The sequence below is a fragment of the Diadema antillarum genome, unplaced genomic scaffold (genome assembly GCF_040938485.1).
Source record: "Diadema antillarum isolate AM-2024a unplaced genomic scaffold, OU_Dant_1.0 scf00000114, whole genome shotgun sequence".
NCBI classification, from domain to species: Eukaryota; Metazoa; Echinodermata; class Echinoidea; order Diadematoida; family Diadematidae; genus Diadema; species Diadema antillarum.
In genome coordinates this window covers 1,974,825-2,119,003 of record NW_027271003.1, presented here as the reverse complement: position 1 = coordinate 2,119,003, position 144,179 = coordinate 1,974,825, and the positions used below count along the sequence as shown (strand labels likewise).

General features: G+C 39.2%; 3 protein-coding genes across 3 annotated transcripts; 1 reads left to right on the top strand and 2 right to left on the bottom strand.

Moving 5' to 3' along the window:
• Positions 1-8,814: 8,814 nt before the first annotated feature.
• On the bottom strand, positions 8,815-18,869 carry LOC139719782 (thyrotroph embryonic factor-like). The gene is made up of 3 exons (XM_071631166.1): positions 18,479-18,869; positions 12,379-12,747; positions 8,815-10,455 (listed from the first exon to the last, which is right to left on the bottom strand). Exons 1-3 carry the CDS (start codon positions 18,597-18,599, stop codon positions 10,019-10,021), a joined length of 927 nt encoding a protein of 308 aa, XP_071487267.1. The 5' UTR covers positions 18,600-18,869; the 3' UTR covers positions 8,815-10,018.
• Positions 18,870-25,795: 6,926 nt separating this feature from the next.
• Positions 25,796-40,562, top strand: LOC139719767 (copper transport protein ATOX1-like). The gene is made up of 4 exons (XM_071631154.1): positions 25,796-25,954; positions 27,238-27,313; positions 29,571-29,698; positions 40,429-40,562. Exons 1-3 carry the CDS (start codon positions 25,943-25,945, stop codon positions 29,696-29,698), a joined length of 216 nt encoding a protein of 71 aa, XP_071487255.1. The 5' UTR covers positions 25,796-25,942; the 3' UTR covers positions 40,429-40,562.
• An 11,380-nt stretch (positions 40,563-51,942) lies between these two features.
• Positions 51,943-138,370, bottom strand: LOC139719726 (adenylate cyclase type 10-like). Its single transcript, XM_071631118.1, has 26 exons — positions 138,265-138,370; positions 98,951-99,070; positions 91,468-91,602; positions 90,363-90,506; positions 89,471-89,682; positions 88,267-88,312; positions 86,151-86,194; positions 84,934-85,029; positions 82,457-82,607; positions 80,811-80,842; positions 74,117-74,235; positions 72,233-72,309; positions 71,593-71,773; positions 68,825-68,868; positions 68,266-68,443; positions 67,462-67,654; positions 66,810-67,014; positions 65,878-66,043; positions 65,421-65,593; positions 64,480-64,875; positions 62,442-62,490; positions 61,728-61,875; positions 61,010-61,090; positions 53,380-53,430; positions 52,339-52,428; positions 51,943-52,284 (listed from the first exon to the last, which is right to left on the bottom strand). The coding sequence occupies exons 1-26, from the start codon at positions 138,293-138,295 to the stop codon at positions 51,943-51,945; spliced, it is 3,504 nt and encodes a 1,167-aa protein (XP_071487219.1). The 5' UTR covers positions 138,296-138,370.
• Between the last annotated feature and the right edge of the window lie 5,809 nt (positions 138,371-144,179).

Below are 144,179 nucleotides of genomic sequence, written 5' to 3'. Positions count from 1 at the left end.
TTACTAGCATTCATGTTATTTCCTGGTTCCTATTTTCCTTGCTTTTCTGTATGTAACTGAATATGGCAGTAAACGTGCATAAACAGATTATTTGCTGTATTGGATGATACAATTCCTTCATTAATTCCTTCTTTCATTCATTCATTCTGTCATTCAATCATTCATTTTTTCATCCTTCATAGAAATGATGCCATAATATTGAGATGTCTGTCCAAGACATGTCGATGGTACTTCCTTCCAGTTTTGTGTATTGACAAGTCTGAAACATGAAGAGAATCCGAAATCCATGATAATCTGGTATATATGGGATTCAATTGAATTTCCAGAAGTCGATCAAGATGTATATAGGCCTAGATGTTTGTCAATTAATGGTACTCTTCCCTCTTACACTTAGATTTATCGTCATCTCTATATTCAAGATTGACAATACAGTGATTATGTGTTATATTCAAATGCTCTGAGAAGTGCTTCCATTTCATCATGCATCAAATAAAGATTTCGTTTCCCTGTTCATAATGATTTCAAATCAATTGAATTATCGTGTAAACACATTGATAAGTGGTTCTGAACAAATACACGGCAATTTGCACTAAGTGGTCATCGATCGATCAGCGAGTTCGACAATCCGTGAAAAATTGAACAAGCAAACAAACAAACAAACAAACAAACAAACAAACAAACAAACAAACAAACAAGCAAAGCCGGACAGGTAGCCACAGATACCATCCAATTCGCAACATTCAGCATGTTTCCCATCAGATGAGGCATTATATACACCTGCACTTCTTCTCCTGACGTCGTTGAATATCGCCTTCGACGATATTTGGCGATGTTTATCAGCGACCTGGTCTACGGAAGTCGCTCAAAGACCAAAAAAGCCTCGCGGAAAACAAATCGTGCGCATGGATTATATAAATGATATATTCTTTCCAGTAAATTGCAAAAAAAAAAAATCAAATAGTAATTGTGACACGTTGACATATTTATATTCTATATGTTCAGTTGAATTAATCAAGTTAAGTTGAATAGGCGACCTGCCTGAAGAGCAAAATTTTTCCTCAATGTTTGTTAGAAATAATCATACTTGTCCTGGAAGACACATTGGATCCTATAATTCCCCTGTTCATTATAGTTTTAGTAATTACTTTTACAGCAGGCCCTTCATTTTGGAATGAGTTATGTCAACCAAGTCCTCTGTGTTCCTTTGTTCAGAGCCATTTTTTTAAATCTTTATATACGTTTAATTGTTACCCTAATTTGATCAATGAAAATATCTTTGTGTACCCATAATGAGGAAGCCTCATTCTGGTTGTTGTACCAAATTGTTACTAAGTTTTATTACAGTAGGTTCAATTATGAACACTCTATAACGTTGTATTTTTTGTTATTTCTTTACTACTCTATCGACATTTTGTGTTCTCGTATGTTTCGACATTTTTCGTCACATTATACATTCTGTAAAACTCCTCATTACTATGGAGCCTACATTCTGCACGCTTCTACATTTATTATGAGGTTCTACACGTTATTCATACATGTATTTGTTTACAAAATCCGTCTCAAATTGACTATTTTGTTTTGTACTTTTGTAAATTGAGTGTAAAATTGTATGAAATGTGGATAATGGAAAATGGATTTAACAAAAAGGAGGTCAGGCTGACAATATTGGGATTTATCAAACACCTTGTGTACAGCTCTTGCGTAAGATTCTTGCTACCCGATTGTGCGGCTGGTCGTCATATGTAATTTACTGAATACATTAAGTACCTGTCAAAGAATTAGAATAATAATGCTTCTCTTTTCGCTGTAACACTGTATTAGTTTATCTTCACGGATTGGTTACACGTAAATCCACTACAAAACATTGCTTGTGCAATCCACGTTGTTGGATTTAAATGTTAAAACATCTTGATTGAACCAAATTAGAGAGACAATCTTCTCCATTATAACGGATGTGAGATGATACATTTCCTTTCAATCATAACAGCATGTAACTCCAACTTTTCTTTGTGTGGCATAATAACCAATCACTGATGTAAGTACATGACCCGGAATTGCATACAATTTTGTATATGGGGCATTGTGTTTTTGATCATGTTTTTCAATTTAAAAAAAAATCCTCATTGTGCCAGTCTCCGTCTGTCTCCGTCTCTATCAATCTATTCTTCTTCTTTTTTAATCTCTCTCTCCCTTTTCTTTCTCTCTCGCTCTCGGCTGCATTTATGACTCTCTTACACTGTATATAAAGATAATCAGACCTTTATCGGCAATTGTCAATCTACTGTAAGTTTTATTTTGTCTGTTATGTCTATTTCACCCTCGGGAGTGATTGTAATGTATCTGTGGGTGACCCCCAGGTCTTTGGGCACCATTACGTCCGTACTGTGTGTGTGTGTGTGTGTGTCTGGCACTATCTCCGTCCCCCCCCCCTCTCTCTCTCTCTCTCTCCAATTTTTTGTACCCCTTTCGTGTGACTCTGTTTATAGTGCAGGGCTTTATACACAAGTGTTTATTGTGCTTTTGTTCGTACATGCATTCAAATGTAGTACTAGGTGTTACAAAAACATTTCCCACTTTTGATTCTTAATAGTTCAAAAACTTTGTATCAGATTAAACTGTCATTGATAAGAGTAATAGCTGAATAGTGTACAATTTAGTTTGAGGTGATTTGAATATGAAAGGCTATACAACGTATTAGTTTCATGAAATTAATGATTTATTTCAATGTTAGATTCCAGATTTTGAGCAAATTTTAACCTTCTGTACAAAAATTGAACTTTATACAGGAACCAATCATGTGTATGTGAGTGTGTGCTTACAATGACCCCGAACAATGGACATGGCTACCACCTGTTCAGAGCTCCTGCTGCAAGGCACATGAATGCTTTATTAATTATTCATGTGGATTGCCCTAAGCACTGCTAGTCTGAATTCATGACACAGGGTGAAATGCATGCACATGAAAAAAGTAAGCACATGTTTCCATGTTTCCATGTGCTTGCATACACCGTATTTCAGAATGAATAAAGACTAGGTGTGATGGTGGAATTCCTCATAAATATGTAATAGAGCATTCCAATCCTGGCCATTGTCCAGGACCATTGTCTGGGTATCAACAACACACTCCTATCCTATACACACCAATAACCCCCCTGTGCAAAGTTGAAGTTTTGTACAGAGGGTTGAAAATAGAGCAAAATCTGGAACCTAACTGAAAAATTAATGCTGAATCTAATGAAACTGAACCATGCTTTCATTTACCTCCAACAAAATTGTACACTATTCAGCTATTGCTCATATCAATGTTAGTGTTATCTAATAGTTTCTGAACTATAAAGGATCAAAAGTAGGAAATGTTTTTTGTAACACCTAGTATTTTAGGGGTTGAACACAGGTAAACTATGGAAACATGCAAGGGCATGCATTAGTGCAATTGCAACCTTTTCATTGCTATAAAAATGGATGAGATTTGCTTTGGTTAGTTTTCAATACATTGTAGTACATTGTTCTGTACTTCATGCGGAAATACGTACACTAATCATTTGAGATCTATTGTCAAATCTGCATAAATGCACTCAATGCAGTGTTGCGCGCATGCCTGTGTGTGTGTGTGTGTACATGTGTGTCCATTGGTAATGAAGAGGTCACTCAGAGGTTACACCATAGCTTTTATCACTTCACATTCATTAACCATCTCTCACGTACAACGGATATACCGCAAAAGTTGCTTCCGTAGCAAGCTTTGCTTCATTCAGTTCACTGGAGCAGTCATCAACCTGTTCACTCTTACAACTACATTGTACTGAAATTCCTACACGGCCAGGTACATCACAGATACTGACTCGAGAATGACTTGGGAAATTAGAATGATGTGTTATTGGATACAATAAACTGCTACAACCTACTTAAGAGGCAGAATAGCACACAAAACACAAAAATAGTTCATTTACAGGTGCAATGTACATGTATATATTTATTTCACATCAAGATAAAGCTAGCATATTACCAAATATACCCCTGTACACATCAATGTCTCTACAGAAAAAAAATAATATAATCCATCCATGATGAATGACATCATACTGTTTACTCCAAAATTGTCCTTCCAAAGCTGTCATGTTCCCAGTCCAAATCCCATCAAGATTTTTATGATTCTCACACAAATGTACACTAATGATCTTTTACACTAACACAGATGTCACCTCTTCTGATTAAATCATCTTTTCTCATTAGTTACCTCATTAAAAGAAATACAGCAATAATTGCTTTTTGTTTTCACACCTTACAGGTCACAAAAACAGCTGGAATTTTTTTCTTCCTCTTTCTTTTCTCAGGGAGGCAACATTTGTTCGTTCTTTCTTTAATCACATCACCTTGATTCTGTATGTACAGACTGTACAAATGTAACAAATAACAACAGGCATGTTGACGATGAAAATGATTCACATATCTTTGATGTATACATTTCCTCATCTTTCATTTACCTCTGATGGTCATGATAAGATGTCAAAAAATATATCTATTTTTTGCGATATTAAATGGAGCATAGTTTGGGGGCAATGTACCCTGTAATATTCTTTATTTTCTTCTTTCTTCTTCAAACACAAGTTTTCAAATGCATTTTACAGGAAAAATTGGGAAACATATATATAAGTTATAACAACCAAGAATACTGATAAGGAAATGATATGAACTTGAACTTATGTCATCAACCCACGGGAGCCATCTCAATTAGTAAGGCATATGCACAGGGTGTGTGGTATTGTGGTGAGCTTTGAAAATACATGTACCCTTACCCGAGAAGCTTTTTTTTTTTTATAAAAGGGGGACAACTCAAAAAAATATAACCACTCTCCAGCTGCCCACACCTCTGATCAATAGTTTCACCACTTCTTGCCCTGAGGTGCACAGAAGTTTCTATCACAAAATAGACTCTTCCTGTCTCCAAATAAGCTCATAGAACTCTTTATTTATACAGCAATCTTATTTACACATTATCTGTTTTCTCAAAGTGAGGTGCATTGTGCATGGCAATTATTGTTGTTTACACAACACAAAATCCTTCAAAGATAAAAAAACTAACAAACAAAGTGAACATTCAAACATGTAAGTCTCTGATGAACAATGTACTAACAATCCTTACTAATGTGTTACATGTACTCTGAGGGATCAAGAGGAAAGTTAATCCACCAGAAACAGTTGGACGTACTGGTTCTCAATGCAAGTCCATGAAAGTGTGATGATGTGCCTTTTTATAAATGACAGAGTAGGATTGGTCAAATCAGAGCATCTAAATTGCCTAACATGTGTGTCAAGTTCTGCTTCTTTGGAACAATAGCTCTTTCTTTTCTCTGATTGTGCTGTGTATATGTTGTCTCTTTGATGTTGCAATTGGTTCTAGTTTTTGTATCTCTAATGAAGATGAATGCCTCATCCCATTCACGGTCATTGTTTCAGTATTTCTTAACTCATCAAGTCGTATTTACAACGCTGCCGAATGGCACACACACACTGAAATACTGTTTGAAAACAAAAATATACTTAACCTAATATTCTACTATAGGTGTAGATTTGAGACGTCCGATCCCAGCACACTACACCACCAAGGCACAGATTTACTACAACCACAAGATCTAAAGTCACAATTTCATCATCTGAGAACAGCCCAATGAACCAACTGATGACCAACTTTTCACAAGTTTATGCATCAGTTCTAGCACGAGAACAAACTGCATGAAACATAAGTGGCAGAAAATGAGATAAAACAGTTCACTGCTTTTGTACATTCTTCCTCAAACTGTGAAGCACGACATTGGAGTTACACTTTCAATTCTTAACATGAATCATTTACAAACAACAAAGCTGGTGGAATTGTTCTACAAAATTAAAATATCTTATCAAAGAAGAATTGGACAAAAACTGCACAAGAGAGAGAGAGGGAGAAAAAAAAAAGGAGGGAGTTGTAGCGACTGTATACAGAAAGGACATGATGAAAAGAGAGCAGGATATGCATGTACAATGCTGTTGGAATTGTGTAAGAATACAAAGTTGTATATTGCTTGTCTCAGTAAATGATATGAGCATGCCTCTATCTTTGATTGAACTGGTACGATGTTAGGATTGTCATGGCAGCAGCGATAGAAAAGGAAAGTTGCCATGGCGGTACAGCAGTCCATAACAATGAGATAATTCAGCATTGTCACAGCAGCATCGTCTGAAATTCAAATGCAAAAAGGAACTACATGTACAATCTCCCATGCAGCACAATGTACCTTAATAGCAAAGCACTACCAGTCGTTCTTCCAAGTGTTAAAATTAGCTCTTCTATTTCTGTATTTGAGGGGTCACGTTCATGACTACTGTGCAGCATTGATTTTGGCATTATACGTGTAGTAAAGCACCTGCACAGGGAGGTCTAGCTGGCAGTCTGCACCACCAGGAGAAAACCTAGCTTTCCACGTCAATGAATGGCACCAATACATTGTATATCTCCCACCATGAGCCCCACACGCTCGTGAAAATGGAATGAACCGGGCAGAGTGCTTCATGCCACAGCGACTGCAAAGGGGTGGATGCAGGTAATGTAAGGACAGGAGAAACAAAAGCCACCCTACTGTGCTGTAGTTCTCGGCTATCTTTTGTGACTGACACCTTTATCCCTATCAACATCGACTGCATATGTGACATGCCAAAACATTCCTATATTATCTGGACATTTATTGAAAATGACAGACAGATACTGGTATAGATCTTGGTTAAGGAGAAAGGGCAGAAAATTAGAAAAAAAAAGAATGGAAGATACAAAGCCAATTCTTATCAGAATAATCAAGCGTAGGTACACAATGGCACCAACTCATAAATTGTGAGAGCGAGGTTTTAACAGATCACTTTCTATCACATTTGTACACTGACACATAAACACCCATCAGCAAAACTTGGGTGTTAGTGGCAAAATACACGTACCTTCAATGCGTTGTGATTGGATAAAATGTGCCGAATTTGGGTCATCAAACAACAGTCACATCACACTTCCATGAACATCAGGCTATCCAACAAATTATGGACTTGTACAAGAAGACTCATTGGCTATTAAAGATGTATTCACCATGTCTACACAATGTGTGCTTTCACTTCTGTCATAGTCAAAGAGCAATGCTCAAGTCCTTCTGGAATTGGGTGATTGGTGCACACATCTACAATCGGGGGGAAAAAATCTGAGACACCCATACCACACATTAAACTAACTCTACAGCTATCAACATTCACTATGGTGACGTGAATATCTAGTGTATATCCTCATGTACACATACGGTAATCAGAAACACTGAATTACCAAACCAGCTTTATGCAGGGCTATATCAAGCCGACACCAAAATTGTCGGACACAAGTCTTCCTAAATTCTTGGGAACACGAAACAATGTTCTGCCAGCTTACAACAGAAAAATAGTACCAATTTGATTCACAATCTCTGGCAGTTACCAATTTCCTGAGCATTAAGGTGCACTTGACAAAATGTACCACATTACATGTATCTATTTACAAGTGTGCAGGTGTGCATCTCTATAACACTTGATTTATGCTCACTTACTGTGTCTCTCCGCATTTCACATCCATCATCACATCAGATATTTTATCTCCAACCATAACTACAACTCTCTGAAGGACTGCTTGTAAAACAAGCTGTATGAATGTTGTTGTTGTTGTTGTTGTTGTTTCAAAGGGGCTACAACAGAAGGGTGGGGTTGGTAAAGACAAGATGAACATGTTCTATGTCCCTGAATGTGTTAATACAGTATTAAAGGATTTTAATACCGTTATTCTGTTTCCTGTACTTCTTTCTTCTTCATTAACCTGGGCATTCAAATTAAAGCATACTGTACACACTGCAAATAAAATGGCTTGTAAAACAATGCCCATGTACAAGACTGCTTTACTGACAATCCCCTTTCCCTCTTTATTATTTTTTTCTTTTTGCTTTATTTTATTTTGTTGCAGGTAGGGGGAAGGTGGTGTGAGGTTACTCCTGGTCATGTAAACACCAAACACAGATACTTGATTACAGTGTCTGTAGGTACAAAGTATTTACACTTAACACTTTTCATGTAGCTCTCTGACACCAGATTCTCTTGGGTCCTCAAATACTGGTCTGACATTAGCTGCTGGATGAATAATAATGAAATTTTTAAAAAGAGCATTACATAACAGCCCCAACTCCTCAACCTCCCCCCCCCCCCAAAAAAAAAGCAAACAACCCGGCACAACCACATATCCAAATGTGATGCATTTGCATTGTTGAAATATCTTGCTTCAGTCAAGTACAGTTTCCATTAGAAGAGGTTTCAGCTGAATATTATCCTCCCATAAAACTGCAACACAGACTGTGACATACTTCAGAAGCAATACGCATTTGCCATCACAGAAGCTTCATAGCACATTGATAATATGTGTACTGTAACTTGGCTATGTACAATTAACTGCAAAGCACAAGGGAAAATCTTGCTTTTCTGATACACTGTACAATTCGCAGCTCTTTGTGCACTATCACCTCCAACAATCAAGTGCAAAGCAAAATCTTACAAATATGCACATATGTATACACATACTGTATATTCATCGGCATACCTGTAACTCCTGAATGGACATCTTTTTTGTTACAGTTCAAAATCTCACAATAAAAACCAGGAACTTTCTCAAACCCGGCACAAAGACTGGACTTACGTGTAGAAGTTGCAAAATTGAACCTGCTCACAACATAGACGAGTGCTCTCATCTACTCTCTACATTAATCTTCTTTTTTTTGGGGGTGGGGGGGGGGGGGGTGAATTAGAAATGTGTCTTTCCTGATATGGACACATGCTAATATGCATTCACATGTGTCAAATGGTAAGACAGCACTTTCTACAATCTAATGACCAACCAGATGCACCAAATAAAAAAAGACACAACTGTGATGCAACATTACGTCATCTTGAAAATGCGTCAACAGGAGTGGCCAATCAAAAATGCAGGGAACTTGCACGCTGGAATGGCATGGGATACATCATTGTACATGTGTAAGTTTGCACACATGATGTGGCTCCAAATTTAAAAAATACCACTGTCTCTTTTTCACAAATTTGTATTTGGTCTTCGCAATAGGTTCTAACATCAGGAAGAAACAAAAACTAAAAAAAAAACTGCCTCTGGCAGAAAGCAAATGAGTATCATTTCATTTCATTTCTTACACGATACTACAGTGGAATACCTACATGTAATCTAAAAATGCCCCCTATTAGTCTTTACATTCTCCACTTTGATCAAACTTTGGGGACTTTGTACGCGTGTATGTTATAAAACTTTTCACAACTTCCCGGGGCAGTCTGCTCACATGGAAATGCTTTGAGTTAAAAAAACAACAACAAATATAACAATATAGTTAACAGAAAGGGAAAGAAAAATAATTGGTGGTGTTCACAAATCTGCTGGTACATGCAGTACATGTAGAATGTGTTGTTATCAGTTAGCCTCATGACAATAGGGCAGGAGACTAAAAGTGCATGGGAGATGTAAAATGTGTGTGATTTTTCTAAATTGTAACTGCCCAATGTGCAAGATTACTGGTGAAACTGGAGTCTGAAGTACACAATGTATTCCGTGCCCAGGTGATAGTTGACTTGGTCAGTGGTAGGACAACCATCTCACTGAGATATGGCATGTGTTCATGGACACTTAAGCACTGTCATCGGCTATGACTGTCCAGCATACCAAAATGTCACAAGGGAGCAGCGATCAGCTCTCACAAATTTGTAGGACTACGTAGAAGGGTAATACGTATCCAGTCATCCCGTAAAAAAACAAGAAGCAAATTCTGTCTGGAGCAAAGCCTATATGTTAGCTGCATTCTTTCTCAGGATTCACTTCGAATGAAAAAGCGTAATCCAAGAGATTATCTTTCACTTGCTTGTGAGAACTGGGTGCAGATAGCTACCAAAACGACAACTCTTTGGTTGACATAAAGTACACTGTGCTACAGCAATGCTAGTCCATTTTCATCATGTTGAGGCGCTTCTCGTACGTCGCAATTATCTTCTTCAGTGTGGAATTTTCCTTTTTCAAATCGAGGATATCTTCCTTGAGGGCACCATTTTCTTTCTCAAGGTAAGCTGCTCGGATGACGATTTGATTCTCCTTGATGCGGCGGGCGTCCCGTGACCTCTTAGCTGCGATGTTGTTCTTCCGTCGCCTCTCCCAGTACCGCTCGTCCTTCTGTTCATCAGGCACGTACACTTTCTTTGACTTCTTGATCATGGGCTGCGGTTTCAGCTCCTCCTCAGTGAAATTGCACTCCTTGGGGTCAAACTTATCCTGACCTGGAGCTGTGGCCAGTGCGACATCAGTGTCGGTCAAGTTGAATTGCACGTCTATGTGAACTGGACTGGGATCTCGCACAGGACTCATTCCACTTGGGATGACAACTGCAAAGTAGTAGCAGGAAGAACAAATTAGCCACCAGTTACTAAAAAGTCTCTCTCTTTTAAACATATTATGTACAAATGATACTTTTTATCAAAAAAGTAAATCAAACATGTTTTTCGATTGATTATCAGGGGCAAATTTGAAGAACAGTAAGTATCTGGATTCAGATGCTTTGGTTATTGACAAGTTTCTACGAAAATCACAGTGGGCATGCAATATCAAGCACTGCCTTTTGTCCCTGAACATTGTAAGATGATGTTATTGTACATGGCAGGCATACATTGTATGAACACTGTGCTACACACAGCAGTGCAACAGATTTCTTTGTTAATAAAAAGAAAATCAATCATGGGAGAATATGACTTTTTTTTTTTTTTTTTTTTACAAGGAAGTTTGTATGATATCAGGAATTCATCTTTTGGTTTTAGTGTACATACTGATAAACTCACACTCATATTGTAAGGACATTATTTCAAGACAGCAGAATTTTGTGAATGATGTTCACATGCATAAAAATACACACATTACATGTACACGTACATGTGTACACAAGCATGCACAAGTTTTGAAAATTACACTGTCACTATCAAGGAATTTATGAACATACATTACTGTGTAAAAAAAAAAAAATCTTGGCTAATTGTTCAATGAATGCTTTATTCTACCACATCTGCATTTGGGAAATACCCTCTAATGAACATACAGTGCAGGGATGCCAAGTTCAAAAACATTTTATGAGTGAGATTTTCATGACTTGGCATCTCGGCGCGCTAATGTGCGCATGAGAGAGGGTGTGGGAGGGCTTTTTCCCCCCTGTGGCCTCACACGGTAGGGAGCTTTTTCAATTTTAAGCTCTTAATGGTGTGATCAGGTGCATACTAAAAAGTGACTATTTTTTACTTATTTTGAAAGACAAAAGGGAAATACACCTCCGATTGCAACTATCACTTTAATCTTTTGAGCTATGCTCATTATCATAGGCCCAAGTTGCAGACTTCGCCCGATGCGTGAGAAAAATGGGTGCCATGTGTGAGATTGTGAGATGGCCCCTAAATGCTTGAGTCTCACGCAGAATGCGCGAGACTTGGTAGCTCTGACAGTGTAGTACAAGTCTGAGCACTCACAGATGTCACACTTTTTTAAGCAATCAGCATTTACAGTACTTAGCTTAAATCCTACTCCTTGTTTTTTTTAAGCCTCTTTTAAAAACAAAATACATGTATCAGGGAATAGGGATTCTGATTTCATGACATGTACATGTACTTAGGTACTATACAATGTAGGTACTTTGGTAGGTGGACCATGCAGCTCAGATGTATATTTTTGTTCACACAGAAACCCTCTTACACAGTACCTTTTAATGCATCTCAGAGAAATTGAAGAGAAAATTGAAGAGAAAGATGAGTGTGAAACTGACAGGCGTAACGTACTTTGTGACAAGATCCCTCTTTTGAAAACATGGGGAACATTACAATGCACATGTTCCTCATGTAGTATGCTGGTGACAGCAATTTATGGTGACCAGCCCTAAACGAGTCTGACCTTACAAGAAATTACCTTAGATTCCACTATGAGTGATATTAATTCACTGGCATGCAACGGTATTGAGACACATCATAACAAGACATGATCTCAACAAAAAAAAAAAAAAAAAAAAAAAAAAAAAAAAAACTGCTATTCTTGTGTGCAACAAGATATAATTTCGAAGTCCATCAAACTGCTTAAATTCATGTTGTGTAACACAGATGAAAATGGGAGGGAGAAGAATTCTTAAGCACCAAAGAATTTTTACTACAAAATGTATATACATTTGTATATCAAACAAGTTGGATATTACATGTACATGTACATTGTAGGCCCTACAGTATGTATATCTTATGCAAAAGCGCTGCCAATGCAGTATTACTGGACATCAAACATACCTTCTGGAATACTGTCAGGAGAGCTAGGGGGAGGTGGACTTGGGGTGGGGGATGGGATGTTCAAAGCGGCCTGAATGGACTGAGGGGACGGCTGATCGATCTCGGGGTCTGGTGATTGTGGTTCCTCGGTGGGCAAAGCTCTTTCCTCCTGAGACGACTTCTCACTGTTGCCGTTCTTCCCGTCCATAACAGATATTCCATTTTCGGTCAGGAACTCGTCCAGGTCCATGTACTCTAGCTTGAGGTCGTCGTACGGTGTCTTTTCCCAGAGTGAGGGGCCGAGGAAGGCCGCTGCCATGTCTTCTGAGCAGTAGTCGAAGCTGTCGAGAAGGCCAGCCTCCTTGTCTTTCTTGCCATCTTTGTCCTTGCCTAAGACACAGGAAAGGAAAAAAAACATGAAAGAATACGGCTGAAAGTCTCTGTGTGAAGAACAATCATGATATGAAGTGGTCAAATTTTGTAAAAGCAAAGATGACTGTACAATGATATCTGGCATTGTCATACATGTATTTCTTGGCATTGCACCCAGTACTATGGTACAGACTGCAGTATGAATTGTACCTGTGATGTACAAGTGATTAAATTCCTGATTGTAAAGTACAGCACTGAACAGAGAAATCTACATGTATGTGTACATGTCATGCAGTTTTGAAGTTTGCAGTGCACTGAGCACTGTAGGTGGGAAGCTAGTACATCCTGATACATTGTATTCATTTTTGCTATAATTAGGTGATACGCTATCAGCGTATCACCTATTGTGATTGTCAAAATCTCTCTTTATTTCTTTTTATTCTTCTTTCTTTCTGGACAATTTTGTGTCATCAATATCTCAAGAATGACATTACGGAATAACATGACATTTTCAGGGAACATGTCTCATGACAAAATCTAGCCACAATAAGGTTTTCATGACAGTAACATATCTATGACGTCATCTAGGCGCCATTTTGTGATTTTCGGACCATGTTACATGATCGATCATAACTTCATATCTAAAGGTCATGTCTGTATCATTTTCGGCGGACATTAAGTTCAGGTCACGCTCTATCATACATTTTAATGCTAATTACCTAAGACATTATTACGCGCGCGTACGCGCGCGTCAAACTTTTAAAAGGCTCAAAACAACTTACCAATGGGAAATCTCGAAGTTTCAGACAATTTTAAGCGTTTCGCGCGTTCGCGTCCGTCCGCACATTTTCGCGCGTAGTGCGCGTAAGCAAACTGAAAATGCACATTTTTTGACAGATTTGGATTCCTGATACATTAAGTAACAATATCCATTGATTTCCGATCAATTTTGACCTATAACAAAGGAATGCGTTGGCGTCAAAGTTGAAATTTCGTGTGCGCGTCTTTGTGCAAATATAGCGAAAAACATGTTTTTGTTTATTTCGCCATAGCTCTTTAAAACGTCTGGTTACCCTATGTTTTTATTGCATATTACAAAAACATATGAATTGGAAATAACGTTTCAAGTATTAATATTTCCATAATTACATTATGACGTCATCATATCATCATCTGAAATCAAAAAAGTGGAATTAATTTTTTTGAGGTACTGTTTCTGACATTCATTTGCTCGTATCTCTGTTGTTTAAGCTCAATATTATCCCAAATTCAGATATGTTGTACTTTGAACATTTGCCTTTTAAGTCCATGTCATGGTTTTGAAATTTAATGACGTCATCATACTTTAAATTGTGATTAAAGGTAAAGACGCAAAATCGGACAAGTTTACGTGTTATGTCTATGGGAGGGGATCTTTTTTAAAACCATGCATTGACTTGACAACGTTTAAGCACCTTTATCTCAGCTGATTCTGCTTCATTTCCTCTGAAACTTAAGTATGTTGTAGCTGAGACAATAAGCTGCAATAATCATGCATTTTCTTCTTCGAAATCTCCTCATCAGGTTGACAATTTTGCAGTTTAAAACTGAAAATGAGAATGGAATGTGGACAAAACGATTTCCGATTCAGCTTTCACATACATAAGTTTACGTTCCTCATATTTTCTCGCCGAGACGTATGGCCGAGTGGTTAAAGGCGACGTCTCAGAGACGTGAGGTTGCGGGTTCGAACCCCACAAGATCACGAAACAAAATACTTAGCTATTTTACTTTTTTTCTTCAATTTTGTATTACATATTCGTCCATTTAGAAATCACGTTCGTATATAAACGCACCTATACACACACACAGACACACAGACACACAGACACACACCATATCCCTCTTTTTTGTGTTGGAGACCACATTGCTTCGACTGCTGCAAAATTTTGCAGGCTCACTTTGTCTAACCGATCGTAGTATGTAATGACGACGACGGAGGTGTTGTACTTTGAACATTTGTCTTTCAAGACCATGTCATTGTTTTGTACTTTGATGACGTCATCACACTGGAAATTGTGATTAAAGGCAAGGTATCAAAACCAGCCGATTATAGGCTTTATGTCTACGGCGCGTATTTTTCCCAAGTTGCCAGAAATGGCATAGCGACATCAGTCGTTACAAGGCCGCATTTCCGTCTAGCAATGCAATACATGTTCACGCGGCCACGATTGTTGAGTGGGCATTGACTTTTTCCCCCTGTAATATCCATACATTTCTTTTTTGCCTTACGATTTCCGGGGATGTCCCGTGGCCGAGTGGTTAGAGAAACGGTTTTGCATGTACGCTCAATATAACATCAAGGTGCCTATATCACATTCTTTTCTTTGTCGATCACAGATGACCGACACCTGATCACCCCAAGCGTATCACCTAACTCGTCAGCGTGACGAGTTTCATATCTCGTACAAATTGTGTACACTATATTTCACATTTAGAATGGGCCTTATACATTGTACACTGTAAGTAACAGGGCATTTCAAAAGTAAAAGTGTACATGCACAATGTACATTTCACTATACAGGCTGTATAGGGATGTCAATTACAAAGATGATGTGTAATTTTCTGTTTCCAAGGTACTGTACATGTACAGTACATTGTACACCCCCATATGTTTTCTTTTAGAACAGTTTAATGTCATGAGACTGAGAGAAACAGATCTGTAACTTTGCCCAAAATTTCTGCAAAGAAGCAATTAGATTTTTCACGAAAATGAACAATTTGGGGGTAACATTAATGATTATGCAATGCTAGACAGCCATCTACAAGTTGTGTTGACATGTATCATGTACATGTTACTATGATGGTCACTTTAAATAGTGAATGCTCTTTGAATAAAACATTGTTGTTTTTCAACTGAATGGCCTATTATTGATTAGAAAAGATAACAACAGCTCTAAAATACCATTGAACATTGTGTTTCATACCCTTTACATGGCCAGCAAAACCGTGGGGGCCGTGGGGGCTTGGGCCCCCACATTTTTTGTGCACAATACAAAGAAATGCATAAGGTGTTATCACTTTGGGCCCCCACAATTTTTTTAACCCGGAAGTACGTAAGTGGCACTAAATAGAAATAGAGATCTTGAAGTGTGAGCCCGGTACCTAGGTTATGTTTTTCCACTGAGGACCTTTTTGTGTGTGTGTGTTTTTTTTGCTTGTCAGCTGAACAGTGAAAAACCCAGAAATGGAAGGGGAGAGATGAGCTGAGCCGAGGACCTTTTTTTTTTTGCTTGTTACATTGTAGCTCATGAAACCCAGAAGTGGGCCCCCACACTTTTGAAAACGCTGGGTTAAGCCTGCATGTACAAACATGTATAACTAGACAAAACTGACATACACAAGTGTGTAACCATTGCATACTTGCCAACATTTTGAAATCCTGAAGAGGTAGATTTTGCGAGGGAGCGAAGTGACCAAGCCCGAGCACGCTTGCGCGCGAGGGGGGGGGGGGGGGGGGGGAGGGTGTGGGAGGGGGGTGTCCCCCCTCCCGCGGTGTGGACTTTTTTTGTTTTTCAATATCAAAATATGAGATTTGGTGCACGCTTTTTAACCTTTTTAAAGGATTCTTGGTATTGATTAAAAAAAGCATATAATCCATGTAAATCTATGAACTATTTTGTAGACTATGCATATAAAAATAAAATCAGACATATTGGTAAATAACTTTTGTAGGCTAAGCATATGTGAAAAAATAATCAAACATATCGTTATCACAAGTTAGATATAAAAATACATGTACGTTTAATACAATCACGTATGTACACGGCCGGCCGGCTGGGATCATGCCACGCCGTATGCCGCATCGGCCGCACCACGCACACGTGAGCTACCAAAACATTACTATTAATGCATGGTTCTAGCTACACGTATACGTGTACAGTAAGTCTTGCACGCACGTAGATATGATAGACTAGTGCGCCACTCCAGTGTGCATACATGTGTGCATATTAGAAGGCTGAATACGGCGTTTTTGAGGAACGAGTTCCTTGAAATTATTATTAGTATTCTAATTACAATGTACTACAATTTTTGTAGCTTATTTTAGGGAATCAACGCACAATGAAGGGAAAATATGACTTCTATTTCATTTTATGGTAGGTTTGCTACTAAATCGGTAGATTGGAAGAGAAAATCGGTAGCCGGTCAAAATCTCTAAAAAAGCGGTGGTCTACCGCCCAAAGCGGTAGAGTTGGCAAGTATGCCATTGAGTCAAGGGAATATTAAAGGTTCTACTGTTGAATGGCCCTCTACACCAAGTCTTAGACTTTATATGACATCATCATACATACAGTAGGTATTTTAAATTCAGGTGGTGTCTAGGTAATGATTTTCCTGGAACCGAGTGTAAGCCGATTGCCTGCAATGCATTTTGTGATAGAGCCCTTACGCCACAGTAATTGCTAATTTGTAATTGTATTTGTATACTGACTATGACTTCTGCTTTAATACAAAATTTCATTTGCATATGGGTAGCCATACTGTCCTGTACTAGACTCCCGTTTGTTCAAGCATACATCATATACAATATAATTATGTTCGTCGACTACTGTATTTCCTCGCGTCGCTATGCTACATGTACATTGAATCATTTAATACTAAAACGCCGTATCTGAGGCTGGTTACTCAGTATGCAGTAGGCCTAGGCAGGACGCCGTGCGTGTGCTGTATGATGCGATTGACACACAAGTGCGTGTGTATCTGTTATCATCAGCTACCCGCGCACGCGGTTCCTAACTACACACACCTTCCTATACTGAGTACCCAAGGAGGTACTTGCCTAGTACCTCCTTGCTATACCATTATCACATGTACACGTTTAGCGCTTCAGATCTTACGTACCGAGTGTTCTCACGTTGCTGGCAACGTGATTGATCGCGACTCCGCATAGCGCATGCGTAAAATGCAGACACAATTTCTACGCAGTGTACAGTATCCAGTAGTACGAACGTACATACACAATACGTATGGATCGGCATCATAAACAAGTAGGTTCGAAGCATGAGACCGGCCATGCCAAGGTACAGGTGCAGGTACGAGCGAGCGCGAGCACTTGCAAACATATGTGTAATTCACACTTCCAATTCTGGCTGGTACAATTTATAACAGAACCAGGCACTACATTTAACATGCCCATATAGTAAGCAGAATCATCCCCTTCGCATAAATGCAGTGCACAGTTACACATGTATTTAATACTTGGCTTGATAATCGTAACAGTGCTGAATCGTAATCGTATCTCATCAAACTCCGATCATCAACTTGAATGGCGGTAATATTTAATCAACACAGTAACAGTCGATCAGTCTATGTAGATACGATTGAGCTCATTTGCTATTTGCTTCGCTCTCCTGCTCTTTACTTGGCATTCACCTAACCAAAAAATTAGACTCGGATTAAAAAAAGAAGGATAAAACAATTAATAGATCTATAACGTGAAACATTACTAAAAGGGAATTGAGAAGCTACTTAGTACTGTAGATCTATCGTCAAAACGACAAACGTTAAACTTTAATAGCGTGTTGGACCTCAACCACCCGTCGCTGTAAATTTATAGAAGTCGCCCAACAACTGTCCAATGACAATACGAAATGTCATCTCTAACGTTAACATTATTTGTCTGGAACTTGTCTATTCCGACAATTTATTGGTCATGGTGGTTGAAACAGAAGAAGGCACTTAGATTGCCGATTTTCTTTCTTTGTCTCACCTTTTTTCGAATCATTGTTGCCCGATGGAGGCTGCAGAAAACTCGGATTTTCCAGTAACGATTTTAGGGTTATCCCACGAATGTCGCTCAAGCGCTCTTCCATTCCCTCCATTAGATCCATGACTGCCAAAATCCGTCGATCAGACTCGTATTGTATTGTTCGTCGTTAGTAGTTTCTAGGTTGATGTCTGGCGCAATGACGTCTTTCTTTAATCCTAGCTGGTTACGCTGTAGAAAATCATTTGTTTCTCAATTCTAACTGTTACAGAGGACGAGGTAAGAAGGCAAAATCACCCGTTTCTCGTCATAAAGATAGCTAGAAACACCAGACGAACGCAATGGATCATAGAACGCCCGCGGCCGCAGCATCAGCTCAATAAACTGCTTGTGTTGTGGGTGCACGGTGGCTTCCAATCCTACGTCAAATGTGTGTAAACGACACTACATGTACTGTCCGGTGCGGCACTATCTTTGCGCGAGCGACCTCTCATCCGTGGATGGGATACAAAGGCAATACATGCAAAGTGGTCGTTTGCCGAGTGTGTATGCGAATGGTAATCAATAAAATCCGTACTACTCAGTATAATACGTAAACAGTACACATCTGACAGATAGGATCGGAGAGCCCGAACGTACCGTTGGTATTATGTGTGTGTGTGTGTGTGTGTGTGTGTGTGTGTGTGTGTGTGTGTGTGTGTGTGTGTGTGTGTGTGTGTGTGTGTGTGTGTGTTGATCTGTGTACGTTGGTAGGTGAGACGATCGTAACGTGCGCATTCACTGCGATCTCAGACAACACTCCCTGACGATAACGCCCTCCTTCAAGCTGCCCTCGACTGGTTTATGGCATGTATCAACGAAGTTGGTAGAAAATTATACACAGCAGGGACTCCATGTCATCGTCTTGTATGTGCATACTGTAGCAGTACGTTCATTCCCAAGCAAGAACTATGCATGTCAACTACGTGATTTCGTTTACTGCTGGTTGTCGAAAAAAAAAAGTTGAAGAAAGATACAGCAAAGGAAATTGGAGAAGAAAAAGGGGATGTTGATGAAGAGAAAGATAAAGATGAGGGAAGACGATGTAGAAAATATAGACTTCAGACGAAGATGACGGAAAGGATGATACAAGATGAAGAACGGAAAATATGAGTAATGAGAAGAGAGACATTATAGCTTGGTTGATGCTTGTAAATTTAAGATATACCTAGCCTTTGCCTTTTATAATATACAAACACAATTTTCAAATAAGGACGTGATTATTTTATAGAGTCAAGCCTGAAAATATTACCAATTGCTTGATTTGAAGAATAGTTTTGGTTGAGACGTAACTTCAGGTTTTTAACATTTTTGGGTGAGATAATGAAGAACCTCATATGAAATATGAAAGAGCATGTAATTCCAAGAGGAATTCAACAATTATTTGATGAAAATTGGTCGTGAAATGACTGAGATACCCCAAACAGAGCAATGCTAATAAAATATGGGACCCACATTTTATAACGATCGCTTTGTTTTACTTTGTTTTTGGATGTCTCAGTCATTCTAAAACCGATTTTCATCAAATAGATTTTGAATTCCTCGTAGAATGTACAATTTCATGGTTTCTTGGTATCTCGGTATCTCTTGGTATCTCTCTTAAAAAGTTCAAAAGCCAAATCCTCATCTCCACCAATACTGTAACATCCCTTTAAGTATAGAATTATATTACTTCCTGATGAATAAAAGGAATTGAGAAGGAAAACGGAAAAGTTTGCATGCATACCTCATTAATTCATGGTCAGAATGTATTGTGCTTTTCATCTCTTGTACGAGAAGGTCTGCCGTGACATTGCCCATTAATTGTGCAGACCGCAAATGTCACACATGAAAATCAGTGGGAGATGTGCATGGCTGGTGTGTAAAATATCCAACAGATAGGCCTATATAGCAATCCTGTGTTATACACTAAAGGGACCGCGGAACATTATTATACTACTACTAGTAGTATATAATCCGGTATGTTCCCTTTTCCTCTCCTCCTCCAGCCCCTTCCCCATTTAATGGGAAGAATTATTTTGGGAAGTCATTTCTCGGGTTTTTTTTTCCTATTTCTATTTTTTCGTGGGTTTTTGTTGTTGTTGTTTCGAGAGAAAAATATGGGGGCTGTATAGCCCCCCCCCCCCCTTGTTCCGTGGGCTATGACAGGGAAGGCGGAACCGGTGGGGGGGGGGGGGGGGCTCGGCCCCCCTTTTTTTTTTTACCAAACAAACAAACAAGCAAGACAGCCACGTACAGTGTACAGCGTATAAGCTTTCACGGAAACACAATAGCCCCACCCCAACCCCTCACCGCGCTCAGGCCCGCCCCGCATCGGAGATATCTCTGGCGAATGCCAGCGAGCGGCATCCTCGCAATGCGTGGGTGCACGTGACAAAGGCAAACACTTCTTGGCACATTGACCGGAACGTGACAAGTTGTCTAGTCTATGCAACCATACCCATTGTGAATAGAGATAAAGGTTATGGAAATTAGACTACCTATCCGAACGTTGATGGCGCCAAGCCATAGGCCTATATGAGTATATCATTGACGCCACTCGCCTCAAGGATAATCAGACAGTACTCAAATGGAACCTTAGGGCCTACTGTACACGATTAGACCGTGTGGGCTCGCTGACAGTACCAAGGACACAAAGGTGTCACTGACATTATTGCTAGGCGGTTTTTTAACCTTCATAAAAATCGGACACAATGAAAGATAGTTCTATTATATTTTCAATGATTTCCAATTAACTTCATGTGTTTTCACGGAACACTGATCTGGACATTTACATTATGCACACAATGATGTGACCATGAAATAATGCTAATGTGCAGATGATAATTATGACAAATGGCGATTGTCATTATCTCTCACGAGTCTTTCGCCTGTACAGAATCGCATGACTATCATTGATGTTTGTTTGATAGATACTTTGTTTTCCGCAAATCAATTACACATAAGTTACATAATCATGAACATGTGGGAAATACAAAGTAAATTTGAAACAGAGTCGTTTGACTTGCATAAACAACGATATAAAAGGAAATCAATGATATATTATACAGTACGCATGTCTATGCGGCAGGGATTACAATAACAATATTCATTGTAGTTAAGAAGCGATTATGCAGATAGGGCCGCCATTTTAAGCATTGCTTGAAAAGATGGCCGGCCCAATTGTATGTGCGTACTAATATCTTACACTAAATATAGATTTTAAAATGGGGGGGGGGGGGGGGAGGTTTCCTGGGTGTTTTTTTTTTTCTTAATCCTAAATGCACATCTACTTGTCAATAATTGGGTTGAAACTTAAAACCTATTTTTTTATTATTTACTGCTTGTTTCATTGATTTTACTCAAGTGATCAAATTAACAATTTTTAACATAGGGTGAATATTATTAGGTTTTATGATTATCATGTAATGACATATTATATACATGATAACTCTACATGCCCACTTGCAAAGGTTAATGCTCACCTTCCTTGCACAAGAGACGAATAAAAAGAATTAAGTTACAGAGCTAAAAACATCAGATATAGTTGCATGATGGTTATATTATACGTTCACGTAAAAGATGATGATGACTGCATACCTTTTTTTAAAAAAATGTGGTACACAGGGTTCTGTTGATTGGAATCATAACATTGATACGATAATGCCTGTAAGCAGGTTTTTCTTCTTCTATTTATCATTCTCTATATGAGAGTCTACGATCGGTTGGATCGCAGTTATTGCAGGCACAATATATCAAGCGAATTTCTTGGAAATAGTCTTATTTATGCCCTTGATACATAGAGAAAACCATCAAGCCTCAACTGATGCATCCTACGTCAACATGTTTGCGTTGTTATGCGAACTATGGCAACCATGGCAGCATCTCTTTATAAATATAGCTGACCTGTGGAAAAATCTGTGCTAGGTGAAAAATGATAATTTTGATCACAAAATTACGTCGTAGAGGGAGTAGTTCCGAAGTTTGAATAAGCCAGTTCGGAGTCGGCTCATGCTCACATAGTAATAGGAATGGGTAAAAAAAAAAAAGGGGGGGGGGACCACCACGGGCCCCCTTCTGTTAGATTTATCATGTATTGTCATTACTTACAAAGTACAAGTCCTATGATAGTAATTTTACTCTCGAGTATACTGTTATTCAGTTAAGTATCTTTCTCTTTGAAGGCAAACAAAATTTGCTACTACAAAGTACCGGACACAGTCATTTTCACAAAAAGTGCAAAATAATGACTTTTTTTTGCGGGGGGGGGGGGGGGGGAGGGGGGGGGAGGGGGGAGGGGCAAAATTTTGTGACATCTCTCCTGTAATACCAGTTTCAAAGATTGAAAGCTGCTCAGAAATGGTAGAAAGCAAGAAAATCTTAAATAATATAAACAAAAGTCACGCATCAAATTAAGGATTTGTAAATTTTATTTTTATTATTTTTTCACCAGTGAATCTAAAGAATTAACTCCCTCTTGTAAAATCTTGGTGTCCCGAAAAATGCTTACACGAGGAACCTTAGCTTATAAGAACCTTAGCTTATAAGAAACACTGCTTTTTGTGTGCTAACTTGCCTCATTTATGGTTTATAATCTTCGCTCACTTTGAAAGGGCTTACTAAATATTATGAAATTAGACTTTTAAACCTACGTTCAACAAAAGGCTGATTTTTTATTCTATCGGCAAAGTAAGCTTGTCACAAGATGGGTACCTTATCTATGGAATTACCCGAGTACAAAATGCCGTGCTTTTGTTTTTGTTTTGTTTTTTCTCAGTTGGTTAAACACTTCATTCGTTTTCAACCCGACTCAATACACATAACAAGCTTACATGCCTGACGTAACAATAATCATTATAAAATTCATTCATAATGTTCAAACGAGGAACGAACCTGCGGGGAACAGGTGACCAGAGTGGTCCATCTGGAAGCATTCATTTCATTATTTTGCATTAAATATAATTAACTAAATCTCTCTTTTCCATATTGCCAAATACCAAGCTCCCTCTTGGGTGGAACGAGTGCTGGCAAGCACCACTTAAATGGAATACATGAATCATCATTATAATATTACAGATGCTTGTCTCAGGAAATTTAAAAACCATGCAGCATGCCTGTTAGTATACAATATAAAAAGAATGGCCCTTTTCTGCTCATGTTCAAATTTAAACTCGGACTTGGCTTATCATAGCCATGGAGGTGGAGATTATATGATTCTTCAGAGAGGTGTGGCTCAGTCGATACAGCATTATATCTGGCTTGCAATCAATACCATGATTCAGGCTTCGAGAGACGGTTCGAATCTTTGTAGTGAGCCTTGCTGATCAATGTTGTGTGATGCAATGTCGTATACCGTCCAGTCCCCTCATTGACGGCAAACACTCTGTCATTCAGATAGGACATAAAATGGAGGTGCTGTGTGTGGCGGAGTCACAACCCACGCACGTACAAAGATCTCGTTGCAGTTCTTCTATTCATGGCAAAGAACACAATTGTACATAATCCGATGAAATGGTCCTCTCCAAGTGCTTACAATTAGATCAGTTATAATAGTGCAGCTGAATATAAGCTTTCCAGCCATCTTGTCAAATGGAAAATGAAAACAAAGCAATAAAAATCTTTGTAATCTTTATGTCACATCAGTAGGCTCAACCTAAACAAACTAAGTGTAACTTGCTGCAGAAGTTATCTTTTATCATTATTTAAATTGGCATCTATGATTTTGCTGAACATTAGATAGGCCTATTTGAGAAAGGTTAGATGGAAGAATCTAGTAAAATCTGCACAAGCACATACACACACAACAGAAATATGATGTACAGTCATAAATTTAAGAGAGATATATAAACTTAATACATTCCTTTAAAAACAAAATCCGTTTCCAACTCAACAATCACTTTAGGAAATAGTAATAGTAATAATGATAATGATAATGATAATGATAATGATAATAATGATGATAATGACAATGATATTGATGATGGAAATAGCAATAATGATACTATTACTAAAATCTACTATACTACTACTAGTAGTAGTAGTAGTAACAGTAGTAGTAGTAGTAGTAGTAGTAGCAGTAGTAGTAGTAGTACTATTACTAGTAATGATAATGATGATAATAATGATAATGATAATAAAAGAAACCGAACCAAGCCAGAGAAATACTTATGGTTAACGAAACTTAATGACACACAGTGCAATCACATGCAAATTTCCAAACGCTTTGAACTATAATAAATATGCTATTATGTTGGCCTTTGTCCTTGGGGCCTTTGTAAAGTATCTCCACTGAAAATTTCCTTTTCAACATGAAATCAAGAAATTCACCAGATGCGAACCGTTGACCCGATCACCTGCCAAACCGTGTGCAATCCTGTTTCTTTGCTGAAATATTGTAATGGTATATAGTGTTGATTCATTAACATCAATAAGGGCTGAAATAGTGTCGGTTTAGGTGAGGATTCAGCTTTTGACTTATTGCGAAATACTTAGAAACCATTGAGTTACGAAATGTTACAGAGCATAAAATTCTAAGAGGAATCAAAAGTTTACTTGATGAAAATAAGTTTAGAAATGGCTGAGATATACAAAAACAGAGTGAAACAAAAGAATACTAATAAGAAGTGGATCCCACCTTTAATTAGGATCTCTTTATTTTGAATATCTGTGCCATTGCAAAACCAATTTACATCATAAACTTTGAATTCCTCTTTGATATGCTCTTTCATATTTTATAAGAATGGATTCACATTACCTAAAAAGCAAGAAAAATCATCAAAACTAAGTTGGAAACCTGAAGTCCCCTCTCAACCGAAATTGTACCATCCTTTTAGACATTAGTGAATAGTTGTATATCTTGTGGGTATCAGTGTGAAATTTTGTACAAGTCAACTGTATACTTTTTCTTGTTTGTTCTTGTCTAGCTTCGCCATACATCCCCCATTTTATTTCCCACCTCCCGTTGTTTCTCCTGTGTTTTTCCTTTGATATGTGTATTTAACGTCAAAGCCTTTAATTCATTTATGAATGTAAATACGTGTACAAGTGTATTTTGTTTTCACACTGTTGTATGATGGATCTGTTTTTACAACTCGCAACCCACGTGAGAAAAAGAGCGAAAGAACAGATCACCTGACAGTTTAATGCTGACGACATTTGTATCATGTGACCGCTTGACGTGTTGTGGTTATCCCCCACCCACAGAACCGCTACACACCGAGAGTTCTGTGTTCCCACCACCACACGATTCATTGCTTGCCTTCATTGCACTGCGTGCGGCGGAGCTAGCTAACCATTACAAGCCAACAGGGTACATACAGGGCACGTATGTTGTGTGTACAGCGACTGTGGATACTTTCATCTTCTGGCTGGTCGTCAGTTTGGCATTGCGTTCCAGTAATTCACATTTCTTAGTACTAGTGTCTAGTTTGTACCGCGTGTTTTATCAGGATGGCTGCACAGGTATGTGTATATGAAGAAACGTGTTTGTTTTAATTTAGACATGACATGATCTGTTTGCTGCCTAGCCCGACCAGACGCTGTCGACAGTGTTAAAGTACTTACACCAGGTCTAGAACTCTACATACAGCGACTGGGCTTTGCCTTTGACTTATGTATAGTCTAGTTATCTGCTGCCATTGCATTGGCATTGCATTGGCATTGCCCAGGCCATGCCCATGCTGGTCTGTGACAAGACCGGTAACGTTAGTGTTCTTAATCTATGTTTAATTGTTAAATTTACTTCTGGATCTGTCTTTTAAATTCACTTTACCAACTGACTAACTAGACACCTCGCTTGAACTTGAAGAGTCTAGAACTAGTCATCATTTGTAAATAATTTATATAATGGTCTGTAAGTTGTACATGTAACGTGCTAGGTCACGCTATCAAAGTATTAAATTTGTAGTAATAAAGATAAATATATATTTGTAATCATTTGATTCATCATTATGTCTCTTGAGCATGGTCATGTTTAGGCCCTATCTAATCTTGAATTGAATACATTGAAAGACTGAATAAAGTTGAAGAGGGACACTGTGCGAACAGCAAGAGTTTAGAAGCAATTGGATTTTTCCCAAACAGAGGCCTCGTACTAGTACTGTATTACTAAGTAGAGGACTTCAAACGACTGTCTACAACCAGTCACATTGTCAACCATAATTCAGAGCCCCATCGCGATCCCAACGTCAACTAGCAACTATAGAAGTATACTGAACATCACTATATTGCTGTGGTCTGACATTTGTATCCTTACACTACAATGTACTAGTTATCAGGAAGTGATGACGTGCTGTGATGTATAGATTTAATTGTGTAGTGTGATTAATCACATCATAGGGGAAGAGACAATGGAGCCATCTTTGAATGTATCAAAATTTTGAATCTGTTTAATATTACTTGGCAAAAGTTACATAGACCTATATCTTTTAAACTTTGTTGGCTAGTATGAAATGCAGTGGTTGAGCACATTGCTTGATTTCAACCAAATTTTCAGACAAAATGGCTTGCCTGCTTACAACAAACAGGACATCGATGCAAAATGTTACATCAGGGCCTAGAGGTCAGTGCATTTTGCATCGTCACATTCCAATGAATCATTTATTGTTGTTGATAAACTCAAACACTTATCAAATGATAAGATCACTACCTTTTGAAATTCCTATTGATACTACAATTATCTAGGGTGTATTTGCAAGTCATTTTATTTGTGGATGGTACCAGTTGTGTATTTTGATCTCTTTCAGAAGTACGAGTTCAAAGTTGAAATGACTTGCGGTGGCTGTTCCTCTGCTGTGGAAAGGGTACTGGGTCGCATGGAAGGTCAGAAGAAGATTTCGGATTATCATTATGTGTGCTGCCTATATATCAAAGTTTAAAAATTCAACGGCATTTATCGTTGTATACATGGGAGGTGAAGTGAAGGATAGGATGATTATTATGCTGTCAGGCTTCTGTTGGATTTCTTTTTCTTTAGTTGAAAAGAACAATGTACAATTACAAACGTATTTTATGTAAGAGCATGTGCATGTTTATTTCTCCTACAGATGTACATGAAGTTGATTAGCAGCGAGATGGAGAAAGATTAAGCAGCTTTTATTCTCCTTTAATATGCTGACATGCAAGTGTACTGTACAATGTAATCTTGAAGAATCCTAGTCGAAAACACTTTCTCTTTCAATGATTTTTTCATGTCAAGAATATCACATATCATTAATCCAAGAATATGTTTAAAGGAAAATTTAAAAGGTCAAGGGGTTGAAGCTTATCACACATACATGAATGTGTTTTTTAGCTTGCAAGTAAAGGGGTAGTGCCAATATTTGATTCTATTTCACGATAGTATTTATTTATTATGAGCTCCTTCATGGAGACATTATAATTATTAGCATAACATAATTGTATATTTAATAATAATGTTTGATTTGCTTATAATGTATTATGGTCTGATTTGATGTCGGTATTGTCTGGGGCAAATTATTTTTAGATAGGGTTTCATTTTTTGTTGTTGGTATGAACACAACAGCAATATTTAATAGAAAAAAGGGTCCTTTACAATGACCTCACAGTTTCAAAATGACTCTATTGTGAAGAACATCCCGTGTTTGTGGATACATGTGAAACAAAATGTTAGCATGCCCAATTTTTGTCTCGCCCACCGGACGTGAAAGCGAGACTAAGGGATCCAAATGGCGTCCGTCAGTCGTCCGTCCGTCGTCCGTCGTCCGTCAAAAATGTTAAAGTTTACCTGCAAGACTCTCTTATGATGCATAACTTGGCAACTGTTACAGCAATGGCAACCACACTTGGGTGATAGAAGCACTAGGGTATCTTCATGTTATGGTGTTGTCAGAGGTCATGTGATGATGTCAAAGGTCATTTGAAGTCATATATTAAAGAGTATGTGCAAGACTCTTTTCTATGTTAAAGTTTACCTGCAAGTCTCTCTTTTGACAAATAACTTCACATAAGTTGCTTGGATTACAACCTAATTTGGGTCATAGATGCACTGGGGGTACCTTCATGTTATGGTGCCGTTGGAGGTCACAGGATAAGGTCAAAGGTCATTTGAGGTCATACGTTAAAGTTTACTTGCAAGACTCTTATCACATTTAACTCGACACATGTTGCTACAATGGCAATCAAACTTGGGTGATGGATGCACTGGGGGTACCTTCATGTTATGGTGCCGTAAGAGGTCACATGATAAGGTCAAAGGTCATTTGAGGTCATACGTTAAAGTTTACTTGCAAGACTCTTATCACTGTAACTCAGCACATGTTGCTACAGTGGCAATCAAACTTGGGTGATGGTAGATGTCTCTTGGGAAGTTGAAGGTAACGACAAGGTCAAAGGTTACATACGGGTCAACGAACTTTTAGGGCCCAATGTGAAGTTTTTAGGGCGCATTTCATTTATGGCTCATAACTTTTGATCCCTTTGTCCATTTGTGACCAAACTTGGATGGAAGATGTCCCTTGGGGAGGTGAAGGTCGTCACAAGGTCAAAGGTCACAGACAGGGGTCAACAAACTTTTAGGGCCCAATGTTATGTTTTTAGGGCGCGTTTTGATTGTGGCTCATAACTTTTGATCCCTATGTCCGTTTGTGACCAAACTTAGACAGTAGATGTCCCTTAGGGAGTTACAGGTCACCACAAGGTCAAAGGTCACAGAAAGGGGTCAACAAATTTTTAGGGCCTAAAGTTAAGTTTTTATGGCCCAATGTTAAGTTTTTATGGCGCGTTTCGATTATGGCTCATTACTTTTGATCCCTTTGTCCGTTTGTGACCAAACTTGAATGGTAAATGTCCCTTAGGGTGTTGAAGGTCACCAGAAGGTCAAAGGTCATAAGCAGGTCAATTAACTTCTGGGAGTTATAAAAAATATTAATTCCTTGTACGCGAATGGGCGAGACACAATTTGGCGATTGCCTTGTTTGTCAATGTATGAAAATATCTGACTGTCATAAACTTTTATGAAATTATGATAATATCACCAAGAATCGCTTCCAACTCTGTGGAACTTGTTTAAAAGTGTTGACAGATGGATGGATGCTCTTTACATTTCTTCTCTTTCCAGGAATCCAGGACAAGAAGATTGATCTTGAGAAACAGAGGGTTATCGTGGAAACAACTCTTCCAAGTGATGAAGTGCTTGCTGCCCTGAAGAAGACTGGAAAAGCCACAGAATTTATTGGAACATGCTAGGTATCCACGTCGTAATGAATAGCAATTAAATTCCTCTTCTGGTGTTTATATGAATAGTGTATACAGGTGACTCCTATAAGTACAAAGTCCCTGGGACCGGCAGTTTTTCTTTCGTTTTATTTAAATTTCCCTATAGCCAAAAAATAAAGCATATAAAGATAATAAATATTAAGTTCTGGACACAATTTTTTACTTTGTTTGTGACAAAACTTTGTTATAAACTTGTTCGTTATAACGGGAGTACACTGCAATAATGAATGCAGTATTTTGAGCTCTCTTTAATCTTGTTTCGCTTTGTAGATGATTATTTGATTAAAGGGAGAGTCCAGGTGATTTTCATAATTTACATTATGTAGTACAAAAATCAACAGCCCCATGATTATATTTGTACAATAAATTGTGGTCCTTAAGCAAAAGAAAAACAAAACAAAACAACCAATATCCTCAAAAACCCAGAACAATTTCCGCTGAACAAGGTAGCAGCTTCACCATAAGAATACATGAGTGGGGGCTCACCATAAGAATGCATGAGTAGGAGGCTCACATATTTCAGAAATGTAGCAATGCAATTATTACAATACTGCTGTGCTGAATTCATGCATGCTTTCTTCTTTTGTTCTACTTCCTTGAGCCCCCACTCAAATGCATTCTTGTGGTGAAACTGCTTTATCATCATCATTTTTCATTGTGATTTGTTTTATGTTTCATAAAACATTCCTATTCCTTTTCCCAATATGTATATATATATATATATATATATATATATATATGGGTGAGAATTTTGAACGATGTACAATTGCCAATTTTCGTACCTTATGACATTCTTTCCCTTAGAACACGCCAGGATGATCTAAGAAACCAGATTTTTTCATGTCATCTCAAAGATTGGTAAATTTCCTTTCAGGAAATATATGGTTTGGTTGACTTTTGCCTGATATTTTTCATTTCACAAGGACTTAAAGAGTAAAAATACGGTAAAAACGCTATTTTCACAATAATTTTTGTTTTTCAAACTAATGATGTGCATTTTTAATGGTACGTGGCATCTAATATCTGACCATGTTCTGGATCTGACATATCATGGGTATGTACCACAAAATTAAAAGAACTTTATGAGCACGTATAAAATTACAGAGAACAATTAAAATATCAAAGTCCTAAACAGACGAACGTCCGTGGTGCTTTTATTTCTATCGCTGCTGCAAATTCTACTTTGTTGTCCCAACTGTAACGTATACGAAAATTTGGTGTTCCACCTAATGAACATATCCTGCAAAAATTGTACGTCTGCTGGCTGTACATGGGACGTAATATTCTTTTATGCAAAATTATACTCAGTTTTCGTCACGGACGTGCTTCTGCTATTTTCTAATAAAGATCGTAGCCCATGAAACGTTATTGGCGATATTGTTCTGAGTCGTAATCAACTAAGATCTAGCAACACGATAATATGTTTGTTTTGAGTTTCTGTCCATCCTTTGTCAAATAGGAACCGAAATTATATTTTTAGACGAACCTCCAAGAAAAAAAGAACGTCCGTGATGATTAAAACGTTTTCGAGTGGGACACCATCTTGCTTCGATGGCGAAGGTGCATTTTACCTGTGGCTCTCTAGCCGAGGAGTTGCATGCCATTTTTGGAGCGGACTGAGGTTCGTCCGCAGTTTTTGGACCATGCAATTCACCAAAAACCAAGCATATAATTAATATTTTCTCTGAAAATTCACCTCCTGAACCCCCTCTGAGCAATACATATGTTTTTTTTTTTTTTCCAACTTTATTTTCCCAATTCACATGCTGCTTCATATACCAAATACATGCAAAATAATGAATAGTACATTATGGAAAAAACATACATGTATAACATAGAAAACTATGGTATAAGAGCTTGCCATTTGCTCACATGAAAATCTAGACGATTCTTTTTCATAGCTATGATGCGTTCTGTATTTTCCAAATGCTTCATAGAAAACAGAAACGGATTTAGAGTTGGAATGATATTTTTGATTTTACAAGAAAATATAAAATATTTTGCATAATAGATAATTGTATTCACGAAATGTCCCCTTCCAACATGCAAAGTTCCAAAACAGATTTCTTCATCTGTGAACATAACATTGCGGACATTTTTAGCTTTGAGCCAAAGAAATACTTCATACCAGAAGGATGACACATGGGTACATTTCAGAAATAAATGTAATAATGTCTGTGGATGAGAGTCACAAAAATTACAAAGTGCAGAATCACTGATACCTATTTTACATAGATAATATTGAGTAGCGATTTTTCTATGTACGAACTTAAATTGAAAATTACGAATTCTGTTCTCTATCGATGATCTATAGATCAAAGAAAATCGAGACTTCCATAACAAAGAATCTTGTAAGTTCAACAGTAAATCAGTTTCCCATTTTACTTGATGGTCTGTCTCTGAAAGTGTGGTTTTATGATTCTTTACAAAGTATGGGTAACAAAAATTTGAAACTCTTTTGGATTTAAGAAAATTGTTCAGTAGAAGATCACAAGGATTCGAAAGTAATACAACACTTTGACAATCCATATTTTGTTTTATGGTGAATTTCCATTCTTGAGGAATTGCATATACTATTGAAAAATAAATCAAGAATGACCCTGGATTAAATTTCTGTGATATTTGGTCATAATTCATGAAGGAACCATCAGGGTTGATAATATTTCCTATGTAAATCATGTTTGATTCAAACAAATTTCTAGAATAAATAGGCTGACCATCAACTAAAATATGGGAATTAAACCATAATGGCTGTGAAACAATTTCCTTGAATTTAACTGGATTGTAGTACTTGTAATGACACCATGCAAAGAGAACATTGTACCAAAAAATATCAATATTATCATTTAGAATAAGGTGCCGAGGTGAAAGATTCCATTTAAAGAACATATCACAGCCCATAGTTGTTACATACATTCTAAGAAAAACTTTGTGTTTACTCTCATTTTCTTTATCAAAGTACCTCTTTACCCAAGTTATTTTCATACCAGAGGTAAAAGATTGCAGATGCGGCATTTTCAGACCACCCTCATCATAATCATTATACAACAAAGAACGTTTTATCTTATCGTTCTTATAACTCCATAAAAACCCAAAGAATAATTTTTGAACCTCATCAAAGAAAGATGGAGGAGGATTTGGCAATATACTTAAAGGATAAATCAATTTTGGAATTATCAAAGATTTTATAATAACAATTTTTCCATAAAGTGTCAAAGATCTACAATTCCACAAATTCAAAAGTGCTCTTATTTCTGCAATTTTAGGTTTGAAATTCAAATCATAATCGTTGGTACAATCAGAGAGGGGAATCTTTATTCCTAGATACATAAACAAATCTGTTGGCCAAATAAATGGAATGTCTCGACACAATGTTTCTGAAAAACCTCCAAGTCTGACTACATTGCATTTCTCAAGGTTTATTTTTAGGCCTGACATTTCTCTAAAACTATCCAACACTCCAATACATTTTCTTAGATTCAATTCATTCGGCTTCAAAAACATAATTGTGTCGTCTGCATATTGACATATTTTCACATCTATATCGTATATTCTTAATCCCTTGATTTCCTCATTTTGTCGCATTAAACAGCCAAGTAACTCAACTGCAATTATAAAAAGATATGGAGATAAAGGACAACCTTGTCTCACTCCACGTTGTATATCAAAAGATTTCGAAGAAAACCCATTATTTATTACGCAACCCTCAATTTTGCAGTATAGCAATTTGACCCACTGAATAAAAGACTGATCAAAACCAAAGGTATAAAGAGCATAATATAAGAAATCCCAATCTAACATATCAAAGGCTTTTTCAAAATCAATGCTTAAAGCAATACCTTCCATGTTATGCATTTCACAATAATGTTTTATATCAATGAACAACCGTATAATTTCTCCTATGTATCTACCTTTCAGGAAACCATATTGATCCCTACTTATTATATAAGATAAAACCTTTTTAAGTCTTTGGGAGAGAATTTTTGCCAAAATCTTGTAGTCACTATTAAGAAGTGATATTGGACGCCAGTTCTTTAAAAGTAACAGGTCTTTACCTTTTTTTGGAATCAAAGTTATAATGCTTCTTCGCATTGAATGTGGAAGAGATTTTTCCTCAAAACATTTATTATACATAGAACATAACAAATCTCTAATCTGAAACCAAAATATTTTGTAAAACTCGATGGGTAAACCATCAGATCCCGGTGTTTTATCGTTTGCAAACGACATTATAGTTTCATAACATTCTTTCTCTGAAATCTTTCCCCCAATGAATCGTTCTTCATTCTGATGCAGTGTAGGTAACACCAAATTTTTAATTGGATCAACATCTAATTTTTTCAGATTGTCTTTGGTATATAACCGGAGATAAAATAACCTTTCTTCTTCAAGAATATCAGTTGCATCGGTTAAAATGCCATTGTTTGTAGATAATCGAGAAATACACTTCTTTTGAAAATTTCTCTTTTCCAAATTAAAGAAATACTTAGTATTACGTTCACCTTCAGCAATCCATTTGGCTTTGGTGCGGACAATTATACCACGCACGACTTCTTCCTGTAATTCTTCATATTCCCTTTCTTTCCTTTTCAGATCATTCAATAACACATTGTTATCATTCAATTTATCTGTATTACGCGATTTATTAATTTCTGATTCTAATTTACTCAATCTTTTCTGACGGACACTTTTATTTTCTTTTGAAATTTGAATACACTTTTGTCTTACTTTGTATTTCAAATATTCCCAAGTCTTTATTGGGTTCGAATCTTTGTTTTCAGTCAAAACTAAATCTACTACACTTTGTATCTTTTCCACATTTTTTGCCGAAGCTAAAATAGATGTGTTGAGTTTCCAAAATCCCGGCCCCCGCTTTGCAACGGACTTCATTAACATCAAAGAAATCAAAGAATGGTCCGTTTTATATCCAAAGCGGATATCACATTTTTCAACTGAAGTGGTTAAGCTTTGGGATATCAAAAAATAATCAATACGACTTCCTATCTTACTGTCATGAGACATCCAAGTGTATTTCAATTTTGATAAATTAAAGGATCTCCATATATCAATCAAATCAAAATCTAACATTATATCAGTTATGGCCTTGAAGCATCGTGGATGATTTTGGATCAAATTCGGAAATTTATCTAACTTAGCATCTAAAATTGTATTAAAATCACCACCGATTACATATGGTTCTTCCCCGTGCATTGCAAGTAGCTTATGCAGATCAGCAAAAAAACTATCGTTGTCATTATTGGGGCCGTAAATATTACCGAGTGTTAACAAATTTGCATTTAATTTCAGGACGACCAACAATATTCTACCATTGTCATCTCTAACAGTGTTTACTATTTCAAAAGTTGCAGAAGGTTTCAGAAGCATACATACTCCTGCACTGTCAGATCGACCATGGTTGAATATGATTTTATATCCCCATTCTTGACACCATCTTTTTTCTGAATCTGGTGAAGAATGCGTTTCTTGTAAGAAAATCACATGATAATCTGAATTTCTTATCCAATTAAAAACGCATCGTCTTTTAAAGGGGTTTCCAAGTCCCCTCACATTCAAAGAACAGAGTTTGATATCAATTGGCTCACTCATGACGTACGTAAAACATTCTCACAGTATTATACGGATTGTACAGACAATATATGAGAAGGAAATTGGCATGTATTTTCATTCCGAAACTCAAAAGGCACAGTATGAACAAGTGATGTGAATTGAGTTTTTGGCCTAGATTTGTAGGCAGATTTGAAATGAAACAAAGCAAAAAGCACCACCACCCAAAAGAAACCGTAAAACACGAAAATTGCTGATTTGCGATTTTCGTTTTTCCGCCAGCACACATTTCCGTGGCGTGCGAAAAGGAGCTCGTCATTTGAGTATTTTTGGCCTTCTAAAACAGCATGAAATAAAATAACTCACATTATTTGACTTTGTTATCTCGAGCAAAGGATCTATATAGTGTGTCGTTTATAATAGTTACGTCTCTGTGATAGCAATTTTGTCTTTTATTCTAAACATACATTTTACAATAGACGTAATGGACAGAATAGCTACCTCCATAGAACATCATTCTATGCACTAAAGACTGTACGACCTACACTTTATGCAAATCTGACAACCTCAGTGTTTTCAGAGAACCGGGGGAATCTTTAGGGCCATCTTTGTACTTGATAAGTCTTGGTACCGAGTTCGGGATGAAAGCGAACTTGTTTTCCTCCCTGAGCTTTTTCACTTTGACCATGAGCTGCTTGTGTTCCATCCGCGTGTCTTTGTGTACATCGTCGCTCACGCCCACTTTGGATCCGCGAATGGTGACACCTTTCAAAACGGAACTACGCTTCAGAATCGCTTCGCGATCAGTGAAACGCAGCAGCTTGATATGGATGGGGCGTGGTCTCGAGCGGCTACCTTCGTTCCCAGTAGGGCGGTGTACACGTGGTGTGCGATGGGCACGCTCAATCTCCATCTCACGCATATTCAGATGAGTCGCCAAGAAGTCGCGGGCATAGGTTACGCAATCCTGTGATCCATTCGACAATTCTTCCCCTTCTGGAATCCCGTGTAGTATGACGTTGTTCTGCTTGCTGCGGTTGACAAGGTCAACAACATTCCTGCGTAGCTCATTTACATACTCAAGGTCGGCCTTTACTTTGCGAATTTCCCCAAGATCTTGCTTGATTTCTCCCATTTCTGTCTCCATAATACATATGTTGTAAGGATGTCAAATTTCTTATAATTTGCATTGACAATACCTTTTCAAATTTTTGAAAGAGTTAGGAAGGCTAGGTACTCTCTGCCGATTAGTTATCCGTCCTGGAACATGACCCTAGTAGTAGAACGGATGTCCGTGATAATTCCAGAGAACGTCCGTGACGTATGCAATCCCTCCGATAGGGATAACTTGTCCCGAAAATGTCCTGTATTCTTTAAAACTTTTGGCTCGAATAGCGACAAATAAAGTTTTACAAAGTAGAAAATGAGTTTAGAGCAGTAGTTTCAGAATTTTTAAGGCGTTATGTGATCATGATGAACAAACAATTGAAAATTTACTCACAATTTCACGCTTGTTTTCCCTCTTATTATACAAAAAACAGCTAAACACTTAAAACAAAGTGATAGGAAAATGGAATTTTGCGTAATCTATAATTTCTGTGCTTTTAAATTTCTTTCTAATCAGGTTCTGGCGACAATTTGTACTGTTAAAGGTTCTGAAGGTTTCGCTCACGGACGTTCTGTCCGAGAAAGGAAATTTCTGACAATTACAAATATATCACTGCACATAAGATTTATGTTAGTTGAAAATATTACCAAATCACCGAGCCGCTCATACCCGAAAGTGAATAGCGTTCAGCACTCAATTTACCTGTAATAACAAACGGAAAACGTTGTTTTCACGGATTTTCGTTGGTTGAATAAGTCAGTGGATTACATAGTAGGAGAAAGAGGATCAGTGCCACTTTTTAGTGACAGGTGCTCTAAGTGTTTATCTTTTGAGTATGGTAGCTGCCGTCTCAAACAGAACACATCCAGTTTTGGTCTCCATAACGGACGTTCGCTGTAATTGTCATGATATTAAATGCCTTAATTCATTCTTATTTTTCTCTTCATGACGACTTTTCTCTCATTCCCTCAATAGCCTGAACATGCTGCGACCAAATAGAAAACAAAAAACAAAACAAAACAAACCAAAACAAATCCGAAAAGTGCTACGCAATCACATTCAGGATAATGACGGAAGAAGTCTGTAATGAGCATGTGTTGAATAAGAAACGGAAAAGTTTCAAAAGGACGTGGAAGCAGTTGAATGAAAATGACTGAGAAACAGAGAAGAGAATCGAGCTCCAACACACAGAGAAAAGAATTGCCAGTGCACTCCCGTTTTACCAAATTCTTCTGGAGAAGTTTTTGTTTGTTTGTTTATGTTTTTTATTCATCGAAATGCCGTCACAAGGGAACAAAAATCATGCAGTATACAATTATTGATTGATGAAAACACACAAATCCTCCGCTTATCATCACATGATGTTGTTTTATACTCATCAATGACAAGCAATATTTATTTGTAATATTTTCCAAGATTTGTTTTTTTTTTTCATTTTATATTTAAGAGACAGAGAGATCGTCAATTTGTTTGTGCATTTGTGCTTACTTTGAAAACACATGTTAAAAAAAGTAATGATTAAGAATAGGTTTAAGGTTGCACTTTGATACCTTCGCTCTTGCAAAGATTCGTTACTCCGATGTCCAAAGGTTTGTTATTCCAAAATGAAAAACAAAAATTGTAGTTAATTCAGGAGGTTTGTCATTAGAAATGTTCTTCGAAAAATAGATATTAAGGATCATTGTTTTTAGGTCCGTTCTTCTAAAGTGGAATGGGCCTAATATTCGTTTAGGTGAAAACGGTTATTATGAGGTTTTGAAATTGGAGGATTTTAGTTGTTAACATGTTTCTCCACATTTGGATAAGCGAACATAATTTTTCATGTTCCAATTAATAAGCCTTTCGGTTAACCTTCGGAGATTCCTATCATTTACCGAATAAAAAAGCTTCATAATTATACGAACTCTATCAATTTTTGTATTGCCAAACTGTATGAATAACGAGCCTCCGAAATGACGCGCTACAAAAGGTTTGTTATAACAAACCATATTGTATAATATCGAAGTCACAAACATCCATCCAAGTTATATGGACTTATTTTGGACTTGTTATGACGAAACTTCGCAGTATCGAACCAATTATCACTTCTGACTAATATAATAACACAAATTCTCCTCGATAACAGTGTGTAACACAAGGAGCAAACACAGAGGGATTTCTTCCTAACGTATTCGTTTGCCCTCCCCAGCTAAACTTCGTATTTCTATAACGGAGCACATTTCTGTTGTTTTTCTATATCAATTCTTTGTCATAATTTTAGCTGTGACCATGTTCGTTATGTAAAAAGCAAATTTTGCATTGTAGAGTTTATAATTATAACAACTTTAGGACCTGAATATTCACTTCATGAAAACGAAATTTTGATAAATATATTTGTTCTCAAGGATGGACTACGTCACTGAGGTTACACGTACGTTTGTACGTTCATTTACGAGAGATGGAAAAATTGTTTTCTTTGATTCCCCAGTATGAGAAGATAAACAAGCTTATATAATTGAGAATTGGTAATATCTATTCAGGATTTTGCAGAGGAGTTTGTTCTCGACATGAAATTGCTGTTTGTTGAGAGTAGAATGCGTTTCCAACTCAAGAGAGCTGCATTGTTCAATATCTTGTTTGTTCCGAACGTCCGTGAGCTACATACGAACCTCCGTGATGAAAACTATGCTATGTTTGTTGGGTTATAGAGACTGCCCAGATGAGATACATCTTAAAAAGGTATATTGTTATTTGGGAGTGAGGATTTAAGTATGGGATAGTGAAATAAGAGGTGAAAATATTGAGTTTCTGTAAAATGCGCGTAAAGTTAAGAAAGTGTTTAGCGGAAGAGCAATATTTCCACAGAAATGACGAATTTAGTTAAATCATCAGTTGTCTACCATTACGAACAGGTTAAGAATACAAGCTTAATATTCTGCAATCACTTAAACATGTCCCTTAAGATATTTCGTTAGGATTTTGAACTGAATCAGATCTTTGGAAACTATGTTAAATGGTATTCGAATGTATGTGCAGTACTATTCCTCACGGACGTTCGCTGCTCTGGACATGGTAAACTTCAGCGATGAATAAAAACTTATTCCTCTGGAAAAATCCTAGTATAATTGGGTTCATATTAAAGCTTGAGTTATACTCTTTCAGGTAAGGTGAATGATTTGGAGAATTTCCTACTTTTTAAATTTTGCCTTGTTTTGGCTCAATTGTACATCGTTCAAAATTCTGACCCATATATATATATATATATGTATATACAGTCTATAACCAATTTATAGTTGTTCATATGTAAAAGTCTGAAAACCAGCCTCAGTTCTCTTTTGAGTACAGTATGTGTGAAAGTCTTTATTCCAGTGAAAGGCAGCGTGGGAGGAATATATATTATGAGAAGATATATATATAGTAATAATAATGTAAAATATAATAATAACATTATTATTATTATTATCATTACTATTATTATTATATTTATGATCCTTATTACTTATACCACAATATTCATTATTTTTGTGATTGTCATCATTGTCATAGAATATACTTTTTTTCTGCTCTTTTTGGCACATACTATTACAGCACCTATGATATAGCAGCATTTTTTTTTTTTTTTGCTGAATGCATCCATGTTTTATTCTTTATCTTCTATTAATCAGCCAAAACCCACAGATGCCTAGATCCATTCTCATGGACTTGAAAAAGGTTATAGATTTCATTTGTAACATGTCACCTTAGCACTTTAATTCTTGAAAGATTCATTATAACCTAAGGACAATATTTTCCCTCACCTCAATCAACGTGTCTTTATGGGAACTGAGAAAAATACTCATGTATATACCAAAGAAAAATGTTTAAAATTTTGATTTTTCAGTTTGTCAGGCTGCAATAAAAAAAGAAAAATCTTGAGCATCACTTAAAGTATGTTTTGTACTCAAGCAATATTAGCATAGGCAGGGTTTCATTCTTTTATTGTGTTGTTTTTGTCTACGTGCACAACGCTTTCATCTTGCTCATTTTCTCATATATTTCTTCATCACAGAGTTGACTAGATACCACTACGTCCATTCTCCACAACAACTGACTATCACAAGGAGTCATAAAAGTGAACACATGGCACCTTTCCCAGGGTCAAGCAAAAGTGATGGCATAACAAGTATCCCATGATGTTTTGTGGGCATTTTCCCTTAGGTATTACCTTTCTTTCTTTTTTTTTTTTTTTTTTTGGGGGGGGGGGGGGGGTAAGGAAGAATGATTAATGATAAGACAAGGGGGAGTACTTGTCTTGCAGAAGTATACCCATCGTTGCTTTTAAATGTGAATCAAATACTGGCAGATGGTACAATTCAACCTATGATGCAAAGCAATATGCTGCCATAGAATGTCAGCAGTGTTATGCTTATTTCTTTGAGGTACCTTGAGGATAGCAACACACACACACATACACACACACACAAAACTAAAGTGAAAATGGTTAGAATGTGCTCGCATCTCAGCACATGTCCAAAAGGCAGTTGTTTTATGCCGAATCTTCAGTAAATTGTTTTAAAGATGAAAGCTGACATCTGCAGATGAAATGATTTGACAACAATGGAAGGTTTCCGGTGATAGCCACCTCTGAAAGAGGGATGACATTCTTAAGATGTATTGTCATAGCTGCAAAAGGATCATGTCATGTTGCACAAAGTTCAATATTTACACTAGATGACTGTCATTCATGTGTAGAAAAATTTTATGAGGAAAAAAATACTCATTGTTCTATTGAATGTGTTTTTGCGGGGGTTTTGCTTTTTAGCTCACCTGAGCCAAGGGCTCAAGTGAGCTATTGCGATCGCTCTTCGTCCGGCGTGCGTCGTGCGTCGTGCGTCGTGCGTCGTGCGTAAACTTTTTACATTTTCATCTTCTTCTTGAGAACCCCATGACCGATTTTCACCAAACTTGGCAGGTAGCATCCCTAGGGGGATAGGATCTCAATTTGTTCAAATGGGCACCATGGCCCACCTGGGGGGCCCCAGGGGGGCCCAAACACCCTAAAATTAAGGAATCTTTAAAAATCTTCTTCTCTAGAACCCGAAGTGATAGGGCTTAAATGATACTATGAGTAAGTACATTGAAGACTGTAGTTTCAAGTTTGTTCATGGGGGAATCAGGGGTGCCCCCCTTGGGACCCAGGGGAGGGGGGTGGGGAGGGGTTCTAATGGGGCCTAAATTGTACATTTTCATCTTCACTTTGAGATCGCCATGTCTGATTTTCACCAAACTTGGTAGTTAGCATCCCTAGGGGGACAGGATCTCAATTTGTTCAAATGGGCACCATGGCCTACCTGGGGGGTCCCCAGGGGGCCCAAACCCCCTAAAATTAAGGAACCTTTAAAAATCTTCTCTAGAACCAGAAGTGATAGGGCTTGGATGATACTATGAGTTAGTACATTGATGACACACATAGTTTCAAGTTTGTTCATGGCGGAATCAGGGGTGCCCACGCCCCCCCCCCCCCCTTGGGGATCCAGGAGAGGGATGGGAAGAAGTCCTACAGTTGTAATGGAGCCTGAATTGTACATGTTCATCTTCTTCTTGAAAACCTCATGATGAATTTTGACCAAACTTAGCAGGTAGCATCCCTAGGGGGATAGAATCTCAATTCCTTCAAATGGGCACCATGTCCCTCTTGGGGGGCCCCTAGGGGGCCCACCCCTCCCCCCACATTAAGGAATATTTAAAATCTTCTGCTCTAGAACCAGAAATGATAAAGCAAAGTTAATATCATGAGTTTGTACATTGATGACTTTAGTTCCAAGTTTGTTAATTGCAGATCCAGGGCTGCCCCCCCCCCCCGAGTTGAGGGGGGGGGGGATCCATATGCAGACCTAAAATGTCCAATGTTCTCAGGTAAAAGTGTGCAAGAATGCATGGAAGGTGAAATTGCGATACTCGGGTGAGCGCGTGACCCGCGGGTCTCTTGTTGCTTTGTGGAATGTTGGAGTTGAAATTAAGGGAATTCAACTGTGGCGGAAGAGTGATTATTCAAAGTACCCATTGTTTATGATGGGAATTCATGTTAATTTGGAATTTTAATTAAAAAAAACCCAGATAAAAGAATTCAGGAAGTCAAATGCACACAATGCCCTGTATGATGTCATGATCCTATTTCTAGATGTCTGTAATACTGTTCAAATAAACGTTTGCCAGTTGAAGGAAGTTGTAGCTAGTATGGCAGATCAAATCAATGAATCTACCTGACCAATATGACATCAGATAACATGGGTATTTGTGTTTGGGTTGTGGGCTGTAGCTCTTTCAGCCCCCATCATCCTTTCCTAGACATTATATTACAATGTATTTCATTTTTTTTTTAATACGTGTACTTCTATTTGTTCAAGCTTGTTTGTTACCTGTGGTTTTCTGCGACCTCTACTTCTTATACTAGTACAATAAATCTGTAACTGCATGCTTGCTCAGTCTAGTCTTGCGAAATGTGCTTTGCAGCTCCAGAATAACATGTACAAAACCGCCTTATAAACTACTTCATATGTATATATTGTGTATCAGGGCACTTGTTTCTAAGAGGTTGATGGTGTTTTCTGGGATATGTTCTCAATGATGGCGGATCCGGGGGGGGGGGGTGTGCACTTAGTGCATGCCCCCTTTAATTTTTTTTTTGAAAATAAAAGAAATAAAATGAAAAAACATGAAAGGGAGTGCATGCCCCCCTTTGATTTTCTATTGTAGTAACACCAGAAAATTTGCGCTGAAGCCCCCTTTCTTTTTTTTTTTTAGCTTGCCAGCTGATGAAACCTAGAAGTGGCATGAGAAATGCACAAATTTGCACGGGAGCCTTGTTTTTTTTTCTTCTTTTTTTTTTTGCTTGTCAGTTGATTATTCCCAGAAGTGAAGTGGCACCAGAAATATTTTTTGTGCCCCCCCCCCTTTACAGAATTCCTGGATCCACCCGTGCTCGAGATAAAATGTAATAACTGTTTTGTTTACTCTCATTTCTCTACTACACTGTTTGTCTCTTAGTACTGGCAATCAAGAGGGGTGTGCAACACATTAAATGTTTTATTTTAAAGGGAACCAAAACTCCATGAGCAATGTGGATTGAGAGAAAGCAGCAACATTATTAGAACACATAATGAAAGTTTGAGGAAAATTGGACAATCGATGCAAAAGTTATGAATTTTTAAAGTTTTGGTGCAGTAATCACTGGATAAGGAGACTACTTCAGTTTATGACATCATATGTGGACAACAATATAAAGAGAATATAGAGAAAATTCAACATGCTTTTACTTTTCTAGCGTAATGAAAGAGCACTTGACTAACCTCTTTCAGAAAGCAGGGGGAATGATATTACCTTTAACATATGTCAGTAACAAGTTGATGGAATATGTAATTTTCATGAAAAACGAATTTTTGTGGAATTCTTCTTTTATTTTCTATATATTGTTGTCCACACATGACATAATGAACTCTAGTAGCCTCCTTATCCAGTGATTACAACACCAAAAGTTTAAAAATTCTTAACTTTTGCATCGATTGTCCGATTTACCTCAAACTTTCACCTATGTGTTCTGCTAATGTTGCTGCTTTCATTCAATCCACATTTCTCGTGGGGTTTGGTTTCCTTTAAGGTGAATTCACTCAGTATAGTTTTCGAAGTCAACGTGTTAGCTAAGTTACTATTTAATAATGTTTCAAGTATATTAAAAAATATCTAATAATGTTTCAAGTATATTAAAAAGAACAATATTGGAGCTACATGGTCCTAAATGCCACTAGTATCACTGATATTGTGTAAAAATGAAGCTTCAAAAACAAACCAGGCTTAAAAGTGGTTGTTATTATACCCTGGTAATTGTTCAAAGAGGTACAAAAGCTGTGAGTGAGGAGTGAGCAGATCTACGTGACTTGATTAAATCCATAGATAAAAAGGTTTCAGCAAAAGTGTGATAGCGCGTTGAAATGAGCTGATGCTATTTACTTGGTGTGATCTCAGTTAAAGGGGATGGCTAGTACCTGATCAGTGGGAATCAATGGGAATGCTGGGGAATGATTGTTCCAATCCTTGTGGGATTCATTTAAGAGTACATTATATATCTATTGTTGTTTGAAAATTATTGCTTCAGAATGGTCTCATATTGAAGTAATGTGCAGTTTAATGTTTCCAGGTTAGCATGCCTGTACAGTGTCGGGGCGATCGTTAACGGGCCGTTAACTATCGCCCCTTCACTGTACAGGCATGCTAACCTGGAAACATTAAACTGCACATTACTTGAATATGAGACCATTCTGAAGCAAATAATTTTAACACATAATGTACACTTAAATGAACCCCACAAGGATTGGAACAATCATCCCCCAGCATTTCCACTGATTCCCACTGATCAGGTACTAGCCATCCCCTTTAACCTGTCACTGTACGTGACTAAGCCACTGATAAGTGTTTTATCTAAAACTGTAAGGTTGTCTGTTATTTTGTCTTTCCCTCTTTCTTTGATGGAATACCCTGTATCAAAAAACAATTCGCTGTGTGTTTGACACGATATCAGCTACTCAGTGAGGTTTTTTGTAGCATGTGAACAGGGTATTATAATAATATGAGTAGTCATTTTCACTCCACAGGTGCAAACCAAGTCTGATCAATGATAGAAATTTGTTCTACAGCTTGACTACATAGATGACAATTACACTAGCTGTGTGGAATAAGCCAGTTAACAGTTCCACTTTTCGCATAAGCAGAAAAAAAGGTTATCGTACCAACATGCATGTCAGTTTTTAAATTCACTGGGATAAGCGTCTGTGATACACTGTATAATGATTAGTCATGTACTCCTTATAAATGCTGCTTGCCAGCACATTCACCTGACAGCAAAAGTGGTATTTGGCAATACCAATAGAAAGAGATTGTTAATACATTCAATGCAAAATAATGAAATGGATGCTTTCCCAAGTGTTATTATTGACGGATCATTCTGATTATCTGGTCTACGCAAATTCATTCTTTGTTTGAACAGGATTGATCAGAATCCCATAAATTGTTACCTATAAAGCTTATGCATTATGTCGCTCGGAAAACGAGTGAAGTGCCCCTATAACTGATTGAGAAAAATGAAAGGTCATTCGTACCAATATGACCATGAGATATATTGTATTTAAAGGAGACCTCCGGATGAATTTCAGATTTGTACATTTGAACAACTATAAATTAGATGTCCTGAAGACAGAGTTTCAGAATTTGTGATAATTGGGATGAAGAATAAGAATATTTTCAAAATTTAAAACATAATTGCAATGAAAAAGGACGATGACATGGCAGAGTCACCATAAGAATGCATGGGTTGGGGCTCAAGGAAGCAGAACAAAAGAAGAAGGCATGCATAGAGGTGAACTCACAAGCAAGCAGTATTGTAATGAAATTACACTGCTACATTTCTGAAATAGATATGTGAACCTCCTATGTCATCATCCGTGTTCAGTGTAATTTGTTTAAGATTTTTCAAAGTATTGTTTCTCTGCTCAAGAACCACAATGAATTCCACAAACCAATACACGGAGTTGTCGATTTATGTACTACATGATCTGATGTGGAATTATGAAAATCGTCTGGAGTGTCCCTTTAACTCTGGACTGGCTTATTGCAGACATGCTGGCCGCATTTTCACTTCGTGAAGGCTCGTTTTGTTGTTGTCATTTTTTTTGCCTTCCTGAGAGTACAGTTATCGCGCCTAGGTCAACCTCGCACAAGTCAAATGATAAGCCAAGTCGAAGAAAAACTCTTTCGGGATTCATATGAAACATGTTTTAATTCTATTGTGTAAATCGGAATTTACTTACACATACAAATTGTGTGTCGAAGAATTTTGTCTGATCCCTTTGGATTCATTTTAGGCGAGGTTGACTGTGTTTGGACATAAATTCCCCCAACGTCTCTTGTTATGAAGAACTCTGACTTCAACAACTAAGTGATTTCTTTCCGAAATGTAACATTCATTGTTTTTGCCTCCCTAGAAAAAAAGAATCAGATGGAGCAAAAATAGTCCACATTAAGAGGTTATTATAACGTGAGACTACTGTAATGGAGTAAGGAACCAGGGTTTTTAAACTTCGCTCGTATCATATTGTACATACAGTAAATGGTCCGGGAGCGACCAAAACCTCAAAGGGGTGGGCAAATTACCTCCGTGGTGGGGGAGTGTCCTTGTAAAATAGAGCTTTGTATGTGTCGCATCGGACTCGTAGTACTTACGTAGTTATAAAAAGCTGCATGTGTGTTTCTTTTGATGTCAATACACTGTATTTCAATATTTCAGACATTCCGTATGTATCACGAATGTACACGATATATTTCTCCAAGATTAGCATGCTTTAGAAAGATATGAATTGGTTCCGAAAATTGCATCTTGCTATCATTGAATTGTGATTGAATGATGAAATGTCATTTTACTCGTAATGTTACTGTGGTAAATTATGACATGGTATTCAGTATCTTTGTCATGTTGTAATTGGGTCATGTATAGTGCTAGAATTTAGTAGGTAGCAACGTCTCGATGTAAATTGTTTGAGTCAGTGGTTTTGTTTTCGTATTTTTTTTTCTTGCCTAAGAGGACTCTTGTCACTTCAATAAAAAGTGAATGAAATATTCCGCTCAACTCGCAGTGTGTGCATGTGAAGTGTTCATATACATTGTACCTTCCAGTACAAATATGTCTAATACCAATTGTATATATATATATATATATATATATATATATATATATATATATGTATATATATATATATATATATATATATATATATATATATACTGTATATATATATATATGCAAGGTGATGTGTGAAAAAATGACAATAACTGCTACAGTGACAACCAAAAAGTTTAGAGACTCGAGTTCGTTGCTGGAGGATTTGTCAAGCTCTCATAGATACATTGTGACTATCATAATCATTGGGCCTTACTATAGGAGAGGAAAGAGCTTTCATTCTTTGATCTTCATACACGATGACTTCTTATTTGCAGCGATTAAATACAGCCCAGATGAATACAGAAGGTGATCTGTGCAAATATGTCAAAACATTTTGATCTTGTTTGAGGTTTGGTTTGAAGAATCCCAAGGAGGTCCATATACCTAATCCTTGGTTTGATGGCACCCAAACGACTGAACACCGGGCTCCATCATAGATATCCTGTAAACATCTGTGACTTTCATGTACGTGGCGTATAACCTAGTTTGGCGTTCAGGTCCTTCTCGATACTTCACTGTAACTCTGCTCATGAATACTATAGTGTACATGCAGGCAGACTTCATGTCTGCCCCCCCTTTTTTTTTAACTCCCAAATTATCCTGTTTTTTGTGTATCAGCGGTGATACAAATGCAGTCCCTTAAAATCTGACAAAAAACCAAAAACATCCCGAGCCTACCTAGTGGAGTTTGAATTAATTTTTTATAGAGGAATATGCTCATATGAACTACAGCTAGCTATTCCGAAATCATTCTTTTTTTCTTTTTTTTTTTGCTTTTGTATCTTTGTTGAGACCACAAAAGGCTGAATTGAAAATTACCATTATGTTGTATGCAGAACGAGGCTTATAGTGATGCAAGAGCAGAGCAGTCCCCTAAACGTACACACACACACACACACACACACACACACACAGGGTCTCCCCACTAGACAAACACCCGCGAGTCATACAGCCCACAAGTTCGACATTTCGACACTAGGCAAAAACAGCCCACGAGTTCGACATCACAACACGGGGCTTAATGTGTCGGTCTCGCGGGCATTGTTTGCACAGTGTCGAACTCATGGGCAGCATGACTCGTGGGCTGTGTGATTCGTGGGTGTCGAACTCGTGACGTGCACCCCCACACACAATATGCAAGATTGAAGAATCTTCAGGATCGGAGGAGGCAGATACGAAGAAGAAAAGAAGGGGGAAAAAAAGAGAAGAAGGAGGGGGGGGGGGAGGAATAGAAGAGGAGACATACTCTCTTTGACTTTTCGAAATGAGTAAAATTTCATAAACTGAACTCAAGTTTCAGAACTTTTTCACTGGGAGTAACCAACCCAAATGGCACTACTACAAAGTTGATCCAGTCACATCTATGCGTCGTTGATAAAAATGTCTGAACATTTCTTTAATAATAGTATATTCAAAAAAATTACATAGCAGTAATAACGGTAAATATTACACAAATATTTCACGTGAATGTATATATTACACATATTTTCAGAGTACGTAATTTTACTGACGGTATGGAAGACCCTATTTACTGTTTTACACGTAACATATGGCAGAGATTGTATCCTACAATGTTGCATCACAAATTTATGGCACACACAGGTTAGATGGTTTTATTACTCTAACATCATTATTCATCTTCTATAAAGCAGAATATTAGGCTGAATCCAGACAATCTCGCACTGTGTACCGATTTATTATATTGCAAATTCGTGACAGTCGAGTATAACCTATGTACACTGTACCCATATCGAGGAAACGTTGAGTTATGAATACATCACCCATCTTGACAGATTTCGCCTCATTGGTCTGTTGGTAATTATGAGATTTAGCTATCAGGTAATTACTGCATGGATTTTTTTTTTTTTTTTTTTTTTTTGGTCTTCGTTCCTACTTGCTGTAAGGATTGACAAAGCGCACATTGGAACATAACAAAGTTTAAACTTAACGTGTATGGATAATGACCTTTTTCTTCATTCATACTCATAATGAAAGAAGAGCGTACAGATATATATTGATTGCCATGGCAACATTGAGAAACCTTTCTTTGACAGCCATCCATCGGGATCCGTTATCTGAACACTCTGTTCCCCATAAACACCCTACGGCATAACAGCGAAACATGAAGCATGGATATCTCAATAATCAAACCCTCGAAACCAATTATTCGCTGCGGTAATCTCAAGATATGTTTGTCGCTGTTAACTTCAAGGTACCCTTCACTAATCTGCACCGTCTGAAGCATGTTTTCATTCTTGCGTGAAAAGCTATATCGTTCGAGTTACCATGCCGTCTCCATTCGGGAAATAGAATACAGCGAACTTGACGTTTAGCTTTAACCCGAGCGTAAACCATCTTCACGTCATAGTGCACGCAAAGGTCACAGTTTTCAGTTGACCTTCGACCCTGCTTGTAATTTCAGAAGTGACGCGTTTTATGACTTGAGATAAAACAGATAAGAGTAAGCACCACAAGAACGACATAGCACTGACAAGACGATTTCAGAATTTACAAAAATTCTAGTGCAGGCGCACATTTTTTGCGTGCGAAGAGGACCAATCCAACCCCCCCCCAAAAAAAAAAAAAAAAAAAATGATGATATTACATGTATGTAAATATGTATATAAAGCTATACTTATTCTCTTGGGGAATTTTTGTCGAATTTTTCTTTTCACTATACATCTGCTGCCAATATACCTGTCATGTTATCATGTTTAGCTTGGGACAAAGTTTTTAGATTAAGAAAAAAATACAACAAAACAGGAAAAAAAAACTTTTAAGCCCTGCAACTTCGGCATGAGTATAAAAAAAAAATCACACACACACACACACACACACACACACACACACACCAAGTATATAGAGCAATGCTAATAGCCTGCATGTCACAAATACTGTCCATTAGATTTGGTGAATACAGACCACAAAAGAAGGACAAAATAATTTCTGGCGTTCATCACCTGCAAGTTAAGTACTTGCGCTAATAAGCGAACATTGAATGTTGGCAATTTGTTAAAACAACGACTGGATGATAAAGTAAAACAACAGTAAAGTAGCGCGAAATTGATTTCAAATTATATCACAAACTGCAAGAAAAAACAACATATTACCACGTGAGACGAACACCTTTTTGCAGCACATTCTGTTATTGTGTTATCAAATAAACATAATTATGATATATATTTTACATTATAAATGCACCTTATCAATGCTAGATACAATAAAATTTGACAGAATGTTAATCTTGTAACGCCATGTATGGTGGCCATCGCATTAATTTCACGTACGAATCACTTAAATCACGGCAGGTTCTTCAGGGCTCTCAAAAGGTCTATTTTGTAAACACGTTTCTGAAGTGCTTTTAATTCGTAAAACGTGTTCACAAGTACTCAGCCACAGACATAATATCATGAGTCCCCTCTTCAGTCGCTTACTGCAAATTATATCACATACTGGCAATCAAACACATGCAAGACTTAGAGCATAGGTACTTGTTATGTGCACATCATGGCGGAAGTGAATAAAAGGTCACGCAAGCCCAAACTCCTGCGTCGTGTGGAGGTCAAAACATTCAGATTGCAAACGTTTATTTTGAGAACAGCTGACACTAAACTGATGGCATCACATAAGGCAAGACAGTTCTTACATTTATATTCTTAGTGTGAAGATTGCCAATTGTAGAATTAAAAAAAAAAAACAGAACAAGAAATGACTCTTAATTTCTGAATCTGGGATGCGAAAATCTGTTCACGTCAGCAGAAGCCAGCATGGTATAAGATTTCACAGGACCGGACTTGAATGTCAAATGGCCCTTTTATGACAGTCTTCCGTATTTTTTTCTGGGATTGGAGTGCGGAGGGTTAGTGTGTGACTTCACGTAGCTCAGAAGTGCAGACTACTTACAAAGTATATACCATACCATTTGGAAGAGAAGCATCAATGCACAGATACGTTTATCTATAATGCTGCGTTGGTGATTGCACGTTTCAAAAATCTTGGTTTCAAAAGGCGCTCAATCTACATTGAGAGAAATTGAGAAGAGGCAAGAGGATATTACATATCTTTCACTTTTTCAATTGTTAATATTGACCTACAATTTTTTTCTTTTCACGTACGAGCTACTAAAGGGCCAACCATATTTCCCCATGCTCACTAAAATAGCACGTTTTGGAATCAAGCTCTAAATCTATCTTATGACAGGTGTTTACACAATGCGCTTTGAACTTATCTAAAATAATGCATTTTAGATGCCCTTCATGCAAAGCTTTATCAATGAAATTTGAGCTTAAGATTTATAGGCGAGTGAGAGAAGCGGGAATGTGAATCGCAATCACAAGGACTTGTTAATATCTAGCTCCCAAAATATGATGTCAAACTTATAGGATGAAGCATATACCCGTCCAAACATTATAGGATGATGTTCCTCCGAAGAATAACATAAGTTTCAAACTTGGTCGCACAAACAAATAAGAATACGAGTACTCTTGTCAAAATACATGCTGCTGTTGAGTAGTATAAAGCCTTTATTGTTGGACGCATCATGCGAATTGTTACTTAAATAGATATCATTTAATTTTTTATACTATATACAATATACAGAATATATATGTACAAGTATTTACACAAAGGCGACAATATCCTATCAAGTATCTCATTGACGACAGCCGAAACAACAACAAGAAAAGTATGCAAGTGTGAGAAAGCGAGAGAGAAGGAGAGGGAGAGAGAGAGAGGGAGAGGGGGGGGGGGGGGGAGAAAAAAGTTAGATCCTCTTTTCCAAGAAGTCAAAAGTCCCAGTATCTATTGCGATCAAGGTTATGTCTCGTTTTCTTTGTTGACCGCCCTCCTCTGTAAACCGATGAACAGCCACATGGCGGCGAAGAGCGCAAGAATGGCGTAGATGTAGTACTTTGAAACGTGGTAAGTCGTCGTATGTTTTATTGCCATTTTCCCAGCCATTCCGTCAGGCGTCGACGCCGTCTCATGTTTTCGTCCAGCGGAAATCCCTCGGCTCACCGCCGCGTGAGGCCCGGCGGCGATGTCCTCCACACGCGCTGGACCACCGGACGATGACGGCGTCCCTCCGTGGTTGTTCCTGATGTTGCCGCTTCTCAACCTGAGTTCCGCTCCCTTGTTCGTCGACACCCCTCCCTCCAGCTCTCGTTCCTCGCCCTCGTCCTCGTTATCTTCCTCCTCCGCCTCCTCCTCCTCTTCCTCCTCCTCCTCCTCCTCTTGAATGGAGGCGGACCTTTCGAACTTTCTAGCCTTGGTTGCCATATTTCTCCACTTGAATTTTGCCCCCTGTGGTGGTGGTGGTAGTAACCGAAACGGTTCCATAGGAATAAATTTTGTTTAATGATAAAGACATGAATACTGCCGGATTGCTCAGCACGACAATTTCACTATTGTATACCTCTATCAAAAACCGTTTGCTCAACAGTTACTCAAGTATTATACGAGTATTCAAAAGGATTATCCTCTTTAACCGGAAACTCGAAAATGAGTGTTACAACAAGACACAAAATTTGTTGGGCACATCAAAAAGTGATTGTCTTAGTAATGCAGTGCCTCTCAGTGACAAAACCACAATGGCGACTGGCTTTGTTTTCGAAAGTTTTAACATCGAAGTAAGGGAATTCAATTTGTAATAGGAAGTGCCATTGATTCATGCCGTAGACATAATTCAGTTTGTTTTTACCTGTCGCCGCCCACACTTACACGTATAACGCATACTGAGTATTTAAGAAAAAAAAATAGATATGCAAAATTTATCACTGTCATGCGGGGAAAGAAAAGGCGGCGAGGTGTGGATAATCACTTTGAACGAAGCAGTTGTGGAAATTGAGTTGACTGACAGCGAAGAGAGAATATTCAAAGCTTTTATTCGACTTTGCCATCGACTTCGCGTGAGCTTTCCCTAGATCGCAGAGTCATTAACCAGCCATCCTTTTACTCTGGTGATATTCGTTTTCCGAAGGTTTGTTAATCCGAAAAGGAAAAAAAGTTCGTTATTCCGAAGGTTCGTTATTCTGAAACAAAGACAAATTCCCTCCACCTAGATGTTTGTTAGTCCAAAAATGTAATAGGATTCGTTAATCCGAACATTATTTTGTGGCGTTATTTTTAAGATTCGTTAGTTCGAAAATGAAATTATTTTTGCTATTCTGTTGGTTTATTTCGTTTTCGGATTAACGAACCTTCGGAATAACAAATCTTAGGAATAACGAACCGTAACCTGTATAATACACTCACATTTGGGGGTGAAGCGTGTCTGCGAGTCGTAAAGAGGAGACAAGCTGTGGCCTGGATGGATATATTGGAGAGAGCGAGAGAGACGAACAAACAAACACAAACATAAGACAGAGACAAAACACCGAGAGTTAGAGAGTCCAACAGAAAGATATCAAACGAAAGATGTGTATGGAATGAAGATAGTAAAAAAAGGGGATCGAAATTGTGTCATTAGTTAATTCTGATTGAACAGGACAAAAGGAAAACGGATGTAAAGAATACGCAGATAACCGTGAGGTGAATGTCAACTGCACGTGACCAATGGCAGAGAGAAAGTTATGTAAAATAGAGGTAAACTATAAGACAAAATTTGTTTGATAATGGACTTGGATATTGAATTACGGCTTGTTATAGAAAACTGTAGATTCTCTAGTATACATTCATTACGTTCGTTAATCCCCATCATTTTCAAACTTGCCGATTGCATCACACATTGACCAAAATGACAAAGCGCGTATACATCAGTCGTATAATCTTACAATCATCTAAGGGATTTTCCTCTCATTTTCTTTTTTTTTTCTTTTTTTTTTTGCCCGTTAGTTTCATGGACTTTATAACGAATGCAAATGTTTCCGTAACCCACGTTATAAGGCCTTTATTATGACTAATACTTTGCTAACAGGGGTGACTTGATATCGTCGTGAGGTAATGAGTCCCGTCTTATATTTAGACTAGTTATGATCGCACCTTGCACTTGCAATTTGCGCTCATTTTAACTACCGTAGCAACAGCCAACATAAATGAATGAATATATATATATATATATATATATATATATACATATATATATATATGTATATGTATATATATATATATATATATATATATGTTATGATACAAAATATTTCAACACGTGTGCCCCCTTTACTACTGCTTATTTCTGTGTATTTTTGTTAATGCGCATGCGCAATTGTTTGTTGTTGTCATAGAAGAAATCATAACAAAAGAACGCTATCATCCACTGAGCTGATCCGAGTCCAACGTTACCGGACACCCCGCACTCTCGCTTGTTTTGTGGATAATTTATCCACATTTAACACCAGTTAATATCGGTGGCTGAGGCATACTCTCTCCATCACGGAGTTTGTCAGGACTTTGTTGTCTGTCTCCTGTTTTAACGCCTGAGTGGATCACGATGAAGATGGTGTAGCTCTTATGGTTTAGCTCTTCACCTTGAGCACAGTGTTGCGTTGTTTTAGGTTTAAATTTTAATTTCATTCTTTGTATTCTTATATTCCAAAATATATTGTTTTGTAATTGTTATTCAGATCTAAAAAATAAATGAATAAATAAATTTACTATTCAATTTAAAAGAATTGCTAATGATGCGTCGTTCTTTCTCCCCCAGTCTTCTTATTTGAACAACAGATTTAGAGAATTGCTCTCCCACTTTGATATTTATATTTCTTTTGTATTTACTTAAATACCGAGTGGACGCCTATTTGTCCCGTCGGTGACATAATTTTTGGTGCCGAAACCCGGGATAGATTGAATGAAAGAACGATCACCGCAATTTGTGTTTTAGCGATATTATAACTAAATTCATAAAGATTTAAACAAAACCAACGCAACACTGTGGACTGTGGACCGAGGACTACCTGATCACGATGGATACACCAGGACCACCGCATCTGTCTCCCATCACGCCGAATGGATCACCATGTGACACCCCCGTTTCTCAACGTACACCCAGCATGACGACAGCAAGTTTATCACCCCTACAGCTGGCCGGATTCGACCCGATGCCTGCCCCAGAAGTTCATCATGGACGCTACTCCAGCTCTACCCCGACGCTCCTTGTATCACAGCAGTTGAAAAGTGTTAATGTGTTCACAGGTAAAGGGGGTATGAGTGTTGATGACTGGGTGCGTGACATGCGTTACCTTCTTGATTCTAGAGGAAACATTTCTCCCCGCGCGAGTTTTAACGAAGTCGTCAGACACACGGGTGGAAGGGCTCGTGACCTGGTCCTGAATCTAGAGCTTCAGGGAGGAGAACTGTCGGCCGAGAGGGCATTCAGAGAACTGCTCGATGAGTATGGGGATAGTGATGTCACATCATCACCCATGGCAAACTTCTATTCACGCACGTAACAAGCCAATGAGACGCCGTCGGAGTATGCAGTAGCTTTGGAGGCTAAACTAAGGGCTGCACGAGATCGTGGTGACCAGGCAGCCCTCTGTGGAGAGTCGGTCCGTGACGCTATGCTGACCACACAGTTCATGTACGGCTTACGCGATCAGAAGGTGAGAGCCCGTCTGGCACCAATGAGGCCAAGAGACATGTCATTCCGGGAGCTTCGGAAAGAATTACGGGTCATCGGTGCGGAAGAGAAACTTGCCTCTGCCCAAGTGTACAGACAGCAGACCAGGCCGAAGGAAGGGAAAGAGGGAAACACCCAAGATCTGGATACAGTTGTGAAGATGGTGAACGAGCTGGCCGTTACTCAGGAGAGACAGATGGACCTGTTCCATCAAACGATAGAGGAACAACACCGTCACATCAAGAGTCTTGAACAGCGGCTTCAAGAAAAGGAACAGGTTAACAAAGGAGAAAGACGGACCCGCCGACAACTGTTGATCTGTTACCGATGCAGACAACCTGGGCACATCGCCAGCTCCTGCCCAACCCTTCATACGCAGTCAAACTAGGACGACCCACAGATGAAGGGCAATCTGTGGGTGTAGGATTATATGAGCAACGCAGCCCTAAAGGAGGAGAGGTGAAGCATGGCCATGGTGAATCGTTAATAGGACCAGTGAACAGCACTACGGTGATGATTTGTGGTCAACCGTGTACGGCTATCTTAGACACTGGTTCTCAGGTAACGACGATCACAAAAGACTTTGTCTTAAGCAACCCCCACCTCCAGAAGCAAGAAATCCAGTTAAGTCCTGTAAGAATAGAAGGAGCCGGAGGTCAAGACATTCCTCATGACGGTATCATCCTATTAGACATTCAAATGCTCGGGACTGAAGTGAAATCAGTGCCGGCTTTGGTAGTCCCAGGAATTGGACAGGATGGACAAGTATCTTGCTTGTTAGGCACCAATGCTCTACGTGCATCCCGTGACAGAATTCACACGATGTACGGAAAGGACTTCATGGGAAAAGTAAAGGAGATGTCGACTCCCTACTTCTTGGCGTTCCAGGTATTGAACTGTGATGGCCTTGATCTTGCTGACGAGACTGGATACGTTGGAGATATACGGTTTGAGGGAAAGAAACCACTAACAATAAATCCAGGACAGCGCATGGAAATCAGGGCCAGTACTCCAGAGTGCACACGTGGGCGCAGTTTTATGGCTCTAGTCGAAGGCTATGATTCGCACGGTATCAAAGTAGATGCTACATTCTCTCCTGTCGAAAACGAGAAGGTGACGGTAACAGTGTCCAACATGTCTGCAAACACAATGACTTTGAACAGAAATACACCACTTGGGAAGTTAGAAATTGTAACTCAAATGCCGGAGATCCAAAATGAAGCTGATGGCAAAGAAATTGAGTTGGAAGACTATGCCTCCCCTCAAGAGATATTGGTGAATATTTTCAGTCAAGAAGTCAAGACACAGATTCCTGATTTGAACCTACCGACTGGTGAGCTGACGCCTCCCGAAATGAAGGCACTGGAGGAACTGTTGCAGAGAAACGAAGATGTCTTTTCCAAGGGCCAGGAAGACTTTGGATGTACTGACACAATAGTCCATGACATCCCTCTTATTGACCCGACCCCCTTTCGTATGCCTTACAGACGAATTCCCCCATCTGACTTCAGTGAAGTGAAGGACCATTTGAAGGAGCTTCAAGCAGCCGGGATCATCAAACCAAGTAAAAGTCCCTTTGCATCGCCGATCGTTATCGTCAGGAAGAAAGACGGTAGAATTCGGCTCTGTGTGGATTACAGGAAGTTGAATACCCGTACAGTTCGCGATGCCTTTCCCCTCCCCAGAATTGATGAATCCCTGGATGCGCTGCACAAAGCTAAATACTTCACAAGCCTTGATCTGATGTCAGGATATCTCCAAGTCCAAGTGGCGCAAAAGGACCGGCAGAAGACGGCCTTTACTACTCCAATGGGACTGTATGAATACACAAGAATGCCTTTTGGACTGATGAACGCCCCAGCGACTTTTCAGCGCTTGATGAATACGGTATTCGGTGACATGCATCTCAGCGAGTTATTGATCTACCTAGATGATGTAATCATCTTTAGTTCTACTCTGGAGGAACATTTGAAAAGACTGGAGCACGTCTTCACCCGGTTGCGGCAGCATGGCCTAAAACTGAAACCAAGTAAATGCCACTTTCTAAGGAAAGAAGTGAAGTACCTCGGGCATGTCGTTTCAGAGGAAGGTGTAGCTACCGACCCGGAAAAGATCGCAGCCGTGAAAGACTGGCCTATTCCCAAGACGAAGAAGGAAGTCAGAAGTTTCCTCGGCTTTACAGGATACTATAGACGCTTCATTCGAGATTATGCAAAGAAGGCTAATCCATTGTTCGCTCTGGTTGGAAGCAAGGTGAAACCAGGCAAACGATCAGCCGTAGCAGATGCCTGGACCCCGCAATGTCAAGAAGCGTTTCAATGTCTGAAGGAGACTTTGATATCGGCTCCAATTCTTGCATACCCTGACTTTGAACTGCCTTTTATTCTACAGACTGATGCATCCATATCTGGTCTAGGAGCAGTCTTAGCGCAGGAACAGGACGGGAAGGAGCGAGTGATTGCTTACGCCAGCAGAAGCTTATCACCCGGAGAGGCAAGGTATCCAGCACACAAGCTGGAATTCAAAGCGCTACATTGGGCGGCAACCGTGAAGTTTCGAGACTACGTTCTTGGTAGGAAGGTGACTGCAGTGACAGACAATAATCCTCTAACGTATGTGCTTGGAAAGGCACACCTCGATGCGCACGGTCAACGCTGGGTGAATGATCTGGCTCAATGTAACCTCGATATCAAGTACCGACCAGGAAAGTCAAATGATAATGCTGACAGTCTTTCAAGACTCTCGTCAGAGGATGTTAGAAGGACGCTGGATCTCTCTTGTTCAGGAACCACTCGCACAGAAGAGGACCCGTCGCCAGCAAAAGTTGTTCAAGTCAATGCCATGGAAGTGCGTGATGCAGAGGAAGAGGCTTCAACGGTGGTTCCAGGCATGTCCCTCTGTGAAATCGCCCAATGTCAAAGACAAGATACGACTATACAGCGCGTCATTGAGCTGCTTCAGACGCGCAACAAACCCAAATCACGGGAACTGAAGGAGGAAAAGGTCCCTGTGAGGATGCTGGTTCGTCATTGGAATCGTCTAGAGATTTGTGAAGAGGGAGTACTATGGTATGTCAGGCCGGATGACCGCAAGATGTTGGTTCTGCCGAAGGGCATGAGGAAGAAGACACTGCATAGAGCACACCGAGATATGGGCCACCTTGGTGTTGAGCGGACACTGGCTCTCATGCAAGACAGATTCTTCTATCCAGGTATGAAATCTGTTGTCCAACAATATATCTCACGATGTCGACGATGCACTGTCAGGAAGACTAAGGAATGCAAATCGAGAGCCCCACTGATGCCGATCAAGAGTACGAGACCACTTGAACTGGTTTGCCTTGATTTCCTAAGCGTGGAGTCGTCAAGAGGTGGACTAGAAAACATCTTGGTGATAACTGATCACTTCACCCGACACGCACAAGCCTTCCCCACCAGGGATCAGACGGCATCAACTGTTGCAAAGACACTTTGGAGTAGATACATTGTACATTATGGCATACCAGAACGCATTCACAGCGACCAGGGCAGGTGTTTCGAGGCAGCTGTAATAAAGGAACTTTGCGAAGTCCTTGGCATGGAGAAGAGCAGAACCACTCCATATCATCCCCAGGGGAATGGAATGACTGAGAGGTTCAACGGAACTCTCCTAAACATGCTTGGAACACTAGAACCTTCACAGAAGCCTAACTGGAAAGAATATGTGGAGTCAATGACACATGCCTACAATTCCACAAGGCATTCATGTACCGGTTACTCGCCATTCTTCCTGATGTTTGGGCGTGAGCCTCGCATTCCTCTCGATCTCATGGCTGGAAACGACGATGTTGATGAAGACGAGCCCCAGGAAGTATCAGCCTATGTTGGCGATCTACACAACACGCTACGGGAAGCTTATCGCACTGCCGAGAAACAAGCGGACACTGCCCGCAAGAAAATGAAAGGGATCTACGACACTGCAGCGAGAGAAGCACCGTTTTGCAAAGGCGACAGAGTTTTATTAGCCAATAAAGCCATTATTGGTAGGCAGAAACTCGCAGACAGGTGGCTGGCAACTCCATGGACTGTAGAAAGTAGAATGCCACAACAGGACGTTTATGTCATACGTAACGACGAAGGCAATTGCAAAACGGTCCATCGAAATCTACTTACTGCCTGCACGTTCTCAAGTGATGACGAGGAAGAGGAACTTGTGGTCGAGGAAGCGGCACAGACTCTAGAAAAATGTCGAGGCTCAACAAGAACGAGGAGGAAACCACAACGCTATGGAAGCGAGCTCTCCACCTCAGTGTCTAATGCAGGCTAGTATGTTTGTCACATTAATGTAATAACTTTGTTCATCTAATTCATATTGGTCTAATTTCACTTATTGTTGAGGACAACAATGATTTTAAAGCGCGGGTGAGTGTTATGATACAAAATATTTCAACACGTGTGCCCCCTTTACTACTGCTTATTTCTGTGTATTTTTGTTAATGCGCATGCGCAATTGTTTGTTGTTGTCATAGAAGAAATCATAACAAAAGAACGCTATCATCCACTGAGCTGATCCGAGTCCAACGTTACCGGACACCCCGCACTCTCGCTTGTTTTGTGGATAATTTATCCACATTTAACACCAGTTAATATCGGTGGCTGAGGCATACTCTCTCCATCACGGAGTTTGTCAGGACTTTGTTGTCTGTCTCCTGTTTTAACGCCTGAGTGGATCACGATGAAGATGGTGTAGCTCTTATGGTTTAGCTCTTCACCTTGAGCACAGTGTTGCGTTGTTTTAGGTTTAAATTTTAATTTCATTCTTTGTATTCTTATATTCCAAAATATATTGTTTTGTAATTGTTATTCAGATCTAAAAAATAAATGAATAAATAAATTTACTATTCAATTTAAAAGAATTGCTAATGATGCGTCGTTCTTTCTCCCCCAGTCTTCTTATTTGAACAACAGATTTAGAGAATTGCTCTCCCACTTTGATATTTATATTTCTTTTGTATTTACTTAAATACCGAGTGGACGCCTATTTGTCCCGTCGGTGACATATATATACAGTATATACATATACATATACATATACATATATATATATATATATATATTTTTTTTTTTTTTAATGGGGGGGGGGAGGGGTTGCTTTCAAGATGCTAAAACCGAAGTTACAACTGATGTCGTGAGTTGCGGTTGTCATGGTTGTTGCGGGTCTTTTCATTCTGTACGGAGCACAGGATGGGATGTGCCACAGTGTGAAAATTTATAACCAGTACAAACTTATGCGTATAATACTCCGGAGTAATATTTTTGTTGCTGTCATTCCAAGATAAAATCAGCTCACCTTCGTTGCAAGCTCATCCAAATATTTCAACTGAGCTGGGGTGGGGGACAATTTCTTTGCTTGGAAGATGAATGAAATTGCCTGAGAATGGCAGAGAAAGAAATAAGACAGATGTGGTCAAACAATGGAAAAACAAAAAAGAGGTACACATACTTCGGCGAGTTTGTCTCTGAAATGTGAAGGCAGTAACGTTTTCGTAATTCAACATTCTCTTTTTATTCTGCGAACAGAAGGCCAGCGTGTAACGAAGGCAGAAACCTAGAAATGTACCCCATGACCATCATGAGAAGATTTGATAAATCTTTCATCTAGCGAAAGTAAAAAAAAAAAAATCGTTTTCATAATTGTGGATGCATTGTTAACTGGCATTCCACTTGACTGCACAGAAGTAACATGATTGATGTCAATGTATAAAAACTTCAAAGAAAGTCTTGAAACTGAATGTAATTTTCCTCCATTGACTGTCAGATATTATGCTCTTTACTAGCATAGCTCCTTCACGTTTCCTCTGTCATATCTCTCATAGCTTATCTTTCCAATCTATCATTCTTTTTATTTCAATAATATTATCTGTCTATAATTCATATCTACACATTGTCCACAGCTCACTGACATATTTTTATTCAAACGCTTCTCCAACGCATAATTATCGAATACCATTTACAAAGCGGACCCATTGTTTCACTTTGCACAATGTATCAACATCATAATTATTTACCTGCATGTTGTAACCAAGGGCAACCGCAGACTCTGCCCCTCTCACGGTGTACTGGACTGCCTTCTGGACATTGTTAGCCTTGCGCCAATGCGTCACAAGTTGTGGATACACAGATTGCAGAGATTGTTCTCCGCTATTGGAAGATATACTATATAGACAGCGAGCAAAAAGAAAAAAAAAGGAAAAAATATATAGAAAATAATACATGATGTGCTCAGTGTAAGAGTGTACAAGCTGGTACGTGTACACGTTAAAAGAAATGAAAGACTTTGTCATCAAAATCTAGAATTGGTGCTGGTGAGTCGTCAGTCGGGGGTTGATGAAGGTAGCATATGTTGGAACAATGTTTAGCCGAGGATATATATATAGGCTTTAGGATTAGAATTAGAGTTTACTCAATTTATTACCCCAGGACACCGAGATCAACGTTACCCTAGCTCTTACCCTAACCCTAATCCTAAAGCATATTCATATTCTCGGCTGAGCATCGCTCCAACATATGCTACCGTTGATGAAGGCAATGAATTTCAAGTTCATATATAAGTACGTTTACACATGACATTACAATATTAGAAGGATTACAACAGACACACACACACACATACACACAACAACAACAACAACAACAACAAAACTGTAGAGAAATTGTACGGCTTTGCAATCAAAGAGCACTAGCTTGAGAACATCAAGAAGACACAAGCGAAGAATGCTTACTTATTGCTGTTGTCGTCCTTCTGTTTTGATGGGGAACTCGGTCTCTTGCCTATATGAAGAAAAAGAAATCACATAGAGTGAAAATGGAAACGATTTTACTTTGTTAATCAACTTACTACACTGTGTGATCATATCGTGGCAAAGCAGTCAACCAAGTCGGAATAACTTGGAGTGATGCACGCTTAGTACGTAATGTCTGTAAACGATTCTGTTACATACCTAGGTCTCTTTAATCTCTTTAGGAATATAGATGTACACTATAACAGATCTGTATGCTTAAGTGACATTATCTTTGATTGAAGAGTACAACCTGCAATGTGCTGTTATCATAGTGGCTCCTCTAGAGTGCCACTTTCCTTTTCCCAATGAATGTGTCATTCATTGACACATTAATACAAGTACCTGGGAGTGACAATCACTCATGACTTGAGCTGGAACAAGCATTGCCAGAACATCAGACACGGAGCAAGCAAGACACTTGGGCTTCTCCGCAGAACATTATCACCATGCACCAAGGAAGTAAAGGCCAGAGCCTATACTGCACTTGTCCGGCCCCAACTAGAATATGCATCAGAGGCCTGGAACCCACGCACAGCAACAATGGTAAACTCTCTCGAGCAGGTGCAGAAAACTGCTGCTCGGTTTGTACATGGAGACTACAGGTATTCAACATCTTCCTCAACGCTGGTCTCGGCTCTTGGTTGGGATAGTCTCCACACACGACGCCTCCTTGCACAGTGCACCCTCTTTCATAAGATACACTACTGTCAACTTCTACGTTTACCACATGTGATTCTCCCAGCTACCTACATAGGAAGGCATGACCATAAGCTCAAGTACGTATTCCCAACAGCGACCATAGATGTGTTCAAATTTTCCTTTTTTCCCCCGAGCTGTTAGAACCTGGAACCATCTGCCAGGACCTGTTGGTCGCAATTACCAATCGTTAACCCATTAATATTCAGAGAGGCTGCTCTTCCAGTCATCCAAGTGATGCAGCCTCCTGTTGGGTCACACATGCTCTAAGCAAAGAGGCATGTTTTTCACTTGCACTATGCACAGTCGCTTTTATTGTACATTAGTGACATTTAAAATCATCCTGTTCACTATGTCACATCTCACTGACGCATGACACTTCTACCATCCCGGGATAGTTTCAAGGAACTGCTGAATGGGATTACTACTTCAAGGTTCAAGGTTCAAGGTCATGACAACAGTATCTTGGCGACCGTATTAATGATACATTCCTTGCGCAATGATCAATGTATTATCAGTAAACCCTACTGGAAAGAACACAGTGTCCCACAGTGTATTCACAGTGTGTTCACAGTGTGTTCATTTAGTCGTCTATATGAAAACACTCAAATTCAAAAGTGTGAAGATGATTTCACACTGTGATGTGGTTTTCCCAGTGTCCACATAGTAATGCTTTGTTTCACACAATGAATTGACGACTTACATTGTGTTCACACTGTTAAAACGCTAGAATTTAACAGTGTGAAGAGATTTCACACTGTGTTCACACTGTGTCACACTGTGTTTCTCACACTATGTGACACTGTGTCCTTTCCACTTCTATGTTCTTTCCAGCAGGGAAGGGCATTATAGTTACTGACAGTCACACAATCTCGAAAAGCCTGTCACTTAAAATTTAGTCTTTAGGCAGCTTTAATATCGAATGCCAAGAGGCAGAACGGCGTCAATACCAACGTCTTAGCACTGTGCTATTGAAAGGCGCCCCCTTTTCCCAATTAACAAATTTAGGTAAACATTGCCTCAAAGTATGAAGCCCCACCCCCCCCCCCCCAAAAAAAAGAGAGAAAACAACAACAAACCACAAACCACAGACCAACAACAAACAAACACACACACACACACACCCACACACACACACACCGACAGACAGACACACGTACGCATGTACAAATAAAAAAAAACAAACAAACGAACGAACGAGCGAGAGAACGAACGAACGTACGAACGTACGAACGAACCAACGAACCAACCAACGAACCAACGAACCAACGAATGAACGAACCAAGTAGCTTCTTGACACTGCTGCTCCCCGTCTCCCCGTTGCGTCTGGCAAGATGATAGTTCTCCAGGAATGTGGCGTACTTTTCGTGCAGCTTCCGTCTCTGTTTCTCCAGCAGGAGGGCGTAGGCCGTCTCCTGCAAGGTGATGGACTGAAACCGCAGCCATCCGCACCCGGCCGAGCTCCCTCCGGACGTCGAGTCGCTCCCGCCCATGCCCCCGTAGGCGAGGACGCCGGCGGACTGGAGCGCGCCAATGGTCGGGTGAATCTTTTCAAGCGACGCGTTCGGCATGAGGTAGGCGATGACCTCGGGCGTGAAGGAGGAGCCGACCACGGACACGATCTTGACCGTGGTGCGCTGAAGCTCAGGAAGACGGTCGATGAATGCGATCATGCAGCCTGTGTGATTACGATTTAAAGATCAGCAAATCAAAGACTTTTTGAGTAAAGTCAACGTCATCGATTTCGTCAGCTTGCTTCTAGCCCAAAGTTTTGATCTTCGCATTTCTCGTGATGAATGGCTTCTAGAATACTTTAACTATTATAAGAATTTAATAAGATGGACATTTATCACAACTGCACTTGCTTTCTTATAAGGATATATGACTGTGGATATCATTGTATAGTCTGTGACTAAGTGAGAAAGAGAGAACGAAGGAGAAAGATAGGAAGCGAGAGACCAGGGAGGGAGACGAAAGATGAGGAAACGAGGAGACTCTGTGAGTAGTCATCGTCATCATTTTCATCAGCTTGCTCCTGGTCCAAAATTATTTTCATCTTGGTATCTCTCGTGATCAATCATTAGATGTAATAACATCAGAACGTCACTTGCTGTTCTAATAAGGGTAGATGTCTGTTGATATTCTGTGAGAAAGAATAATGAGGAAGGAGTAAAAGGATGACGAAGAGGGAGAGGGAGAGAAGAGGAAGAGAAAACACCTCACCTCGTAATGATGGTGGTATGTCGAGCTCCATGAGCCTCACACCTTTAGCCACTCGACACTGAGGGCAATCACCAGTTGTGTCCAGTTCTAGCTGCCCGTGGTGCAGCATGTTGAAGACACACTGCTTCACCCACGACGGGTTGATGCGAGCCGGCTGATGTGACGTCAGCATCCTATTCATCAGGAAACGAAAAGTTCAGAGGCTTTTATTACAAACTTAACCGTTTTCGTCAGCGCCCCTCATACGAAACAACACATTCAGCAACTAACAATCAACCCAGAAACAAAAGTAATAACAAAACAGAATCAAGCAAATCCAACGCCTCTCCTTATAATGATGATTCTCGTAATGAAAAGAAAATAATTCGTAAGGGTTCGTTCTAACCGTATAAGTTACAAAGAGAGTGCACCGTATAACGATGTTTCCAACGATAAAAATTAGAGCTTCATCACTCACGTGGTGAGTTCCCTCGGGACGTTCTCCATCTCGAGAAGCTGGCAGAGTAAGGGTTCCATGCAGCTCGGCTCCAGACCCTGTAGCTTGATGTTGATGGTGTTCTTCGACTGCAGGATCCGCGTGGCTGTCGGGGGAATCTCAGCGTCCCGCCGAAAATTACCCATCCCTGGGTCAGACGAAAGAGGGCGTTACCGAGAAAAGAACTTATTGGGGAAAGCTGGTAAACTGAGCTGAGAAATTCAGACTTGGTCGATTCTTAGGATTGCACATGCATAGATGACGTTGGTTCATGAATTTAAAATCATTCAGCATTTCAAATACAGAGTGATTTAGAAGTTCCTTAGTGTTGGAAAGTCAAGATAGAGTAGAGCCATTGATGGAGAAGTCTTCGGTGAACACAAAAATGGTTGAGATTTTATACCATGGCTAGGACCTTCCTATCATTCTGCATTATCTGTAAGATGTGGGCCATAACGTTGCTAAAATTTGACATCAAATTGCATTATCATTCTGCAGTAGGAAATTGCGAGGCTAAACACTTAATCTCGTCATCATTATATGGTCATTAATTGAAGTCACATTAGAGGAGTTGGAGGGCATCTGAAACAGAAAAGTTACTTTGAATCAAAGTTATTAGTGAGCTGGGAGTAATTGGAACATGCTACGAGATCACAAAATTAAATGAATGATTTTTAAAGGTGATTTGATTTATTCATCATCCGTCACTGACGATGTCGTCAACCTAATTGATCCACTCTTTTGATCTCGGACTGCACTCATTGACTCTTACCTAAGATTTTCACTGACTTTGTTTGTAAGGTGTATTTGTTTCAGATAAAATGGTTGATGCGGAGGAAAAAGCCGAGATGAAACGGTTTTGGTAGACGTTATTCCTGTCACAGTTAATGGTCCCGGAATTTCTGTGATCATACCTAAAGTCACGATGCAGTGTTTTGACGGCAGCGCCTCCAGATACGTCCACGAGTCCTGGTCGATGTAGTGTGCGTCGTCTATGGCGATCAGGGTGCCCGTGCTCTCGCGGTTCATGGTCTCCGATACGATGTAGGCAAGCACGGCCTGTCGGGCACGAGTACGTTCCCGCTGGGAAAGTTCGGCAATCTCGTCAGTCACAGGAATCTGCGTAGAAAATTGGTTTGGTTTGGATAGGTTATCACTATAATTTCGGAGAATTCTTGGGTTTACATGGGGAAGGAAGGAAAAAATGTGAAGGGAAAGAAAGTGAATGGGAGCAGAGAAGAGAGAAGAAGAAAAAGAAAAAGAAGAAAGATGATAAAAGGAGGAATGGGAAGAAGATAATGATGAGGGAGAAAGGAAGATAAGGATGAGGATGAAACGAAGGACCAGGAGAAAGAAGAGAAAAAGAGGAATAAAGAGAGGACGAGGAGGAAGGAAAACTATCATGAAAAAGGATGAGCAGGAGCAGCAACAACAAGGGCTGGAGGAGGAAATGAAGGAAAAAAAAGAGTAGTATTAGAAGAAGAAGAAGAAGAAGAGAGGAGAGGGAGGAAAAGTAGAAGATGAAGAGATGGTGAAAAGGAGAAGAAATAAAAATCGATACTGTACCTGGATTCCGAGAAGATCGTTGAGGAGGCAAAGATGCCAGAAGAGTTCGGTGTCCTCGAATCGCTCCTGGAGTCTCTGCTCCCTCTCCTGGGGACTTCTGACCTCCTGGAGGTCCAGTAACTGGAGCACCACGGAGCAGATGGTGTGGTAAGGGGTGCTGGACTGGCCCAGACTGGGTAGACAGGTGATCACACTGCAAGAATGTGACAGACACAACGTTATGTCATCTGAACCACATCTTATGTTTTCATAGGTACCAATAGTCAGGTCGCTTAACGTCAAATTTTGAGATTACCGTTACACGGCGGATAAAAGCACCAAATTTGGAGAGATGATCCCTCCAGAACCTACTCATCATTGATATTAGAGTGGGAGCCCTCTGCATTTATTTTTTTTCATGGTGTACAAATGCTGAATTTCATTTTCCAGAAAATGTCGCGTGCGTGAAACAATTTCGCAAATTTCGCGAGGAGTCAAGATTCGCGAATGCAAATTGCGCATGATTCTAAACAACGCCTTGAATGCCATTGACAATTCGCGGAAGTATCATGCAGCGAAAAAGACCGTCGGCTCTAATTCGCGAAAGTTTCATGTCCTGAAAATAGCACCGTGTTTATGTATCTCAGGTAGTATAGTAACATAAAAGAGGTTCAGATTTATCCGCCGTGTAACCGTGATTTCACTAAGCGACCTGACTACAAGGGGAGAAAGGGTGATCAAAAAATATGAAATTGCACACTCAAAGATTGGAGCTTTGTTATACGCTAAGATCGTCTCTGTTTTCATTATTAATTTTCAACTCACGTCATATTCAAGCCCTTTGCGGCGTCGATGATGGCTCGCATGAACCGCGTCTTCCCGACGCCGGGATCACCACCGACGACGATAAACCTGGTTAGGGCGTGGACACTCGGCGTCGGTGTGGTCGTCGAGAACATGTGCCAGAGAGCCTTCCAGCATCGTTCGAACTCCTCCACGTATGCTTACAGAGAGAAAAGGTTAAAAGGTCAAGAGACATACAGAAAGACATAAACAGTAGCAGACACCCTATTACGAACGAATTCTTAACTCGGAAATACAACAGATAATTCAGTTACATATCCCATGTCTTCATGAATCTTGATATTAATAACTGATATTCTAACGCTCAGTGCTAAAGCTGAGAGTGAGAGTGTAGTGAAGAAAACACACAAATTTTCACTGTATAATAACAGTGATTTAGTCATACACTGGATACTTAATGACGGAGCAAAATACGATTGTATAAAAACGAGTCTTTTTTTAATATTGTGATGAAATCTGCATATATTCCGGAGACGAAAAAAGATTTTTTTAAAAAAGATAAAAGATGTCATAGACTTACCAAGAAGCGGATATCCATATTCAGGAATAGAGTTATCGATATTTCTAGAAGGAAGATGAAAAAAAGAAACAAGGGTCAGAGTTGTTGCCTGCACAACGACAAAAACAAAAGGAGCTCAAATCGAAGATAATCATAACATCCAGGTTAGAATCATAACATTCTAGGATTTCTGTGGCCTACCATGTTTCCTTCTTTTTTTTTTTTTTTAGTTTAGAACCGATGATCTGAATAAAGAATACTCAAATATGAGTCCCGATTTTACTTAATTCACTTTATATTAAGTGTTTGGCAAGCGAAATTCACTTCATATTAAGTGTTTGGAAAGCGAAATCGTGTCTCGATACCATTGATGTGATTAAGCTGCTAAAAGCATTGCTATGTTGTGTATTCTTCTATCAGAAGCCATTTCGTAACAAGCCAGTTCGTAATTAGCCCATGTGCACATTAATTTAACTGATGTTTCTTTTTCTCAGTTGGATAAGGCAATTCACTCGTTTTTAAAGCAACATTAACGCATATAAAGAATGAAATTGCGTAAAGCGAATTCTGGGAATGTCACTGGCAAAACTTTATAAATTCCATCTTCCTCTTAATTTTCCCTTGCACTAACGTTATTCAAAATAAAGTCACAGCGTTACAGTCTAAAATTTTCTCCTGATAGTTACAATTAATGGCCGTCATGAAGTGAACAGACTGGTAACTGAACTCTCCTTCACCACAGAGAAAATACTTAAACTTATTTAGCGGTTGCGAAAATTAAAGCAAGATCGCAGTTCGGCAGTTCAAGGAATTGAAATAATGAGACGCCACAATTAAAACAATACTAACAAACAAACGAAGCTGTACGGCCTCTTGTGCAGAATGCTACCTGTAATTAATTAGACGAATTCCCGGCAGGGTTTATTAGGTATTGTTAATGTCTAATTGGGGGAAATGAGACTTTGACACTAGTTTAGATTGATGATACCGCGCCTGTCCTTGCTCCTAACCGTGTCGTCTCATTTATGTTCAAAGCAAAACTCTTGGGGCTTTAATAGAATGCTGCGTGTATTACTCCGCCAAGTTGATTAGGCGGGGATGACCTAATGTCACTGCTTCAGCACTGAACTTTCTGGAGATGAATAGAAGACAAAGTTTGCTTACTACTCTGAATGTCTCCCTTGAAACCACTTGCAAAGAAAGAGAGTAAATTGCATTTAGAAGCCGTAATTCTCCAATCCATATCTCCGTTCCCGTTCTTTTTAATTTTTTTTCCTCATTTGCTGTTCATTGATTTCGCACAGATAAACGCATGTTTACAGCGAAGTAAAACCTGTACATGCTTTACTTGCTCATCTAATCTGTAGAGTATTGGTATGGATATGTGACATTGCGTTATGTTACTGTAGATATCATCGCATTTACATGATCAAATGCATACATCTTTACAGATTGTGTGTGCGCACGCGCGTTGCTGCAGCTAATTGAAATACATGCAGTTTAATGAGAGGATCAGGGAGAGCGTATGAATTGCTGTGGTAGTCACGAGAAAGTGTTTCTTGCGGCAGGCTCAAGCACACAACACAACACTGATGTTAACTTACCCACAGATTCCCTCTGCATTGTGATACTCCGGTGAAGAAAACAACAACTTCGTCAAGGTGAAGTAAATTGAATTTCTTCGATAAGGCACAGTGGTGAAACGCCAAATGTTTATCACATGATAATTATTGTGGCTACAAGATTCAGGTTTGTTTTTTTTTTTCAGTGCTAAAACTCAGAGGAAGTATCCAAAAGTCCAATAGGAAAATTATTATGTAAATGTATCAGGGGTCAATCATGAGTTGTTTCGGAGATTATAGGCGAAGCAGTAGGCTAAAGTTTCTGCTATACGGGTATACACGTACTGCGAATTCCCATTCAGATGGCTTGAACCTTGAATTATGGTGTTTTCAAGTTTTCGAGTCAAAAAATTTGTACCATTTGCCCCATAAACGTGCATACTCCGAAATATGAACGGGGGTAACTTTCCAGTTGTTACCCCCCCCCCCCCCCCCCCCACCCTCTCCAGATTCTTTCCATCTCCCTGCTGGGAAAATGATGGACCCACGTAGATCCAAGGTACGAGAAAGGAAACCCAGGAAACCGCGACATTCGCTAACCTGACAACTGACGATGGTGGCGGGCTTCAACATAACACATAACAATGTCCGTGCTTTCTCTTTGCCCCACCTTCCCCCCCCCCCCCCTTTCCCGCCTTCTTCGCTAGTGACGTATGTTGGGGTTTTTTGTTTGTTTGTTTACTTTTTCTCTTCCTCCTTTGACAACCGCTGGTTTTATCATCAACAAGACGATAATGTGATTGGAATCAACTCGCTATCATCACGATGTTTTTTGTTTGTTTGTTTGTTTGTTTTCGTTATCCATCAAATTTACAAAGGTACAAAGCTATGCCATTACACAATACTAGTACTCGATTTCACAAAGTGTTTTAGTCCATGTTGCTACGGACAGGAAGGCCATGAAATCGCAAGTTTTGTACGATGATCATTATGCTGTAAAAAGATGAAAGCGGATACGATTCTCAAACAAACATGCTACTTGCAGCTACTTTGTCGCTTGAAAGCTTATCGTTTTATCATACCGTTAAAAAGAAAATCACTTAACACACTCCCTCCCCTCTTGTTTTTCTTCTTAAAGCCATAAAGCGCCCAAAGCATCTTTTAGGTGGATAGTTGCGCTTTAGAAGTGTTCGCTATCATCTATCGTTACGTGTGCGTGTGACCTACCCTGCCCCTGTGTACTCCCACAGTGTGCCGGGGTTGTCGATCCCTTTCAGCTCGACGTCGGGCACCCTGATGAATCCGCGCGAATCGTTACGCGATCTCTTCTTTGTCTCCTCATCACACGACACTTTACCCGTATAGTGAGTCATTAGTCGGGCCGCCATGTTCACTTTGGGGCCGATCACTGCAGTTGTGAAAACAACGCAATTGTAGTGTTCAAGAAATAAAATTGACACGAATAAACAAGATTAAAGACAACTTCTTCCACTATTTTCACATTGATTATGTTTATCATCACCGTATACCATTACTACTACAGCTGTACAACAACAACTACTACATAATACTACCACTACTACTACTACTACTACTACTACTACTACTACTACTTCTACTACTACTACTACTACTACTATACTACTACTACTACTACTATACTACTACTACTACAATATATACCACTTGTTATACTTCCGTAGCTATTGAACAAGACAATATACTCAATAACTACTTCAAATTTCCACTGCACACTACATTAAACAGTTAAGGACCTTCATTGGAAAATTGTGTGAACACTTAACTGAGGACTTCAAGTTCTTCTCGGAAAAATCTTTCTTGCCATTCGAACCACGGACCTACTCACCAGTGTACTCGTGTCTCTCCGCATGACCGACGACCCCGCAGAACACTTTCCCCGTCGTTACACCGATTGAGATTTGCCTAAATTTAAGAAAAGTATCACAAATAGGTAGCATTTTCTTTCGAGTTGACGGAGATCAACTAGTTAATATCAAAACAATTATGACATAGATCAATAAACAATTACTAATAGTTACAATATGATATGGTATCAAAATTTACCGACATAACCCCTGATGATTAAGTATAAGCGTAAATATTAGGGACTCGTAGAAGGGTTTTCATTTCTTCCTATCTCCCCCTCCCCCTCTCTCTCTCTCTCCATCTCTCTCTATCTCTCCCTGTCTATCTATCTCTGAGTATCTGTAGTATGTATATTATGCGTATGTACGCATGCATTGTGTACGTACATAACTTTTTATCTTTATATCCATCCATCCATCTATCTATCCATCTATCTCTTTATATTCCTCCATTAATTTATTTATCTATCGATCCACCAAGCTATCAATCTATATCCATATACCTACCTCTTTCCCTATCCATCTGTCAATCCATAAATCTATCTCTATATCTATCTAGATGTCGATCGGTCTGTCCACCTAATTATCTATCTATCTATCTATCTATCTATCTATCTATCTATCTGCTATCTATCTACCTATCTATCTATCTATCTATCTATCTATCTATCTATCTATCTGTCTATCTGTCCATCTATCTACTTATTAGTGTCTTGCCTCAGTCATGTATCTCAGATAATAAGATCCATCTCCATTCCACTTTTTTTCTTTCCAATCTATTTCTGGAAAGCTTCCATCATTACTCTTCCAAAAAGCAAGACTCGGCGAGGCCTTTGAAAGGAATAATATACGCTCAGCAATTCAATTTCATTAAACGACCATGGAGGTACGTCAGCTCCATGGTGCGAGTGTATTCACCACTTTCTACTGCTTAGGTAGAGCTAGTAGCAATACGCGTATCCACGAATAAAAGAAGAAAGAAATCTTTATGTAGTAGGCCTATGTGGAAGGACGTGCAAGAGTCGAGGACAAGCTCTTGAACTATAAAACGAACCATGTGAATAACTTCTTAATGGCTCGACATGATCGTGCACCTTCCTGCTATTCAAACACCAAGGGGATAATCGTGTCGATGGTTACCGGCTTGCACCTGTTATCTACCTCCCCGTAGACGCATGAGTTCAAAATAAAGTTGAATAGTTTCAGAACAGAAAGATGTGGTGGACTATATAAAACATGTCTACTGCGTCATATATTATTTAGTATTTTATGTAAATCAACTTATATTGGTTCGCGCCACCCACCAGCCTCTAACCTTCTTCTTTTCCCAGGGAACTCAAAGGTAACTTAACCCAATGACGACTAATCCCTTGTATACTCGAGCAGGTGTCTATGGTAAATGTGTGTTACAGCAAAATCAGCCTGTCCTCAACGGATTAATGAGCCTCGTTCATCTCGTAAACAAAACTACTGCATGTATGCGTGGCTATGCAGGACTAACAATAGGAAAATAATCTCATGCGCAACGGAGTGTATGAATTCATAAACTTCCAGTGGGATGAAATTTGAATGAGAATTCATCCTCATCAACTTGAGCTTGCTACATGGTGTAGTTGTGAAACTAGACTCCCCCATCTCAATTCTCTGTCTTTCTCTCATAACAAGCATTCCCAAAATTTGCCACGAATATTAATTAAAGGCTCTGTAAAAACACTAGCTATGATTCTAAAGGTGAGAGAACGTATAATTATGCTTCAGTTAGAATCTGTACAGGGACATGAATAACTTTGTGCTGGCATCTGTGTTTTTGTTTTTATTGTTGTTGTTTTTTTCACCCGTTTTCCTTTGAGGGGAGATGTACGTACTTGACTTCGATCATGGCGCTGACGACATCTTTGATCTGGCCTGCACACTGCACGGCATGACACGCCTCGTGTTCGTGTTTGAATCCCGGGAGGCCGAACAGCACGAGGAAACTCGTTCCCTTGGAAACGAAGACAGAGAGAGAGGGGAAAAAATAGACAGTCGTCTGGCATGACTGATTGTCTGACATGATATCTGATTCTTTCTCTTGATTTTCGCAGGAGCTCATGCTTAGTGCGCATCCATCTTATCATTGCACAGGAGTCGCGCGCCTGATCATACTATTAGAGGTAAGACTGCGAAAATAATGTCAACGACAACATAAAAGACGGCCGCGTTATCTCCAACTGTCATTATGCGAGCTTTAAGCTTGCTATCGTATAACATATCAAACCTGCATTATAAACGGTGATTTGCATATCAACAAACAACAAAAGCAAGTTCAGATCAAGCACAATCCATTGTATCATGCTCAGGAAATATACGGGTATATATAAAATACAAGTCCGCAAAATCAGATTGTGCCGGGTAGACTGATAAGCATAAGGGTATACACACGAATATCGAAAAATCCGCGTCCTTGAACGTCAATCAATATATTCATGAACAATGAAGTACTTAGAAAACACACACACACACCAACACATAATTAATATTGATGTGATAAACAGACGGCTTTCTGGAAGTCAATATTATTGATGTGGCCATTATACCATTTTCTTTAATTGATTAGTGGTAACTTATCAGAATATCCCTGATCTCAATTCCTCCGATGAAAGCAACAGGGAGAGTACTAGTCCAGTTTAAGTGGACTGGCGATCCAAGTGACATTATTTTGTAAAATGTTAATCAATGAAGCACTGGATTCCTGCTTCACTCTCGCTGGATATGATTTGTCTTCTATCAACTTTGCCTATCAATTCCCCCAAACTATCAATGAATAGTTAAGAAATACACATGTGCTGTGTCATATACACTTCAATATCAGGACATTAAAATCAGTTTTGCTAACAGGTGATATTCAAACCTGATATCACTCCTTAGCAGGCGCGCCGGAAGCAGTTTTGGATTGGGGGGGGGGGGGGCAAATATTGGAGGGGGCTCACGATAGACCATTAATATGTTACACAATATACACATACACACACACACACACACACACACACACACACACACACACACACATATATATATATATATATACATATATATATAGTGTGTGTGTGTATATATATATATATATATATATATATATATATATATATATATATAAAGTGGCGTACGATGGGTCGAAACATTGGGGGTGGGCACCTTGTGGAAAAATAATTTTGACGGTGTGTATGCTTGTGCGTGTGTGTGTGCGCAATAATGGGACTACAATACATTACGGAATGTGATACATTCAACAACGCAGTCATTGAGCAACATTGTAAGTTTTCCTTACATGGATTATGGAATGACGGTGTGAAACGACAAATTATGTACTGTCAGCAACATCAGGAGAATTGCATAACAATAAAATGCGAGCGAGCGGAGCGAGAGAGCTTGAAAATTTTGACATTTTACAGTCCCAAAACTGCCGTTTGTAGCTATCATCTGTCGCTTTGGAAATTAAGGGAGGGCATCGGGCGCAACTGCTGGCAATTACTGGCGGCAACATTAAGAGAATGGCATAACCATTCAATGCGAGCGAGCGAAGCGAGCGAGCTTGAAAATTTTGACATTCTACAGTCCCCAAAACTGGCGTTTGTAGCTGTATCTTTCGCTTTAGAAATTAATGGGGGCGCATCGGGCGCAACTGCTGGCAAGTACTGGCAGCAACATTAGGAGAATGGCATAACCATTCAATGCGAGCGAGCGAAGCGAGCGAGCTTGAAAATTTTGACATTCTACAGTCCCCAAACTGGCGTTTGTAGCTATATCTTTCGCTTTGGAAATTAATGGGGGGCGGTGCAACTGCTGGCAATTACTGGCAGCAACATTAGGAGAATGGCATAATGATTCAATGCGAGCAAGCGAAGCGAGCGAGCTTGAAAATTTTGACATTCTACAGTCCAAAAACTGCCGTTGTAGCTATGTTTTTCGCTTTGGAAATTAAGGGGGAGGCGCATCGGGCTCAACTGCTGGCAATTACTGGCTGCAACGTTAGGAAAATGGCATAACGAACAAATTTGACGATTAATTTTGACATTTTACAGTCCCCAAACTGCTGTTTGTAGCTATATTTTTTTTTTTCGCTTTGGAAATTAAGGGGGGGGGGGGGGGGGGCGAGAGAGCTTGAAAATTTTGACATTCTACAGTCCCAAAACTGGCGTTTGTTGCTATATCTTTCGCTTTGGAAATCAATGGGGGGCGCATCGGGCGCAACTGCTGGCAATTACTGGCAGCAACATCAGGAGAATGGCATAGCGATTGAATGCGAGCGAGCGGAGCGAGCGAGTTTGGAAATTTTGACATTTTACAGTCCAAAAACTGCCGTTTGTAGCTATGTTTTTCGCGTTTATTCATTTATATACATATCTATCTTATTTTTTCTATTTTTATTTATTTGTTTATTCATTCATTTTTTTTTTGAGGGGGGCTTTTTTTTTTTTTTTGGGGGGGGGGCAAAAATGCGTTTTGCCCCCCCCCACTTTTTGGATTGGGGGGGGGGGGGCGGCCGCCCCCCCCCCCCCTGCCCCCCCCCCCCCACTTCCGGCGCCTATGCTCCTTAGCCTCTAAGTAAAGACGTAAAAGAGACTACTATGTGGAAAAAAAAAAACTAAAGAATGAAAAAGAAACCAACTTTTCAGAGGGAGAAGATGAGAAAGAAGGAGAAGAAGGAGAAGGAGAAGAAACAGGAGAAGAATAAAGAGGAGGAGAAGGAAGAGGAGGATATGAAGAAGAAACCCGAGAGAGTCAAGTGGAAAGAGCTCGAGTTACCCCTCACCGTCTCTCCTCCAACCCTTCCCCCCCCCCCTGCAAATCCGTTTTTCCATTTCCCCCTATGGGCGGAAGCGGAAAGATCGGCGCGGTCAAATACACTCGCTACCACGGGGGAGAAATAAAATCTTGCCGCTGTTCTAAATATGTACATTTTCTCTGAAATAGTGCCACACTCGTAGGGGAAAACGTCCCACGGGAGGTAAGAAATGAAAAATGAATACGTATAATATATGACGACGACTTCTCCTTTTTCATTCCATTAGCGCGCGCCAAAAGAAAGATGCGGTGATTCGGGAGCTAAGCTGGACAAGTGGACTGAAATCGATTGTCTGCTACGCAGAAGAAGAAAAAGGAAGACACATACACTGACAGATGTGAGCGCTACAAATAATAACGTTCGATATCTAGTTATCTCTCCCTCTCTCCTCTCTGATTACACGTATAACATGTATGTATGTCATATATATATATATATATATATACATGGGGCCTATTAGTATTGACGAATTTCCTTTTATCAGCTGTACATTGCAATGGTCCTGTGGAACTTGTTCACTGTGGACTCGTCGTCGCTATGTCGGGTGGGCCTGGGCGGGCTTTTGGACTGCCAAGAGTTATTTTGTCCTATTTTCGAAATGGAATTAAATAATTTACTATGTTAATGAAAAATACTCTTGTCTGCGCTACGGAGGCGGGCTGGTCATAATCAGCTGCTTTCGTAGGTCCCTGGCGAACCACTTTTGGTTGGATGCAGCCATTTGTCTGCATTACTGTGTACCCTTGCACGCATGATATAAATAAACATACTAAAAATAGATTTCGGTATGATATCCATCGGATAATAATATAGCATTTATGATGAGTTTATGTATTGTGTATTGATGGTAGGAAATATCATAATTATAGTATATCCCTTCATTGTATCTTTGCTAGTAAGGAGTTACTTGAATATTTGAAAAAAAAACCATGAAAAACACAGATAAGTGTTTGAATTGTTTGTACCAAAGAAATGGCTTTATATGGTGTTGAAGTAATAATTATGTAGTTCATCCATCCTCTGTATGATTATGTTGCTTCGAGAAATCAATAAATTCTATCATTTGAAAAAAAAATATGTATATACAGGGTAGTGGAAGAGACCTCTCTCGTATACATATATATATATTTATCTTTATGCATTTGTATATATACATTTAAAGGGTTGCACACATACGCGTATATAGATAGATAAATAGATAAATATAGATTGATATATAGACAGATATATATATCTACATATACATAATATAGAGAGAGTGAACGAAATAGACACAGATAGACAGACAGACAGACAGACATGCGAGACGGAGATTGAATGCACGAAGAAGAGGATGAGAGGTTATAGTCAGAGAGGAAGGATTGCACGGATTTCTTGATAACGATTATGAATGGACACGCGTGATGGTGAGAGGTGGACCGGCTGGAATGGGCGGAATGAGAGTGTTGTGTGAGAGAGGGGGAGAGCTGAGATCAACAGCAGGTGAGTTGATGAATGGTGTGGCGTGCTGCTCTAGAAGTGATGGCACACAGATCAATCTACCTCATCAGGAGTGGACATAGTGGGTATCTATTTTTTCCCCCAGAAAGAAAGATGGGGGGGGGGGGGGGAGGGTTCTCTTGCTGTGGCAAGGTGTCAAGCAGCTGCTATATCTAAAGTGCATGCGACATCTTGACCCTCCAGCTCACGTGTTCATCAGCTAGTGAAAGCTGATGATTGGTTGAGAGTTGATATTGAAAATTGTCATGACGATACAAGCAATGCAGCCTCATACCCACTTGAAACAATGCCCAAAACAGGTGTTATCACAATTTGGCGCACATTGTAAGTTGATATCATAATTATGGCGATGGTGATGATGATGATGATGATGATGATGATGATGATGATGATGATGATGATGATAATGATAATAACACAAATGATGCTACATTTTCTAATGATAATGATGATTTGGAAAACAATAATACTGATAATGACGATGTTGTTGTTGATGATGATGATGATGATGGTGATGATGATGATGACAGCATAAGGTACATTAAATTGATTGAATTGCCCTGCGATTTTTTTTATACTAAGCTAGGCTACTGCTATTGTTTACTTATATCACAACATCCGACATTCTATTTTTCACAACGTCATGCTTTTCGGGCACATCGTCATTTCGGCAACTACAACAGATGTCTATACTGCAATAAACATCAAGAGCTTTCTTTAAGACCATTAGATACTCTAATCATCCTGAAATAACATGACATTAATTCATTTTCGTTCTTATCAAATCTACGGAATCTGGGTAGTGTGCCTTTGTTGCTGGTCTTTTTTTTTTCTTTTTTTATAATCACATTTCGTATGCTTCAACAGATATTATTGTTATTCCATAAAAAGTCTTTAACGGCCTATGACTGCTTTCGATAATGCCAAGTGGCCTAGGGACGCTGTGTGTTCAAAATAAAATCGTCTGGTAATCTCAAGGGTTGCGTCATTCTCACATGATGATACCCTCCGGAAACGAGGGTGGACAAGAGCGAATCAAATCAATAGCGACCCTGGGAAATTCGATGGGACCCCTTGAATTTTCCTGACTCCTGTGCAGCTAGACACTTTACCCTCCTCCTCTTCCCCAAACCAGTCCCACCCTCCCTCCTTATATATTCTTAAACTGCGGTACTTGACTGGGTAGAATATTTATCTATCTATCTATCTTTCTATCTACCTATCTATCTTTCTATTTTCGTACAATCGGCGCATTATACAGCCGCCTCAATTAACAGTGATGCATATATGCACATCATACATAACTATAATGCCTATGAATTACATCCATGCGTGTGTGTGTGTGTGTGTGTGTGTTGCTGCTACCAGTGATACTCAAACAAAGGTACACGCAAACAAACAAACAAACAAACATACAAATAAACATACAGACACAAAGTAAACAAATAACTGCATTGCTCTTACAGCGCGCAACCACTAAAGAACCCGACAAAGGATATATGCACAAACAAACAAACGTTTTCATGGCATGAGTACATTTTGATCACGTGGTGTCATACTGAAAAGGAAAATATTTGTAAGGCAGTGCTCATCATTTGTAATGAGTGAGTGATAGAAAAGCATCAGTAATAAACACACGTGTAATATAATAATATGGTCAGACATAAGTACCATCTGCAGAGTCGGGTTTAAATTACTTGCCGTCAGAACTTCGAGCCTCTGAATGAGTATTCATTAGTAGTCGCTATATCCTATACAATGTACTCCCTCGTAAAGTCAAGAATTGCACGTCCCTCCATTCTTTCAAAAAGCATCGCAAAGCTTTAGAATTTGACTTGATGTGATCGGAAGTAACTGCATTTCTAATTTTTTCTGCTTTTGCTGCGTTCATGCAGTTTCTTCCCGCTTTTACTCTTATGGTATTTGATATTCTGACTTTGTATTTGCATGATACATGTATATTGCTTGATTCACACTCTAGTTGTATAAAACTTTATTTGTGTAGTTCATGTATACATAATATGTTCCAAGTATTTTCATGAATTGTGTGCTTGATTCACACTCATGTAAAACTGTAGGACCCCCTTTGGAAGGCAGTTTTGTACAACTAAATAGGCCAACCCGGAAGGATGATAATAAAAAAGAAAGCAAATAAATGAATACATGAATACATTTGAATTGCTTTTTAAATTCTTATGGACAACAGAAATGAGATAAGTGACAAATCTGCTTACCTTGTCAAACTCGAAGATTTTGTTGATCATCCCTGTGAAAAGAGCAGAAATGACAAAACGATCTTTTTTTTTAGCTTGGTGAACAGTTAGCAGCAGGACAAAAGACGAACAAATTTCAAACCAAATTGAGCGGAAGATCTCGGACTTCGAAAGATAAACGGGTTAAGTAATTTCCATTTGAAATCAAAGTCCGGATTCAATGGTATGTAATATGAAAAAGAATAGAAATAAAGGAAGGATTTTTCTTTCTCTTTTTTTTTCGCAAATTGCCACTTGTCAGATTGTCTGCGTCAGAGGAGGCAGGGTGGTGTGAAAGAAACGGTAACCTTGACATTTTCTCGCGCAGAGCAGTGGCCCGAGCTTTTGAGCTCTCTCGTCTCATCCTTAGACTCAATAATAATAATACCTCCTCTTAATGGCGGCAAAAAGTGAAGCGAAACCATCTCCAAGACTCCATGGAGGGAAGACAGAGAGACAGACAGACAGATAAACAGACAGACAGACAGAGATAGACAGAGGGGGGGGGGAGAGAGTGAGGGAGCGTAGGGGAGGGAGAGAGGGGTAGCGAGGTAGGAGGAGAGGGGAGGGGGTGGGGAAAAGAGCTGAGAAAGATGTATACACACCGATGTGCAGTATGCCGTGCAAACGACAGACAACAGCGTAATGCCGTGGCATCTTGCAACAAAGAAATTGATACAAAAGATTGAAAAACATGAAAGCATGGTACGTATGGCAGAGGAGCATCCATGCATCATTCTGGCGTAGACCTGACTGTATGCTAGTGGCGGATTGTATGATGAAAAAGGTCGGAGAGCGCAGTACATTATATGCATCTCAGTATTATTAAGAGTACTTCAACATTTTATCGATATAAATTAATGTTTTCAAGGCTGCCACCGCTATGCGCTACCTACTGCACTTGCTGCGCGGTTTCTGTAGTTACTAATGCTTTCTTCATTGTGCGCAATGACAAGCACTGCTAAATTGTCTGGCTTGAATTTAGCTTAGATCATAAGGGGGTAGTGATACAATGTACCTCCTTCGGCTGTACAGTGGCACAGAATTCACCATGACAACTTTGGTGGTTGCCCCGGTCTTTGTTTTTGTAGTCGTTTTCTTTTTTAAAGGCTTGTCCAGCAGAGCTATGATGCACCTAATCAACCTGAGTGCTAATTATCTTTAAACATACTATTTTGTTAATTAGGGAAAGAAGGTTGTCAGATGGTAGTACTAATCACCCTGTCCATTAAGTGAGAAACATATCACTGATAATGGAATATATATATATACACACATATAGAGGTAGATGATATGTAAATAATGATAAATAATCCACATCTGTGTCATATCAACATTACTGGCAGTCGACTTACAAATACCTTATACCGATGTGTGTGTGTGTGTGTGTGTGTGTGTGTGTGTGTGTTTGCGTGTGTGCGCCTATATAAAACACACAATTATTGTTCATGTGGTTGAACCCTATGTTTGTTCATTATAACCTTGTTTCCAAAAGCCTCTTAAGTGATTTTAATATCTAAGTGATTCCTATAATTGATTTTAATATCTAAGTGATTCTTATAATTGATTTTAATATCTTATATATAGGGGCTGCTGTAAACGAATAAGCATGCTGGCTTGTCCGGTACCTTGGAACTGGGAGACGGAGGTGTGTATCTTGTCGTAGACTGCCTGGAGGCAGGACGAGTGTTCATGGGCGGCGTCGAGATGGAGGCTGATGAAGACCACGGTGACCTCTCTCATCTCGCACAGGTAGTCCAGTGACTGATGCTCGTCGAACTGCGAAAAATAACGCATCAGTATATAATTACTTTTATTTGCGAGATAATACATAGAATGTGGCATTGATATGGTATAGTGGATGAGACTCTTGGCTTTGAAATGGAGAGTCCCGAGTTCGAGTCCTGCCAAGTACTTTACGTCCTTGGACGAGATGTTTTCACCCACCATGTCCCAGGTGTATCATAATAGGCCTAAATGGGTGCCTGGCAACACTGCATGGGGTGACAATAACGGCAGGGCCCTCTATAAGAACAGTGCATGCCTATACTAAAGGGGCTACCTTGGGTAAACAAGACTACATAACTATTATTGTTATTACTATTATTATTATCATTATTATTATCATCATTATTATCATTATCATTATTATTATCATATATACTATTATTATTATTATTATTAGTAGTAGTAGTAGTAGTAGTAGTAGTATCATTATTACTATTATTATTATTATTATTATTATTATTATTATCACCATTACAATTACACTCTGCCGAGGTCCATATTATAATACAAGACGCACAGTATGAAAGTATTATGCCAAAGATTCAGTCCACTATAGAATTTTCCCGCTCACATATGCAATGTACTCGCATAACCGTGATTGATCGTGAAAGCGCTGTCTCTAGGGATGGTTAATGATATCTCTTTTCCTGCAGTAGATATGGCTTAATATTTCCCTTTACCCGGGCCACAGTCACTTATCATCTTATCCTCTTTCAATAGTGTTGGACTATCCATATTGATGTTATCTAGATTGGCAACAGCCAATACTTGCTACTCTCTAAAAAAATCGAGTGAAAATATTCACTCTTAAAAGAGTGAATACATAAAAAGAGTGAGTTTAGAGTGAAATTGGAGTGAATTTTGAGTGAAAATGTTCATTTTTCACTCGTTTTAGAGTGACCTCAGGGATCACTCCAAAATTTTCGAGTGATCCCTGAGGTCACTCCAAAATTAGTGAAAATGAACATTTTCACTCAAAATTCACTCCAATTTCACTCTTTTTTGTATTCACTCTTTTAAGAGTGAATATTTTCACTCGATTTTTTAGAGAGTAGGCCTATATCGTCATCTGCTCACTTCAGTACACAATATGAAGAATGTTTTGTAAGAGCTGGCGATGGTGGAAGGGGTGTCTACCACGCCCCCTCTCGAGTGGGTGGTTCTATTTTAGTAGTACAGTTTGATTTGGCTGGCGATATCTGTATGACGACCACACAACTTTGACTCTTATTTCCCAGTCCTGCGACAACCCATGTCGTTTTACATTATATTTATTAGGATAAAATGAAACGATTGGAACACGAGTTCGAAAAAGAAAATAAAACAGCAAAATCAGGCAATAAAAATAGCTGTATGGACTAAATTGCTCCATGGAGAATGGCAGCTGTACAGCGCATGATTTGTGCATTTGCGATCATAAATCAATCCCGACGTTTTATGCAGTCACTTTAAAAGAAAAAAAAAACACTCACACAGAGGAATAGATTATGACAGAAAAACGAAAATTAAAACGCACAACAAAAATAGCAACGACCGCAGTAAATAAAACTGATCCCATGCTATCATCTGCCAAGACTCGACGCCAGCGCCTGGCGCGAGTCCATCGCCACATGCTCCGGCCGGGATAAACTGGAGACCCGTGATGGATGGGAGGTCAAGCAGGCATCCGTGTTTGGGGAAGTAACAGGACACTCGCCATTTCCTGAACTTGTATTTTTTTTACGAGAGTGAGTGCTGCCTATATACGTAGTGCCAGTCCGTTCATTAGTTTGACATTGACACGCGTTTAGCAGCGCTGAATGGCCAAACAAGAAGATGATTAGTTCACCGTGCGGAGAGTGGCTTCAACGCTTCTACAGAGGAAGCAATAAAGCTCTAGTTTGTAAACAACTTGAGGGTTTCGAAAGAGTATTCGCTATAACTGTGTCCTATATCTAGACACAAGGCAGTGTTCAAGTTTATGATTGTAAACACATCATCCGAGTATCTTTCATCCAATTTCTCGGATCTTCAAGGACAATTAGAAAGAAGACTTTCTCCTCGGTGAATTTGGACGAAATCTTACGCACTGCGCAGTGCGCGGGGAGATGCGATAAAAACAAAACTGCTTATCAATTGATAAGGAAATGAACTTGAACTTGAACTTGAAGAGGTAAGGAAGTGCTACGGTCTGATAAAGTTGTTCTCTCTCATCAGACTCATCAAATTAATCTTGTCTACACTTTTTTTTCTCCAGGTTCTCGATAATTAAAGCGCTCACGTCGAGTCACCTTGGATAGCTAGGGCAGAGTGGCGAAAAGGTGATTGTCCCACTTACCTTGCTTAGTACAGGTGGTGCGATGAAAGGTCGCATCTTACATCTATGAACGGAACTCGTCTTGATTTGTCGTATTCTTGGGTGCAGCTCAATTCTCTGTGTCAAAAGAAGAAACGTGATTATACAAGTCATATATAAGGACCCTATGTGTTAGCATCTCCCTTAAGAAACGATCCACACACACACACACACACACACACACACACACACATACACATAAAGAAATTAACTAAGATAGTCGCATGGGCCATACACAACCAACGATATCTTATAGAATATTTAGAATACTTGTTTAAAGATTTAAAACCCTGTTGTGTGCAGATTACAGAATTATTTGTTGGTTCAGACTTTTTTAAAGGCTCCGTCGTTAAATTGTGTTTTTAGATATCAAAACAATACCTATATAGGGCACGCGTATACCACATTATGTTCATTATAAAATGTATTCGTTTCATCAAGGGTGTAGATAAGGCTCAGAATGGAGAAAATGTTTTGAGCGATTTATACCACCCTCACTGTGATTTTATGCTCGGTGTAGGGAAGAGATATTTCCATTACACCCTGCCCCAGCTTTTGTATCCTATAACTATTCAGAAGGTATAGCATTCATTATAGCTTAGCTTTGCAAAATCGACAACTAGCCTTACGGGATGACCTGTTCATCTATCACGTCATCAAACTTATCCTGATCATTGAGAATGAGTCTTTCGAAAGTCGACCATTATTCGCGTAGACTAAAAAACGGCAGATTTAGTTTGAATTTGAACCACATCATTCGACACCCGGACGACATACTGATGGGTATGCGGTTAGAGTGACACTTTGGATGGTTTACAAATTATAGGGGTGTTCTTCCTCTAAGTTGCAAACTCAAGGGATACACACTTCAGATCCATTATGAGCTCAATTCTATAAAACTGACAAAGAGCATGCGACTGGTCTCAACTGACATCTGGGTGTAATATTCAGTTGAAATTTGGATGGATAAGGTCTAGAAATTGTAAAATATTCATACGGTTTTATTTTCTCCTCGTCCACAATTTCACAGTTAATGCTGAATAATAACTTATGTGATGCTATGTTTGTGTGATAAACGTTGCTCTTTGCTTCGTTTGAGAATTAAGGCAGATCTTAACCACTTAAAGCTTGATTGAGGAGAAGAAAAATGGAGATTAAAAAAATCGACAACAGATACAGAGTGCAGCCATTGGTATTACCTGTCCAGCCTTTCTTGAATTGGGCGCCTGGGAATCCTTGCGTACTGCGAAAGTTGACAAAGGAAGTGTGCTTAGATTGGCAATGGCGAAACGTCTCCGATGAAGAAAAGGACGAAGGGCAAGGCAAGAAGCTATCGAGGGATGAAAGATGTGCGTGGGCGGGATGTCTTTTGTGTGTGCGTGTGCGTGCGTGCGTGTGTGTATTTAAATTTAAAAAAAAATACATACCGGTATCTTGTACTGTATGTTAAATTTCAGCAGCACTAGCAAATGACTAGTGAGAAGTATCAGCTGCTTACTTTGGTTCATAACAATTTCATTGTGAAAATGAGCCTGATTATGTACAATGAAATTCAAACAAAGAATATCATTAAAAAGCATGTGTGCGTGTGTGTGTCTGTGTGTGTGTGTGTGTGTGTGTGGGTGTGTGTATGTGTGTGTGCGTACGACGGTGGTGAAGAGTTCGCTTTGAATGTGTGGACTATATGAATGCATGATTGTATCGTATTCTATAGTCATTATACCATGTGCGTGTACGTATGTAAGTGTGTCTGTCAGTGCATGTCTCCATTGCTGCATGAGTTTGTATATGGCTGCTGAGATGTAAAGATCGGGGAGAAAGATCCCCACACGCAGTGACTGTGCAATAAAGGATGTAGATTAGACTTTCACCGAGTGTGCATGCAGAGTAATGCATTTCAGATGATGTGGTTTGGTCTTGCCAACTTGAAAAAAAAATAATGATTTTGCGGATATTACAAGTGATGATGAATCACTGACAAGAGTGAAATTACTTTCAAATCACACGACACAAAAACCCAAACTTCTACGTAAATTCAAAATTGTGGCTTTCACACACCTGTTGCTATGAGTAAATCATACCCGTCTTTAAACAACGGTTTTTAAACATTTTTTTTTAACATACCAGGCTTAACTTCCACACCCTCTGTTTCACAAACATGAGCGTTTATCAAACGCTAATGAAGATCTGACTTTAATCTTGCAAATTTTAATGACTTTACTCTAAAAGACAAGGTGGATAAAACAAGTGAAAGCACAAAAATGATGCTCCATGATAGCACGCATTATTAAGTAACATGAAATGTCATTCAGTTTTCTTATGATTACTATCTTGCAGGATGACCTACGCGGTGGGTTGAGACCACATTAGTCATCATCATGTGTGGTGAGTAGTCAACCGCAAATGCGAAGAGGTATTCACGTATAAATAGCATCGGGCATATCCTGGTGCACGGTCTGAAACTAAATTCTCGATTAGTATAACGAATAGACTGGTTGACCAACATATCTTTATTAAGTGCATGGCAACACAGTTTGCCCTTAGCAACCGAAAGACTTGTCGGAGTCCTGCTGGATATCATAGCGACAATGTGTGCATGCAAATTGGAGCTAAGATAACAGCATCTTTCTACAGGAGCATCAGGTGAATGATTGATTTCTACCATGATAATACATCACTACCATGTTTTCGAGGGAATTATATCCATTAAAAAGGATGGTATACTATTGGCGGAGATGAGGATTGAGCTTTTGACTTCTTGCAAGATACTTCATAAGAAAGCACTTATAAAATGTTAAAGAGCATATCATTCTAAGAGGAATTCAAAGTTTATTTCTTGAAAATCGGTTTTGAAATGGCTGAGATATCTGAAATGAAGTAAAACAAGGCCATCCTTAAAAAAAAGGTGGGTACCAACTTTTACTAGTATCGCTTTGTTCTGGATATCTCCGCCATTTCAAAATCAAATGTCCCCAAATAAACGTTGAAATTCCTCTTGGCATTACATGCTCTTTCATATTCCATAAGAGGTTTCTCATTTCTCAAACCAGAAGCCAGGTCTCAACCAAAACTATGCCATCCTTTTAAGTTGGGTGCATTAGCAAAGTGGCCTACATTACAATGAATCTTGGTTTCACGTAACGCTATAAAAAAACATGACACTATTACAAAAATCACTTAGGCCTATGGGGAATTCCGACATACTCGACACATGTTGTAGAGAGGAGGATTTCCTATATTTATACAGCAAATACATCTTGCATCATATCAATATATACATGGCAGGAAGCAAACGAATAAAATGTGGTATCTTACCCAAACTAAGCTCTTTGTCCGCCCAGCCTCTGTCCACCGCCAACAACTGTGGAATATAAAAAAATAATGTCCATAATACCGCTGCCATGGTAACCATCGTAGATTGACTTTGTATAGATGATGACATAAGTACGTACGTGTATGTATTTAAAGAAGGACAAAGAGATATTTATACATACAAAATTACAGATAAGTAGTATTCTTCCCTGGTGTGCTTTCAAAATCCTCCCATTTTTATGTCCCTTAATTTATTCAGGAAAATCTCATTCTGACAGTACTACACTATATCATTATATCATACTTTATGGAAAACTACCTGTTCAATTCTGAAGAAGAATAGGAGTTATCAGCAGAAATGCCATGGATGATTCAGTATGGCAATATAGCAGCTGCGTTGTGACTTCTCATGAAAACTATATTGTTGATGATAATATTTTTTGTGGGGGAAAAAAAACGTGTATATGAGTAATTTCCGCCCACGCCATGTGTCATAGAGCATAATATTATCAACTATGGAAACATCACTATGATTATCCTATCCGCGCGTCTCATGCTCTAGCTGCGTAAGAAGTGAACACCACTTGGAATAAAAAAGAATATACATATGCACATTGACTCTTACATAATGTTGGTAGTAAGGGGCGTGGTCTTAATGAAATATTCGGAATCTATGGCCATGCATTGCTACATACCCTCACCAATGTCTAGACACCACTCTACTGATAACGTCACCGGTGACAAGACATTTGCTCCTGCGACAATCGCTCCTGCCTTATTTTATCGAATGACTTCTAGGGTTAGAGTTAGGGTTGTGATAGGGTTTTCGGTTTAGTTTGATGAGAGGATTAGGATTGGGTTAGGGTTTTGTTGGTGGGTTTATGTTTGTGGGTAGGTTTTATGTTTGGCTTAGCGTGCAGATATATCATGGGAGCAATTGTCGCAGGAGAAAATGTCATGGAAGCACCGTCACCACCTGTTTTTAGTTTCGTTTGAATTTCTCTTCTTCTCAGAAGTAATATCCAAAGCATGACTTGAGCTGACCTGTCTTCAAGATCGAGTCCGCTTTGGGAAGAAAATATCCGCAATCCATTTCTTGTCAACTGGCTGGGCTCTTCAAAAAATCAAACAAACAAACAAACAACAAATCGATCATAGAACAATCTGGGGACCTCTATGAGGTTTCTCTTAAGAAGTTTGAACAAACCTTCATCTCGCTGTCGCCACTGGGTATTTCTTCCGCCGTCAGACCGGACCTATCGGGGCAGGCCTCCCACGCCCCGGGGCTAAGCACGATGCTGCCTCGACTGCAGCGCTTCTCGGTCCTGTTGGCGTCGATGACGGCCGGCCCGCTGGTGCTGTAGTGCCGACAAGAGTTGCTACCGACGTACGTGATGGAGATGGGACCAACAGACAGGGCTGTGGCGGGTCGTTTGTAAAGTTGAACCCAGCAGACAAAGAAATACATAAAAACGTCTCAATCAGTGAACCCTCAAATGCCACCACCGGGAAGGATCATCCAAACATGTCAAAGGTCCATCTTCATTTGGACAGTTGCCACTCAGATAACATGTTATCACCTAGGGTATAACCCCTCCCGTTCAAACACTCACACATATACACGAACACTTGATTATTAAATTACTTGTCTACCAATAGTGTGGGGGGGGGGGTACTTTTCCTACAGACCAAATTTGAAGATGAACAAATTACGAGAACATATCATATTCAACTACAACTGCGACAACCTGGCAGCGTTCATAACACTTGTCAACTTATCTTATAGGGAAGGGCTCAATTCTTATTTGAACTGTAACGATGCTATTATAGGATGTCACAAAATAGAACACACTATGAAGAATCTACTTACGATATCGTTAGGAAAGATTTGTATTTTATCTTAAGATGTTATTTTATTTCACAGCAGATGAAACAAGGCATCAATGCCAATCCCAAATCTGGGTTTGACAGTTGAAATTACGATAAAAGGAGATGTAATCATACGGCACTGGGAGTATTACATGAATCAATCAAAGCGGCAGGATTAAAGAAGTAAACATTATTTTACAGCGGATGAATTGCTTTCCGCCACGTCATACCTATTTTTAGAGCGAGGGAAACACCCGATTCGGTCTTCCAGTCGTGACACTCCCCCTGAATTTGGCGGGCGCAGCGAATGGCTCTCGTCATAGCCCCAGCCTCCCCGTAAGCATCGGCGTCCCACACCACAAGTAGGGCATCCCCTGATAAGGAGGACAGGCGGTGAAGTTAAAACGCAAGTTGATGAACACGTACATCTTTTCACAACACAAAACCTCTGTATAATACAGACGTCAAGAGACTATTTTTATAGATTTTTTTTAACGCTATAGAGGTCTCCAAGAGGAGGATGTTTTGAGGGAAAGTCGTACTAGAATGAGTTAGTTTGGAGGCTGGTGAACAGTAAATATCCAAGTTCAGTCGGATAATCTTTATCGTTTTATCTAGACCTTAACGTGTCAATCGCCACGAGCCTCCCTTTATTTCTGCAAATCTTTCCGAAGGAAGTATTTTTACAAGGCCGCAAAAGAGACACATAAAACAATGTTTTATGGAAATATGAGCAAGCTACCAACGATGGATGGCTTTAATCCCCTTGGAAGGAGTAGGTATTTAGTATGTTTAGGATAAAGTACCTTGCCTAGAGGGGCACTATCACTGCAACCAGGAGACTTGAACCACGGACCTTACGAGTAAGAGTCTGCGGTCTCACCCAATGGAGCCACAACGGCTAAATACTACTGTCTGCACCAAATCCAATGATCACAAAACTTAATCTACAAGACTTTAGCTAGCTTTTGAAGACACGGCATTAATATTTATATTATCATGTGAAATGCTATATGAAGGGCCATTAAGAATTAATGCAAGGCCATCAAATTCTTGAAAAAAAAACCTGGCTACCTGATAGTTACCCGATCAGACAACTAAGATTTAATGTGGATTTTTACGTTTTTTATTTCGGGCAACTTCGCTTCTTTGGGGCCACCAGAATTTCAGATTTCATTATTTTAGTGGCCCAATCGGGCCACAAGAGAAAATAGTTAGTGTCGAGCCCTGCTGTATATGACTACATAAATGGTTCTTTCTCCGCAATTTAATGACTGATAGTCAAGCTGCATGGTGAAGTCCTCGGGAAGGACGGGGAACATCAATCGATCGAACCTGCAAATTCGACGACGTCTCCGCCGTTCTTCAGGATGGCGTTCTCGATGTGTCCGAGGTAGTCGTTCAGGGTCTTGGTGAGGATGTCGACCCCGAGGTTGAGCTTGGTGTGACGCTCACAGAGAGCAGTGAATCCTGGATTGGATGGTCATCATTTGAAAGAGAAGAAAAACAACACAAAAAACAAACGCAAAACAATGACAAAATTCAACTCCGCTAAAGAGGGTCTGAATTGGAGCCGACACCCAATTTAACCCCTGCTTCTAGGATAGCTGTATAACTTACTGTTTACTCGTTATTGTACACGATTATTCAAGAGTTGTTGTTCTTGTTGTCTTTGTTTCATGTTATTTGTATTTTGTATGAGAATAAGAACAGTGTTATGATACGGACTCGATATAATCTTTTTTTTTTGGTCAAAAAAGATTTATGATTGAACACTTTATATTTTATTTTTCGTGTATACTCGTAGAAACAAAGTAGAAACAAAATAAAATCAAAATCAACTCAAACAAAGGCAAGATCTCACATGGGAAGGGTAACAAACAAATTTACACTCGGTAACAAGCAGAGAGCAAACATTTCATTAATACAGTGACGGTTGCCCTAAATCAGCATACTAGTAATAACAAGGTAACAATCGAGTGACAATGATGATAGTGGCTACAGAGAGGAAAATGCATGAACGTAAGAGGATATTAGGTACAGGAAACTTGAATCTTTATGAGCACTTACATCAGTGCAGTGGAATATGGTCTATTGCAGCCATCTTGTCAGATAGAGAATGAATTAAGCCACACAAAAAACCTACCTACAAAATAACCTTAAGTAAAAGAGTACAAATCAACGTAGAAAAGATGATCATTAACTTGTTCAAATACGATTAACAAAAGAAAAGGGTGTTACAGAAACACAAGCGAAATCCGCTTGTAAAATGGAAAGTAGAAGAGGATCGGAGTTAGGAGCTGATGGATCGAGGCATTCGATTATACAAAACTGAGTACAAAACGAAGAGCGAAAGTCCTGCATGAATTGTAAATGGTAAAGGAAGTGACAGCCGAATATTAGACAGGAAAAACGACAGGAAGCAGTGTAGCAGTGTAGCAGTGATGGGAAGTAATAGATATCATTACAGTTATGTTGGCAGTGAGAGCGAGAAAGGCTGCCAATGACAAAAACTGAAGTAATGTAAACTGAAGTTTATGAAAAAAAAAAGAAACAAGAAAGAATCACGAAAAGAGTGGGCCAGTGAGAGAGTAACTAGGTTCTTAAAGAAAAACCCATTTGTGTGTACTTTTCCTCTTTTAAGGTATAGCACATGATGAACACTATAAATCCATGCTGTTTGGGCTGTTATCGAAGTTAGATATGAAAACACAATATTATGTCCCCCTCTAAGCCTAAAGCTGTACTGTCCGCCAAGCTCAAAGAGATATTGATATCCTTTTAGAAATAAACCGACTCATGTCATAAACATGAACTCCCTCAAGTTCCCCGCTATTTATGAGTGCGTCACATGTTGGCGTTCATGTTATGACCTCCTGGCGAAGCTCAATGGAAAAAGAAAGACTGAAGGAAAAATATGTTAGAGCATCTTTAAACGTGGCTGAAGGAAGAACGGGACTTCCGTCAGGAGAACGTCATCGCTGTTGTGAGATATATGTCGTCAAACAGGACTAAAATTTCTGCACGGCTGTAGGGAAAGTGCGATGCTAACAACAAGGCAGGATGTGTCTCGAACCGAATTTTCGCGCCGAAGTCACGCCAACATATTTGACGAGTAATCGTGTTTTTAGTCTCGAGTTTCGTTAGCTCGCGAGGAGCCGTAAACTACGATAAAAGACGGTGTACGGCGCGTGTGTATATAGGTAAATCTTTGAATTTATGCCAGCAAGCGTGGGCATTATTGTTAGCACAGTTCGGTCAACAGGAACACAGACAGAAGAGCACCGCAAAAGTTTGGACATGTTCTCAAGTGAGGCCCCTAAAATGCCGAGATTCGAATTTAAAAAAGGGAGAAAATAGCAAGATCTATATTACGTGCGTCATTCTTGTACAAATTTAATGTAAAGAAGGGCAATGAAAAAGAAAAACTAGAAAGTGGTTTCTATAATCTTTATGTTTGAAGGCAAAATTTTCTAGAGTACATTTATACAGGTTCAGAGCATCTGAGCACCTTACGCGCATGCGCAATTTACTGACTAAATGCGTCGTATGATGGTGATAACAAAAGCGGATGAATCGCTTCCAAAACGATATCAGTGATAGTATGGTATTTGTCTATATAATACATGTCAGCAAGTTTTGGACGGCAACCATCCTGCGGATAAAATATGCCCCAGAAAAAAACATTTCATGACATTACTTCTGATGGGTGTAGGTTCATCACTCGTGGAATGAAACGCCTCGGCTATAATTTTCTCGCAGGGTAATGGACAATTAGGTATATAGCCTAATGTCGGGTAATAGGAGATTTTTTTTTTTTCCTTCTGGTAGCTAAAAATTCTATTATGGTTCATTATCAGCGGGTTGGTTATGGCAATGCAGTATATACATACAGAGGAAAGTTGTTCGAATAATATGAAGTCAGGTAAAACGACCAGGAGCTATATAAGTATCTATCCGCTACAGCTCAATGATTGAAGAACAACAAGAAGCCTACGGAACAGAAAAAGGATACGAAAAACAATGATTATCAGAGCGAACAGAGAGAAAAGAATCGAAATTGTGCTATTGCGAATACTCCCATAACTGAAAAGTAAGAGTTGTGCATGTCCGCGTTTTGTTTGGATGTATGTAATGTTGCGCTTATACCGGCTCAGACAGGGTCGCTTATTTAGTAATGACCAGAGTCAGGAGTGGTAAGTTTGGTTCAGTTTTGAATCAAGTGCTTTTGACACACCGACGTCACGGCGCAATCGGAACGGAAACATTGTAGAGCAATACATCTAACGAACTCTGCGTCTCTGAACGTACTCCCCTTTATGCCATGCATGGATGCTTGAAATAAAAGAAGACAAACTAGAGCGCATATAACCCATATCTCACTCTCTCTCTCTCTCTCTCTCTCTCTCTCTCTCTCTCTCCCTCTCTCTCTCTCTTTCCCAGGGTGTGCAATCATTATCAATATCGGTAAAATTTAACACACAAGATAAAGAAAGAAAATGGCAAACACTGCCTTTCCTGATCTTGTCATTAAGATGTTGATTATAATTATCATCCCAGCGTTGTTCGTATAAACCAATCATGTCACATGCATCTAAGAGACATCCATTATGGGTTTTATAAAAACAACATTCAAAGTGTCTTCAATGATAAGACATTTGGACTGCACGGGTGTATCACTCACTTTACAGAAGAATGCATCGAAACACAAACATAATCTTTCTCTCAGCACTTTACATTTCCATCCGTTCATTTTGATTTTGTATCTTTTTACCTCCTTGCTGTCATGGCTGTTGAAAAGTGGTAAAAAGGGGATCAGGATTCGCAAGGTCACATACAGGTTCATTCATAGTCTCCCTCTTTCTTCTCCGCGTCGTTCTTAAGTGGAAGAACGCTTTGAATATTTCACTTTTGATCAAACCGCGTTGAAGCCGTGAGAGGAAACATATAATGATCGCGTTGGGAAAGATACCGCCTCAGGCCTAGGTGGAGTTAAAGTCTTTTGTCGTCGACAGACATTTGTATCGAAGCAGTGCGTCTTAACCAAGAATATTCTTCGGAGAAAACAGCCAAAATAAAACCCTTCATCCAATAAACGCAGTTTCCATTCCAATTACATGTAAGTAGTTTCCCATTACGGCTTAATCCCAAGACACAGCCAGCGGAACAACAACAAGGAGATGTCTTTGTGTTTTTCTAACGCTGATTGTTCAGACCTGTCCACAAATACATTGACACAGTTATCAGCGCAACAGACGCGCACGCCTGCATTTCGTGCAATTTTCGTTACAATTTGGCAGACGACAATACTTGGCGTCTCTCCCCGCCAAACGACTGCTCGCTTTGCACATTGCATCGTCATCAGGTGCTGGCGACTGAATCGATCAGGTCACGCTGTGTCATTCGAAAAGTAAGATAATATCTCCCCCCCCCCCTCAAAAAAAAAAACAACAAACACACAAAACAAACAAGCAAACAAACAAACAAACAAATAAACATATTTGTGGGATTCAAATCCCATGTTTCTCATGGCTAAGCCTAACCAATGTCTTCTGTACAATGAGTTGTGCTTTACGGCTAAAAAAGAGTACTGCAGCACGAGAAGATTTCTTGTACAAATGTGATTATCTGAGATGAATTGATAACTTTGCGAATAAATGAGATAGGTAACACATATTCATAAGCAGGCCTCGACACTAACGGTGGCCCGGGGCCACCAAAAATGAAAGCCGGGCCACCAAATTTCAAAAAAGGGCAAATTTGGTGGCCCGCCTCGGGCCACCAAATTTTTTTAAAAAGTATGTCAATAAATTCGTAACTTTTTGCGCCGGAAATTAGCAGTTAAATTTGTTTAAAGGATGGATGAAAAGGACTGAATGAGTGCCTGAGAGTGAGTGTTGCAAGTTTGTTGAAGTTTATCTATGAGTAGATAATCATGTCCAACTTCTAATTCTTACTATCATAAAACTTAAATATTTAACTCATTAAAAAAAAGGACTTTTAATGTTTTTTATTGTTTTTTTTCGGGACACCAATTTTTTTTCTCTCGGGCCACCAAAAATTTGAAATTTAGGATTTTGGTGGCCCCATCGGGCCACCAAACAAAAAAGTTAGTGTCGAGCCATGTCATAAGTACATATACATAATCATATATGCATCCTCTTCATTGTTTACCATGATCTTACAGAGGTCCCAGGTATTATAATCATACTTTAGCACTGTCAAACACTCATTTTCGGTTACAGTTCGTTATTCCGACGGTTCGTAAATCCGAAGATAAAGTAAGGTTTGTCAGTCAGAACCTCATTTCATTTTCGAAATCAGAACCTTCGGAGTGACGAATCTTTATTCATTTCCGGATTAAAGAACCCACGACATAACGGACCGTATTTCATTTTTTGGACTGAGGAACCTCCTGAATAACGAACCTTCGAAATAACGTCACAACAACGTCTGGATTCACGGTCCCTATCTTATTTTCGGACCAACGAACATCTAGGTATACGGAATTTGTGTGTTTCGGAATAACGAACATCACCCTCACCCCAATAAGCCAGTACGTAATTCGCTCATGTACACGTTGGTACAAATGACCTATCTTTTTTCTCAGTTGGTTAGGCACTTCACTAGTTTTCAAAGGGGGCATAATGCATAAGTTTGCCCGATGTAACAATTTATGGAATTCGTGTTCAAAGAAAGAATGAACTTGCGTTTAGACCAGGTGACCAGAATTGTCCGTCGTAAGTTGACATTTTAGCAGGCATCCATTTCATCGTTTTGTATCGAATGCAGTACAACCTAATTCTTTTGATAATGCCAAATACTAGACATACTGTCAGGTGGATGTGCTGGCAAGCATCATTTAGATAAGGATCACATGCATAATCATCACATCACAGATGCCTATCTCAGTGAATTAACAAACCAAAATGCCTGTTAGTACAAATGACCTTTTTCTGCTCATGCGGAAAGTGGAATTACGAACTGGTCTATTTTCACACCTTGGCCGAAGGAAGGCATCAAAAATAAAAACATATCGTCTAAAGACGTAACCACTTTGGCAGGACTCAAACTTGGGACATTTTATGTTTGAAAGTCAAAGAGTCCAATCCACTACACCACAGTGCCCCTCTGTATAGATAAACACATTTATTTGACATTTGTCTTTCGAGTTTGGGCATCACAGAATGTCAAATCATCCTTTCTGCAAATTCCATTCAGATGAAAACAATAGATTCTTAAAAGTGATCATCTGTATGGCCTTATAATACATATTATTAAAGGGATAGCACAGTTTCGATTTTCAAGTTGGGGGTTGAGGTTCCCAACTTTTTTGATGATGATGATTTTTTTTTTTTTTGATAATGAGAAACCTCTTATGAAAAATGAAAGGGCATTATAATTCAAAGAGGAATTTAAAGTTTATTTTGATGAAAATTGATTTTAAAATGGCTGAGATATTCAAAACAAAGTGACCCTAAGGTGGGACCAACCTTTTATTAGGATTGCTTTGTTTTACTGTGTCTTTGGATATCTCAGCCATTTCAAAACCGATTTTCATCAAATTAACTTTGAATTCCCGTTAAAATCGTTTGCTTTTTAAGATTCTATAAAGTGGTTTCCGATGTATCTCGCAAGAAGTAAAAAGCTGAATTCTCACCTCAACTGCAAATCAAGCTCTCATGAATACACAAATATTACAATACAGAGAAATAATTATATAATATTGGATGGCCTTGAGATTAATACAAGGAAATATTGGACGAGCTATGCACAAATATTGGACGAGTCGAAGACGAGTCCAATATTTTACTTAGCGAGTCCAATATTTCCTTGTATTAACAGAAAATAGGACATCCAATATTATCATTATTATCCTACAGAGGATTTTAGCAAAGAATGTTTTTACTTAGGCCTACCCTTTCTGTCTCCGAGTGCTGTATGGTCTCCTACTGTACTTGATCTTGACATGATGGGGTATGGTACATGTACACTCTTCAGTGCAAGTTAATCCACTTCAGTCCCTGATAAAACAGTGATCTATGTATCCAAGGTAGCCGTAATGTTACTGTTAGGCCGAGATCTAGCTAATTTAGACCAGAATTAGATGTATTTGTATCCGAGATCTGAGACACAATTCACGTCACATCAATCGTAGATCGTGAAAGATCGAATTTGCTACTGTATGTAGTCCTACTGTATTTAGTAACACGTAACGTACTGTAACATGCATGCAAATGCAAGCGGCGGCCGGCTACATGTATAATATCGCGCGCGGGCTACTTGTATCTAGCAGTAGCGTTGAGCTAATCAATCGTCGCCTGCATGCACACACACACACACACACAAAATGCAACTTGTTTTCATCAAACCTAAATTTAATTTCCTGTTATGAAAGTGATATTTTGAAAAATTGTATGAAAAACAATATCAACTAATTGATATATGAAATTTGTTTGTATACACACAGAATTTTAGAAGAAACGATATTTTAGTTAATTCGTGATTGACCAATCACAGACGTTTTTACTTCATATTTCAGGTCATCTCGTATATATCTCAACCAATCACGGTGCAGTTTATAAAAAACTTTGGGGAATCCCCCACTTGCCGTCCAATATTTTAAATATTGGTCGCCTCGGAAAAAAATATTGGTCGAGTTCAACAAACTTTCTAAGTGGGTCGGAGGTTATGAGGTGCGTCGACAAAATAACGCTTGTATTTGGGCTCTAAAAATCCTCTGTATGGATAATGATATGTTATAATGTATAAACAATTCATACGCTCCGTTTCACGTCTAATGAGATACTCTACTCACCCCAGATGTCAAGGAACATGACTACGCTCTCCACGTGTTGCACGGCTGGATAGTCCCGGATGTCATTACTGGCGCGCAGTACTAGGTCGGGAAGGTGAGCGGCAAGCTCAAGGATATCTCCTGGAGAGTCAAGGGGAGGGGGGGGGGGTTGGAGAAAAAGAAACAATGAGGACAAGGAGAGGGCCATGTACAGTGATAATTATTCCTACAACAGCTTACATCATAGAGCATGACGAAACAGTGCTGTTGCCTATAAGCTTTGCAGCCATTGTGAACACTTATACCACTGAATGCAGAAACAGCGTATACGAGCATGCATTAAAAATCGATTGCCGTGATTGTATGGTAATGAATGAAAAAAAAAAGAGAGTAAAACTTCAATAAGTCTATGATGTTAATTCTCTAAGTTGGGATTGATACTGAGTTAGATATAGAGAATGCACAGGTGACATAATGAACACACACACGGGAAAGGGTGGGAAGGTGGAACATCATTTTAATCATAACTGAAGATTTGTGTATATTTGTATTACGATTTGTGTATGATTCGATTTTCGAGGGTACATTTTCTTTTAGCAAGCCTGTGGCTTTCGCTGAATTGTTGACCTGTTAGACTTTGTAAACATTTTATACTGTATATCCAAACGATTTTTATTACTTAATTAATGTATAAATTGAATTGAACTGAACTGAATTGAATTGAATAAAATTTCATAGAGGTTTGCATTCAATAAGGAGCTGAGACAATATATTGTATAATTATTATATCGTATACACAACTAACTAACGAAATTAAAACAGCAGAGTATAAAGTAGTAACACCAGAGAAACTGTAAAACACACAAGCACACACACAGACACACACACTCACACACAAATACATATATAAATGCTGAAAACCATCGCCGTCACACATTTTTCTTTTTTTTTTGTAGCCACACCTTTAGCCAAAGCTTAAAGAGTGGGTAGATATTTTCACTTCGACTAGTTTTCCCCGGTTCTCTAGGTAATAAACAATTAGAGCAAGAGTCTCATATTGATCGTGAGCAATTCGAAGACAGACCCGTTGATTCACGCTTCCTTAAAAAAGCACGCTCTATATACTTGATGTATTTACCACAAAACATTCAAACTGAATACAAATAATACTTGGTCAGACACCTTTTTTTTTCTGTGTCATCCCGTTCTCTGTTTCTTTTCAAACTAATCAAAAGTCAATATAGACTGCACTTTCCAGGATGTACATTCCTATTTGATTAGCCTTCCACGCCAAATTTGGAGTCATCTCTGACGCACTATGTTGTCACAGAAACAAAAGTTGATTCGTGCGTGTGTGGAGGTGCGTGTGTGTGTGTGTGTGTGTGTGTGTGTGTGTGTGTGTGTGTGTGTGTGTGTGTGTGTGTGTTTTGTGCGTGTGTTTGCTCCTGTGAATAAGCGTGGTGTGGTGGAGGTGGTGGTGTTGGTGTGTGTGTGTGTCTGCATGGATGGATGTTTTAGAGGTTGAAATGGAAGGGAGGACGAAATATCGACATTATTTGTTTCGAATATACAGCAGGAAAAAGTTCTGTATAGCTCCAAAAAGCTGGAAAGGTACATAGATACTTAAAAAAAGGAACAAGAAAAAGAAAAGAGTTATGCCTACAACAAAACCCCATATCACTGCCTTCGATGATCTCATGAGTCGCCAAACAGGGTCGGTTTCCCATTTTCCAATTTGTCTGACAGCAAAAAGACACAGCTCTTCCCGTCTTTTATCAAATTCTGCGACGCTATGGATACGCAAGCATGAAACTTTTCGATTGGCGAAATTCGAATATCACACCAAGCATGTCTGAGGCATTTCTTCACATCACGACATTTTAGAAGAGTAAGAATAATGACGTTATTATCATTATTATTGCTGAAAATATCAGCATGATCGAAATAAACAATATTTTATTGTGCAAACAGCGGCAAATGATTACACAATACAATGATAATGTTTAATGAATATGAAAATGATTATCATCATCATTAGCATAATGTACAATACATGTAGTGAATTGATGATTAAGTTTATCAATAAACGAATTAAAGAAAGAATATAGGAACATGAGTATTTTGTAAGAGCTACTTTATATACCACACTAACACTGTCACGCATTTTCAAGCTCGTGATATATGAGGAATGTGGAAACAATTCGACAGGTGTCTTACAAAGCAGCAAAAGGTTATAAACAATGTCGTTACACCCTTTTATAACAGAATTTGACCTGCACAGGCCTTTATATAGAGACGCCATATTGGATCCCATCTTATCATCGGATACACTAGATGAAAAGCAATAAACAGTGTATTTGTCCATCTGCACACAAGCAGACAAGGCGACGTATACTGGTCTGGTGAAAATAGCAAGACAAATTTTGCCTAAGGCGCTGATAATTGCGTTTTGAACCTTGAAAAAAAAAATGTCGTTAGCAATCATCTTTCTTTCTATCCTTTGAAAAAAATAAATAAAACAAAAGAATGTCTTTGTGAGGCCATAGCATTGTAAGGTAATGAAACCGAAATGAAACCTTCGTCTGTTTACCCGACTCATCTTCGTTTGCTTATTATTTTCAAATGAAAATAAAAAGCGATTTTTTTTTTTTTAAAAATTAGATATCTTTACTCTTTCATGCAAGGAAGGTACGTCCGGAGCTTTTAGAGCACAGTAGAATATACCTTCCATGTAGATTTCGTGTATCAGAATATCTGTTATCATTCATGTTATTACCATCTTCATTGGGTGAATCGCTGTCGGAGAGCTACCATGCCGTTTAGTTATCGGAGCACTCTTCCATGTCTTTCCTATGTATCAACACACAGCCCGAATGACTGTCTGCGAGTACGGTTACTTGTAACACAAACGCAGCAGTCGGGGGTGGGGTATGACACTATATTGTGCATTGGAAGGACATTCAAGAGATCCTTCGCGATCCATAAATCTCTCTGTTCACCTTTTTGAAACCAAATTCGGCATGTATATAGCATCATGTACGTGATAATATAAGAGCGTCAACCTCCTTATTCCCATAGTGATGATGAGAAGACTTTCAAAGGGGCCACAAACACTGTCTTGTGTTGTTTGTCCTTGTATAAGCAAGGTCACTCGGTCATTTCTCTGTTTCTAACGTCACTATTGGACCCTCGATAATAGTATCTGTTGGGAATGAATATGATACACCGATGCGAGTATCAAGACAATGGGACCATCGTCAACCAGCTACGTTGTGGAATGACGCGTGTGGCTGTCTATACGGTCAGCTTCCTCGTGTGCCACGCAGAGACGCGGGCATTATTCAAACCGTGGGAGTTCTTCTCGAATCTCCCGACGGATTTACTTACGTCCTCCTGCCCTCACTTATGTGCGTAAGGGCTCCCGACAGAGACCTCGATACGAACTACTTTATCGCTTCCGCTCTTTCCTTTCATTGAAAAACAAACAAAAACAAAAACAAAAAACTTTTTTTTTCCTTGCGAATGCATCCTTGCGACTGCACGGAAGAATATAGCACTTGCGTTTTCGTATCAGCTATACATGTCCACATATCTTATCTGGTAGTATAATGATCGCGTTAATTCATCCATATTTTTTTTCTTTTAGGGCTCATAGATGACGCAAATGCTAACACATGCTGTAATGTATTATATCCTTAACTCATTCTCTTACTTAACAGGGTAAAATCAATTGGCGGGCGGGAGTGTAACCTGCAGGTGAAATTAACATTTGCCCGTATCTGGACAACAATTGTCTCCTGGATGATTTTTCAGCTTACTATAGATGTAGCCTTCCGGTGAAGATACAACCATGAACTTTCACTCTTCAGAATAATCATCAAAATGGAATACCGTTCAACGATCTCATTACATCACGGACTACCACCGCTTGCCATCACAGTCACTCCTGGTGTATGTATGCTAGTTTACGTGGCTAGTGGCTCTAATTCATTCCCTCTGAAGTTGTCATGTCGGTTGTCATGTCAAGATGTGAGTGTATAGGGGGTATTAACCGTCCGAGTGGGATAGTTCACGGGGATAGTTGTCATAGGGGGAGTCGTCCTGTAGAAGATGTCGTCCCATAGACAAAGCGGGGTATTCGGTGTTATCCTTGAACATAGAAGAAGTATAGCACACGCTGCAGGTCTAGCAAGATCGTCATGAAGATTACTATAGTATACGTGAGATGGTAATATCGTCTCACGCATAATCTTCATTGTAACGACACCCTGGGGTAACCATCTTGTGCTGAGATACTATCTTCACACAAGGTGGCTATATCAGGGCGTCGTCACAGTGAGGTTGTTGCGTGCATCAAAGTGAGCAGTCACCTCTTGTGCGCTGTCCCATTTAAAGCTACGATCACAAATGTTCGTACGAACGATGCGTTCGTACGAATTCAGGAGTACGTATAGAAGTTCGTAAAAATTCATAGGAACGCCGTTTAAAGGCATAATTTACCATTTGCACATGAAACAAAAACCCAGCTTTAGTGCTTTAAAATAGTTCTAAAATGTGAGTATAGGGATAAACACAACCACTGTAAAAATCCTAATAATCGATGTTAAGTATTGTTAAATACACAAAATGTGAACAATACTTAATAAAGATGTTTTCAGACTAAACCGTCTACAGTTATGGTTTATTGAGAAAAATACTGATATCTCCTTACATTCTAGGCTTTATTGCGAAAATTTTATATGGTAGGATGTGTTGTGATACAACAGACCTAAATATATGCATCAAATGTGATATCTTGAAATTTTTTTTAAATCACTGCTCCCACAGGTAAACAGGACCTTTAATTCGCAAGAACAACTTAAGACCTTCTTGAGAAACGAAGTGATTTTCAGTTATACAATGGCCTTAGAAATCGTACATTTTTCGCAAGAATGCCTTGAGTTCTCATTTCGTTATACTTACGGCCATCCGTACAGTTGTTGCAAGATAGTCTTACGTGCAGCTCGCGGCATTCTCAAGTCATTCGTAAGAAGATCTTTTGAATTTTTGCATGTTTTGTCCGGTTGCAAAAATACGCTGCCGTGTACTATCGACAATTATACGACTATTGATTGTCCCGTATTTCTTTGACAGGAGATGCTTCATCGTCAAACACATGAACAGAATGATGATTAGGACTTCGCGGGTTTGGCTTCATACTCCCTAATAACCAACACTTGCACAAACTGTGTATGTATTCCCTACGAGCAGCTAACGAAAGTCTTGTCAAGGCCGTGAGTCGCTCGCATGAACGCCATACGAATCTCCGTTCGTAAGGCTTTCTTACGAACGCCGTAAGAGCCTTCTGTGAACAACAGCTGCGAATTTACGAACGGTTTAAAAAATGGTTTATATACGAATGCTGGTTTCGTAGGGCCTCCCTTGATAAAAAGATCTTGCTAAATCAAATGGTCTAAAATCGTTCTTACGGCGTTCCTAGCAGTTCGTCAAGGCATTTGTGACCGAGCCTCTAGCTATAAAGGCGGCATGCATGAGAGCAATGCAAACGGCAAGTGTCGAAATCAAAGGAAACTAAAACTCAAATTAATGTGGATTGAGTGAAAGCATCAATATTAGTAGAACATATCACTGAAAGTCTGAGGAAAATCAGGCTATCGATTCAAAATGTTTGAATTATTTTTAAAGTTTCGGCGCCGTCATGGCTGGATAAGAAGACTCTACAGTTCATGACGTCATTAAGAACAAACAATATAAAAAATGAAATAATAACAGCAGAGAGAATTCCACAACATCTCATTTTCATGAAAAGCGCACATTCAATCCACTTGCTACTGATATAATTTATGTTCAGGGTAATATTATTATTATCCCTGGTTTCTGACAGAGGTAAGGAAAGTGCTCTTTCATGATGCTAGTCGGTATACATGGTATATCCTAGGTCGATAGACTGAAAAAGAGAACCCACCATTATTGGTATGGGATCATCACGATTGAGTCTTTGGAAATCTTGATAATTTTCTGACTTGCCCCTGCCTCACGTCCGGTCGCTGGCGGTATGTTCCTCTATTCTACAATATTCCCTCCATTTCTCACTCCCCTCCCCCCCCCCTTATTTCTGTATAAGCTTTCTTTCACGAGCTTCGTGAAGTTGCTAATGCAAATCAAGGCTTTACCAAAGAAGAAAGAAAAGGAAAGAGAGAGAAAAGAAAGAAAGAGAGGAGAGAGAGGGAAGAGGGATTGATCAAAGGAAAGGAGAATAACGTAGAAGGCAAAGGGTGGGGAGGAACTATGTCATGATTAAGCAAAAACATTAAAACCTGGATATCAAGACACGAAATCCCTTCAAACGTTACAGGAACCCAATCAGGGGAAACAAATAAAAATCACAATTTGTGTAAGCCTTCGATTTTTTGTTTTGTGTTTTCACCCTTAAGCTTGATGCGATCTGACCCAAAACAGCGCTCACTCTCATATCACGCGCTTCCCCGACGGCTTTGGGCAAATACTGGACGGAAAATAATTTTGGGGAAAAAGAGAGCAAGAAACCTATCGAGACGGGAATCCGAGACTACAATCGATGCACAGTCGGGGACGAAAGCTGGGACTGGGGCACTTTAGATGATTAGAATGTAAACAATTTTAAAAAAGAAGGAGAAGAAGAAGAAAGAAAGAAAGAAAAAAAAAGGAAACTCGCGCAGACCATCAGCCAAGTTCTCGTACTATCAAACAAATCTTCGTAAGATATTTTCCACTTTAGTAGAAGCAGGTAAAAAGAAATTGGAAAATACTGATGACGTGTCACTTTTAAAACAAAAAGGTGAAAAACTATGAGGGGAAGATCCTCCATTCTCTCTTTCTGTCTCAGTGTTTGTATTACACTTTCTACTCATCTGTACACCCCATCGTTCTCAGAGGTGTTTACAATCGATTAAATTACCCCCCTGGTATCACCGATATCTGTCTTCATGACGTTCAACGAGTGATTGCAACCTCCTCCCTCTCCTCCTCCTCCTCCTTTTCTTCTTCTTCCTCCTCCTCCTCCTCCTCCTCCTCCTCCTCCTCCTCATCATCATCATCATCATTGTCATCATCATCAACTTGGAATCCCACTTGAGATTCACACAGTGATAAATGGAATAGAGAAGGAATTCTTAAAGGGACAAAGGAAAAATCTAACATTGAGGGGTGGGGATCGTGACATACGTTTTTGTTTAACATTTTCACGGCGTTTTCACCGCTCCTTATTCATTGGCATTACCATGAGCAATGATGTACTCCCTCCTTGCCACAAGCAACAAAACATGCGAAAGATGTATAACGGGCGTGAGTTTGTTTTGATGTTGTTGTTGTTGTTGGGGTGTTTTTTTTATAAGTCTAATTCAATCTCATGAGGAGAATTGACTCAGTGGATGACGCACGTGACTGTCACATGTATATGCCAGGGTATCTGGTGCGGGTTGCCCAAGGGATAGGCGAGAACTCGTCGCACGGGTGTGCGACACCAGCCTCCAAATCTTCTCGTTCCATAAGGATTAAGGTCTCCTACAACCTGTTTGTCAAAGTTCATGATTAAATTCCAAACCCCGAAAGGGGTATCTCTTGTATTATAGCTCCCTGCAGAATTTTGTGTGAGGGAAGAACATCCTTTGAAAAAAAAAAAGCACACACACACACACACACACACACACACACACACATACAAAACAACAACAACTGAAGCGACATCGACTCTCAAATTCACTCATAATGACAATCTTCCTTCTAGGACGAACTGCTTCGAGTGAATGCAATCTATCATTCGGTGTTTTTCAAAATGCTCTATGTCATTTCTGGGGGGAAGCACGTTTCAAAGTTTGGATTAAGAGCGAGAAGGATGAGAAGGAGAGATGGTCTATAATGGATGAGTGAGGACTGAAGCGAGGGAGAGAACAAACTGTGCGCAAGTCAAGAGCATTATTATGATGCAGTGGAAAGTATAAGGACGGGTCTCTTTTTATCTGCGGGTAATGCCTTAGCGAGAAAATCTCTCCCCCTCTCCCTGTTGATATTTTCGTTTTTTTTTTAAAACTTGTACACTGACGTATCTCTCTCTCTCTCTCTCCTTTCCCCTTCCTCTATCTCTCTATGGTCTACCCCCCCCCCCCCCTCTCCATCTAGGTCCCTGTGTCAGTGAATAATGTGGGCATATGCTAGGAGAGGAGAGTAAGTGGGGGGGGGGAGGGATGGTGACTTCGGCTGTGATTTCGATCTTGATTTTAAAGATATCAGCGCTTCTTTCGCCGCTGGCTTCGCCGCTGAGCAAGGATTAAAGTTTAAAAGCCCTGATCTGTTTAGCTGTCTCAATAAACTGCCATTCGGCTCCTCTTTCATGTACGGTACAGAGAGAGAGAAAAAAATATCCCTTAGCAATATAGGAAGAATTGATGGTAAATAGGCTAATCGCATAAAATATTATATAGAACTGATTATCTTTCTGCTGTATGCAGGTAATATCCAATGTGGTTTATGGACATCGGAACAACCTCAGGAAAACATGATAGTTTCTTAAAAGAAGATCGTAAAAGATTTGTTTGCAGTTCTTGAGATATTATATTTGTAGAGAAGAACGGGGCTGTTTAAGAGATTTCCCCCCGAAGTAGGTTGCCTTATATTTGATGCCCGTTCAGAAGCCCTTTGTTATCTCCTGTACCTGCATCTTTTTTATACGATCGACACCATGCGATTATAACTTATAGTCAGTTATGACCCATATATCCTTTAAAACGATACAATAACTACAGTTATGGAAAAGAAAGTATTTTTTATGACAATACGCAGAAAGCTGTCATATACACTATATATGTTTTACATCAAAGATTTGGTGTCGCATATCCCTGCAAATTACGAATTATTTCATGAATTTACGAGAAAAACAAACCCGTCTACAAAGAAGTGTAAATTTGAAGCGTTTTAACGTATGTTTTTTTATGCTTTTTTTAAACATTTCATTTGTATTTGGGCATTTAATCAAGCGGCATTAATGAGCGTATGATAACAATATCAATTTTGTGAATCTGTTACATTGTTTGTTTGTATGAATTACATATTTCTTGCATGAAATTTCGTTAAAAAAGTACACACACTTACAAAACAACATCAAGAACTGTTAAGACTGAAGTGTCATAATAATTCAAGGAGCAGATTTCTTTTTTCTTTTTTTTTCTTTTTTGTAGAGCAACAGGTCATCCAAGATGTACTTGAAGTGTATGCTTGCTTTGCTTCTGGATATAGCGATTTGCTTCCGTCATAGTCTCTTTACACCCATTTTCATAACTTGAATTCGTTACGAACTTGCCAGTGCATATGCTGGAAAATAGTGTCAGCTTTTCCTTTTCACCTACAAGTTCTCATTCTTTTTCTTTCACTTCTTTTGCTCGTTGTGCCTTGCTATTTTAGCTTTTAGACATATCCTTAGTACTTATTTTGAGTCCCAACTCCATTGTGAGAGGTATTCATATCATTATATGTTCCCTGGAACCCGGCAGTTACAAGTTTTGCTTTTAGGGTTCCTTTGTAATTATTTCACATCTGGTTGAAACTAGTCTTTTATGTATATCTCGTGTACAGACACACTTTCTAAACTTATTAATCCACTGCGTATTTTGATTTTTGTATACTGTTTTGTTGTTATTGTTGTTCAATACCTCAATGTAAAGTGAAATATGAAAATTGATGAGCTGGAAATGTCCACTTGAAATCTCGAGTATAAGACCGGTGCAGTTTCAGTAATCAAATCAAATCAACTCTGTATAGATGGCAGTACATATCATGCAAGGCAGACAGCTTGTGAAAAGAGTCAAATGTGTATCAGCGAGTTACTGGCTCTTCCAATTTGGAAGATATCGACGCGGTATTGAATGCAATGACAAATGAGAAGCACTTCCAATAGATCGAGTGTGTATTATTGAGAGCACAGCCGGGTGTGCTGATATATCTTCGTATACACTCCGGGCCGCTGAGCAAACCTTGAGTGACTTACGTCTGACTGGTATACTCTCATGGGAGACTATGTATGTATGTATGTATGTATGTATGTATGTATGTATGTATGTATGTATGTATGTATGTATGTGGCTGTGTATGTTTATTTTCTTCATTGTATATACCTCCCCCCTCTTGCTTTATGTATATGCGAACAACGAGAGGGTGAAGGGGAGCTTCTCCGCTTAAATGCTTGCCATGTGTATGTATGTTTATATCTTCATTATTATCTACCTCTCTTTTTACGAAGGTGATGTCTGTGTGTGCAGACAACGCGAGAGCAATAATAGAGAGCAAGATTTTCTCTGCTTCCTTTTCTATTTATAAGATAATTAATTACCGTTATTTCTTCATATATGTACCCCCCTCCATCTCTCCTCTCCTCCCCCCCCCCCCTCTCTCTCTTAGGGGTACATGTGTTCCGATAGTGATGGAGAAAGAAAATATCTGCTGTGAGTATCGACAGTAAAATGATTATCATAGAAACATAATCAGTTCAGCTGAATTTATATCAAATCGATGATCTGACTGCTTTTGGTTCATTCATTGTGCTTCTCAGTTTATTACTGCAAGGTGAATGTTGTGTGTATATCTTGTCGCGCCTTGCCATCTCGTAAGATTGACGTCAGAGGCCAACCTTAAGCAAACGCCTGCCTATCCACACAATTGGAATGTGATGCTGTGACGTGGGGAAAACATGCCTCGTTTTCACGAATGACTGGCGCTGCCATTTGAAACCTCACTTTCACTTGTGTTTTGAGGACCATGCCGATATTTGTGCGAAATGAAATAGAATGAAAATGACCAGACGCCAACTTTGAATTATCTTTCTTTCCAACATCAATGGTATCCTCCTATATACTCAGTCATGTCAACTTTCTCTCGATGCCAAGAAATCTTAGAAACAGAATAATTTGACTTTTTTTCATCTACTCACATCAGTTATGAACGTCTTCTGTATAATGACGATGATAATGACATCAATAATAATGATAATAATAACAATAACGATATCATTATCAACGATGTTATTCTTATTGTTATTTTAATTATTATTATCATTATTATTATTTGTATTGGTATTATTATCATTATTATTATTATTATCATCATCATCATCACCATCATCATCAACATTATTGGGATTATCATTATGATGTTTGCAGTGATAACCAGGAACGACAATACGCATTATGTTGTAATGTTAGCCTATACAGAGCCCATTAACGACTAAAGTGATATCAGTGTAGCGAATGCTTGCATCAATATGCAAAGCAGAAACTAGCAAAGACCTCGTCAAATTTTGATGTGTAATATTATGGTCTGAGAATATTGTAGAATGAGAAAAAAAAAAAAACCTCAATAAACACCCTCATCTAGAAAAGAGTACAGCTCTTCTCTTGAACAGCTGACGACTGCTTTAGTATCAGGAGACACAGTGTGCAGAGGATGTGTCTATAAATAGATGGAACGTGCTTAGGACTATAGACGACAGGGCCAGCTCAGATCTCTATCTGGGGTGATGCATGCGACTTTGAGCACACGGAGGAAGTGGACAGGGGCGTAAAAAGGGGAGGGGACGTTAAAGGGGAGGGGCGTTAAAGGCAATGCACTCTACGCGTAAGATTTTAAACATTTATTTTTATTGAACAATACGCATTTGAGTGGTTATGACGTAAAATTTGTACGAATTCGCAATAATTTTTCAAATAACGTTATTACAGTATACCAGTTGCCCTTTCCGCGGTTGTGCAACATGTTCACATCATTCCTAGATCGCATTCGTAGTGGCTTACGTACTATGGATGCTAATGTCGCCCTTTGGCGAAACTTTACGACTGATGCTATATGCAAACACAATGCACGTGGAATGTAGATGTTAAAAGGTAGATTTTGTGTCCCTAAGTTTGGACTCTCGTATAGGGGTCGGGGATGGGCAGGGTCGCGGGGTGAAATTTGCTCCTTGAAGCTTAACCATCTGAAGATGATTCGATAGAAACCACGCGAATGCACGAAAGGACGCCCGCGGTCACCCGGGTGATCTGACGACCAGTCTGTAAAGGGACAAAGGAACTTCAAAAGGACCATTTATGTCACATCTAATTTGCCACTTCATGCTCAATACACCACACAGACTGGACAGACATGGGTCATTAAATACCAAAAGGCTAGCTGGACGACGCCATGGGACACTGCACGCAAAAAGTTATGAATGGAAATAAAATCTATAAAATTTCTCACAGCGAAATGATCGGGCAACTTCGCATTCCTTGATGATGATGATAATTGGTATTATGGTTTTCTTCATCGAGGGTAGCCTCATGCTTCAGTGTTGCCACTACTCCATGAGAGGGCCGGGCCTGCCATTATTATTACACTAGCGTTCCCAGGTCCCCAATTATACGCCTGGGTCGAGAGGGACATCGTGGATTAAAACATCTTGTCCAAGGACTTAGGCGCTTGACCTAATTCGAGCTCGGGATCTCCGATTGAAAGTCAAGAGTCTTGTCCACTATATGCCACTGTGCCGCCACCTGCCTATGACATAATACAGCTGTGATTGATTGCAAGTGATAATGTTTGGGTATACTTTTGGTGGAAACATGAAAAATTCGCGAAAAGATCAGCTACAGTGGGCAAACGAAGAAATTCTTTGTTGTTGTTGTTGTTGTTGTTGTTATTGTTGTTGTAAAGGTCGGTGTCGTATATGGATGGATCTTGTTTACCAAAACTTACAAATTGACAAGCAACAATCAGGTCATAACAACGAGTCCTCATAATTTCTTTGGGGATTTTCTAAATTACTCTATACAGTGTAGTGATAGAAGCATGATATATTGTAAGAATTACCTTTTCAAGGGAGACAGGAGCGAGGCCCTTCTCCTTAAACCCCTATAACCCCTTCCCCGTCTCACCAAGACATGGGCGGACACGCCACGAGCATGTCATGCATTTATGCGTGCAAGGATTCATGTGCTAGCACTACACAGTGTGTGTGTGTGTGTGTGTGTGTGTGTGTGTGTGTGTGTGTGTGTGTGTGTGTGTGTGTATGTTTAACATGCTCAGGTTTTCCCCACATGAGAAAGAGAGAGAGAGAGAGGGAAAGGCCTCCCTGCAGACCAGAAGAGAAGAAAAAAGAAAGAAAAAAAAAGAAAAAAGAACCCTCGAGAGTTTGTTCTACGTGATCGATGGCAGGCAACTGTTCGGCATCGTTAATAACATTTGGATTCCACGTGTTTAGGTGCTGCATAATTCATTCTTTCCTAAATCAATAAGCGGGGCATTAGGTTAGCTCCGTTAAACAATGATCTTCGAGGTTCACGGAAACGCTGGCGTGGGTGATAATCATACCATTCCAACGCGCCAGCGGCACAGTTTTGACCAAAAAAAAAAAGAATGATAATAATGTTCACAGGTGTAAAGCGTAAGCAAACATGAAGTAACTTAAATTTCTTGGGGAAATGTTTTTCTCCATGTTGGGTTTTCTTCACTTTTTTATTATCATAACTTCATTTAAATTCAATAAATATCTTTCTAAATACTTGAGGTCTGTTTATGTTTCAGCCACAGACAATACAATCTTCTTCTGACGTCTGTCCATCGACACAAAGCGGCAATGTAATCAGGGCCGTATGGCCAAGGTGTTAAAAATAGACAGTTGCTAACTGTGAGACAGCGGCGTCGTTTTACGGTGCCCGGAAGGGTGGGTGAAATAATTGGATCTACCCATCTCGGTATATGGGTGTCTTGGGGAGGCGAAGGGATAGGGATCGGGGGATGGTGGCGGTGGTGGTGGTGGTGTTTGTGATGGTGGTGTTAAGGGGCAGGGTGTAACGTCTTTGCTTTAAATATATTTTTACAATGTATTTCTATACTTGTATATACACATATATATACAACATGTGTGTGTGTTCACATATACATATGTTATTGATATGTATGTATATATACAGATAGATAGATAGAGAGAGAGAGAGAGAGAGAGAGAGAGAGAGAGAGAGAGAGAGAGGGGAGGGAGAGAGAGAGAGAGAGAGAGAGAGGGGGGAGAGATGGAGAGAGAGAGAGAGGTAGTCGTGACGAAGGAAGAGCTAGCGGACGTTGCAGTAGTTCACTTATTGCCTTTAATGATGCCAAACTTTCGACTCTTTCACAGGCCTTGTGTACCTGTGTTTTATCAAGACATGACTCGCACCATATTCAAATCTCCGCCAGAATCAAAACAAACTACAATAACAACGGACCCAACACACCTTAACAGTTTCATTCTTGATTGAATTCTAAATTTCAGCCTGCAGTTGACATTCAACGGGGAATAGCAATGAAAACAACGGTCCATCAACTCAGGAGTTCCTTTCACTCTCACTGCCCCCCCCCCCCATCATTTTTAAAACTGAATTCACCAATGTGCGGGTGAAGAAACACTGTTACCAATGAAAACAGACCATGTCAAGAAGAAGAAATGGGGGGGGGGGGACGGTTTGAAGCAAAAAAAGAAAAACAAATCTCCCGCCAACCAAAACTATTGCAGCGGGGAGTTTGAGACTCCAGCGATCCCTCCTATCGCTCCCCCACCCCACCCCGCCCTCCTTCCCATGTCAATTTTGACGGCTGAACCCCGGACAAACAAAACCTACAACGCGAGTTAAGGCGGAAGCAGAGTTATTGTGAAACGGAGACGTCTTTGCAATATGCAGTTCGATGCAAAACGCATTTGCTCATGGCTGCAGTCGTGCAGGGTCTGTCTCCTATTCAACAGCAGTGAGATGACTATGTCTTTTGCAAATTTTTTTCTTCATGCGTCGGCTGCAAATATCACAATCCTACTCAAGGAACAAAACTACTGCGGCAACTCAATAGAGCTGCTTTGGACGGAATAACCTAGTTTCATACTTGTATTTCACTTCCGTGGACAATGAGATTACAAGTTGCTCTATTCTTACTTTTTTTTTCTCGTCAGTCCTTTTCTGTTCAAAAAACCTTGGTACAGTGAGATGAATTTCGGTCCAGAGGGGAATCGGTGTGTATTGAAATGTATTTTCAATCTGCGAAATGAAGTTTATTAGATAACGAGTCTAGCTTCACTTGTTATAATAGGTAAAGTGTCGGAATTTGTAAATGTGATTTCTTTTGGTGGAAAAGGTTTTATACATTATACATACAGACATTGGTACATATATGTATACTATATATATATGAGATTAAAACCTAAAATGGCATTAAAACGCTTTATCCTGGCGATATATATATATATATATATATATATATATATATATATATTCATTTATCTATTTATTTATTCATTTATATATTTATTTATTTATTCATTATGTACATATTTACATATTTTTATATACATTCATACATATAACCTAAATAGAATGAATGGCCATAATCGAATTGTTGGTGTTTCTCAGACATGTCAGACGACTGCACAAAACCCGGAAATAAGGCAAGTATATCTATATGAATTATAATAAAAAACAGGTGTAATGTAGCAACAAACAAGCAAACAGAATTTCGCCGAGCATCGTACATGGAGAGTAAGGAGCTTTATCCATTACCACAAATAGTATTCACGACTCTGAATCACGTAAGGTAAGGTGTAATCTGAAATCGCGGTCACGAAGACGGACATAATGAACTATAACAGATCGGCCACGCACGATTACCGAGAGTAATGTGATTAACGTTGCTGCGCAAATCGAGCGTGAAATGCGCACCTTGAACGCTTGGCACGGCTTCATCTATAAAATTGCCCCCCTGAGGGCTTTTTCTGTGTACGATACATCATATGTTACCATCGTCAAGTGGTATCTGTGCGACTTCCCAATACTCGCGGCGCATGTGATAATCATTACAACGCTCAACTAAAACTCCAACCCACCTCTGATTCAGTATCGAAAATGATACGTAACAATGCCTTTCCCGCCCTGCATTTCGTCCAATCTCTTTGGAAGAGGGAGAAAAGTAATTATATCATGAGTCTCCAATATTTTCGCGCCTTTTATCTATCCCGGTAAGTGAAACTGACAAGGACACGACAGAAATGAAATATGAGCCAAGAATATACGGAATACCAGACCATACGCCGAAGGGCGCAGAGTAGTAACATCGAGGTACATGTAGCTCCATGGTAGGGGAAAAAATAAAAAAATAATGTAACAAAGCCGGTTAGGCACTGGTAGGTCGAACATTACAGATTGGACAGTCATGTCATAAGAGAGAGAGAGAGAGAGCATCACAACAGCCCGTGGCTATCAAAGAGAGGAGTGTTCGGTGAAGCGAAACCCACACTGTCATGGCCCAAGGAATAATGTTGCTATGGATACACCGACTTGAGTCGACTACAACATCATCACATCCGGTGTTTGCATTGGTCTGCCTGCGCCACACACACACACACACACACACACACACACACATACACACACCCACACACACACACACACACACACACACAGAAATATCTGCGAAGTTTACACAATCACAATCTTATTTCACTTAAGGGCTTTTTACACTTGTAAAATTTTGCTTAGCCCCGGACCAACGGTGGGGCTAAGGGGGGGCCTTAGCCCCACCGTTGGTACGGGACTATCCTTAGCCCACTTTCTGTTTACACTCGTTTTTGCCAAAGTGGGCTAGCCCCACCGATAGTACGGTACTATCTGGCCCTGCAAAATAGCAGGGGTTAGCACCGCAATTGCGGTGCTAGCACCGCAATTGCGGTGCCAAGCAAGTGAGTGTAAACAGAACGAAAAAATAATCCTGGGCTAAGCGACGGAGACGAAGTCCGACCCTCACTGACCAATCAGAAACGAGGTAATCAAGTGCTGCCGGTGCGTGCGTGTACGTGTACAGTACACAGCGTAATTATGAATATTCATGTGGTTTGGAAAGTCCGGGGCTAAGAAATACGAGTGTAAAAAGGTCAGTTTTCTCCTTAGCCCCGGACAAGAGATAGTACGGGACTAATTGGCGAGTGTAAAAAGCTAAAAAAATTGGTACGGGACTAACGATAGTCCTGGGTCAGAGAAAGTCCGGGGTTAAGAAACACAAGTGTAAAAAGCCCTTTATGGGGCTAAGTAGACCTGCACGTCACAACCAAGTCAAGGAATTCTATTTTGAAAAACATGAACATCATTGATTCAATTCACTATTATTTTGATATGTTGATCTTTTTATATTTTTGTCACGTTACCCCGTGCACAATGTAAAAAAAAAAAAAATCAAATCGATAAAATATCAGTCACGCATGACATTAATGTATTCATGTCTGCAAAAATACTGGTTTGTAAATGTAATATTCACAATACAATCATAATAATCTTCAGAAAAACCCCGTAAATGAAAACAAAAGAAGCCCACATAAAATACATAATTCAAGACGTTTATCCCTCTCCCCTATACCCCCCTACCCCCACCCCAACCCCCCACATTCGGAGCTTACAAAATTGAAGCTTTGGTAAAGATATCACAATGAAAATATAGCTGTGGAAAAAAAAAATAAGTAAAGAAGAGTGCCAAACTATTGACATAACGTACAATTGTAAGGTAAACCGGGGACAAAAACACAAAAAATATCCCCAATTTCTCAAGTACACAGAAATTTTCTTCAGTTTTCAGTCCAACAGAAATATATATATATATATATATATATATATATATATATATACATATATATATATATAATATATATAATATATATATATATATATATTTATATTTATATACATATATATAATATATATATAATATATAATATATAAATAAATACACATATATATATATATATATATATATATATATATATATATATAATATATAAAGAAAACGAAAACAAAGATGTTGAAAGTGAGATTTCCATCTTATGGGGAAAACCGACTCATTTGCAACCATAAACAATCATGTTCAATTGACTTCAAACTCGCAGTAATGATGGCAAGTGACAGGACAGAAACCAAGATCGTGCTTTCGGCTTCGAATATTGGAGCGAGTAAGGCGTTTTTCTCATGTACAATAATTGTTGTTAAACAGTGGCGGATCGGGGGGGGGGGGGGCGCACCGGGCGCCCGCTCGCCCTCTAATCATTTTCGTGGAACTTTTTTAAGGTAAAAGAAATAAACAGAAAAAAATTATAAGTATGCATGAAATTGCACGATGACCAATATAAATATGTTTATACAATGACCTCCCTACTGAGGACACCTCCCTCGTCAGCCGATAGTAGTGGCCATGAAAATTGCGCTTAAACTTTTTTTCTTTTTTTGGCTAGTCAGCCGATAAATAACGGAAGTGGTACTAGAAAATTCCTGTTAAGGCCTTTTTTGTTTTTGTTTTTGTTTTTGTATTGGCTTGCCAGCTGATTAAAACCGGAAGTGGCACCAGAAGTATAAACTGCTTTGCGCCCCCCCACCCCCCCCCCCCACCTTTTTACAGAATTCCTGGATCCGCCCCTGTTTACATCGTTCTAACCTCATAATCAAACAAGGGACATCGTCTCGGGGCATGCACACCTATCAAGGCAAGGGACCTGACAAGGTCGGACAGTACGAGGCTACCCCAAAGCTATGTACGTTGCACGTTGCGATGATAAATACATACGAACGAAAGCATATCCCGTGGCTGGATTTCTACCGCGCCACGCGCTTGTAATGAGATCCGTTGTTTACTGTTATGCTATCCAAGCACAATTAGGCAGGCGACGGCCGCGTTCTTGTGCGGAAATATTTGCGCGTCACACTCTGACTAAAGTCACAGCGTTCGTTTACCGGCAGTCGCGTGCCGGTATGATATTGTCTCTATTAGCAGAATACTGATTACACGCCCGGTTCGGACATTTGGTTGTTGTTGCTGTTTTGAGGTTTTTTTCTTCCTCGAGCACCGAGAAAGTTAGAAGAGTGTTTTCTACCATAAGAAAGAGAAATGTCAGCATAGGAAATAGATATTTGAGGAGATGTTTATCTCGTAAGAGTGAAACGATTTCATTGCACATCAGAGCTATAATAGGGTAGAGATAGAAGCAGATCAGTAAAGACATAAACATCAGACAATATACTGTAGTAAGTGACAACGGAGGAGTGATCATCAACATCGTACTAATGACATGATTGGGGCATGGCGGTGTTAAAAAAAGTCATCTTGATTGATAGGGGACTGTAGGCCTATATACATCTTCCATAACACTCCCAACCATACTTTTGTTTGACATGATATTCTTCTATTTGAATAAAATCCCTGACCGCGTATACGAAAATGATGTCTTGAAAGGAGCATTGTCTAAACACGATTAGGATATCCATCTATTATCTTCATATGCGTATACATACATAAGGTGTGTTTGTGTGTGTGGCTTTTACATAATGGTATAGCCCATAATTATATATAACTATCATGTACACATTATAAACTACACACGCAATACAAATACAAGTACACAGAATATTGTTTACCCGTAAAACATGCAACATAACTATATATTATTACTTTTATTTTCTCTTATTTTGTTTCTGATAGGCACAAATTCTTGGACTGCCTCCTTCGTATAGCTTACTAAGTCATTATATCAAAAATTTAGTTTTACATCTGTAATATTGTCATCAGAGTTACACGCTGTTGCGGAGACAGACGAAACAACGCTGCGTAATGATTTGGGTGATTGAGAAATATACCTATTTTTTTTTTTTTTAAACTGAGAAATGGAGAAACAAAATATTCCTCTTCTTGCACAATTGTCTAGGAGAAGTAGTGTAAATTAGCCGCATATCCAGCCTTGGATCGCCTGTGACACAAATGAAAAAAAAAAAGTATTAATGATCCACCAAAACTTAAAGAAAAATAAGGGGAAATTCTCTTATCCATACATGGACTATAGTTACATAATGCAATGCATCTGTCGATTTAACCTCACTCTGATGCTGACCTACATCTCATCTTTATCTCCACCTTCATTCCCTCCCCCTCTTCCTCTGTCCCTCTATAGATCTCTTTCTCTCTCTCCGGATTCTGGCGGCGTTTTGCGGCGCCGCGATCACGATACAGGTATTGTGAGCGGTTTCACCATCATGTTCGCAAAGTGATCTTTCTCCATTTCGTGTTATACGTCAGGTGGGAGAATAGGCTGCCTACTGTTGGCCATGGACGCTTTGTAAAAAGGCATTATTCACCATTTTGCAGATGAAACAAAACCCTAGCTTTAGTGCTTCAAAATAGTTCTAAAATGTGAGTTAGGGATAGAAACAACCAATGTAAAAATTTTAATCAGTATAATCAATGTTAAATATTGTTAAATATACAAAATGTGAACAATAGTTATAATAAAATTGTTTCTAGACTAAACCGTCTATACAGTTATAGTTTAGTGAGAAAATCAGTGATATCTCCTTATATCAGTATCAGTGGCTTTATCGCAAAATTTTTATATGGTATGTTTAGTGATACAACTGACCTACACATATGCATCAATAATGTGATAACTTGAACATTTTTAAATCACTGCTCCCAGTGTTATACAGTACCTTTAAAGACCAACCATGTAGGCCTAAATCTATACAAACATGATAATATTACAGCTTTCATGAAAATTTGACAGTAAAATCAGAGTTATGGAAGTTTAAATTTTCACATGTTTTCGCGAAACGTTGATATTAGTAGCAATCACTAATCATATAGATCAAACACGTGCTTCTGACGCCCTACGCTCTAAAGTCTCCCACTGACACCTCTGACCTGCTTAACAATTTTAACTATAAAATTCGAATTCTAAGTTCTTGTTGCTGTTGTTTTTGCACGAAATAAATAGAAAATACCCTGTCTGTGAAAAATTTTCACCGAAAATCGGCTGTAGTTGCTAGATTATTTAACATGAATATTCAATCCAATTGTGCTCTATATCCATCAAACGAAAGGTAAATACAAATATGCAAACAATACATTAATTCAGCAAATCATACAGTTGAACACTAACGAATGAATAGAAATGATGCATACTTTGCAATGCTGGCAAATGGTGAGTTGAACTGAATCTCTAGAGCATAAATTGTGCATACACAGACACACACATATATACACACACACACATACAATACGTAAAGAAAAGCCGGGACTGCCGTGAGCTGATTAATATATCACCATCTCATCTGTCAATGTCTATTGTGCAATTAGTCATATATTGTGGTGAATCAATATCACTACTAGTATTTGGTTATAAAACTGAGAAATTGTTAAAATTCCATAATTTTCTATTTTAAGTCCGATCTTATTGAAGTCTCTGTCATCATGCTTGTTGGATTCACTCTCTAGAGTAAAAAGAGGATTGAATGTGACGTTGAATTGCACTTAAAGCAGATTTGTCTGATCATATCCACTCTCACTGGCAATGACTCAAGTGGACAAGTCATCCTTGCTATGCCGGCTTCCTCGTAATGTATCGTATGCTGCAGTTGTTGAGGATGATTAATTACGTGCATATTATCATTACCATGGCGCAGCGCAAGCCCTGTTTTTCTTCTTTCATTGAAATCAACTTGAGCGTAAATATTACGGTGAATTTCATACAAAATTTGACTTTTGAAGAGAGAGAGAGAGAGAGAGAGAGAGAGTAAATTGCTGGCTAATCGTACATCTAACCTCACCCTCTTTTTCCTCTCTCTCTCTTTCTCTCTTGATTGTTATGATCGATTCAGGCTCACTATTCTTTGCTTTGCTGTGTCATCGTCCCTTACTTTCTTTACGATAACCAAAAATAGCAAAACAGAATAAAACGGGCTCATGTTGCTTAGTGTGTGTGTGTGTGTGTGTGTGTGTGTGTGTGTGTGTGTGTGTGTGTGTGTGTGTGTGTGTGTGTGTCCATATGATATCAAATATTTAAAGGGATGGTAGAGTTTTGGCTGAGATACAGGGATTCGGATTTTGACTTTTTCAGAGATAATTACAAACCACTTATGAAATATAAAAGAGTTCAATTCTAAGAGGAAAACAAAGTTTCTTTGATGAAAATAAGTTTTGAGATGGCTGAAATGTCCAAAACCAAAGTAAAACAAAGTCGTCTTAATAAAAGATGGGTCCCGCCTTTTATTAGGACCTCTTTGTTTTAGGATATCTCAGCCATTTAAAAACCAATTTTATCAAATAAACTTCGAATTCCTCTTAGAATTGTATGCTCTTTTATATTTCATAAGTGTTTTCTAATTATCTCTCACAAAGTTAAATCTGAATCCCCATCTCAACCAAAACTATACAATCCCTTTAAAGTGGTAGGTTCTAAGCCCTATCAGAGCGATGCAAGTCATGATTGTATACAAGGGCACGATGCGATGTCGATACTGAAAATGATTTTGTCCTAATGTTCACCTTTTTTTTGTTGTATAGTTTCATTGTGTTCAGAGAGTCCGACGCTGATATTGAAAAGTTAGGACAAAACCAGTCCTGCCATATATACCTGTGGTGAACATTGGAAACAAATATAATAGAAGATGTATTTCTCGTTTGTTTGTATTTTACAGGCTCGTGAACCAAATTTGTATGGTATAACGCGTATGAAGGCAAAAATCGTGATTCTTCTACACTTCTTCGCATTAGATTTCGAATCGCGATGCGATCGATACTCTTCGCGGCGCCAGGGTGGTCATTGTGCAACGAAATCTATGTCAGGCACCGCGAGCAGAGCAGACGACAGGGCGAGAGAAAAACGCTAGATATCTAATAAAACCAACACTGTAGCTTTCCGGAGAAGGAGGCTGGATCGCTCTTCATTCTCGGTGTCTCTAATTTACGTCAGAGAATGATAAAGGAGTTTGCTTTCTTTGTCCTCGTATCTTCCTTCAAACTTTGATTTTACCCTACTATACCCGCCTGTTTCATTTCACTTACTTTTTTATATCCAATCTAACGTGTGTGTGTGTGTGGGGGGGGGGGGTTGGGGGTTGGGAGGGAAGTTAAAAATGAAATGAATTGACAAATCTTGAGGTACAATGACGTAGGCAGGAGCTGAATATGAAATTAAAAGCAATATTCTCCATTTTCACGGAACTCGAAATCAATCTATTACACCGAGTTGTTGAGACACTATAAAAGAAGTCATTCCCAGTGAAGCAAAAGGAAAAGAAACCCACATGTACAATTTGAGTCTTTGGAACGTATAGTGTAGAAGCTTTCAAACAGTAGAGCTAAGATGTAAATAGCAGAGGTCAGATGTATAAAATAATTCTAGTGAGCTATCTTTGCCACGACAGCGACAAAGATGAATGATGTTTGCTACTGACGCTATACTGTTTGCGCGCATAGAGCTTTACTGCTTCTTCCCTTTTTTGATAAGGCTGTACGTTACTATGGTAACTCCAGCTCATAGCAACTTCATTGTTCAACATATGACGTCTCATTCACCATTTGTTTTGAACCAGTCTAGATTATCACAATAAGTGAAAACATAATTTTCATATGCCTGCATAGTGCATACAGAACTGTTGATCTTTGCTCCAAAATATACACGTTATGTATGAAAAGTGTGTAAAATAACGCTGTAGTAACATAATTTAATTTGCCTCTCTCTAAATTACGTAGATTTAGCTGAGGGACAAATCCCAAATTAGATTGAAAATCTCAATCTGATAGACTTAGAAGTCAGTCTAATTTTTAAGTCTAATTCTGGATTTGTCCGCAACCACAATCTTATAGATTGATTTCCAATCTAAGGAATTTAGAGAGTGGGCAGCGACGAAAATGCGAAAATTTAGCCAAAGAGATCCGCCGGAAGTACTATTGCTACAATCTCAGAGCTATACGCGATCGTGGTTGCTAAGAAATTTTTCATTATCGACAATCTATAATCGATAAATCGGGCCACAGCAATCTAACCACCTATCTTCCGCGCTATGGTGAATCGCCTGCGGCTTGTTGAAAAATACGATTGCTAGGGAACGATCGATCATCACTTAACGATTCTATATACCTACCTGTATTTCTGAAGGGGGGGGGGGGGTGCTTCAGGAATAAAAGTCGTATACATACGACCGAAATTATTTCACACCTTTCATCTCAAAATACTCCAGAACAACTGAGTATCCTGGCAAACTGCGTTAGCCAGACAAGTTTCTTCGTGGACCCTTTTGATGTATTGCAATATGGTGGAAGATGAATTTTGTGCCCTTCCGAGAACTATGTTTTGGCTTTAATTTAACCCACCAGGTTCTGGGGTGTGTATTAGATTGCTGCAGAGATTGTCATCTTTTCCTTGTTAAATTGTCATTAGACTGATCACTTATTGATAAATAAAAAGACATTTCCACAAATGCAGTCTCCAGATGATATAGGGATTGATCCGCGGATCTCTCGTATGGTAGTCAACATGACAAGAGCCACATCCACTAATACCACAAGTAATCCAACATCAGCGTATATAGTGTAGAGCAATTATATCAGCTTGGAATGGGCTTGGATGTTACTATACCACCGACTGAAGACGTGGCATTCAGAGAGCTTCGAAATTTGAGTATTTTGAGGAGATGGCATTGTCGCCCTATATACCTAATTAATTGCAAAATAATGTGATGGCGACCATTTTATCGATTATCGAAATCATTAAATTTTTATCAAAACACAGAAGACTTTTATAAGCTTTCTTTCTTAGCTTTGCTTTTTGTCAAAGAAATTTCCGCCATCCTGATGTGTGTTTCTATCTATTTATTTATCAGAGTCACTGGAATAGCATTTCACTTTAATGTCAAGGAGGCGTTCACACCTACACTATTCTCTCGAGATTCACCCCTCCTCCTCTTCCGTCAAAAAGTGCAAGGCATTCGATAGGCCAGCCACTAAGATTGATCTCCAGTGGAATGTTGTCCGGTCGTCAGTCGGTAATTGAAACGGGCAACACGACACGACCGAGAGCATTCCTACCAACACATAAACCGTTTCTCTTGCGCTCGAGAAGAAATGATATGAAAACAGACGGAATGGAATACACCTCTTGCCCGTCCCACTGACATCATGCACGTATTATGCCCCTCATGAGAAAAATCTGCATCCCTGTTCAACTGTCGACTGATTTGGCTTGAGTCATATCCTCATTGCAGTTTGGTTTTGTCTTGTTTTAAGGGGAGAGGAATGATTCGGAATAGGGTGCTATGGCAAAGATCTAATGAATGCATGTATACCAGACATTGATGCGTGGATAAAACACCCCCCCCCCCCCCAAAAAAAAAAAACACAGCAACAACAACAACAACAAACAAACACCACCAACAAAAGTTACTTCCTGCGGTGATTTGATGGAGAGAGAGGCTATCTTCCCAGCGTCATGAAAATGCATTGTGGACACGTGAAGAGATTCGTAAATGATATTTTATCATATCTGGCATGTAGCTTAGACTATTATTTTGTATGATATTCGCCGTTGTACCTTTAACCACTGACGTAATGTGCAAGCTTTAATAACGACGAAATATGGAAAATCTATATAATTTGTATGCACGTAAAGCCTCGATGTATAGTCCAACTAGCTATTCGGGATGTTCTTTATTGTTTGCTTTCGTGTTGTTGTTGTGGTTTTTTATTGTTGTCTGTTTGTTTTACTTTTTTATCGGTTGTCCCATGCCACCCTGTACACTATTTATTGAAATAATGTTGGGGTACAAAAATGTTGGTGCGTCTACAATGAGCCGTTAAGAATTCAATTACTCGTCCTCATCCAGGCACGGTATCATAATGCATGCTGACAATTATTCTTTCGACAAGGCATTGTGACTTGATTGGATTTTCAGCATCCCACGCCGCGTGACATACTAGTAACGAATCTATCCGAGAGACGAGCTTGGAGCTTGGAGAACGGCGAGACGAGAGTTTCAGCGCGTTCAACCCCCGTCCAAGATCAGTCTCGTTTCAAGCCGCAACGCCACCGCTTTAGATGTTATATGAATCTTCAGACATGAGACTTTGTCAAGAGGCTAGAATGGCCGATGATTAGCGGACACGGAGGGTCCTCGATTTTTATCTTTAATACATCGTGAGATATTAACAGCTGGCCTTTCCAGATATGCTTTTAAGTTGACATGTGTTCTACCAGAATAGCATCTTATCTGATTGAAATACAATCTGTGAATGATACTGGGACCATATTCATGCGTATACGTGCACTTGTGATTAAGTATGTGCATCAACAAGTAAGCTAAGCTCGAATGTATTTACGGAATTCCGGAATTCATCCCTGTTGTATGCAACCTGGTCCGAAGACTGCCTGTGGTACCAGATTATTTGAAGTGAAAACGCTAAATAGTCTTGAATATGAAGTTATTATACCATTTATTCAACTTTGTTTTAATGCCTCCATGTATCACTGTAAAAATAATGTTGAAAATACACTGTAAATGTACGTTATGACCCTGGATGTAATGTTGGCATCATATACTTATTTTCTAGAATGTTAGACATTACACGTAACTCCGATGGAGCGTCCTCCTCCCCCCCCCCACCCCTTATTGTAGCCTCACAAAAAAATGTCCTCAGCATGTGGGGCTTAAAGGGAATATACAGTACTGATTTAGGTAAGGATTCATGTTTTCAACATTCCTAAGTGAGATAATGAAAAGCCTCTTATGAGATATGAAAGAGCATGTAATTTTAAGAAGGATTCAACGTTTATTTGATGAAAATTGGTTTTCAGATGGCTGAGATATCCCAAAAGGTGTTAATAATAAAAGGCGACATGCCCCAACTTTATCATTATCTCTTTGTTTCACCTTGTTTTTGGATATCTCAGCCATTTCAAAAAAGATTTTCATCGAATAAACTTTTGATTTCCCTTAGAACTGCATGCTCTTTGACATCTCATAGAGTGGTTTCTGAATATCTCACAAAACGTTAAAAGCTAAATCTTCACATCGACCAGAACTGTACATACCCTTTAATATAATTATCATATGAATATTTATCAATTTGCTTATGGAAGATCAGCGTTAGAGCACAAAATCAACGTTTCGATTTATGCTGATGACATTACAGCGCTATAATGAAGCATATAGGTGATATTATTTTAATGTATTGGTGTTTTTGTCCAGTTCATCTACAATTTCACTTTGAATGAGTCAGTATGACATGAGCTATTTTCATCCTCACCACCATGCAACACTTCCAAACAAAATACTTGTGCGTGTGTTGTGTGTTTGTGTTTGTGTCTGTGTATGTGTGCGTGTGTGCGTTTGTGCTTGTGTTGTGTTCGTGTGTGTGTGTATATATATATATATAAGCGCGCGCTTGTGTGAGTGTGTGTGTGTGTGAGGGTGAGTGAGAGGGTGTGTGTGAGGGTGTGCGTGTGTGTGTGTGTGTGTGTGTGTGTGTGTTTGAAAACACAAGACAGACGGAATCGTGGAGTCTGACGGCGACTCACAGGCCAAGGTTCACTACCAGCTTCCTCCAAATGTTACTAATGATGGAAAACAATTTTACACGGATTGTGCTGTTGTCAAGCAAGTACAACATTAACTGAACTGTGACAATTATAATATGAGTTTCATGGTTGAATACAACTCGATAAAATCACACCAAAGAGTTTAAAGGTATTAGCCCACATTTGCAAACCCACGAAAATCAAAACTGCATAAAACAGGTCCAATATGACTTCAAGTACAAGTTATAACAGTAACATACCTCACCTGTTGCTCTTTGTCTATACCATTCGATAAAAGAGAGAAAATCATCGTTTTAAAATCAATTTTCAAACCGGGTCAACCCGACCCAAAATCGAATTACGAGCGCCGGCTAGCTACGTACATGTAACTTACACATGTATCGCATGCATGTAGATACGTACGTGGACCGGAGCTAGCGAGCGTTATACGCATGCATACGGTGCATTTTTATTTATTTTTATGAAAGTAATGGACTAATTGGAACTAAATTCTGCACAGGTGTTACTGCAATCATACCCAAACTCCATGCTAACTATGAGACCAATTGCTGCAGGTTTACAAATGTGGGCTAATATCTTTAACACGAAGTATGCACGACAGCTGGTGAGACTGATAAAGGGAGAAGAAACACTATATGAGACAAAAAATTAAAGGTTTCCCCCTCTACACTTAAAAAGTAATTCATAGGCTTCTCCATTTATCCAGCCCCGTTTTCTTTTTGAATTTGTATGTATGAGTTTGTGTGTCTGCTTGATGAAATTATCGGAGTAAAGTGTGCTAAGGATAGCGCGACTGGACAAGGTAAGGCGAAGTGGCGAAGATGATACCCACATCCCCAACCCGCGTCCGAGGAAGGTCTATAGACAGACTGCTTATAGCTGTCACAACACCTCAAAATAACCGCGCTTCTTCAATCCGTCTCAATTTACAGACAACCTCGACATCGAATACATTCCAGTGCGCCGAGTTCGAGTACAGGACAAATTCAAAGCGCCCAAAGTACATCGAATACAAACCTGTCAGTATGAACAGGGCCCCTGCTCTAAAATCATCTGTAATTGCCGAGGCAATGCAATTGTAATAACCATTTGCATGGCTACTGGCGCTGGATGGAAATACGAAACGGGTGCAAATCTAATTAAGCGGCAACATGTTTCAATTCAAATTGAGCCAGCTTGCCTGCTTGGGATTAAAGTATCGAATTAAAACATGCAGTTAAAAAATAACATATCGATAAACAGGCAAACAGCCTCTGAATAAATTTCTTCTCGTTTTGATCTCAAGGCATCATAGATCCTTTTGCGAAATCGTATTTTCATCTATTTGTTTTTGTGTGTGGAAGAATTGCTATAAGAAATTAGGATGGTCGAAAAAGATCAATTTGCCAGCGCCATTGTGAAACGTGTTTTCAAGCAAATCTTGATTTGAAAGGCTTTATATTATATTTGCTCCGTTGGTTTCTCCCACTGAAATTAGTACGATTTAGTTGATTGCATAGACACTTAAGTTTCCTTTTCGTTCCCCCGAATATGTCATATAGTATATTCAACGTCATATCTACCATACCTTTAGCTTGAGGTTGTAGTTGCTTATAATTTAACAAATCTTATATATTTCGGCCTTGTTTAAACAGTATTGTGTAAATCGTTATATCAGATATGTAACAGACTGCAATGTATTCATTTTGTGGCATGCTTTTGATAAGTGAAAGTGGCAATTCAATTCAGTTACAAAAAAAAACCAACAACGACCGAAGATGACGTCAGTACCAAATACAATGACATGCACATTAGAGACATAAATAGTCAGTTTCCGATTTGTCTTGGAGATAGTTTGACGTACAATTTGACAAGGTTTATGAGTTTCACGTCACGCTATACTTGCAACAGAGGTATTCCAAGCAAGTGCAACCTAAAATGTGGAGGTAGTAGTCCATTCATCCGATCTTCCACGCATAATAGCAACAAAGTTATTTAGTGATATCGTTTGAACGCCCATTAAAAACAAGCAAAGGCCGTTTCAGGCATATCGAGTACAGCAAACGTAATTGATATAAAGTGCAGTGAAGCGGCCATGTTTTCAAACAAACACACGCTCGACCAAATTTCACTTTTATCACGTCTTAAAATATTGTGCCTTGTTCATGTATACTGCACTTTATTAATGCATGATCTGTAACGCATCATCACGACTGTACTCTATATGTACGTTTCGAAGGCGAAGTTCAATCTTCATCACCCAAAATTATGAAAAGCTTATTATTGCAAACTATCGCAAATACGCAAACTGCAACACGAAAGATTTATTGCATCAGTTGGGCCTATACTCAATAGCTGCTCAAGTCAACGCAAAGCATTCTTGTTACATGTGTGTAGTAAAATCTATACCTATATCTAAACAATTGCTAATTGCTAAAAACTTCATTGAGAACAACATACATTGAATACGATACATATTAATGTTACAACGAACAGCAAAAACGATTTATTGCAAAGCAGTCCAATCAAGGTGCAAGATAGCAATACCCGTATATATAGCCCTTGCCACTAAAAGCGGATTTTTTAAGTTGTTGCCTTTGTCATAGTTGTTTTTGCACTGCGCCCAAAGCGGTCAGCTAATCCCTGTACCCACTCTCACAAACTATATTCCACAACTATAATTATGCTTAGAACGCTTGCTCTTAAGTTGAGCGCCGTGTTAATAGACGACTTCCCGATCTTATTATCAACCGCGATGGAAGAGCAATATTACAATCCACGTTCATACATGGTCACAGAACGGTTGAACTTTTAACCGAATCGGACATGAATTAAGAAGGGTAATGACATTATTAAGTTTCACATGCATGTTTTCACAGAAAACAGATCATCAGTGCAACCATGAAACATACAAAATTTGATCTTAAACAGTGGCGATAATTTAAGCTCATTACAAAATTAATTACACTGGTTGGACATCGAAATGTAAAAAAAAAATCCTTGGTTGATCATTATTGAACAATTATACAACCCCTGTCTCCCTTTAAAGTAGGCTTAACAGATGCCAGGTTATTACAAGATTACATTCATTAAAGGGAAGGATGCAACTTCTTTCTGTCTTTTTTTTCAATTCCACGTCGAAAAAGGAAAAAAATTGAATTAAAATATGCTCAAAGTTCAGTATGAGACTAGTTCGGTGATGACGTCATCACCTCCGCTCAGTCGCGTACAATTACTGAGTATGTGATTCCTCTTAAAATATCTGCTTCATATGAATAAATATAAATATATATACATATATACATATATATGTATATATATATTTATTCATTTATATATATATATATATATATATATATATATATATATATATATATCATATCTTTTTGATTGTGCTCGTAGGTCTGATTTCGACGAACTTCCATACCATTCCATTTATTTGATTTTACTCTTTGTCAAAGGGAACATCAGCATGTGTCAGTGAATTTCAGCTAACGGGAAAACAGGTTATTTAGTTTTGAAATTCCAGACCTGTTATTTTCATATTCCGTATAGGTGTGTAATATATTGCGACTCCACGATAGCGCTTACAAATGTGTTTTGCCATAAGATTTAATGTATTCTGAGTAAAAGATTTCGGGGCAGATATACTCAACCCCCCCCCCCCCCCCCCCCACACACACACACACAGTGTATTTTTTTTTCTATCAAAATAATGCAGCATGGTCACTGCGCTATGATTGATAGGGAAAGAAAATAACTTCTGGAATCCAGACAAAAAAAAGGGACTGTCCCTTGTTCCTAGTTGTAGAACAAATCTTGTAATATGCTATGGGCTCATGCAGAGACAATCATCCGCTGTCGCATGCATCCGCCTATTATTACGCTTCTGTCGCTAGGAGCATATTTTGTCCAAGGAGTGACAAGAGTAATTACTTTCATAGCCATAATTTTCCCGATACTCAACAAGGCAGTGAAACATAGAAATAAAAGAGTAGTCATAGCGTAAGATGAAGACGCTACATAGTTGATAAGCTACTTATAGTCATACAGCAGTACGATCACGGTCAGACGCTGATCCAGGGATTTCGTAAAGGGGAGGCGCCTTTACAAAATTAAAGGGGGCGCACGCCCCCCCCCCATTTTTCTTTTTATTTCTTTTGTTTTAACAAAAAATAAAGAGGGGGCGCGAGCCCGGTGCGCCCCCTCTGGATCCGCCACTGACGGTGAATCACGTGCCACTTTCTTTAGAGGGCAGATACTTATATTTTCATGACTGCAATAATAGCATACACAATCGGCTATTTTGAATTTTACTTGAGAGTTTTCTTTCGCTATATTTCTTTTTTTTTTCTAATTGTTGCCTAATAGATCAGTGTTACATTTTCAATACATCCAATGTTGTAACTATCTTTCATTTTAAAAACTAAGAAAATAAGTAATGAACACCCTAACCGATAAGTCCTGGTGAAACGTCGCTGCAGAAATGACCATTTTGTAATGATTTCATTTGAATAATTGGAATGTTATACTATTTAATGTATTTCATCTAACCAGAGAAAGAATAAATGTAATTTGTTATATAAATCAAATCTGCACAAAATCAGAAAGAAAACTCCAAATCTTAACAAATTTGAGAGGGAAACAGAAACAGTATTCTCCTCGCTTATATTGTCAATTTAAGATTAACTTATGAATTTTGTAATTATGATGCTTTGGAAACTTTTGCAACTGAATCAAGCAATCACATAATATGAACTAATCGCGTAATGTTTGCTAGATTCCGAAGGTTCGTTAATCTTAAAACGAAATAAAGGTTCGTTATTCCGAAGGTTCGTTAATGCGACAATGAAAAGAATAAGGTGCGTATACTGCATGAACCTTCGGAATGACGAACCTTTTTTCCCTTTTTCGGCTTTACGAACCTTAGGAATAACGAACCGTAACCGAACAAATCAGGGCAAACATGGAAATTTGGGTTTTGGTTCTGCTTTTGTTTATTTGTTTGTTTTTGTTTTTGTTTTTGTTTTGTGTTTTGAAACAGTAACGATGACGTAGGAACACATGCAATAAAGAGATATAACCAAACAACAAAAATGTGTTTTCTGAACCTTTAGTTTTGGCCAATGTGCCGTTTTCACGGCATGTACAAGTTGATATTGACAGAATAAATAGTGAAATTAAACAAACAGAGTAAGAAGCTTCGTAGAACCGGAACGTAACTCACAGGAGTTTAACGTTTTCGTATACTGTAAAGCAAGATATTTTCGCGGTATGAAATTTTTCGCGGCATGAAATTTTTGCGAATTGTCATACTGCACGCATGCAACAACATCTATCTAATGCAAATTATCTGACATGTCTGAAGTGGATGATGATGATGTCCTCAGTCACCACTCGTAATTTGATCTGTGCCCGAAATAAACACATAATTCATGATTTTTTCGATGGTTTGGCGATTACCGCTTTACCCTCCCCCCCCCCCCCAAAAAAAGGAAGTTCATCGTTACAAGGTACACTAACAAGATTTGACGGGAAATGTTCTGTTTGATTTCATGTCAATTCTGTAATATAAAGGAGGAAATAATAATTGTGGTGGAGATTGTGTGTAATAGGTCAATGGGAGCTGAGACGCGCGTGGCCATAACAGCACTGGTTGTTCTGTTGCATTTAATCATTGTTCGGTAATATCATTTTTATTAAAACACGTTAAACTTAAAACTGTCTTATTTAGGTCTATTTCTGATGAAACCTATACCATTCTGTATATATTTTGATTAAAGGCTCGGTCACAAATGCCTTTACGAACTTCTACGAACGCCGTACGAACGATTTTTACACAATTTCGTAAGATCTTCTTAAGAAGGCCGTACGAAACCAGCGTTCGTAGACCGTTCGTAAGTTCGTAGCCTGGTCGATGGTCTTGTCCAAGATTTATTTTAACTTCGTACGAAACCCTCTCTTCGCAAGGCGGATGTACGAACGTCGTGCGAACATCGTAAGAACTACGCAAGATTTTGCAGAGTCGAGAGACAATTCTAGAAGCCTTAAATTCTTACGATGATTGTAAGAACGCCTTAAGTCGTTCATAGAGGGCCGGCTCTTACGTCTTTCGTAAGAATGCCTTACGAACGGATTTCGTACGGCGTTCTTACGAACAACTCTTCGAGTTTGTAAGGTGTTACTAAGGGACTCGTAAGGCGTAGGTACACAATATTTGTGCAACTGTTGAGTTTTAGGGGTATAAAGCCAAACGTGCGAAGTTCAAATCCTCACTTTGTTCTAGGTGTTCGACCACAAAGCATTTATGTTAAATATGGGACCAAAAGGGAAGGCAATCAAATGGAAAAGAGGGGAGGGGAATAATAGAAAAGAGGGAGATGAGGAGGAAGGAGTGAGAGGGGGAGAGTTGGTGCTACAACAACCTCCTCCTCTACTTGTAGATGCAGCTGCAGTTGTAGTCTCCGTGACACTACTGACATCTTGGAGTATAAAACTTTCAACTTTTACAGAATTTTCGACAGGACACGGCAGCGTCTTTTTAATAACTCGACAAAATATACGAAAATCGTAAATCTTCTTACGAACGACTTGAGAATGCCGTGAGTTGCACGTACGACCATCTTACGACAAAAGGAAATTGTAAGATGGCCGTAAGTTTGACGAAAGAATAACTCAAGGCATTCTTACGAAAAACGTACGAATTCTAGGGCCATAAATCATTTCGTTTCTCTAAAAGGTCTGAAGTTGTTCTTGCGAATTAAACAGCGTTGGTACGAAATTCGTAAGAAGGCCGTATAAGAATCTGTGCCCCATCTACGAATCTCTACGAATCCAGAATTCGTACGAACGCATCGTTCGTACGAACCTTTGTGACCGTAGCTTAACTCTATCAAACCCAAATTAAACATGATATGGACTCGCTCACTATAAGGTCGTATAAGTGTCGCTTGATTAAGACGTATTGGTAGTGAATGTGTGCGTTTCGTTTTTTGTTTTTATGCTGGTTTATTATCTAAAAAGGCGCAGGTGGTAAGCTTTTGTCGGTGCAATACAAGTTTTGAAGTATACTGCGTAAACAAGTAAGTACTCACGATGGTGATAAATGACAAACCATAGAGGACAATTTTTGTTTTGGTTACGATTTATGACTTTGCAGATGACGATTTGGATATTCCCTATCTGTTCCAATCATTACAGCTATTATAACATTGCGTTATACTGCTTTCGGTTAGATAATGACATATGCCATAGATAATTACATGGACATTTGAAATCTTAGATTGTCGATGATATTGATAATGTTTATTTGTTTTTTGTTTGTTTGTTTTGTTGTTGTTGTTGTTGGTTTTTTTGTTTGATTTTTTTTTTTTTTTTTTTTTGGGGGGGGGGTCCATCAATGCTAGTGACAGTGGGAAGATTAGGACTGTGGCTATAGGCCTACATTGGATGGTGTCTTAGACATACAAATCAAAGGTCTTGGGTTCGATTCCCGCGGCCGATACATAAACCTTGACCAGAAATGTTTTACGCACGTATACGCTATAATACCTATTACAGTATGATTAGAGTATGACATTATGTCTCCTCTTGAGCAAGCTGTGGCAACAATGTCTTGTCCGGTATTTTCAGCTGTTAAATCGATAGCGTCGAAACCTGGAGCGTTGTGAAGATTCACTCATAAAGAGGACATCGACTTTGACATCCGTGATCATTCGTAACATTTCACTTTACACGACCACTGAAATTAAGGAGTATGAGGCGCAATGAAGCCTTTCTCCATTTTGTGGAACACGTTGGTTGCGAATCAGGCAGATATTCTTCTGTTTATTCATCATGCCATTGTTTCATTATAAAGCCCTTGCGGAAGGGAGGTTATTGGAGTGTTCTGTTGTCGCTTACATGTGCTTGCTTGTAAGTTCCGGGTGCATGTCTTTTATTCGTCATTCCGTCTGTATGTCCGTCCGTCCGTCCGTCTGTCTGTCTGTCTGTCTATCTGTGCCCGTTTGGCGAGAGGTAGACTTGACGCGCACATCAATACAACTTGTCGCTGTATGCCCCTCCTATGGTCTATTCGCTGATTATGGGCTCTGGTAACATCCCTCGCTATCATTTCCTGGCAACAACAGCTATAGCTATCAACATTCATACACTCTTCAAGAGCGCGTGTATACCATTCATTTGCCGCGTCAGCGCTGCACTTGGTTATTCCGCTCCGTTATGGGCCATCATTATAGTGTTTTGGTATGGAAGAGCGTGGGTGAATGCTTGCTTTTGTGAGCTGTATATAGCTCATAAGTGGCTCTGGAATAAAGGTGTATCATTTCGTCAGTGTGCAGTTACAGCGATCGAGGGCCAACGGCACATATGTCGTATAGATAACAGAACATTATACGCTATCACGACAAACCTGTTCGTATTCGCCCGAGTTTGTTAAGTCTATTTATTATTATCATGTCCATCAAGTATAAATATACAGAGGACTTCTCTATATACGACGCGACCTGGATGGACATGAATCAATGTCCACTCGCGAGGTCATTATTCACCTCATATAATTCCAGTGGTGATGTTCTGTTTTACCGCAACCCGGTAATATAATTTGTATAAATAAATATTGGAAAGGTGTTAGAAAAGTTATTAGTCATGCATGATTACATCATGTTGTTGTTGTTGTTGTTGTTGTTGTTGTTGTTGTTGTTGTTACATAAAAGTACACCGATTTCTATCCCGGTAAAATAAGTACCACAGTAAATCTTGTGTAATAATGTCAGCATTGATAATAGAAGACAAAAAGTAACCAGTACATGGAGGAAGTGTATATGCAGAAGAAACTGCACACCCCCATACTGATAGGTCATGTTTGTTTCTCTGGAAAACGCATATGATCGGACATACATTTTAATACCGAGAAGAATCTGAAAGGATCACATCGTTGCTGTCCCGCCACGCGCTGGCGTATCTGTATAGCCTCTCGTTGCTTTTTATTCGTTGTCGGTCGAACATGTCTATAGATAGCTTTCTGAGTCATTTGCTTTCAGTCTGGTCTTGATCTAAACGAACCAAGGGGAGTCGATTTATGATACATCAGTCTAGATCATCTCCATCACGCATTATAACCCTATGGCCACAGCACGGTGAAGAACAAGTTAATTTGATCGAAATTTTGTACACTCCTTCGTGCTCCTTTGCTATATACATGTATGTGCCGTATCATCAATATCGGTATTGGGAAAGAAAAGAGAAAATGTTGTAATAGAGATTGGATAGACAATACTCTGTAATGGGAAGAAATCCTTAATACCATTTAATCTTAGTATATAAATTCATCCTAACTGACGCGCAAATTTTGGAATTTGAAATACCTCGGGTGCAATTTATGGCAGCAGGCGCGGAAATCCATTAATGATGATATATATTTTTTTAAATTAGACCTACGCAGTTTGCGCCCCCTCACAATCTCCATACACGACTATGGGTACCACACACATGCAGACACATTTACGCACATGGTTCCATACACACACTTTAACAAACAAACACTAACGCAGATATACAGTGTATATGAAAAACAGCGTCATCAAAAAATATTTTTGAAGCTAAATGTGTCCATTAGTATCACGTCCTTGTTTACAACTGCGTAGACAAGAAGAAGAAAAAAATGAAAATGAACTTTGGTTATGATTAATCGACGAAAATACCGCGACATTCCCCAAATGTAATTAGCAATCCATCAAGTCATGATGTTGTCAGATGGTTGTTATTTTGTTGCCGTCAAAAATGCCTATCAGTATCAGTATCATAGGAAAAGTGCGTTCTAAGGTTGCAGGTTTCCTGTATACGCACGTTTCATTTCATTCATTTTCACTTCATCTATGTATTTCCAAATTCTCATTAAAATGCAAAGAACGAAGGTGATAACATAACATTTCATTGGATTACATACAAAAAAAAGAGAGAGGCTACTTCACATTGAGAGAGAGAGAGAGCAAGAAAAATGAAATTCTAAGAGAATATGGATGAATCAGCACACACTGACCTTTCTACGACTGGGCTCCCACTTGAGATTTTACATACATTTTAAAGTACACTTAAAAAGAGAGAAGAAAAAAAAACCCAATAAAACAGGCAAATTATGACAGGAAGATGACAAATACTGCAGACAATAATTACGTATTTTGTTAAAATTCAGCGGAAACTAATCATTTACCAAATATCTTTTATATTTACGCTTAAAGAGATGTTCAATATGACTTCGGTAAATGACGTAAAAAAGGATCAAAGCTACAGAATGATAGTATAGCGGTTTCATCAAAATCACACACGAAACAAATGGAATTCTCAATGTTGCATGTTTTCACGCGGTAACATTATGCAAATTAGAAGTGGTGATAATATCACTAGCTCATAACTCTCCCATTAGTTTTTTTAGGCCCTACTAAATAAAAAAACATGCTTATGAAATTCACCCTTATTGTTGATGATCATCTACAACTAATCCCCATCCCCTAAAAAGTAGATTGTTACAACAAATCAATCAGTGCGATAATCAGTGCGATTGTTGCAAGGTTTACTTACTGACTTCATAGTCAAAAATTGAGAACTATATAACAATAGTAAAGGTTTGTGCGCAGGTCAGAGGTGAAACCAATTAAGTGACGATATCATCACGTCATAATATGATTTGCATTCATTATGATTGCCACCTGAATCGCCATTTTGTTTCTTATAACGTTCTTATCAACATCATGTGTAAATCATAATGTCCTATTTTGACGAAACTTCCACCACACTTTTATATGAGTATACGCTCTCTGTATCCGAGTCTGCTGAGTCAGCTAATGTGTTTTGGGATTGCACTGAAAAAAAAAAATCAAAAAGAAGAACAACTACCTTGCATACATCCACATTGTGTGTGTGTGTGTGTGTGTGTGTGTGTGTGTGTGTGTGTGTGTGTGTGTGTGTGCAATAGTGTGATTTTAAAACAAATATACTCGTGCCTGAAATTCAGCCCAGTATCAGCAACGCCCACTCATGTACACAGTCACACACAATTGTCACATTCGTCATGACTCAGAGACGGGCGACCGTGGAAATAAAGAGGCACAGCCTTCGCAGGGTTCAAGGGGTAGACAATTACATAATAGGGGCTTCCCTTATTCCCCCTGTAGATAAGGGGCCTATATCCCTGTACACTCATTACTGTTGCTCGCAAGCAATGGCAAGAAATGAGCTTGTGTACATAGAAGCAGATCCCGAAAAAATACGTGACCAGCAGTAAAGACAAAAAGAAGTTGCAAATAAACTATAAGAAAAAGAGATTTCCAAATTTACATTAATTGGCAGGACTATTTTTTTTTTCTGACCATGCATTGTACGCAGGAGGAATGAAGATCACCAGTTTGCATGATGTACACGGTGATGTTACTAGTAGACCTAAGCCCTATCGATGTTTCACTCATGATGTTCAGTACAGCGTGTGTATGATTGTAATCCCTATCATACTTATTTGTTTTGGCCCTGCTCGTGATGAGTGGGCGCAATTCTCGCTTGTTTTCAATTGATGTGCCTCCGCAAAATACTACAATGCTTGGCAACGAAATAAAAATAAGCAAAACAATACCAAAGAATTTGGACAATGTGTACAACGCTCCAGTGTTTTCTATACCAAGGAGCTCAAAAGACACAAAGGTATTACTCTTGGATCGACGCTCCGACCGACTTTGACGTTTTCCATCAGTTTAAAACAACATATCCTTGTTGAGAACAAGAGACATAAGAAACACGAGTATGTGAAATTTAATGTTTGTTCGTTTTTGCGTGTGTGTGTGTGTGTGTGTGTGTGTGTGTGTGTGTGAGTGTGTGTGTGTGTGAGTGTGTGTGTGTGTTGGTGTGTTTTAAAGTCATCTAGCTGACAATCTGTTTCCGAAGAGCTTACCTTCTGATTGAGGCTCATCGTAATCCATCATCGCATCGTTAGCAGGATCCACAAACCGACTCTTACATGGCACTACTCAAGGAATTATGCCCAGCGATGAGATGCTATCACAGCAAAAACGTGATTACACAATTAATGATCCTTTATTATGCTCCCGACTCCACATGTAAGCGGAACAAAAGCGATAAATCCCAAGAACACCTGCTTGAGTAGGGAAACTCCCAGACCTCGTTTATTCCTCAAGCTTTGCGAGTCAACATGTGTGTAAATGAAGGAGCTCGCTGTCCGTACATTCCGCGAAGTGCAGCCCCCGATCTCAGTGTAAAGCAGAGTGCGTCCGCGGCGAATTCTGTGATTATGCTGATGATTAAAATAAAGTCACCGCGCGCGGCGCAACTCCATGATCCGCGTGATACATCAAACCGCAATGCAGTTAGTTATTCATCACTTCCCGGCAGATCTCACGACCAAGAAACGTTGAAAACCATCTCGTCCGCCTCCTCGCACGATTCCTGACGTTGGTCGGTCATCTAGTCCAGCTCAACAATAAAATTCACGCGTTCTTCAGTTTCCCGCTGGTTCTCGATATTGCCATTTAAAAGCCAACAATATCTTTCACGTTTACTGACATATTTTTGGCCTTCGATAGAATAATCCTTCTGGACAAATGTACCAACAACAACATCAACAACAACGACAGCATTAGCAGAATATATCAAATTGCACCACATGATCCTTCACAATGTTAATATTTGCTCATTATTATAATGTAGGCCTTTCGGTCGGAGTCTTTGCACGCAATTTCTGCATCACAGCAACACAAAATTTCGCCATAAAAATTCACTGTGTCGAGTAGTCAAGTCGAAAGTAGGACGCCTTACGATTAAAATTGGCACCTCTCACAAAACGGCGGTATCACACACCAACGGACTCGCTGAATGTGTCAATGTGTGACAGTTGTCACTTCCTAATCAGGGGGTGTGCGTCGAAGGCGGCCCTAATGGAATCGAAAAACGAGAAAGCAAACAATAAGAGGCTACCAATAAACAGCGACGTTTGACATGCACAGTGTGAATTATGGTAAACGTCCCCTGGCCGTCCCTCCGCCAAGGGCCACAAGAGTTCGTTCGACACTTCTCAATCCCAAGGCAAGAGATGCCAAGCCAAAATTAGAACGAGTCGTCCCAAGTGTCAGCTGATGACAAGACAGCAGTGCCCCTTGCAAAGGTGCTCTTCACCTCTCACTCATGTCGCTCGTGCACATTGACCGCTATGACTGCCGATTAACCCACTGTCTGTCAACCCCATCGTTAACTGACGTGGTAGGATGTGTCATTGAGTATGATGGGGTTAACGAGGCAGACAATTAATGCGTCACCTCCATGAGTGCGCACTATTATTGACCCCTGCTGCTCATGTTAGGGAGACAGCGAGGTAAGTAGGGGAAACGTACGTTTCCACACAATCTGCACTATACCTATACGTTATTGAGTTGAGAAGCGCTCACGCATGCAACTGCCCGTCACAAGAGATACAATATGATTACATGAAATTTTCCTCGAAACCCTGGACGAGTAAGATCTGTTGTTTCCTTCCTAAAATGATGAAACTGTTGAAAATCAGTGGATAAGAGCGGAATAATCGCTTCCGCATGGAGCTGGAGATGCGCTCGTGCTATCGCTTGTCTCAAAGAATAAAATGATCAACTAGTCAGGAGGGTAGGATAAGTCCAGGTACACATGCATGAATGGATAGCCAAGTACGTGGAACTTCTTAATGAAAGCATTAAGGCTAAATCCCAGAGTTACGCCTATTCTTTCCATTGAATCTCTCTCTATCTCTATTGATATCATGCTTGACAAAAAGTGCACGGGGCGTAACCTTCAATCCTTATAAGGTATCTTTCTGCGTGTGTAAACGTGCACGCTTGTGCGTGAGAACTAAATAAAAAGACAAAGAGAGAAAAGGTTGGGGAAAGAGGTATAAAACATGCAAGCAGGTGGAGGTGGGGTTCGGGAGAAGGAAGAGGAATCAAAGGAAACGGTATTGTGTATAGCTTCGAACCTCACCCCTATTCTGTGACCGTTATGTAACATGAAAATTACGCCTTACCATTCTTCCATGACCGTGGTGACATGAGAGAGTCTGAAAATGTACATGATAACGTATAATAGGCAAACCAGAGAAGATGATCTCTCCAACAGTGCAGGGGGGGGGGGGGGGGGGGCGATGTTTCTCTCCATTATCGAGGTCAAGTGCATTCACTGCTCGGTTCGCGACTCGAACCCGCGTTTCCCGGGTAAAGCACCCTGTCAAACTTAGTGAGATGCCATGGGGGTGCTGTCTAGCGGGATCCCAACTTACGCAGCGCCTACCAGCTAAGGGGAGGTGTCCAGTACATAAATGGCCGAAACACTGGTGATCCCTGGTGTGCTACTGACGACCCAGTGGCATTGGCGGAAGTAACACTTTTCCGTCGTTTATCCTGAGGTACACTTTAGCTTTGAGCAGCGCTCGACATTGGCGACGGCCCGCGGGTCACTAAAAATTGATGTCGGGCCGCAACAAATTTTCAAAACGTTTATATCTTTTGGTGGCCCGATCGGGCAACTAACATTCAAAATGGATTGCTGCTTCTGCTTTGATTTCGGGCCATTACGTTTCCTGTTCGGGCCACCAAAATATCAGATCTAATGACTCTATAATTATTAGTCCGAATGGGCCACTAGCAAAAAAAAGGTTTTAACATAAGGCGTTTTCACATCAGCCCGATTTTTCAAAATAGAGCGCTGTTTTCTGACTTGGGAAATTAACCCGATCATGAAATAGCCCGCTATTTGATAATGTGAATACAAATTAGTGCGCTAATTGATCGAGAAAATTTCTCGAGTCAAACTCGGGAAATTTCCGAAATAGCAGGATAATTAATGCGAACTAGCGCACTATTTGATAATGTTCGGGCTGGTGTGAATAGGAAATGAAATAGCGCGCTAATTTGCGATCGCGAAAAATATCTCGAGCTTGGATTTTTATCGGGCTGATGTGAAAACGCCTATAGTGTCGAGGCTAGCATACTTAATTTCCGTATACTTCATTTCTACGGTGAACATGCAGTCAATATGTGCACGCAGTTCTTTCTGAATACTTCTAATGGAATAGTCATGAGTCACCACAGTCTTGGAATGTACTTTGATATTTTTTCTTTTCCAGACATATTATACATTCTTTGTCTTTGTAATTCATAACTCCAGAGATAGTAATGATAAAATCTTTAGATATACAAAGAGATGCTTGGTGGTACATAACTTCAAAATTGCGTTAAACGAATACATACTACTGAACGTTTTCGACGTGCACTCGTCGGAGTAGAAAACGTTCAGTAGTATGTATTTGTTTAACGCAATAAAATCTTTGCAGTATCTGGAGTGATTGTCTAACACTTGTCTTTCCTGATATGCTACTGCATGTACAATGTTGTAATACAGCATGCCCCCACCCCATGCACCCTCACCCCCCCCCCCAAAAAAAAAAATACAAATGGATTTCCGCATTGATAACTTTCAATATTATCAAATTGTCTGAATGCTATTTCAGGGTCTAAAGATATAACATTTTACCAATATTTTGCAGAAAATTCCATTCAGTTTGGTTCAGTGATCACAGAGAAATGTGGATCGTTGCAAAGCATGTCGTGGGTATGTTTCTTCCAAGTTTAGCATTTTGATGCTCTTGGAACTGCATTTTAGTGTGTGAACACAATGGACAAAATTTAGAGGGAAGGGATTCCTGACATACTCTATAACGATCCTCATTTCTCTTTGACCACTGAAGTAAATCTGATGGAGCTTTCTGTAAGATCTGGGTATTAAGTTATAGTTTCACACCCTGAAATTTTATTTGGATTGATAGTCTATTCTTAAAGTTATAGTTGCGGAGGGTCCCGTTGTATCTTTTTTTTTTTTTTTTGGAAGGGGGGGGGAACACACGGTACTTTACGGAAATGTTTTACTTCTTCCTCTCTCTGTTGAATACTGTGACTTTTAATAAACACTTCGCAATTTTCATGGAAAGATGTCAGTCAAAGGCGTAACTAATAAAATTATCCAGCCCAATTTCATTACAGGTTGCACTGTTGTGTATATGCTACAAGCTTGTGACGCCGCGGCGCATCGCCCGCCAATAACCATGTAATTATCCGTGTCCGAAGGGACGTTTTCATTGCGCGAATGTGCCCAATAATGTTTCGTCAATTTGATATGCCGCCTAAATGTAAATTGATTGCCGCTTGCTCATGTTTTATCCATACAAACGCAATGTCAGTTTATCGCGCTAACAAGTATTGCCCTACCCTAATGGAACATTAGCAAAAAGCAAGTCAGCTTTCGCTAATTGGTTTCGGCAGTCTCTTGAAGTAAGTCGAGGCCATATAATTATTGCTTCGAAGTAACGCCTTGTACAATGCGTTCTTTTCCATGATTCTAGACGGGAATAGTCTGAAACAAAGCGCTTAAGGAGATAGTTGCTAATGTCATGCTTTGTAACTGGCCTGAATATGCATGATAGTATTTCCTGTTTTAAAAATGAATTTGAACATTTACGGTTTCAAGAAACCGCAAAGTACCATTAAAAGAAAAACAAAAACAAAAGTTCAATCAGAATATGAGCAAACTGAACCGGAAAGGCACCTTAAACTTGTAATATCCGATGAGCTCGTATATACACACTTTTTAATATTGGTTGTAACTCGCAACACTCCAATGTCTTTTGCGTCGACTCGCCTTGAGTAATACAGTGCCAGTATATCCAAGTTAACATTGGTAAGCGAGTATCCCCGACTTGAATGAAATTTTGAATAAATTATGTACAAAATGTTTGGGACTACTCTCGCTTTCAGCCGAGGTGTGTAGAATTACGTTAGGTTGCGTTGAGTTGTTCAGGGTCATCTAGAGAGTTCTTCTGTGGGTAGTGCTAACTTCTTGTCAACTCGCCACTACGTGTCGAGTATCATAATCATGCTTGCCTCAAATCGAGACTGCATTTTCGTAGAGTGTGAGAGCTATGATAACAAACAATATCGTGGTGAAGGTGTGAAGCGGTAAATTTGCTCTCTCTTTGTCGTGTGTGTGTGTTTGTGTGTGATTGTGTGCTCGTGTGTGTATGTGCATGCTTAATCAACGCAGTAGGGAGAAGAGCTTCTCAAGAATTTATTCTAATCGTGTAAGAAACTTCCTCCGCCGAGAAAACTTCTTTTCCTCCTACTAAGGAAGTGTTAATGTTAACCGTGTCTGCATTAGAACAACAACAACAACAACAACAAGCATACAAACAAATCGATGTTTATCGACTTCTTAATTGATAGTACAGGTACTTGGAAAAGAAGATGATCTCACGGAAGACAACCATCTTGCCGGATATGACTTGTCAAATCTGAAGAACTGTCGAGTGACAATCGGCCTAGATATCATTTTTGCATCGAGATTATTACGCTCATTAAATCACCTAAACGGAACACAGTCTGCACACAGTGATCCCTGTCCATTACATTTTGGTCAAAGACACAACCATGCGATGGCCATGTAGATAGTGAGCTAGCGATGAGCACACACATCCCCCCCCCCCCCTCACTTAGCCTCTCGTTTCTTCTTTATCATATTTTCCTTCCCCACTCAGTTCCAGTTGGTTGATTTATGAAAGGGACGGTATAGTTTTGGTTGAGATGGGGATTCAGGTTTTAGCTTTTTGTGAGATAATTATAAAACCGCCTATACCAAATATGAAAGACCATATAATTCCAAGAGGTATTAAAAGTTTATCAGATGAAAATTGGTTTTGAAATGGCTGAGATATCCAAAAACAAAGGAAAACAAAATTATTCTGATAAAAGGTGGGACCTACCTTTTATTAGGACCGATTTG

Excerpts from the sequence above, each read along its gene's own strand:
- LOC139719782 (XM_071631166.1), bottom strand. The coding sequence starts at position 18,599 with ATGGATCTAATGGAGGGAATGGAAGAGCGCTTGAGCGACATTCGTGGG. Across the intron at positions 12,748-18,478 it reads CAACAATGATTCGAAAAAAG|GCAAGGACAAAGATGGCAAG; the intron begins GTGAGACAAAGA and ends CCTGTGTCTTAG. Across the intron at positions 10,456-12,378 it reads TCCTGACAGTATTCCAGAAG|TTGTCATCCCAAGTGGAATG; the intron begins GTATGTTTGATG and ends ACTACTTTGCAG.
- LOC139719767 (XM_071631154.1), top strand. Across the intron at positions 27,314-29,570 it reads GGTACTGGGTCGCATGGAAG|GAATCCAGGACAAGAAGATT; the intron begins GTCAGAAGAAGA and ends TTCTCTTTCCAG.
- LOC139719726 (XM_071631118.1), bottom strand. The coding sequence starts at position 138,295 with ATGATGGATTACGATGAGCCTCAATCAGAAG. Across the intron at positions 89,683-90,362 it reads TTCCCTCGCTCTAAAAATAG|CCCTGTCTGTTGGTCCCATC; the intron begins GTATGACGTGGC and ends GACCCGCCACAG. Across the intron at positions 71,774-72,232 it reads GGAGAGACACGAGTACACTG|TGATCGGCCCCAAAGTGAAC; the intron begins GTGAGTAGGTCC and ends TCACAACTGCAG.